The sequence below is a fragment of the Malania oleifera genome, chromosome 1, assembly GCF_029873635.1.
Source record: "Malania oleifera isolate guangnan ecotype guangnan chromosome 1, ASM2987363v1, whole genome shotgun sequence".
In the NCBI taxonomy this organism is placed as follows: Eukaryota; Viridiplantae; Streptophyta; class Magnoliopsida; order Santalales; family Ximeniaceae; genus Malania; species Malania oleifera.
This window is the reverse complement of record NC_080417.1, coordinates 28,560,071-28,704,249: the sequence shown is the minus strand read 5'-3', so window position 1 is coordinate 28,704,249 and position 144,179 is coordinate 28,560,071.

Below are 144,179 nucleotides of genomic sequence, written 5' to 3'. Positions count from 1 at the left end.
TTAATTAATTATATGTTGTACATGTGTTGATTGGGTTTATGATTATATAGAAAGACACTAGGTTTGTGTAATACTGCTGCTGATTAATTTGACCTAGGAGATAAATTTTTAAATACCCAATTCACCCCCTTTTGGGAATACACCAAGACTAACAATTAGTATCAGAGTCTCGTTGCACTAGACTTAAATGTTTTCGCAAAAAATTGCAATGGCTCAATTTGGTGTATCCCCATTCGGAGAGGGACAGTCACCTTCCAGTCCTCCGTTATTTTGTGGTGTTGATTACACCGCCTGGAAAATTAGAATATGCATATTTGTAAAAAACTATAAATTGGAGGGCCTAGCAGGTGATTGATAAGGGAATTTGTATGCCAGTAGAAAATGATATTAATTTTTTGCATGCAAATTCACATGCCATGGACATGCTATATTGTGCTTTAGACGCTAATATTTTACTTGAGATTGTGGTATGTACAAATGCAAGGGAAATCTGGGCTGAGCTGGAAAAGAGATATGGAGAGATTCAGGAAAAGGAAACCATCACTCCAGAGATGTCATGTTCAGATGATCAGGGAGTGGTAAGTGAGAGGGATAGTGCATCAACAGAACATGTGGTATATGATTCTCACTTTAGCTCGTTTTAAGGGTTGAATGCTGTGTTGCTACATGTGTTGAATCATCTATTGAATATTGTGATAATTTGTTATTGATGCACGTGATGATTCTTGTGAAAAATATTGCAATATATTGTATGATGAATCATTTGGTATTCCTTGTGAAAATACTGTTGTTGTTGCATGCAATGATTCATGTGAAAATTATTGTATTAATTATTTTGATGAATCATGTGTTGAATTGATAAATGAAATTGAAAATGAACAAAATTCTAGTTAGGGTGAACAAGAAGAAGGTATCTTTCTAAAATGAAAATGAAATGATAGTTCAACAATTAGAAAAATAGAAGGAATATCATGCTATCCTTGAGAAGAAAAAGATTAAGAAGGTCTTGAAAATCATCTACTTAGAAAGAAAAATTGACAATTATTCCATAATGATTTTCAAATCTAAGAAATACAGTTCAAATAAACCTTTAGGAGCTGAAAGAAATAAATCTTTTGGAAATGGTTCATTTTGCGAATCCCATTGTCATGCCTCATTGAGTAAAAACAGTTTAAATAAGCATATTTCTTCACCCATATACAAAATATGCTTACCTCATGAAAGAAAAGGGCACGTATGGTTTAACTGTTTATTTATAAGTGCAAGAGGCTTAGAAAAGGAAATGAAATGGATAATCAGTAAGGCAAATCCCGTAGGACCTAAGGAAAAATGGATTTAAATTAAAATCATCAAATTAATTATTTTTCTCCTTAGACCCTAGGACTAGATTTAGGGGGTAGTAATGATTAAAAGACTAGGAAGTGGTTTATGCTTAAAATTCCAAAACTTAGTGTTGCATTCTCTAAATACTATTTTGTTATACTAAGATTAAAATCCACTTTCAAAATGGACAAAGCACTTTTGCTTGGTAAACAATTCAAATTGCTTAACTCTCACTTAAATATGGATATCTAAAGTTAAGCATGCTCTATCCATTACATAAGTTTGAGTTTTAGAAAATAAATCCTTCCATTTTATACATCTTGTCCTAAACTCATCTTTGAATATGAAATGCCTAAATCAAAATCGAGTCATAACTCTAAGCTTAAAGTACTATTGATCTTAAATGATTAATATATATATTAAGTATGCTTTTCATAAGACATCTTGCTATAATCAAGATTAGAGGCAACCACTAAGGGATTCAAATTTTATTAGTTAAATCAAAATATTCCCTTTAAGCTTAAAATATAAAAATGCTCTACTTTGGTTCACCATCTCATCCATAGGACTAATTCCCAAATCACGATCATATCTGGTAAAGATTATACCTTTCCATCGGTTTGTATCCTTGCTACAAATCATGATCATATCTATAGGATACTTTCCATTCCCCGAAGAGCATTGTTCAAGAAAATTTATATACTCCTAGCTGCTCTTTGTTAAAAAGGTGTGGACATATTAACTAGCACAAAAAGATTTTTGAAAATGTCCACTCATAATGAGTACTCTTCGAACTTAACATAAATTTTAATCCTTGTGAGTATTTAATCTTATGCAATCACACGTATTGAGATTCATAAGAAAAGAGGTAAGGTTGGCTTATGATCTTGAAAAATATTGTCTGTGACTTTTTGGTCCTCTAAGCCTAAGCATTCAAAGCCAAACTAAAATTATTGAAAATCTTATAACCTTGGCTAAAGAAAGTAGATAATTAAGAAGAGGCATAAATTGAATAAGTGGATAACTCAGGGGGAGCATTTCTCTTCATGAATATATATATATATATATATATATATATATTAAATGCTCTCATGATTTTTATCTTTTATGCCCATATGCCATCATAAGAAAAGCACTAAATTCCTACTATTCATTATGCGTTAAATGATTATATTTTCTAATGGATGGTTTATCTTATATATCATTTGTTGATTGCTACCTGATTGCATGCTTAGTTTAGAATGCCTTTTGCATGGCGGATGCAGTTGATGTGAATTGCATGCTAGTAGTGGATTATAGGTTCTTGCATGCTCAAATTGAACTATATATACAGATTGCTTGAATCTATCAGGTTTTGGTGCATGAAAATTTGGGAAATGTCCGATTTACAGGCGGCATGCTACCGAAATTTCGACAGGAATTTTTCCAAAGCCAAACCTCGTGTTAAAGATGATTATGATAAAATTAACGTTAAAATATTTTTTTGAAAGGATGAGTGAAAACTAATAGATAATTAAACTTCATCCTAGCATAATCATTAAACATTTAGAAAGGCTCAGATCCATCCCTATAGGAAGCACATAAATGATCCATATGCATCACTTTCGTCTACTAAATTATTGAGGCTCTTATGAAACCCTTAAACATTATATCATGTGCTTGAAGTTTTATGGTTTGATATGGAATGTTCTTGGGTCATGAAAATTATTGCATGCCTTAATATATATTTTCTGATGCATCCATGGTCTATAGGGACAACTATACTAATCAAGTGATAGTATGTAATTGACAAATACTTAGTATAGTTGATTTTAAAGATTTGGATTGATGGCTTATACTACTGAGCAAAATGAAATTAATCTTTGGTTAGTATAAGTAGTTAAATAATCTAAGCACGTACTCAAATTGATAAGGGAAGCATCTAAAATTAAAATTCCTATCATATTATGCTCACAAAATTTTTAGCTTAGATATGTTGTTGAATCAAATGTGGCATATGCTTGAATAAAATGGTTATATTGAAAATTTTTAAGTTGAAATATGTTGTTTTGCCACAGTTAGTTGTGTAGCCATATGATCCTTGTTTTGAATTGTCTGATATCTTTAGGATTTTATGGTTGATTTTTATGGTTATATTCTTGTACGTGCTTAATTGACAAACCAGAAAATGTTACTTGCTTGTTTTAAAATTAAAGTTTCTTTTTCAGCAAGCACCCCCAACACTTTTTGCAAATATCAAGGGGGATATATACTTATATATATATATATATATATATATATATATATATACATATATATATATATATATATATATCTATTTACATATACTTTTTGGCAAGATCAACTTTCAAAACTAAACTCTTTATTTCTTGCCTTATCATCATTATGCATATATACATAATTGCATAACTGGTTCAATAACTTCACATAGAAATACATGTGAACTAGTTAGACTATGTTTATGCTCAAACCCTCTTTTTGGTATCATATGCCGTGTGTTTTTAACTCAAATTTTCCACGGGTCTTATGATATGTTTCAATTGCAAATGGTTTGTGTATGCTTATGGTCTAACCTTGTTTTCATGTCATTTAAATCATAACGACCAGTTATATTGTTTGTGTGCTTAATTGTTGAGTTTATCTTTATCATTCTTTTTATATCGTATGACTATTATACTTTTTGAATGACTGAAAGTTATACCTCTATTTTATGTTTTGAGAATACTGGACTATTTGAGTAAGTAGTTGTGGATATACTGTCAATATATTATTCAATCAGGTCACTTGTATATAGTTATTTTTGGGAAAATGTTCTATTTTCAAACGGCATGCTGCCGAATTTTCTAAAATTTTTTTCCAAACCATATCTTGTATATGAATGTTTTTTTTTTGCCTATATACTTAAATGTTTTATCTAAGCCCTTTTTGTTGTTACCAAAAGGGGTAGAAGTAGGTAAGTATTTGTCATCATAAAAAATGGGGAGATTGTTGACCTTATAAGTCGTTCCCGGTTTTGAGAATTACAAATACTCTTTGTATTTGATAGCTTTCAAGTTTGTGTGTAGGTTCTTATTGGCAAGTTCATATTTGATGGCACGTGAAAGTTTGAAGCCTGAAGACCATGAAGATTAGTTGATGTTGTAATTTATATTATCATTCAATTCGAGTCTGTAATAGTAAATAGGAAAAATGTCTGTAATATTTAATGCATATCATGCATGTAGGAACTACAAGCTTAAGACCTTAGAAAGACCTTAGGGAGCACCCTTCGGTCGACCGACCGACGCTGGATTTTTGAGACTATCTCAAAACGGCCTTAGAAAAGACCCTAGGTCTTGCACAATCACTTAAGTAAGTTCCCAACATCACTTTTTATATAAGGGGAATCAAATCAAGGCTAAAATGAACTTTAAATTGAAATCCTGAGAGGGTTCGGGCGACCAAACCCAAGCCGTGTAAAACGGCTCAGGCGACCGAACAAGTCAACATGTTGACTTCATGTTTCGGGCACCCGAACCACTTTTGAGCGTATCTCCCTCTAGCACCCAAACCTACGTCAAGTTCCTTTTCATCTACTCAAACGCCTGAACGATCATGTTCAAAATGGGCTCAGGCAACCGAATTGCTTGGTTCGGTTAATCGAATGTAGCCTTGGGCACCCGAACCTCAGGCATTTGGCTACTGAGTTTGGTTCAGCCAATTGGTCCTCAATTTGGGCACCCAAACCATTAAAAATTAGATTTTTGACTAAGTCTGTTCGGTCACCTAAACCTCAGGCCGGGCACCCGAACCTCACGAATTTAAATATTTTTACTGATTTTTTATAAAGGGGTAAAATGGGTTAATTTTCCTAAATCGTTTTAAAATAATTTTAAGAATCCCCATTTAGTCCCCAACGGTCAAAAAATCCTCCTTGCCTATAAATACATGTTCATTTATCATAATCAGTAAGGATTAGCAAATATTGATTAGGGCCAAACTCTCTCAAATTCAAAAATCCTTCTTTAGCCTATAATACTCCCATACACTTCAAAACTTCATTTTCCTTGATCATTCAAGTGTTGTGAGTATATTTGGTGTGCTTGTGCATCATTATAACTTGCTCATACTCTTATTTTCTATATTGATTGTTTGATTTTTGTTGAAAGTAAAGTTTTAAGTTCTCCCATCAATTTTATTTGATAAATCTTGTGTGGGAAGACTTAGTGGCTTGTGGTTCTTGCATTGTCATTGCAAGTTACCTTAGCCTATAATTTTTTGTGTGCAAAAATATTTTACAAACTCATATTTGAATATCTCATTGTGCATTGTTATTGAGAAAATTATTTTGGAGATATTCTAGATTTCTATTAGTTTGAATGTTTAAAACCCTAAACTAATATTGAGAGTTTATCATTGCCTAGTTTCAAAGATTAGCTTGTATAAACACTTATGTGCTTGACTTGAAATAATCACTATACTAAGTGGTTATTGCATATGTAGGGCACTGAGCTTATAATTCTTACATGTTTGGTGTAGATTGATTATTACTTGTGCATATTGTAGTACATATCTACTTAGTGTGAGAAGCATATTTCCGTGTACGCAAATTTTATATACCTTTGTTGTATTCCAGGCACGGGCCTGAAGAGGGAGACTAACCCTGATAAATAGTCCTGGACTGACTTAAACTCGGTTAGGAAAGCTAGGTGCGCCATCCTGGTAAGGCGTGTTGGTTGAGGTCAGCCTTTTGAATTGACCTGGTTGTAACCGGTGTCGCTCCACCTATTAAGTGAGCATTAGTGGAATCCTTGTGCTGGTGTAGCTAAGGTGAGGACGTAGGCACAGTTGGCTGAACCCTGATAACATATTGTGCGTGTGCTTTATATTTCCGTAATTTATTTTCTACACTTTCATTTTCAGCACATGTATGTTTTATGTTTAATTCATTATATGTTGTACATGTGTTTTTTGAGTTTATGATTATATAGAAAGACCCTAGGTTTGTGTAATATTGCTGCTGATTAATTTGACCTAGGAGATAAATTTTTAAATACCCAATTCACCCCCCTCTTGGGAATACACTAAGGCTATCAAAGGGCTTCATCGACGAACCCTAAACTTAATATTTTCAGGCGTTCTGGATCTCTTCGTCAACAAGGCACTGAATTTTGTTGACGAACCACATAAGGGCCTTCGTTGACGAGAACATTGGCTTCATCAACGAAGTCTGCTGTTCCATGTTGAAACTTTCCTTTCTTTATTTCTTATTAAATTCCCGATTTTGGGTCTCTACAATATCCCCTCATTGTAAAATTTTGTCATCAAAATTTGCTATTGGTTTCTAACATATATCTTAACTATCACTGCTCTGACTCTAGGAAGAACCGACGACCACCGACATAGCAGCCCCATCCCAAATTTATTACCTACCCTCACTTATGGCAGAGGAATACCATGGTTTCACACAATATCTCAGGAGATTACAATATCTATACAAAACTCTCCCAGAGACCATACTTATTCTAACCACTATACATACATGAAAACCACTTACCTATTGATTTACTTACCTAACTAGCTCTGGGCGTCTCTGAAAAGGTGAGGATAATTTTGATGTATCTTTGACTCTAACTCCAATGAAGCTTCTTCTACTACGTGATTACACCACAGTTACTTTACTAGAGGAATCCTCTTCGTATGTAGCTTTTGCTTTCTATGATGTAGGATCTGAACTGGTATCTTCTTATATGCTAACATCCTCGAGCTCCAACAACTCCTAACTAATCATATGCGAAGGATCTAGAACATACCTCCTAAGCATGGACACGTGAAACACATCATGAATCCTAGACAAGGTGGGAGGTAATGCTATCCTATACGCACCGAACCAACTTTCTCCAAAATTTCAAATGGTTCAGTATACCTAGGGCTCAACTTACCCTTCTTACCAAACCTCATCACTTCTTTCATCGGAGGAATCCTTATAAATGTAGCATCACCTACCTTGAATTCTAGCTTCAGTCGACGTGTACCTACATAGCTCTTCTGTCGACTCTGAGCTACTTTAATCCGTTCTCTGATGAGCTTTACCTTCTCTAAAGCCTACTTAACCAGCTCTGGTCCCAAAATCTTTCACTCACCAACCTCATCCTAGAACAACGAAGATCGACATCTCTGACCATACAATGCCTCATACGATGCTATCCCGATACTAGACTAATAACTGTTGTTGTAGGCGAACTCAACTAATGGCAGATGTCTAATCCAACTGCCACTGAAATCTAGTACACATGCCCTTAACATATCCTCTAAAATCTGGATGGTCCTCTTAGACTGACTATCTTTCTGTGGGTGAAAGGTTGTACTGAACGTAAGCTGAGATCTCAATGCTTTCTAAAGACTCTTCCAGAACCGAAAAGTAAATCTGGGATCCCTATTTGAGACAATTGACACCGGCACTCCATGCAACCTGACTATCGTCTGTATATAAAGTTCTGGCAGCTTATCCGTGAAATAATTGCCTTCACTGGGATGAAATGGGTTGTCTTTTTCAATCTATAAACCACAACCAAAATTGCATTCTGCTCGTGAAGTGCTAATGGCAATCCCATAACAAAATCCAAGAAGATGTGCTCCCACTTCCATTTAGGAATAAGAAGTGGTTACAACAGTCCCGCTGGCCTCTGGTGCTCGGCCTTCATCTGCTTACATGTCAGACATTGCTCTATGAAATAGGGGATCTCTCTTTTCATGTTAGACCACCAAAAAGATTCCTATAAATCCTTGTACATCTTTGTACTCCCTGGATGTACTATGTATAGAGAGCGACGTGCTTCCTCTAGAATAACAAGTTTAATTTGGACGTCATTTGGTACGCAAATCTTGGTATGGAATCTTAACACCCCATTACCTAAAATGTTGAAATCTAGCTTCAATCCATCTCGAACTCCCTCTATAACCTCTACCAGCTCTTCATCTGTTGTCTGAGCTGCTCTAATCCTCTCCTATAAGGTCGATTCTACCACCAAACTAGAAATGAAGCCCTGATGATTTCCTTCCACTACCTCCAAGCCTAACCTTTCCAGGTCCATACAGATCTGAAGCTGAACTCCCACTACTAAGATTGATGCATCAACTGACTTCCAACTCAAAGCATCAACTACCACATTAACTTTTCCTGGGTGATAGCTAATAGTACATTCGTAGTCCTTTATCAGTTCAGGCCATCTACGGTACCTCATATTTAGCTCTTTCTGGGTGAAAATGTACTTAAGACTTTTATAATCGGTAAAAATCTCGCACCTTTCACTATACAAGTAGTGCCTCCAGATCTTCAATGCATACACTACTGCTGTTAATTTTATATCATGTGTTGGGTAGTTCTTCTTGTACTCCTTGAGATGACGAGAAGCATAAGCAATTACCTTACCATGCTGTATAAAAACACACTTAAGACCCTTCTTTGAGGCGTCACTGAAAAATAACAAACCCACCATCCCCTAATGGAATGGTCAGAACTAGTGCAGTAACTAGACACTGCTTTAGTTCCTGAAAACTTTGCTCGCACTTATTAGTCCAATCATACTTCACGTTCTTCCTTGTGAGTCATGTCAATGGACCTAATAAGCTGGAGAACCTTTATACGAACCGTTGGTAGTATCCTACAAGGCCTAGAAAACTCCTGACCTCCTGAACATTCTTCGGTCTCGCCCAGTCTACTACCACTCCTATTTTGCTTAGGTCCACTGATACCCCTTCTTTGGACACTACATGCCCCATAAATGCCACTTACTCTAACTAGAACTCCCATTTCCTGAAGTTAGCAAAAAACTTCTTCTCCTCGAGCACCTGAAGTACCAATCTCAAATGAACTGCATGCTCCTCAGGACTCCTCGAATACACCAGGATGTCGTTAATGAACACGACCACGAATTAATCTAGATACTCGTGGAACACCCTGTTCATCAAGACCATAAATGTTCTAGGAGCATTGGTCAACTTGAAAGGCATAACCAGAAATTCATAGGTGTCATACCTAGTCTAGAATGTAGTCTTCGGCACATCCTCCGATCTCACCTTCAGTTGATGACACTCGGATCGCAGATCGATCTTAGATAAAACTTATGTGCCCTATAGCTAGTTTAATAGATCATCAATTATGGGTAACATGCATTTATTCTTCACAATTACATTATTAATCTCTCTATAGTCGATGCACATCTTCATCGACCATCCTTCTTCTTCACAAATAGTATCGGTGCTCCCTAGCTAGGGTGAAACTCTTGGTCGGATGTAGCCCGTATGTAGTAACTCCTGTAGCTGATCCTTCAATTCCCTCAGTTCTGTTGGAGCCATATGATATGGAGCTTTCGATATTAGTATTGCGCGTGGAGCCAACTCTATAGCGAACTTCACCTCACGATCAGAAGGCAATCCTAATAAGTCCTCTGGAAATACATCGGGGAACTCACTTACTACGAGAATCTCCTCCAGCTTAAGTTCTTCTTTCGGTGTTTCTTTCACAAACGCCAAGTACCCTGGGCATCCCTTCTAGAGTAACCTTCTAGCCTGAATAGCTGAAAAGATATGTGGTGCAAAACGCACACACGACCCTACGAATTTGAATTCCTGCTCTCCAGGAGGCCTGAATATCACCTCTCTCCTTCAACAATCGATGCTGGCTGGTGTAACTAGCTGCTAGTCAATCCATTCCTAGAATAATGTCGAAGTCGTGCATCTCAAACACAATTAAGTTGACCTGCAAAACTCTCCCTTGAATCTCCACTGGGAAATCCCGAATCACCTTATTACAAACAACTACTGACCCTAACGGTGTAGCCACTGATAAAAATGTAAGCATTGCATCACTTTTGTGGGTTCAAATATTAATATAACTAGTTAATTATGATTTATGGATTTAAACGTGTAGTAAATACCTCTTGCAAATATTTTTATATTCTCTTCAATGGAGCCAAATAAGTATATAATTCATAAAATATAAATAATTTTTTTTTATATATTTTTGAAAACGTATGATTAAAATGTACATACATTCAATTTATATACACAAGTAATAATTATTTCAAATAACATTCACTTAATTAAAAAGACTTTCAAAAGAAATACGTCCTCACATTTTGTCACAATTAATTTTCCTATTTTGCATAAAATTCTAAATATTTTCCTACCTTTTTTTTTTTTTTTTATTATTATCATGGGGACTCCTTCTACCAATGAGTCCTTCGAACCCCTCCTGGTACGGTGCCAAACCCATAGGGCGGTGACCTTCCCCCCTAATTCGTCACCCATGTAAATTGGATGCGATTGAATGCGGTCACAGGTAATCACAACCCAGGTTAAACGTTCGGCCAACTCACCTCCCAAGATACAATTCATGACACAATTAAGTTTACACCCAATGCATCAACCAAGATTCGAACCCCCAATGTTTCTATTTGATTGCCCGACTCTTTTCGACTGCGCCATGCCCATGGAGTATCTTTTCCTACACTTTACTTTAATGAGTGGGGGTAAAATAGTTTACCAAAAACCCCTTTTAATATTGAAAATTTCATTGAAGGCGAGTGCCTTCCATTAAGTGAATGTGGATCTTTTAAAAGGAGACGAAATTAAATTTATCACTTGAATTTTATTTTATCCTCCATTTAAATTTCATTTTTGTTTCTTTCCCAACTTGCTATTAAATAAAAAAATTTATAAAATTAGAATAAGGGGGATGGGATTGGGATTTGGGCACTGCCACCTCGACCTCGAAGGGATTAAACAGAGGGTACAAGTTGGCCTCTGGATTTGGACATGCTGTCACTTCTGCTCTTCAATTGGGTCGTACTATCCCCTCTTTCTACGTCTGCTATGCAATTAGGTGCCATCTCTATAAATCTCTGGCTTTAACCACTTGCCTTTGCATGCGTGGCTCGAGAGACGTGTAATCACTTTAATTACCCAAAATATTCAATATATCCTTCTATCTATCTGTTACCATATAAATGGCTTCTTGGCTTTTATCTATAAGTCTCTCAACATACATTGAATTGTTTATAAGGAAAATAATTTTTTGCAATTCATGCATGGACTGCACATCTCAAATTGACTGGGGGATGATGTGGACCTATCATTACGCTAAATTTTACTTTTAGTAGGCATGTCAAATAGAAAAATCAATTTCATTACATTTTATTCTTACACATCAAACAACTTATGCATATACAACTTTCCAAAAGAAGGTACAAATGGTCAAATTTTTATTCTTAATTTATTATTTTACTGGAAGTTTGCAGATTAAAAAATTATTTAAATCATTTTCCAGCATGACTTATAATTCAAAATATTGTTTAAATTATTTTTCTTCAAAAAAACTTGTGATATTTAACATATATATATTCTGTTATTTTTTTAAATTTTTTTTTAATGTTTTGTGCTAAATTTCTGCGCAACCAAACAGATAAGTAGCTAGGGAAGTCCATCATGTGGATCGCTTTCTCATCCATCACCTTTCTAACCCCTGTTTTTGGAACCAATTGAAACAAGGTGGTCTGAATGGAAAATGCGTGGCCCGACGCGACCAACTTTCTGGGAATTCTAAAGCATGGACAAGAAAGGGACGCCCACTTTGTCTTTCCTTCCAGCGTCTTGCTTCTCTGAGTGTGGACGGCCGACCAATGAGGGCATGCAAAATTTTTAAATGCGCAGAATACTGGGGTCTTTCTTAATTGCTAGAAATAAATTTTCAACTTCTTGGAACCCCCGAAAGTTACAAAGATAATTATTTCTCGGCATCCAATCACCACCGGGAATCCTTCATCATCCCTGTGCTGGGTCTCGGCCAGCTGCTAGCTTAGTCAACCAAAGGGGACGAATCCCTAGCCTAATTGCTTAACAACCTGAGCTCGCTGTAAATTCAGAATTGGGTCCACGTACAAAGTGTTTGTCAAAATACGCGAATGGGGTATGAGGACACCTTCGCCATGTCCCCACCACGAAAAAAGGTATGATGGAAAATGCATGGCTGGCAGTCTATTTTCTTTCGGTGCAGATTAATACGAAATGTTTGGTACCTGGAAGCACTTAGAATACGATCGTCGTACCTGAATTCAGGACCATTAAAGATATAATATTGATGGGACGATTTAACAAAACTGAGTCTGAGGATGATAAATATCAACAATAAAAATTAAAACTACAGACTTTTCGAGTATTATAATTATGATTCTAATGCTTTATTTAACAGTCACCCTGTCAATTTAAAACCTTACAAGCAGTTAAAACTAGAGAGCTGGTTTAGGCTTTAAATTAAGTTCAAACAATTTTCTAGATGGTTAGAGAGATTACAATAATAAAGCAATTAGGGTTTGAAAGGAGGACGAGCGAAGTTAATTTGATGGAACTGAAGAATGAAGATGAAGCCAATGGAGCCGCAAAGCAGGAAGGCATCTCGTGGGGTACGTACAGGAAGTTGAATATTAAAAAGCAAAGAAAGAAAGAAAGAAAGATGGTGAGGAAGACAGGTTCCGCGGCAGGACGGGGAGAAATTAAAAAGGAAGCTGAGGCATGAGGGTGTAGGTGGGGCAGCCACTGCGTCCATCATGCACATGGTGGGGGAAGCCAACTGAGCTTAAACTTTGTTACACGCGTCCCCTGCCCTATTAGCGCTCGAAAAAAGGACCACTGATTCTATCCGTCCACGTGTACGATTTTCCGGCAGATGTAGACAGTTTCGACGCTGTCCGCCAATGAGGGCTCATTCCCACATGCTAACCCATGCCCTTAACGGCAGCCGCCATCCCACTGTCTCTCTCTCTCTCTCTCTCGCGTTTCCACCCACAACTCGGCTTTGATTGTTAGATGGGACTCTCGTACAGGCTACATGGCGTATGCATAATGTATGAATTTTTTATTTAATTTGTACTGCGCGATTAGATGAACAGAGATTCAACATGTTAAAGCGTTTTTCTTCTTTTATTGTTTGCAAAAGTTTTTTTTTTTTTCTTTTTTGACAATTATTAAAGGGTTTGATGGCTATAAATTGAAAGGCTATTTTTGGACACCTAATACAATAATGTTTTATGAGAGAAAGACTTGTAAGAAAATGGTTCCTCTTCACATGATTTAAAACCTATCAATCACAAGATTGTATATAAATATTTAGGTTCAAAAAGCAAGGTGCGATTAATTTACCTAATTACTATTTGTTGATCGGTCTCTAATCTTAAGCCAAAAAATTAATAGTTTTAATTTGTTTTTACTAGAATTGTGATCGGGAGTTCAATTATGCGAGGGGAAGATATTACTACCCCTTACACACTCGTTTTATCTAATTAATCATGAATTATTCCTAAATTGAATCTAATTGTTTTTAATTAACTCCTTAAAAAAAATAAATATTTAAAGTTTAAAATAAATATGGTGTGATTTAAGAATATTGTCTAATAATACCTTCAAAGAAGGGGAGTCTTATTGGATAACCCCCCCTCAAAACTAATATAGATGAAGTTTGAAATTTCTTTTTACCTTTTGTTTAATCATTGAGACGCACACACTGAAAAAATAGAATACATATATATATACTAATAAAAATTAAATAATTTGATATAAAAGAGTCTTTAAAACATTCCCCAAGTTTTTCCAAAATTTTTTAAAATTTTTTTGAAAATTTTTCAACATTTTTTTTTTATAGATTTTTAAAGACTTTTTTCTTTCATTTTTGATAAATATTTTTCCAATTTTTTAGTTATTCGAGTCAAAATAGATCAAATAAATTTTATTTACTTTTTTTGATTTAAATTTTTTTTTGATTTTTTTAGTATTTTTATAATTTTTATAAATAAAAATTAAATTTAAAATTAAATAAATGAACCGACGATTCGAAAAAGTCAAACCAGTCCAATCAGTTTAACATCATGTTGACATCACCCGCCAATTGGCAGAACATGGTTCAAATCCAAGTTATTGGATTTAGATATGAGTATTTGGATCAGAGTCAACATTTGGATCTAGGCATTCTAAATTAAGGTCAAATACCTGAATTTTATTTGATATATTTTGAGAAAAGAAATTATTTGCTATTCTATTAAAACACTAACTATAGAATTTAAAAATCAGCATTTGCTAAAAGAATTTTAAAGAAAATAATGCAAAATTAACTACTGACCTGTTTTAAATTCTTGACTCTACAATTCTTATAATCCGAGCCTTGAACTCTTTCCCTACTGCTTCTGCTCTCTAAATCACATTTCCTTTAACTTTTCTAATTCTCTCCTTTGAACCTCAATCTCTCTAAATCTTCTTTTTGATCTTCTCAATTCATTCTCAATGAACAATTCTTTTCTTTACTCTTTCTGGATCTCAGTTTCTGATTCTGTGTGTTTGTATCCTTCTACCTTTCTAAAATCTTCTATTTATAGGTCTGTTTCTGAAGTCTAACTTAAATTTGATTGACCAATTAAGTTTAAATCGATCAATCAAATTTAAGACTAATTTGTTAATTAATCAATTTAAATTGTTCAACCAAACTTAAGTAACCAATTAATTTTTAATTTTGATTTCCTAACTGAAATTCTATTGTGTGTGTGCAAGGGCAAGTATGGAGAGTCCGACCCATTTTTTAATTTTTAATTTTTCCTTTCTGCTTTTTTTTAATGCAAAAATTCAATTTTCCATGTATTTTTATTTTTCTTGTATTTTTTCTCACTTTATTGCATTAATAAATATTATCCAATTTGTGTTATATAAGCCTCTTACAAAATGAGGTGTCTACAGATGCACCTCTTTATAGGTTTGTTAATTAGGATGATAGAAAGACTGTTGAAATTGGTGTATTCCCAAGAGGGAGGGGTGAATTGGTATTTTAAAAATTTATCTCTTAGGTTAAACTATTCAGCAGCAGTATATACACAAACTAGGGTCTATTTATGCAATTCTAAATGCGCACCTAACTTTCATAACTGGGTCAAAACTAATTCGAGACTTTTACTAGGGCAAGTCTCCCTCTTCAGGCCCACGCTTGGAATACAATCAATCAACTCAAATTTGGTGTACAAATAAAATGCTCCTACACAAGCAGATATGTACCAATACGCACAAGCAACAACTAATGCACATTAACAATATAAGAACAATAAGCTTCGTGCATATACGTGTGTAATAACACTCAAGTTAATGTCATTAAGTAATCAAGTGCAAGAGTGTATTATCAATCGATCTTTGAAACAATATATATAAATATATCTCAATCACAAATAGGGTTTCAAAAATTTCTAATAGAATGATCAAATATCTCAAATTTTTTTTTTTGAAAATATTGAGCATAAGAGATATTTGTAAAAACAAGTTTGTCAAAAATATTTTTCTTCACAATACAAGACAAGCTTTTGAGTCTTACAATGAGAGTGCAAAGACTCACAAGCTTAAGAAGGTTTCCCCACAAATGAATTTATGAATTAAATCACTAGGGAAGACCTCTAAGCTTACTCTCACTAAAATAAAAAAATCAATACACTTATGTGAGAGTATAAGTACGTAGGAACTATATGGAATAACTCAAGATACTCTCACCAAGGTTGATTTTTAAAAGGAATAAAAAAGGAGGAGTATATAGGCTTGTATGCTCAAGGAATTTTAGAGAGAAAAATGAATTTAATCTAATCTCTAATGTCTACTTAATTTTTGCAAATGAGGACCTATATATAGAGATGAGAAAAATTATAACCGTTGGGTATTTTGAAAAAAGATTAATTGAGTTTTATTAAAAATAACCCAGTTTAACCTCGGTAAGAATTGAGCAACCCGAAAGGTTCGGTCGACCATTTTTAGGGTTTGGTCGACTGGGTTACTCAGTTCGGTCGACTAGGGTGTTTTTGAACTGAGGAAATGATCGACCAGACTTGAGGCAATTTTTGAGCCTTTAAGGTTTAGTCAACCGGTCTAAGTTTAATTGACCGAACTTGCATGTTCAATCGACCAGGTCATTCTACTTCTTCAAGTTCAGTTGACCAGAGCGTTGGGATATCCCCACGTGCTAGTTCAGTCAATCAGGGCGTTGCAGTTCATTTTAAAGATGGTCAACCAACTGGTCAACTTTTTGACCCAGGAGATATTCGGTCAACCGAAGTGTTTCTGTGTGTTGGGGTTCGGTCTACTGAACACACCAACTTTGTCCAATTCAGTCCTATTCTTCTTATGAAGTCACCCCTATTCATATGATAATTAATTCTAAGATTATGGGGGACTTTTCATGTAATATTTTGGAACCTATGGTCAGTCTAAGGTCTTTGAGAGCTGACCAAAAAAATTCGGTGTCAGTTGACCGAAGGTCGGGTGATCCCTAAGGTCCTGTGGTTCTTTATGGTCTTCAGCTTATAGTTCCTACCATTCATGACATGCATCAATTAATACAGACCATTCCTAATTTACTATTACAGACCCAAATTAAACATAATATAAATTACAATAAATGACTATTCTGGGTCTTTATTCTTCAAGTCACCTCATGCCATCATACGATTTTGCTAATATGAACCTGCACACAAACTCAGGGCACATGTTAGATACTTTGTATTTGTCATAATCAAAACGAGATAGGACTCAAAAGGTGAACAAAGACTTGTCTCTTGGTGAGCGGTAGCCAATTTACATTAATTCTCTACAAAACCACCTTGAGACAACCACAATTTCACTACAATTCTGTCCATAAAGCCACCCTTAGATAACCCCAATCTTCCTGCAGCTATGTCTTTTTGAATCTCCATACCAAAAATCTTCTTGGCTATATGCAAAACCTTCATGTAGAAACCTTTTATCAATAGAGTTATTGACTGATTAGCCTCGGTCAAAGCCTTCCCAGCAAATAACATGTTATCCACAAATAGCAAAAAAATCACCCACTTGCATCTTATCACCTTCTTCCCTTCTAGAAGCTCCACCAACTTCCACATCTTCTTATGTAATAACTTCACTTCCTCTATCATAACACTCATTCATCTATTTTTCCCTTTGCTATGCACCACATCTTGAAAAATAGTAGGAACATTGCTGGTAATAATGAATGCATAAAACACCATATCATTAAATTTATACCTGAGTAGTGGCCTGATAGTGCATCTAAATCCATTATGATCCTGCTGGTATCCCAAGTTAAAACTCTTTGCATCATGAACAATGTCATCTTTCCCCTAAGTCTATAACTCCACCTGCATCACATGTCCATTGCTGCTGCTATTTTTCTAGCACCTGTTTCTCTTCATCTAACTGAGTATGTTGCTATAACAACCTACTTAACTTACCACATAATTAATCACATTAAACACCCTGATACCACTAACTAATTATATAATAAAGTCAACTCGAACTCGTGGGTGGGGACACACCTGTCATACACAGCGGAAACCTAAGCAGCAATAAATATAGATTTCATTCACCACACCATAAGATACATTATACTAGAGTTACCTACATTCCACCATATACTGTTTAAATATACAATTCTCAAAACATCAAAAGTTATAACTAGGGTCTTACACAAAAACCTATTGACCCTAGTTCAAAAACTCACTCTCCTAGTGGGGTAGTAAACACTACCTTAATGGCGGCCTCAGTCCGCCGGTTTTTATGGGTTCCCTGAAATGGTTTAAGTTGGGGTGAGACACCTCTTAGTAAGGGAAATAAACTAAATACAGTTGTGTGGTAACATGAATATTTAGTGCTATAATAAATATACTGTACATGTCACATGCTTGAAAACACTGATCATATCATAACTGAGTAAACATACAATTTCATGGTTTTACTAAATCATACTATATTTCAATGTTCATAAGATCATCTAATATAACTAATTATTCTGAAATTTACCCAGGATGAATAGTTAACTGATGTCATGTAGTACCCCCCATGACAGGTTGTGCAACCTGAAGGCAGGACCCGACAATGGCTGACCGACCATTGCCGAGTCAAAAAATGTCTGTAAGTACGATGGGCCCGCTGCACCATGGCCTGGATTGCCAGGTGGACGTCTACAACTCTACACTGAAAGTCACATCAACTATTCATCTCTCACCCCCTCTACTAGTAGGGGTAGTTAGCACAAGTTTGAACTAAACTAAACTATATAGCTACGGTACCGTGCTCCTAATAACTTATCTGAACTATCATCCGGGTTCTGATAACATATAGTACATGATAATATATTGTTTTAACATAAATAGATTGATAGCATTTTTGGATTCTGTAATAACATAAGTAATTACGGTCTTGCGCTGATTATAATTATAACTGTAGCCTTACGCCGAAAACATGCATAACTACGGCCTTGCACCGACTATCAATCGCGGCCTTGCACCAAACATATCATACATACTAATCTAAATAAATGTTATGTTTATCATATATTTTGAAATCATACATGTTATTCTTGAAAATAACTAAAACATGCTTTTTCTGTAAAATTGGCTTAACATAATACAATATGTGTAAAATAATATTCATTCCACACAATATTGAATAAAATCATGAATTCTGTTCTGAAATCACATTTCCTGACATTTCATACTTAAAAATACATATTCTAGTGTAACAGCAGTATTTTCTCAAATATACATTTTCACAAATATACTTATATATAATACATGTTTCCAGAAAATTAATCTGCTATTAAATAATAATGATTTTTAAGGAAAATTACTGCTTTAGTTTACTCTTTTACCTGACTACTAAAAAGCCCCTACAGTGTCTACTTCTACACCCGCAGAGTTCCCCCTTTAACACCCTAAAAACAACATCTCGTTGAACAAAAATTCAGTATTTCTTCGAGTACTACATTTTATACAACTGTGGGAAAGTCAAATACTAAATAAAAAGTCGTACCCTGAATTTGGGATGAAGTTCAAGTTAGCCCCACTAACGATCCACTCTAGCAGACTTGAAGAGAACTTTCCCAAGAGTGTCGTGGTGGCCTTGGATCTTCAAACCGACAAGAAACCGGCCCAAAATTTTAGAGAGAATGGGGAGGGGACGAATAGGAGAGAGAGAGAGAGAGAGAGGTTTTCGCATGATTTCTGAGAGAAAAATCAAGTTTAAGTTATTTATACACCTGCACTTGTCAACGAGCCACGTCACTTCGTTGACAAGGCCACAAAGGAAGTTTGTCGACGAATGTCTATTCCTCATCGAAGAAATTCAGGGCTGAAATTAGCCTCTTGGTAACTTCTCATCGACGAGACCCGTGTCCCTGTCTACGATTCCTTCAAGTGTGTTCGTCAATGAACGTTCTACGTTTGTCGACGAGACCTTGTTTAAATTCCAAATTTAGTTTTTTTCCTCTCCTCCTCCTATTATCTAATTATTATAATCTCTTCAGGTCTCTACAGTTGCACCATTGCTTTGTCACCAAAAACCATGTCTTCAGTAATCACGACTTTGTTTACCATTGGATTACACAATTTGAATCTACCTTTCTTATACCCCAAAAATATGTACTGTCTTGACGTTAGACCAAACACTACAAAAAATAAGGTTATTAGTGACGATTTAAAACCATCACTAATAATCAAAAAACTGTTTAGTCATAGTTCTATCAGTATTAGTGACTGTTTTAAATTTGTCACTATATCTGCGGTTACTACTACTTATTAGTGACGAATTTTAAAACCGTCACTAATAATAGAGTATTAGTGACAATTTTATTCCGTCACTAAAATCCTAAGACAGTCACTAAAAATTCTACATTTTCTTGGCTCAAAATCGTTACTAATAGTCAATTATTGGTGACAGTTTAAAACCGTAACTAATGCTCACTGGATCAACTATATGTGATGGTTTTTGAACCATCGCTAATAATAGACTATTGGTGATGGTTTGAGAACCGTCACTAATAATAGACTATTAGTGACGATATTGAGTCGAGTAAATGTATAATTTATAGTGACGGTCTTAGGATTTTAGTGACAAAATAAAACCGTTACTAGTACTCCATTATTAGTGACAGTTAACTCCATTATTAGTGACAGTTCTCTAATTGTCACTAATAATTGACTATTAGTGATGATTTTAAAACTGTCGCTAATACTTTAAAATATTGACTATTAGTGACAATTTTAAAACCGTCACTAATAATTTAAAATTAATAATTCATAAATCATTCAAATACAAATACAAATACAAATACATTATACTAATTCAAATTAAAATAAAAAAATTCATTCAATTTAGATAACAAAAAGTACAGAAAAAGTCAAAAGCTGCATCTGAATGTAGTGCCTGACATCGTCCTGATGTTGTGAGAATCACAAACCCTACAAATTAATTAAAAAAAAAAATTAGTATACGATTTTTGAACATATATGTATATGTACTATAAGTATAAATGATTTGATAGCAAAATGATCGAACATTCGAACATAGTTAAAAACAAATGATACAATTTTAAATAGTTAAGTTTTATTAATTGGAATTCACCATACTCGGGTTCGACCTCGTATGCCTGACTTAGACACCTGAGTGCTGTAATCGACTAAATAAGTTTGCTAAGTTTGTTTATATTTTTACTTTACTTCTAAGTACGCAAAACGCTCTCAAGGAGGAGTTTTCAGGCACTGTCAACTCTGGCACATCCAGTCAATGTCACGGACGTGTTAGGACTGACCCTACTCGGTTTGGATCTCATATGCTCTACTTAGATACCTAAGTGTTTAAAAATAACTAAGTTCACTATGTTTGTATTCTAACTTTGCTTGTAAAAGGGGAAAAAGCTCCCGAGGAGGATTTTTGGGCACCGCCAGATCCGGCACATCCAGTTCGAAGTGACAGACATGTAAGGACTGACGCAATTCAGTTTGGACCTCTTATGCCTTAATTGGATGTCTAGGTGCTTAAAATGAACTAAGTTTAATTACTATGTTTGTATTCTAACTTTACTTTTAAGTGGGAAAAAGCTTCCAAGAAGGAGCTTTTAGGCACCGTTAGCTCCGGCACATCCAGGTCAACATGACGGACGTGTCAAGACTGACCGCACTCGATTTGGACCTCATATGCTTGACTTGGACACCTAGGTGCTTAAAATGAACAAAGTTTACTAAGTTTGTTTGTATTCTAACTTTACTTCTACATGGGGAAATAACTACCGAGGAAGAGTTTTTGGGTACCATCAAATCCGGTATGTCTAGTTCAATGTGACAGACATGTAGGGAGTGATCCAACTCAGTTTGGACTTCTTATGCCCGAATTGGACACTTGGATGGTTAAATTCAACTAATTTTACTAAGTTCATCTCTAAGTACATAATTTTTAATTGACATAGAATTTTTTAGCACCGTCAGCTCTGGCACATCGAGCTCAATGTCACAGACATGTCAATACTGACCACACTCGGTTTGGTCCTTGTATGCTTGACTTGGACACTTGAGTGCTTAAAATGAACAAACTTTACTAAGTTTATTTGCATTCTAAATTTGCTTCAAAATGGGGAAAAAACTCCCAAGGAGGAGTTTTTGTGCACCGTCAGATCTGGCATGTCCAATTGGATGTGACGGACTTGTCGAGACTAACGCAATTCAATTTGTACCTCATATGCCTGAATTTGACACCTGGGTGCTTAAAATGAACTAAGTTTAATTACTATGTTTGTATTCTAACTTTACTTCTAAGTGAGGAAAAAGCTCCCGGGGAGAAGTTTTTGGGCACCTTTAGCTCTAGCACGTCCAGGTTAATGTGACAGATGTATTGGGACTAACTGCACTCAGTTTGGACCTCGTATACCCAACTTGGACACCTGAGTGCTTAAAATGAACTAAGTTTACTAAATTTGTTTGTATTCTAACTTTACTTCTTAGTGGCGAAAAAGCTCCCGGGGAGGAGCTTTTAGGCACCATCAGATCTAGCATGTCCATTTTGATGTGACGGACATGTTGGGACTGACCCAACTCATTTTGGATCTCGTATGCCCGAATTGTACACTTGGATGGTTAAATTCAACTAAGTTTACTAAGTTCATCTCTAAGAACATGTAATTTTCAATTGGCATGAAATTTTTGAGCACCTTTAGCTCTGGCATGTTGAGCTTAATGTGACTGAATTGTCAAGACTGAGCACACTTGGTTTGGACCTCGTATGCCCAATTTGGACACCTGAGTTCTTAAAATGAACTAAGTTTACTACGTTTGTTTGCTTTCTACCTTTATTTCTAGGTGGGGAAAAAGCTCTCGAGGAGGAGTTTTTGGGCACCATTAGATCCGGCATGTCCAATTCAATGTGGCAGACTTGTAGGGACTGACGCAATTCAACTTGAACCTTGTATGCCCGAATTGGACACCTGGGTGCTTAAAATGAACTAAATTTAATTACTATGTTTGTATTCTAAGTTTACTTCTAAGTAGGGAAAAAGCTCACGAGGATGACATTTTGGTCACCGTTAGCTCCGACACATCCAGGTCAATGTGATGGATGTGTCGAGACTGACCACACTCGGTTTGGACCTCATATGCCTAACTTGGACACCTGAGTGCTTAAAATGAACTAAGTTTACTAACTTTGTTTTTATTCTAACTCCACTTCTAAGTGGGGAAAAAGCTACTGGGGAAGAGTTTTTAGTCACCATCAGATCCGGCAAGTCCAGTTCAATGTGATGGACATGTCAGGACTAACCAACTCAGTTTGGACCTCATATGCCCGAATTGGACACTTGGATGGTTAAATTCAATTAAGTTTACTAAGTTTGTGTCTAAGCGCATAATTTTCAATTGGCATGAAATTTTTGGGCACCGTTAGCTCTGGTACGTCTAGGTTAGTGTAAGAGATGTGTTGGTACTAACCGCACTCAATTTGGACCTCTTATACTCAACTTGGACACCTGAGTGCTTAAAATCAACTAAGTTTATTAAGTTTGTTTGTATTCTAATTTTACTTCTAAGTGGGGAAAAAGCTCCAAGGGAGGAGCTTTTGGGCACCGTCAGATTTGACACATCCAGTTTGATGTGATGAATGTTTCAGGATTGACGCAATTTAGTTTGAACCTCGTTTGCCCGAATTGGACACTTAGGTGCTTAAAATGAGCTAAGTTTAATAACTATGTTTGTATTCTAACTATACTTCTAAACAGGAAAAAAGCTCTCGGGAAGGAGTTTTTGGGCACCGTTAGCTCCGGCACATCTAGGTCAATGTGATGGACGTGTCAAGATCGACCGCACTCGGTTTGGACCTCGTATGCCTAACTTGAACACTTGAGTGCTTAAAATGAACCAAGTTTACTAAGTTTGTTTGTATTCTAACTTTACTTCTACGTGGGAAAAAAGCTCTCGGGGAGGAATTTTTGGGCACTGTCAGATTCGGCACATCCAATTCGATGTGATGGATGTGTCGAGACTTATCCAACTTAGTTTGTACCTCGTATGCCTAAATTGGACACTTAGGTGGTTAAATTCAACTAAGTTTACTAAGTTCGCCTCTAAGTACATTATTTTCAATTGGATAAAATTTTTGGGCACCGTTAGCTCCAGCACGTGAAGTTCAATGTTAACTAATCAGTATATAGTTCTCAATTTGCTCAATTAACCGACATACAACATGCTAGTCAACTAAGCAGCATGCATTTTACAATTTCTGCATCAAGCATGCAAATGCTTTCAACTCAACCGGCAAGTAATATCCTAGTCATCTATCCAGTATGCAATTCTTAATTTCTGCATCAAGCACGCAGATGCTTAGTTGTAGAAGTCAAGTTCACTCTTTTCCAAATTTAGCTTGTTTGTTAAAAAGGTTTAGGATGAAGTAAGCTCGTGCTTATTCAAGCCTATCTCATTTACTTGATTAGCTTTAAAATTAACTCATTAATATATATATATATATATATATATATATATATATAACTCTTATTAGCCAAGTGCACATTTAAGTTTTTGACATTTAAAAAAAATAAAAGAGAAAAAAATAGAAAATGTTATATGCCCACCAAATTATAAACAAGATTAGAGAGTAACCAACAAACAAATATAAATAAGTTGAACGATTTGCTCTAAAACAAGTTTAGAGAAGTTGAGTTCAACCTTATTTAAGTTTTATACGTTTATTAAGACTTTTTGAATATGGATTCGTATACGACTAATAAGTATCTTTTAGTGATGCAATAAAACCGTCACAAATACCCCAATAATCGTCACTAATATTTTTTTGGGATAGTTTTCGCACAAAAAGTAGTTTCTCGTAATGGTTTGACAAAAAAAAACTAGTTTTTAGTGACGGATGTATTAGTGACAGTTTGAAATTTATCACTAAAAGTACAGTATTAGTGATGGTTTTGATACTCGTCACTAATAGTTGGTTTTTAAAAACCATTACTAATACTACACTTTTAGTGACGAATTTCAAACCGTCACTAATACATCCGTCACTAAAAACCAGTTTTCTTGTAGTGGTATGAGAAAATGAAACAAAAATAAAATAATTAAGAAGAAAATTAGTTTTCATGTACATTTTATTTTTATTTTAAAAACTATTAAAATTCATTTTGCTTTAGTATGCTTAAAACTAAAGAAAAATCAAAAAGTTTTGTTTATTAATTAACTTATTTTTTATTCTCTTTCTTACTTTCCTTAATAGCCAAATATGAAAAAGTAAATTCATTTATATTTTCCTTTCTTTTCCTTAACATATATTTTTTATTTTAATATAGTTGAATATCTTAAGATGCACATGGCTCGAAGGATATTAATTAAGGGAGATTATAGATTTTTTTTTTTGGGTATCAAATAGGAATATTTTGATAGGGCATTTAACCCCTTGGGTCTTTAGGGAGTATTCAATACACACACACGCGCATGCACACAAACACACACAAACACACACACACACACACACACACACGCACACACGCACACACACACTCACACCCACACTCAGTCACACACCCACGCAGATACACACACAGACACAGACACACACATGCGCTGAGCCCACAGTTCGCAGAAGAACAATAAGAAAAAGAAGAAGAACTTGTAAAGGAGATTTGATCTATGACATTATAATGTAGTGGAAGTTTAATTTTTAACATTTTTGTCTAAATAGGTGCGTGTAATTTTGTTCTATGGATGTTGCATTGATTATGACTAGTACAATGATATGGTTCTAGTTGGACAATAAAATAGATATGCTCAATCTATAGCTTTAATTAGAACTTTGAAGTGGGAAATTGACTGACTCTATTTTGTATTTCCATAGTAATGAGCTTCTTAATGAATCACAAAAGAATTTTCAAATCCCAATGTAAAATGTCACAATACAATACATACAATAATAGCTTGTTTGTGTTCAAGGAATGTTAAATACCGAAAAAATTAGTTAGTGCCAACTTAGCTACATTTTCATTTTAACAATACATAAAAATGAAACCTTGAGAGAGAAGGGAAATTATTATTCAAGCTTTATAAGTGATTCTTAACCCTAAAACCTACTTGATCAAGATTTAAATATTTACAAATTATATCATAAACTTAACAAAAGAATCATGCATTAATAGGGCAAGCAAAATATTCTAATTTAAGGAAAGAACCCAAAATGAATTACCAACAATTACACAAAACTAATTTCCAACGAGCAAGGATTCTAGTTTCTGAAAGAGGAAACAAAAGTATGATAGGTCCAAAGTTTTATATAAAAGGAAAATATTTTTTGATTTTTTGATTTTTTTAGTTATTTTTGAAAAATTTAGAACTGATAACCTGTTAAAAAAATGATAGAAGGCCTGTAACGACCTGCTATTTAACTGGATTTTTTTTTATATATGACATTTAACATGCTCTGATACCATACTGGGGTAAATCTAATCATTAACCTAAGCAGCAAGAAGCGGAAATCAAATAAACATATCCAGATATAATTATATATAATACCAGAGTGCTAACAGGTTCCCAAAATTTACATATATGACTGTTCCCAAAATATCCTCAACTAGTGAGGGTCATACAAAAATACTCCCAAAAATATACTCACTCTCTATTGACAGGGCAGTACTATGACCCCTTTATCTACGAGCCTGGTCTACTCGCCTACCTGGATCACCTGAAAAATGTTAAAGTAATTGGGATAAACCAATGCTCAGTAAGACGAAATATGCTATTACTAGTGTGTGGCAATTAAGCTACAATATTATGAAAATTTGTTTCTATATTATCATGTATAACTGGATATATAAATGCAGTACAAGAAAAAAAATCCACCACCCTTTCCATATTACTTAACATAACAGTATTGTAGATTACTATTCAAAATACTTCTAATGTACATAAGCATATTCCCTGTTTCTGTAAATCTGTATATACGCAATAGTAACTAAAAACTTTCCCTGTGGATAACTGTGTGTCATGATTTAACCCCTCATAACAGGGTTGTGCGGCCCGTAGGCGGGATCTACACTGGCTAGCCGACCTGAGTAAATCACTATACTCCCTCGGTCTGATCTGCCCTCCTCAACCCATATTTGATGGGGAGCCTGTCCATGTCTAGGGCACTATACGATCGACCTACTACCACGTATTATCTAAATAGGTGGTTGCACTCATAACTGAAATATCTGTAACTACGGTACCGTGCTCTATAACTATATGGTCCAACAGGGTCTGATACTATATAATATATCTCTATATACAACTATCTGATTTATCATGATTTTGAAATAACTGCATAAACCATGACACTGAATAAACTATAACTGTATCAACCATATTTTTGAACTGAACTGTAATCCGTACATCATGGTACTGAGAACTGTATAATCATAACACTGAAAACTGTATAATCATGGTACTGAAATTCGTATAATCATGGTACTGAAAACTGTAAAACATACTTTCGTACTATTTCATATTCTCAAGCCACACAGGAATTTTAAACATATTATATATAAATGATAAACTATATAAATTTCTATCGTGTATAATAATCTATTAAATACATGTAGTTTATACTGAAATATAGTAAAATTGCCTAACATAGCATATTTTCCTTACTTGATTACTAAAAAGCCCCTATGGTATATTGGCCTAACACTCGCAGGGCCTCATACACAACATCTTGAAAATAACATTTGCCAGAACAGAATACCAATATTTCTTTACCTACATCATTTCCTATAATTATCAGAAGGTAAAAAATTGACTAAAAGACCTTACCTTGAATTTGGGATGAAATCCAACTCGATCCCATCGATGATTTGCCCTAGAAAACTTGAAGAGAACTTCGTTAGGAACGTCGTGGTGGCTTCAGATCGTCAATCCAGTGATTGGTGGGGCCAAAATCAAAGAGAGAAGGGAGAGAGACCGTAGGAAAGAGAGAGGAGAGAGAGAAAAGCACTGAAATTGAATAAAAATCCAAGTTTGCACTATTTATAAGGCCAGATTCGTCGACGAGACACGTCACCTCATTGACAAGTCATTCAATAAATTCGTCGACGATTCTTACCCTTCGTTGATGAAATTCAGAGTAGCCCAAATCCTTATCTCGATATTTTCTCGTCGACGAGGTCCTGAAGACCTTCGTCGACGAATCCCTATATTCGTCGACGAAGCCTGGAAATTCTTGAACTTATTATTACCTCTAAAGTGCAATGTCGTCGACGAAGCCTACTGCCTCCTTCTATTTCTGTTTCCATTTTCCTCCCACTTTATTATTATAATACTATTATTCTTTGGGTGGTCACAAGGCCAACCAGCATGCCATAATATCCTAAGCTACCAACGTCATTTTGCATCGCCACAAGAAAGTGTCATGTGTTATAGACCCCCACTTTATCTCCCCTCTCCCTATTTTCTTTTTTATTCCTTACTTTTGTAATATGCACAAAAATCTAACAATCAAAAATGATTTTTTAAGAATTTCACAATATTTAAAAAATTCAAATAATTTTTTTTCATTTTATCCTTTTAATTTTGTAATATATAGAAAATCCATGAAAATGATTTTTTATGCTTTTAATCTCACAATATATAAAAATAAAACAAATAAAAAATGTTTTTTCCTATTGATTTCAACAAACAAAAAGAGGAAAAAGTATTGCGGATCGATAGATCTGCCTCCACACACATAGGATCTGCCTCCCTTACAACTTACACAACCATAAACCATCAATCTTCCTCCTTGCAGTATTCAATACGCACACACACACAATCACACGCACGCACACACACACACACACACACACACACACACACACACACGCACACGCACGCTTGCGTGCGCGCGAACACACACACTCACACTCACACACAATCACACACCCATGCAGACACACACACACACACGAAGACACGCACACACGTTGAACCCACAGTTTACAAAAGAAGAAGAAGAAGAAGAACTTGGGAGCAACAGTGGCAATGATTGTGGAATGACCGCAGGCGAGCGAGGGCGATAGCAGGAGCTCACGTGAGCAATGGTAGCGGCGAGCATGGCAGGAGAGGACGTGCACTGGCTAGAAAGAAGAAAGGAGGGAGCAGGGAAATGAGGGGGGATTGAGGCGGGAGATTGGAAAAAAGGGGAAATCCACGCGGATGCAAGGGTTTTACTTAACTAAAGTATTAGTGACGGTTTTAAAACCATCACTAATACTTTTAAAAATTGTCACTAATAGTTAAATAAATAGTTTTTATATTGTTTAAATAAAAAATAATATTAATGACGGTTTGGAAAAACCATCACTAAAAACAAACTATTAGTGACGGTTTATAAAACCGTCACTAATACTCTACCATTTAAAAGTAGTAACGGTTTTTCTAAACCATTACTAATAACAGACTATTAGTGATTGTTTTTTTTTTACTATTAGTGATGGTTTTTCTAAACCGTCACTAATAATAGACTATTAGTGATGATTTTTTTTCAAACCGCCACTAATATTCTGCCATTTAAAATCGAACATAAAAGTGTTGTACCAATGACCAGTCTTGCAAAAAAAATACTACCACAATGTAGCCTTAACAATAACTACATCACCCAAGCCCCACTGGCTTAAGAACCAAAAAATTCAGTAAGCAAAGAACATAACAAATTCATGTCCAAGGAGCATGTAGCAAATGGTAAAACAACATCAAACTTCTAAACAGATATCAACAAACATGTCACAAGTAAATTTACCTATACAATATTATTCTATAAGGTTTATGCCTAGTTGATCTCCTAAATCTTATGATCATATATTAATAATTCCCTGTGTAAAAAATTGAAATACAATTTAGGCAAAGGGGGAATTTAAAGAAAAATACTAAGCAATTGAATTGAGATAAACATTTTGAAGTTGATACCTTTAGAATAACCGTGTATAGACCAGGGAAGTTGTGGTGAAGTTTTGCAATTATTAGACTGATTTTTTAAATGCAATAGAGTTTGATAAATCTTTTGAAGTTGTTCATTATCACTATACTAAAAAGGAATGGGATGCACGAAAAAAAAACCTGGTTCAAATATCTATGCATGGGTAGGTTGCTTGTGAAGATGATTACAATTCATATGAGCTAGTAGAAGACTATCTTCGTCGAAGTGGACAAAAAAGAATAGTCGCGGATATTGTCCAATAAGAAAAATAGGATAGAAATAATGTTGTGGCTAACCTAGCCAGTGTGCGTACACCACAAATGAGAAACTTGATGAGTTGAAGATAAAATACAACAAGAAGAGCATGTCCTTAAGTAGAATGCTTAAAGAGGTGAGGATGACCCAAACTTATCCAATATGGGCCCATGTGTGGAGAGGCCCATTTGGTAGAATAGGGTTAAACCCTATCCTTTACTGCTGCAAAGAGTAGTGCACAATCAGGAAATAAGAAAGAAAAAAGAGATAGAGTTGCGGCCACCACAGAGAGAGAGAGAGAGAGACAACTATCCAGTCTTGATCAACTGCCCCGATCAATGAGCATTTGTGGTCCGAATTGAGCTGAAAATTTACAAGGATGTTCATGACGTGTGAAAATTCATTATGAACGGTGGAGATTGGATTTTGAGCATTTGGTGTCAGTTTTCAGCGCATGAACAGTAACCTCAGTTTTTTTCACCGCCACAGAGAGAGAAAGTTGTCCAGTTTTGATCAACTACTCCGATCAATGAGCATTCGTGGTTTGATTGGACTAAAAATTTATAAGGATGTTTATGACACGTGAAAATTAATTGTGAACGGTGGAGATTGGATTTTGAGCATTTGGTATCAGTTTTCAGCCCATGCACAATAGCCTCAGTTTTTTCTGCTACCACAGAGAGAGAAAGCTATTCAGTATTGATCAGTTGCTTCGATCAATGAGCATTTGTGCTCCTATTGAGCTAAAACTTTTCAAGGATATTCATGACACATGAAACTTCATTGTGAACGGTGGAGATTGGATTCTAAGCATTTTGTGTTGGTTTTCAGCCCATGCATAGTAGCCTGAATAATTCCGATGCCATAGAGAGAGAAAGTTGTCCAATCTTGATCAATTGCTCTAATCAATGAGCATTCATGGTTCGATTGAACTGAAAATTTTTAGGGATGTTCATGACACATGAATGTTCATTGTGAACAGTGGCGATTGGATTCTAAGCATTCATTATTGTTTTTTGTTTTTCAACCTGTGAATAGTAGCAATTTGTAGAAGTTAATTTATACCAAGGAATTCTATTTATTGAAGATAGTTGCTGATTTTATGTGTCTAGTTAAGACTAGAGAAAACTCATGTACTCCCGTAATTATTGATAGTGGAATTGTTTAAGTGGACTACGGTCCAGTGGCTTTTCCTTCTCATATTGAGAAGGTTTTCCACGTAAAGATCGTGTGTCTTGTGCTTGCGGTGTTTGGATATATATTTTCTGCATATATATTGCTCTATTTTATAATTCTTGTAGATTCACACAAAGAGGGAGTTTTAGTATTATTGTTTCTCGCAACAAGATCGTTACTAGTAATCTTATATTAGTGATAGTTTTAAAGTACTTCTGGATGCGACTTGGTCATGACAACTGCTTTCACCCTTTTCTAGTGGAACCATTGGTGCCACTTTTGATTTCACATTGCTGTTGTATCCGGAGGGAAACCTTCCTCCTCATTGCTCCATTCACTTACCGGCTCTACCTTAATCTTGGAAATTCCTTCACTAGGATTGCTAAGATTCCTCGATGCAAAGGCATTGCAACATTTCTTGTGCATTCTTGTTTGATCAGATGGTGAAGTCTTAGGATTACTCACCTTCTATTGAATTTTTGAGTGCGATCCCTGTTTTGATACTGACAAAGCACAAGTATCTTATGTGTGCAATTAGTGTGTGAATAGGTTTATATGATTGCATGGACATAAGATATAGGTGAAATGGAAGCCTAGACGAAATTTTAGTTTTTGGGATGTAATAATTGCATCGCATGCATGATAAGTACTTAATGCTCAAAGGCCATAGATTGACCTTAGGGAAGTTGACCATACTTTGGTCAACCGATGTTGGATTTTTTGGTCAAATTTGTGGCAAAATAGTAAATTTAAAATGCCCTCGGTTGACCAACCACCTTGTGTTATATTACCACGGTTGACCGAACCACTGTGCCACGGAGTCAACTTTTGACCAAATATCAGCCGACTGAACCTAGCATGCATAAATTAGCTCGGTTGATCATTCTATTTTGAATGCACCATCCGTGGTCGACTGAATCACAAACCATTGACACCCCAACTACTTGGTCAACCAAACCATGTAGTTCAAAGTTGATATGGTCGACTGAAGCTATATGAATGGTCAATCGAACTTTGCCTTGGTCGACCGAACCCATGAAGGGATCAAAATCATCCTGATACGGTCAACCAAATCAATAGTTCAAATTTGCCTCGATCGACTGAAACTACAAAAGTGGTCGACCAAACCTTTCCCTTGGTTGACTAAACCTTTCGGTTTGCCAGGTTTTTAACATGGTAAAAAGGGGTTAATTTTTAATTAAATATGGTTAAAATTTTCCTAAAATTCCCTTTAAGTCCCCAATGGTTATATTTTATGGGAAATTTATAAATACTCTTTCATTTGGTCAAATTAAGGGGGATTAACATTTTTTATTAGAAAACTTTCTCTGAAAATATTTTTGTGCTAAAACCTCTCACATTGTCCATTTTCATAAGCTCATTGTTAAAACTCTTTCTCATACTCTATTGATTACATATTTTAGAAAGAGTGCATTGCGTTCTTCATCTTCATTTGCAAAGTTATTGCAACTTAAGGATTGAGTGAACACTCGTATCTTGTGGGCATGTACACATTTCTTTGAAGCTTAAAGTCGCACACACTTGCATTGTTTGATCTTGATTTTTTAGAGTAAGCTAAAGTTTTTCCCATTATATTTTATTGATAAATATTATTCGAGAAGAACTCCTCCTTGCTTGTGAATCTTGGCATCCTTATTGCAAGGTTCAAAAGCTTGCTTTAGGTTCTTGATAAAAATATCACTTGCAAACTTAAAACCTAATATCTATTGTGCTTGATATTTGATAAAATATTTCGAGATATTTGTTTAGGATTTTTAAAGCACCTTTGATTCATTTATTGAATATACTATATTGAATCAAAGGTCTCTCTCTCTCTCTCTCTCTCTCTCTCTCTCTCTCTCTCTCTCACACACACACACACACACACACACACACACACACACACACACACACATTCTTGAAAGTTGACATATAACTTCACATTAGCATCTCTCACATTATCATATAATTTATTTATTTGATTGAGAGATAAATTTGATATACTCACTTGAGCATTAACTCTTATCATATTTGAGTGCATTGGTTATATTGTACTTATTTTGGTACATATCTTCTTAATGTAAGAAGCATCTCGATTAAACACGAAAATTTATATTTCATTATCAGTTGTATTCTAGGTGTGGTCTAAGGGGGTGTTGATCTAGCATGTAAGGATCAGGTTGTGAAGGTTGGGGTCAGCCCTGTGAATTTGACCTGAAGTTTCCCTCGCCTAGTAAGGAGATGGTGTTGTAAACGGTGTTGCTCTACCCGTAAGTAAGCAAAGGGAGTGAATCCTTCAATTTGTGAGCTTGAGGCAGGGACGTAGGCAATGTTGGCTGAACCCCGATATCATACTGTGTGTCATTCTTTCTTTTCCTATACTCTTTATGTTTCTACACTTTGATATATGCACTTGTATGTTTAATTATTTATTGCTTTGATCGTTCCTCATACATGCTTTGAATATTGTGGGTATTAGAATCTATTTAGAAAGACCCTAGGTTATAATACACTTCTTGTGGGCTCGAATTAAACCTAGAAAAGTTTTAAAATCCCAATTTACCCCCCTCTTGGGAATACACCAATTCCAACAAATGGTATTAGAGTCTCGTCACATTGACTCAAACATTTTTGTAAAAGATCATGATGGCTTGAGTTGGTGTATACCCATATTGTAAGGGAAGGTTATCTACAAACCCTCCAATGTTTTACGGTGAAAATTGCACCGAATGGAAATTTAGAATGACTATATTTATTAAAGCATTAAATTGGAGGATTTGGAAAGTTATTTCTCATGGGAATGTTGTGCCTATGAAAACTGTTGTTTATGTTGAAATTCCCAAACTAGAGATTGAGTTGAATGAGAATGACATTAATTTAATGCAAATAAATTTTGATGCCATGGACACTTTATTGTATGCCTTAGATACTAATATCCTTTATGAAGTTATGGCATGTCAAAGTGCTAAAGAAATATGGGAGGCACTTGAAAATATGTATGGTGAAATTAAGCAGGAAAAGGCTATCAATCCAAGCGAGTCAAGCTCAAAGGATAATGGAGGAGATAATCAGTGCTTTATAGCCTTAACCGACGAAGAGGTAAATTCATCTCCTTCTACTTCTTTAAATGATTGATGTAATGATTCTTGCAATAAATCTTATGATACTTCTTGTAGTGAATCTTGTAGTGAATATGATGATGATTGCATGCCCACTTATAAGGAACTTACAATCATACTCAATTCGATGGAATTGTTTGATCTTAAAGGAGATCTTCTATAATTTCGCATGTGAGGGGTTATTTCTTGGTTTCGTCCAGTCATTAATAACTTGATTCTTTTTAGATAATAGTAGATAGAAACAACGCTCGTAAGGAGTCCTATTGAAACCAAGAAATATAGGCCTGCCTGCCATCCACACCAGAATAAATGGAGTTTTCCGAAAAAAAAAACCTGCTAGTGGAGGAAGACCTCCTAGGGATAAGAGACATAGGACTAAAGAGAGAGCCAAAAAAGGATCTTTCGCGTATAATCCTGCATAATCTCAAACAAGAATATATTAAAACTCATAAGTCTCTTGTTAAAGCACTTAAACGCTATATTGTTTTGAAAAACAAGAATGAAGCATCATTGAAAGAACTTGAATAAAAAATTCTTGTTGAGAAGGGAAATGATTTGAAAATAAAAAATTTAGTAAACAAGAATGAAAAATTGGAAAAAGAGCTGAATGTCTTAAGATCTCAAATCTCTAGTGATAACAAAAAAAATCTTCTTATTTTAGAACTTGAGTGTAAAGAAAACACAATATTCAAAGAATTCATAAAACTACAAAGTGTTTGCAAGGGTTTAAAAGATATAAAAATTAAAGATCTGGAAAGAAAAATTGAGGATCAAGCCAAAATCATCTATACACTTACTAGGGGCAAAGAAAACTTAGACTAGCTTCTAGGTTCACAAAAGCTGACTGTAGATAAAGAAGGTATAGGTTTTAATGGGATTGAAAATAGGAAAAGAAAGAACCTATACATGTGGTACTTTGTTAGAGAATCTAAACATTATGCTAGTACCTCCTCCAGTCTGTATACTCATACCACATGCGTTTTGTGTAAAAAGAAGGGGCACATAAAAATTGATTGCCTGCTTAAAAGGAAAGGTGTGAAACCCAAACAAGTTTGGAGAGTCAAAGAACCACTTTGTCCTAACCCATCAAGACACAAAGATAGAAAAATGGTATGGGTTGTCAAGAAAGCAAACTCCTTAGGACTTAAGGATGAATGGATTCCAATTGGAATTACATAAATGCTTTCCTTAGGTTCTAGGCTTTGGGGGAGTAATGTCTATTGACCTTTGAAGTGGTCTATCCCTAAAATGTCAAATCCTAGCATATTCATTCCACCTTTGGTAAGATCATTTGAGAATCAAGCCAATCTACAAATCCAAGTATATAACCAATATGAACTTAATGCATATACTCATTGGTTGAAATATGAAATTATTGGCGCTTGAATAAAAATCCACTTCCAAATAGACATGGCATGTTTACCTCATATTTAATTTTAAATGCTTAACTCATACTTAAATATGAAAATATAATGTTAAACATACTTTGTCCATTGTGTAAGACTGAACTTTAGGAAATAAATAATCCATTAAGCATCATCGAATCATAAACTCATCTTGGAGCCTTAAAAGCCTAATAAAATTTTTAGTCATCTCTCCAAGTTTATGCACTGTTGATCATAATTCCTTATTCATCTAGTGCTTATTAATAGACATCCTTCTTTTAATCAAAATTCGAGGCATTCACTAAGGGATTCATGTCTTGCTATTCAATCAAAACAATCCCTTGTGCTCTAAACATAAAATTCTCTAATTTTGATTCATGATAATGCCTTCCTCCTCAAGTGAAAAACTTTACCACTCCACGAACATATCTGGTAAAGTTTCTTTCACTTCTTGGTTGGTATCCTTACTCGAAAGTGTGATCATATCTAAAGGATACTTTCTCATAACCAAAGAGCATCGTTCAAGAACGTTCATATACTCATAATGCTCTTTGCTCAATCTATTTGGACATGTTCTCTTCCACAAGTATATTTTGACTTTTGTCCATTTATAATCACTTTTGAATACTCTTCTAAACATAATAGAAATTTAACCCTTAAGAGTATTCATTTTTCCTACAAGCTCTCAGTGTAACAACCTTTTCTATATTAATATAATTCCTAATACCTTGCATGAGCATAGCTGTCATCATCATGACCTAGAGCGGGACTGTGGTAACCTGTGCATTTCATATAACATCTAAGCAGTAAAAGTACATACATATCCAACATATTCCAAAATACAATACCATAGTACTATATACCTACCTTTACCCATACACATATATACATAACACTTCCCAAAAGTCCCAAAAATACTGTGGGCTCCACAGACCAGCCCAAAACTCACCCCAAAGACTACACCGACTCAACACCACCTCTACCTCTAAGCCGGTCCTGCTCGCTTGTCTGGATTACCTGAAATGTTTAATAATGTTGGGGGTGAGACACCTCTTAGTAAGGAGAAACATGTTATTACCAATATGTGGCATATGAGTTAATTGGCAAAATATCATTTAATTAATACTGTATACAATATACATCAAGAAAAACATCTGTATAATAACACCTGCTTATGTCATTTAGAATATGAAAATTTCTGAGTTATCTATTCAAAAGTACTTCTATCTACAATAAGTAATCTTTGCTTTCTGTGTGTACTATTCATATACATAAATCTATAAACTTCCCCCTAGATGGCTATATATTATGACTTACCCCCTCATGACTAGGTTTTGTAGCCCATAGGCGGGGCTAAACACTGGTTGGCACTCTAGTGCAAGCCTAATTGTATGCATATATGGAAGGCTATAGCACGAAAGGCCTGCTCCACCTGGTTTGGATGCCAGGGAGCTCACAACTCTACCTGAGGGCACAATCGGCTGTACCATACTCTATCTGAGATGTATGGTTGCACTTTATATACTGTATAACAACAGTACCGTGCTCTGTAAACTGCTATATTCCATCGGCGTCTGATACTATATAATAATATTTCTATATAAGTTTAACTATTTTACCATGATTTTATATATCTGTAATAACCATGATTCTGTATCAATTATATAGCCATGACACTATAATAATTGTATATCTAAATATTCTGTATATTCTCTAGTTATGTATTATGTATGTCATGGCTCTATGCTTTGTGTAATCTGTATTTTTGTACATCACAATTCCATATTCTGTATATCATGGTTCTATAGAATTCTGTATAATCATGGTTCTATATATTTATGTATAATCATGGTAAAAAAAAAGAAACACTGTATAATTAACTTTGTAAAACACTATGCAATCATGTTCTGACATATACTACATAATTATAATTCTATAACCTATTGTATAAGCATGATTCAGTAAAATACTGTATTTCATATAAACTGTATTTTTGTATAATTTTGTATAGCCGTAGCTCTATATATAAAATTGTATAAGTTATGTTTCATAACTCTGTAGGCTACATAATCATATTTCTGTAAAACTGTATAACATGTTTCTATAGAAACTATATATAAGCATAATTCTGAACACTGTTTGAGTAATGAATAATATTTCAGTAATTCTCATGCCACACAACAAAATAAAATTCCATATAAATATATTCTGTAAATCTGTATAATTTTCATGCTCTGATCAAATACTATGTTATATTGGTAAAATTTCTAATAAAGCTGGCATAACATTTATTCCCCTTACCTCACTATCTAGCTCTAGATACTATTTTATAATCTTACGCATGTGGCGTTCATAATTTTTCAGCACCCTGAAATAACACCCATATGATACCCAGTCACACAACTGAATTTACCATAATAATTATCACATTCATATTTTCCCCAACTTCACATATCCAACATTTCTAAACTATAATTTACCTGAGCTCCTAGAAAGATACTCGTTGGGGTTCTCAACCCATACCTGCAGGGTCCCAAAAATACCTAAATCCTAAAAATACAATACCCCAATATTACTTCACAAAACTCTAGTATATCCTCATACCATACAAAATCTAGGCTCAAATAAATCTGGTAATACTAAAAATACCCAAATAATCTACTTACCATGATTTTGGGATGGTGCCCAAGTTGGCCTATCCAACAATCTACTCCAACAGACTTAAAGAAAATCTTCCAAGGAGTAACGTGATAGCCTCCGATCGTCGAACCGGAAAAGAAGCCGGAATCATAGAGAGAAAGAGAGGAGAACGAATTTGAGAGAGAGAGAGAGAGAGAGAGAATAACCTGGCACGCAATCCTTGTAGAAATGTGATTTTTGGCCTTATATAGAGTGTTTGTCCACGTGGCCTCGTCGACGAGCCACGTCATCTCATCATCGAGTCCAAGCAGGGTGTTCGTCGACGAGCACCTAACCCTCATCAGCGAGTTTCAGGCCATGAAATCAGCCTTCTTGGTAAGTTTTTGTCGATGAGACACGAGTCTAGGTTGACAAGCCCAAGAAGGCTTCTCGTTGACGAGCGCTCTATGTTTGTCGATGAGACCCTACTGAGTCCCTCTTGAAAATTTCATTTTCTCTTTTTTATTTTATTATTTAATTACTATAATTCTTTGGGTCTCTACTCTCTGACTTCAATTAAATTTTTTAAGAGCTTCAAATGATGTTGAAAGGCTAAAGTTGGTTGCACTAGGTCTCAATCTAGATGAATGCATAAAATTCAAGTAGACCTATGCACATGTAGTTAAAATCAAAAGTCATTCCAACTCTGGCCTCTTACATATTGAAAATCATAAGAAAAGAGGCAAATATTGGCTTAGAATACTCAAAGAAATATTTATTGTGACTTTTTGGTCTAATAAGCCTAAGATCTCAAAGCCAAACTTAAATCATTGAAAATCTTATATCTCTTTGCTAAAGAACTTGAAAATGCAAAAGGCATAAAATGATTAAATGCATACCTCAGAGGGAGTTTATATATATATATATATATATATATATATTTATTTATGCTCCTATAAATTAAATGCTCTCATTTTCTCATAACATTCATGTCCATATGCTCCAATGAATAACAATACTACACTGAACTCAAAGCTATCCTCTGTTCTCTACTATTTATATTCTTTGATGGATAGATAATATTTTATAAATTGTTGTTTGCTACCTGATTGCATGTGTTGTCTAGAATGCCTCCTGCATGGTGGATGCAGTGATGAGAATTGCATACTGGTAGAAATTTTAGGTTGTTGCATACTATATATGATCTATCTTTGGAGAACAACCATTTATCAGGTACAAATTTTATGGAAAGATGTCTAATTTACAGACGGCATGCTGCCGAAATTTTGAAACATTTTTCCAAAACAAAACTTTGTACATAGATGATTATGATAAAATTAATGTTAAAATCTTTTTGAAAGGATGAGTGAAAACTGAAAATTTTGAATTTCATCCTTACTTAATCATCAGGTATTTAAAGAGCTAAACACCTTCCCTATAGAAAGACCTTAAAGTACATAATGCATCACTATGCTATTTGAATACTAAGGCTTTTCTGAAAACCTTGAACATCATATCCAGCGCTTAAAGCCTTATGAACATATATGGATTGTTCTTGATTGTGTACATTATGGTATGCGTTAATATTTATTTTCTGATGCATCTGTGACCTATAAGGATGATTATACTGGTCGCATGGTAAAATGAATAAATCTTAATCCAGTATACTCATTTTAAAAGACTTAAAAATGAAGGCTTATACTGCTTGGCATGTTAAATAAATTTAATCTTTGGTTAGTATAAGCAATTCACGAAATCTAAGCTAGAATTCAAATCAATAGGGGGAGCATCCAAAAATTAAAATGCTTATCATATTATACTCACAAATTCTTGCTTAGATCAGTTCTTGAATTCATTGTGGTTTGTGTGAAAAAAGTGATGTTTTTATTGAAAATCATAATCAGAAATATATTACTTAGCCACAATGATTCTTCTTTGCCATATGATCCTTGCTTTTAAATTGCCTGATATCTTTAGGATCATTGTGGTTGTATTTTTTTCTGGTTATATTTTGTGGGCTTAAATGAAATACCAAAAAAATATTGCTTGCATATTTTTTAAAGTTTCTTTTTTAGCAAGCACATCCTTGGTACTTCATTGATAATATCAAAAGGGGAAATTTATTTTAATAATTTATGGCAAGAACTAATTTCAAAACTAAAACTCTTTATCTCTTACCTTTTTATTATTGTATACATATATGTTTTTTAATTGCATAACTAATTCGGTGACTGCATATGAAAATGCATGCAGACTAGTTATATTGAAATCATACTCAAACCTACTCCTTACATTCATATGTCGTGCATTTTGAACTCTAAATTTTCATGGGTTTTAAGAATTGCTTCAATTACAATGGTTTGTATTTATTTCTAGTCTAACCCCGTTAATCATGTTTTTTAATCTTAAAGCAACCAGTTATATTGTTGTTGTGTGCTTACTCATAGAATTTTCCAATAAAACAAACTTTTTATATATGCTCAAAATTTTTTATGCCCAAATGCTATATCAAAAAGGGGAGAATTTATTTTTGAGCTTATATGACTAACGGGGGAAAGTATTTCAAAATGGGGGAGAGTTTCTTTTTAAGCTAAGGTTATGTATATATATTACTTAGATTAATCCTTTTGCTGACACCAAAAGGGGGAGAGGTTTGTTAAGCAAAATGCATGTGTGATTGTGCATTAATGTTAAAGCGAAATGCATGTGTGCCTATGCTTTAATGTTAAAGCAAAATGCATGGTTTCTTTTGAAATGTCTTCTTTAAAAAATATGCTTGAGCTATACTATTTTTCTTTAAATTATGCATATTGTTAGGAGGAGCCTTTTCTAACTTATCCCATTTTGCTCATATGTGTTTATCATCATAAAAAAGGGGAAGATTATTGAATTTTTGAGTTCGATCACTGTTTTGATGCTGAAGGTTTACATGACTGTACGGACATAAGATATAGGTGAAATGGAAGCCTAGACGGAACTTAAAGCTCACATTATTCAGCGTTTGCCATGCGCACAAGCAAAAGAAGAAGAAAATATTTATTTTTATTGCAAATGCATTTAAGTTTTTGGGTTGTAATAATAGCATCACATGCATGATAAGTATTTAATGCTCAAAAGCCATAGATTGACTGTAGGGAACTTGACCAGACTTCGGTCGACCGACGTTGGATTTTTTGGTTAAATTTAGGACAAAATTGTAAATTTAAAATTCCCTCGGTGGACCGACCACCTTGTGTCATATTACCACGGTTGACTGAACCACTGTGCCGCGGAGTCAACTTTTGTCCAAGCCTCAGCCGACCGATCCCAACATGCACAAATTGGCTCGGTCGACCGAACAGGTCTGAAGTCAACATATTGACTTCCCTTGGTCGACCGTTCTGTTTTGAATGCACCATCCTCAGTCGACTGAATCACAAACCACTAACACCCCAACAACTTGGTCGACCAAAACATGTAGTTCAAACTTGAGATGGTTGACTAAAGTTATATGAATGGTCAACCGAACTTTGTCTTGGTCGACCGAACTAACGAAGGGTTCAAAATTGCCCTAATACAGTCGACCAAATCAGTAGTTCAAATTTTCTTTGGTTGACCGATCTTATAAAAGTGGTCGACCGAACCTTTCCCTTAGTTGACCAAACCTCTCGGGTTGCTAGGTTTCTACCGTGGTAAACAAGGGTTAATTTTTAATTAAAAATGGTTAAACTTTTCCTAAAATTCCCTTTAAGTCCCCAACGGTTATATTTTATGGGAAATCTATAAATACCTTTTTATTTGGTCAAATTAAGGGTGATTATAATTTTTAATTAGTAAATTTTCTCTGAAAATATTTTTTTTGCTAAAGTAAATCTAGTGCAAGTAAAGTAATTATACCAAAAAGTAAATAGTGCAATTTAATCAATCACACAAGCACTAGAAAGCAGTAAAGAGAAGGTGACACAAAGATATGTTATCGAGGTTCGGCCAATTGCCTACGTCCCCGCCTTGGCTAACAAGTACAAGGATTACTACTATAACTTTCTCACTTAAACGGGTGGAGCGGCATCGATACAAATCAGGTCAATTAGCACAGGGCTATCCTCAACATTTGCACCAATTCTTATCGAACTGGATTACCACCCCCTCAGGCCATGCTTGGAAACACTCAGATTTTACAATCAAATGGTACAATAGAGAAGTGCTTTCACGTAAAGTAGATTTGTACCCAAATGCGTTCAATCACATACACCACAAACGATTCAATATGTAAGCTCAGTGTGGTCTAAATAGTTCAACTCTCAAATGTATTTTCTATCAGTGTAATGAGTATGTGAGAGTGTCAACAATCAATCTTTGTATTTCAAGATATTCTCAATCAAGGTGCCCAAACAAAGATATCACTCAAGTTTCAAATATTCCAAAGTGCAGAATATATCAATCATGTGAATAGTGTATATGCTTGGTTTGCAAAAGATATGTAATCTTTGTATTTAGCAAATAATATGTGAGTGAATAAATATTGCACAAAGATTAATATCACAAACACAAATATCTCTTCACAAGTATATCAAATATAAATCACACAAGATATTTGAGTAAGTTTAGAAAACGTTTTGCAACCCAAAATAAATACAAAACTTCCTAAGTTATTGCAACGAAAATGCAACACTCGGAAGTTCAATACAAGTCTTCTTAGGATAGACTTATTAGCAAAGCCCCCTAAGAGAACTTAGGTTTTACTGTCGTAAAATCAAATCACTCAAACATGAATGGGAGAGCATACCTCTTTGCTCTAAACACTCAATACACTTACAAAGGATTTGGAGAGATGTAGAAAGTAAGATTGAGTTATTTTAGAGAGAGTATGAGCAGTAGGAAGATTTTTGGCTTGAGAGAAAATTTCACTTTGTTTTGCTAATCTTATAGCTAATTTTCCCAAATGAAGGGGTATTTATAGACACCCCATAAAATATAACCGTTAGGGACCTATTGGGAATTATTACGAAAGTTTAATGACATTTTATCAAATTTAATCCTGTTTAAAATATTTTAACTACAGTAAAAAAGCAGGGCAACCCTAGAGGTTCGGTTGGCCAGAACCATTTCGGTTGACCGAAGTTCATATGGTTCGGTCGACCGAGCCATTTTTTAACTGGGGACTCGATCGACCAGACGAGTATGTCCGAGGTGATTTTTCCATTTTTTCGAGGTTCGATCGATCAGACTATTTTGAACTAGGTAATTAGGTTGACTAGACAGTTAGGATTTCTCTCGAGGACCCTCGGTTGACCAGATAGTTGCAATGCATTTGGGCTCGGTTGACCAGGTGGTCAAATTATTGACCCCATGAGGTTTCGGTCGACCGGGGATTTGAACTACAATGGTTCGGTCGACTTGGACATGGTCAACCTTTGGCCTGGACCTGGTTTTGATCGACCGGGGTACAAATGAACTATATGGTTTGGTCAACCGGGTTGAGGTCAAATTGTTGACCCAGGCCAGATTTGATCGATTGGGGCAGAATGAACTGCCAAGGTCGGTTGACCGAAAGTGCACAAAGTATGCATTTCGATCATTTTTCAATACACTTTCACCATATGTTGGCCTTACAAGGCTTAAAATCTTGTTATCTTGTTATCTTGTTTTGATTCTAATAAACAAGTGAAATTTTATGTATTTGTATGAGTAATGATATTTCAGGGCTCATATATGAGGAAGCAAAGGTCAAAGTGCTCAAGAGGATCAAATGAAGCTTAAAAGAGTCCAAGCATGGATTTAAAGATGATATATTAAACCTTGAAAAATTTGAAGACATGAATGTGTTGTTGAAAGCCAAGGAATATTAAAAGATCCAAAGAAAGGCAAAGTGATAAAGTTCAAAGAATATGAAAGCTTGAAGAAAAGATGGAAGCTTGAAGAAACAAAACATGAAGACTTAAAAATGAGAAAAGTTTTAGAAGTTTTCATGTAAGTACTTTTAATGTTTAAAATATCGTTTGAAATATTTTGAAGCTCTTAGGTTAACTTAGACCTAGATACTTTTTAAAATATCTGTAAAATAATTTTATAAAGTCAAAAATTATTTTAAAAAGGTTAGAGTCATTTTTGGAATAAAAAGCATCAAAAAGAGTTTTCCATTTGCTGTCAGTTTTTATATAGCTGCATTGCATTGAATTTTTCTCTATAAAAACCTCATTATTTTAAAAAGTTTTCAACATTAAAGATTTAGGATTTTATCTTAGCTTTCATTTGACACCAAGAACACTTAATTTAAAGTTATACATAAAATGTTATGGCTAAAACACTGAAGTGGGGTCACTACTGTCAGTCAGCTGAACACTGTTCACGGGAGGGACTTCAGATGACTGAACAACTGACTTTAGTTGACTGAAGAATAAGTTTAGTTTACTAAAGTATTTCCAGAACAGGTAGAAAGTTGCAGCAATGAGTTCATTGGACTGAGCTTGTGACTTTGGTCAACTGAACACTGTTCAACGGGCAAAAATTTTAAAACTCTTGTTTTTAAAATATAGCCGTTTGAGCTCTAAACTTTCTAAAATTTTGGGAAACTCTCAAAGGAAACTTTTGCAACATGGAAACAAGTTTAAAAGCCTATAAATACATGTTTTTTCAAATCAAAATACATCCAAGAATTGAAAAATCTGCTTGTAAAGCTGAAAGTATTCTTGTTCTTCAAAAGCTCTCTTGCTTGCTCATTGAAAAATTCTTTTGCTGAGAATTCTGAAGTGCTAATCCTTCCTCCTCTAAATTTCTACTACTAATCCTTATCTAAGAAGGATATTGGTGAATTCTACACTTGAACTTCATTGTATTTCATATTGATATTTTACATTCAAAGTATATAGTGCTGAAATTGTACTAACTTACTCTTTGAGAGAGTATACTTGTATGCAAATCTTATCTTGTGTTTCTTATAGTTCTTTGACAATTCCAAGGGTTGTTTGGATCGTTGGATAAGCAAGGAAATATTGCTTAGAAAGGCGGGTTCTAGCCTATGTAAGGAGTGACCGAACGAGGGAATATCGTTTGGAGAAGGCGAGCTCTAGCCTTAACCAAGGAGTATTGTAATCGGTATTGTTCCACCCGTCAACGGAACTGAACTAGTGAATCCTTTGGTGGTTTGCCAAAGGCGAGGACGTAGGCTGGGTATAAACTGAACCTCGTAAAAATCTCTGTCTCATTCTCTCTTTTCCTTACTCTTTATTTTCAACATATTTAAATTGTGTGGATGGTTTAAATTTGAAAATCATATAAACTACATATATTTGGAAATCAAACAAACTTAAGGTTTAATTTTGATTTGGGTTGCGGAAACCGAAAGGGAGTACGTTGGTTACACCATATCTTGCGAAAACCTTATGGGAGTATGTTATTTGGTTAACATCCCAAAGATAAATTTACCAAGAGTTTATTTGAGTTCTAAAGTACTGAAGATATATTACCAAAGTGTTGAATACTTTATATCTTGGTTTGGTTGTTTGTTGTTTAACTTGTACTTGACAAATAAATTGATTGTTTGGTTTGAAGACATTGTTTAATTAATTGGTTATTTAATTGTGTTATTGATTGGATAAAGGAACTAAGTTCTCGATTGATTAAAGAATTAAACAAACAAGTCAAAAATTGGTTAAAAGAAATAAAGGAAGTTTGAGGTATCTTAAAAGGAATTAAAAGAAATTTTTAAAAGCCAATTCACCCCCCCTTTTGAGAAACTATTCCTAATTTCACCGTATTCAAGTACCAAACATTTATGAGTGCAAAGGTGAGTGTCCTAGGGTCATTTTTGAGTCCTTTTGAAGACACCGAAAAAATCTGCTGTCGGTTGACCGAAGGGTAACCCCTAAGGTCTTTCTAAGGTCATTTGTATTATGAGCTTACGTATTTAATCATGCATGTGGGGTGTGTGATTATTACAAATAAGAACCCAATTACTATTACAGACCAATTACATGAATGAATTATATATATACATATATATATATATATATATATTACAAGTAATTAAGTCTTTAATCTTCACTTGCTCTATGTGCATTAAGATCTGATAGCTTAAGTTCTTATACAAAACTTCAAACACCCATTAGATATATAATAAGTATTTGTCATAATCAAAACCGGGCGTGACCTATAAGGTCAATATACATGTCTCCAAAACATAATCCACAAATACAATATTCACAACTATTCATCTATCTAAAGACTTCAATACATAAAACATAAAATATAAAATATACATCGCAAAATTAACATAAAAATATACCCTTTTCTCTTTCTATTTCCAAAAAATGCTATAAAACTTCGAGCTCTTTAAGCTCGATCTCGAGGAAATCCTGAAAAAAATAAATTCATATTCGGCTGAGACACATCTCAGTAAAGGAAGAGACAATATTTTAAAATAGCGTGTGGCTAACATGAGTTTATATAACAACATAATATTTAACATTTGAAAATCGTTAACATAATTTTTTAAATCATTCTCTGAACCTAATCAATCACATGCAAAAGATTTAACCCATGAGATTACCCAAGTATAGGGGTGATTACCCACCCATACAAGTAGCACCCCTCTGCTCTGATACATTTGGCAACCCAAAGGTCACTACCGAAGCGTATTAGGGCATTCACCTTACTTAGTAACCCCTCTAATGTTTGATTGATCTCGTACTCACACAGTTCAAACGAAAGGTTTACCAGTAAAGGCTCCAAGGATAGGGTAATCTACCTGCCCAGACAAGTAGGTTCCTTCTGTCCTAGTGCGTTATGCAACCTACTGGTACATATGATACTACTAGCGCGCTCGCCTTTCTCAACAAGCTCTCGAGCGAAGAGTATGCCCCGCCCCAGTTGTAACATGTTCTATTAGCATAAAGACCTCTAATATAATAATACATTATTCTTTCTATCATTATTCAACAATTCATAGCCATTCATGTTCATAGCTTAACATTTCATTGCATTTCACTTTAAGTGACTCTTTTCCCATTTACATCGTTCACATTTCACATTTCATTCCATTGTCATTTCATTGCCTTTTCATTCCATTTTCATTTCATTCATTCAAACTACAACTACTCTTTAGCCGTCATCAGTTAGTCCACTAGAATCTACAAACACAACTCCTTTTAACTGTCATCAGTTAGTCCACATAGAAATGCGCTAGAATATGCTAACACGACTCTTTTCAACTGTCTTACATTTACATGGTAGCATTAACATACACAAGCAGCATAGTTCATATCATATTTCATTAACATACACAAGCAGCATAGTTCATATCATATTTCATTCTCAATGCATTACTTACTTAGTCTGCATCTTATACATTTAACATATATTTGCACAGAACTTACATTTACTCATGCTACACAATTTAGCAATAAAATTCATACATTGCTTGTAAAATAATCCAACCAACATTTAACGTTTATACACTGAAAATACATTTCATTTCTTACATAATTAACTTGAAAATATTTTCCACTTTCATTTGTTCATTTTCGCATATACGTATCTAATAAACAACCTTAAGCTCGGAAAACATAATTTGAATGGTTGGCATTTTAAACTTATACAGAGACATATACATGTATATATAACACAATTCATTTTTCGTTAAATTCATAAAAATTCTAGTTTAATATATATTTTTCCCCTTGCTTGGTTTCTTGAACTACGCCAATAAGGACCCTGAAATGATGCTTGCGGCGCTCACCCGGACCCTAAATCAAAAATCCTAGTTCCATTATATCAACTCTAAATAAAATACGATTTTAACATTTCTTAGGCCCATAAATTCCAAATAAACAATTATACCCTCAAATATAATCAATTTACCTAATTCCCCAAATCCCACTCTTCCTTTGGAGTGGGGCGTAAAAAACTCAAATTGAAAATTTACTCATGTCACAATGACGACGATTGTAACTAGGACCCCGTGGTGGTTCTTGATCGTCGATTTAACAGCAAATTCAAGGAGAAATTAAGGATTTAAAGGAAATATACCTTTCCTCATGAGTGGTGCCTACGTCGCTTCTACGACAAATCCACTTCAGTAGAAACGTCGGTGGTAGAGTTAGGAACCCAAGGTCTCTTCCATTTCCTAATCGATCGAATATCCATCAAGAAATTGAGGAGAGCAGGAGAAGAGATGAAGTGGGAAACGGAGGAGTGAGCGTGAGAGTATAGAGACGCTGGAAATCTCTCTCTGTAATTTAGAGAGAATTGATTCATGAAGCTTCAAGCAAGCTTCTTTAATTTCCTTTATCTTTTTTTTTTTTTACCTACTTTAACATAATAACCTATTATATTATATACTTATATATAACCACCATTTTGCTTAACTTAATTAATTCAATTCAATATTAATTAATTAATTACTAATAAATAATTTTAATTTAATCTAATAATTTTTTTTACTAATCCTTTTATTTGTTTATTTATGACCTTAATTTAATAATGTTTAACTAATTAATGGATTAATAATTTTAATTAATTAATAATTTTTTTAATTAATTTTTTTTTCGGGTTATTACATTCTTCCCTCCTTTAAAGAATTTCGTCCCCGAAATTTGATAATTACTACTCCGAATAAAATCTATCGTGACCCCAACAAACCTAAGTTAACCTCAAATAACAATAATTAGGAACTTCACAAACTTAAGCTAAACTTGAAAACAATCCTCAATTTAAACCTCGAACACCTAACTAAACTACCAACCATTACCAACTTCCTCCTTCAAGGATTTCCTCTTCTCACTCAATTATTTCAACTTTCGAATTCTAATTTCAAGTTCTAGTCTCTCTTCTTGGAAACATCACTGTCAATGGATTTACCATGGTTTTTTGAAACTCTAGACCGAGTCAAAAAATCATAGAAGTCTATCAAGGGATTTTTGCCTCTAAGCTACAAGACAAGAATCCTATAACTCCCAACACCTAACCTACTCATTTCATATCCTCATTGTCACCTGTTCCTATACCTGTAATCACATATATACATATCTCCAAAACATAATCCACAAATACAATATTCACAACTATTCATCTATCTGAAGACTTCAATACATAAAACATAAAATATAAAATATACATATCAAAATTAACATAAAAATATACCCTTTTCTCTTTATATTTCTCAAAAATGCTATAAAACCTCGAGCTCTCTAAGCTCGATCTCAAGGAAATCTTGAAAAAAATAAATTCACATTTGGGTGAGACACATCTCAGTAAAGGAATAAACAATATATTAAAATAGCGTGTGGCTAACATGAGTTTATATAACAACATAATTTTAATGTTTGAAAATCATTAACATAATTTTTGAAATCATTCTCTGAACCTAATAAATCACATGCAAAAGATTTAACCCACAAGATTACCCAAGGATAGGGGTGATTACACACCCATACAAGTAGCACCCCTATGCTCTGATACATTTGATAACCCGAAGGTTAGTACTAAAGCATATCAGGGCACTCACCTTACTCAGTAAGCCCTCTAGTGTTAGATTGATCTTGTACTCACACAGTTCAAACAAAGGTTTACCAGCGAAGGCCCCAAGGATAAAGAAATCTACCTGCCCATACAAGTATATTTTCTCTGCCTTAGTGCGTTATGTGACCTACTGCTACATCTGATACTACTAGCGCACTCGCCTTTCTTAACAAACCCTCGGGCGAAGAGTATGCCCCGCCTCATGTTAGACTAGTAGCCAAATTATCATACGTGTGAGATGCGGGTAGGGAATTCAATAAGCATTAATGCTTTGTCATCTTCTTTGAATTTCACATCAACCCGTATTAAATCATTTATAATTTGATTGAATGCGTTAATGTGTTGGTTCAAATCCAAACCTTCCACCATCTTAAGCCAATACAACTTTTGCTTAAGAAATAATTTATTCGTAAGAGACTTAGACATATATCGACTTTTAAGTTTCTGCAAGGATGTTGCCAGAGAATCATCATCCATGACGTGATACAACACGTCATCAGCAAAACTATGTCGGATAGTCAACACTGCAAACCTGCTGCAAACCACAACTGCTATTTTCTACCATATTTTCTCATTGTACATGCATTCCACTCCATATATGAGCCACATATTACAACACATAACCTCTCTAAACCGAGTGGTGTCAGTTCCAACATGTTTGTGACATTGAGTTAGACGTGCTGGAGTTGACGGTACCAAAAAAAAAACTCCTCCCCGGCCGATCAAACTTAAATATTTAAAATTGTATCATTTATTTTTTAATTATATATAATCATTCTTACTATCAAATCATTTGTACTTATAGCACGTACATATTCAAACATTTTATACTAATTTTTTATATAATTATTAATTTGTAGGGTCTGCAGTCTGTCGAATGGTGATGAGGATGATGACGAGCACAATGATAACGATGCAGATTATTTTTTTTATGTGAATAAATTATGTATTATATATGATGTATACACATTCCAACAGATTTTATGCATATATTTTCATTTTTTGAACAGTATTCATTGATCCTCAAATATGGTTCCATATTATGTATGCAGAAAATTAATTGCATGGTTCTCACAGGATTTAGTGTGTAATTTTATAAAAAAAAAAAAAATTATTAGAAACTTTTATTGACGATTGTATAACCATTGCTAAAAGTTGGGAAATAGTGAAAGTTTGAAACCGTCGCTATAATGTGACTATTAGTGGCGGTTTTAAAATCGTTGCTAAATGTACAACTTTAGTAGCGGTTTTAAAATAGTCACTAATAGTATGTTTTTAATGATGGTTTTAAAACCATCACTAATAGTATGTCTTTAGTGACGATTTTCATCCCAAAAATTGTGTCAGTGATAGTGACGGTACTACTCGTTTAGTGGCGGTCACCGTCTGTCACTAATAGTCAGATGAGACTGCCATATAGTCACCACTTCGTTAGCGTCACTAATCCATCACTAATAAATATTAAGGATGAATTTCTATTATTAGTGACTGTTTAAAATCATCACTACGTACTATGTAAGCATAACGTCACCCACCACGTGATAGAACATGGTTCAAATCCAAGTTATTGGATGCATATATGAGTATTTGGATTAGAGTCAACATTTGGGTCTAGTCATTCTAAATTCGAGTCAAATACCTGAATTTTGTTTGTTATATTTTGACAAAAGAAATTATTTTCTATTCTATTAAAATACTAACTTCAAAATTTGAAAGTCAACATCTGCTAAAAAAATTCAAAAGAAAATAATGTCAAATTAGCTACTAATCTGTTTTGAATTTTTCACTCTACATTTCTTCTTATTATTCGAGTCTTCTTGAACTCTTCTACTACTGTTTCTACCATCTAAATCACATTTCCTTTAACCTTTTTTGTAGAGACCCAAAAAATAGAAATGATAAGAAAAACAGAAGAAAAGAGGAAAATGGTTTGGTGAGGATAAAACCGGCGATGGTTTCCTATAGTATTAAGAAAACCGTTGATGGTTTTGTATTTACTGTGGGTCGATTACAGGTAAAATGGTAAAAAGGGCGAGTTAAAACCTAAACCGTCGACGATTTTGTGAGGGGTGCAGAAAATCGTTGACGGTTTTCTCGACAGTGCTGAAATTAAAGAAGTCCCGCGAGCTTCATATGTTAAACAAAACAAAGTCTCTTTCTCTCTCTCTCTAAACCCTACGGACCTAAACCCCTTCTCTCTTCGCTTTTGCTCTGATTATAGCCCGTTTTGACGATCATAAGCTACCATGAGGTTCGTGGGGTGATTCCCTGCAAATTAACCAAAGCGGATCGTTGAGTTGAAGTTCCGAGGCACCGCTCCAAAATCAGAGTAAGTAAGGTATTTTAGGGTTTGATTTTTAATTTGGAGTATATGGGGCTTAGGAAATGCAAAATGAGAAATCTTTTGGGACCTGAGTTGATTATTATGGGAAGAATTCAATTTCAAGGTTTTGAGTTTCAAACGCCGTGGGGCGTGGATTTAGGGTTGTCTGTAGGCTTCTCAATAAGTCAGGTAAGAGAATAAATTAAGTCATGTATTTTTAGAAAATTAATTATTGAATATACAATATTTGATTCAAAAATTTATATATGATTTAGTATAGTTTTTGGGAATACTAATGTTGAACTGAGGAAAACTTTGAAAACAGATTTAATATTATTTTGTCATTAAAATATGTTTTCCCAGGCCAAATGATTTATTGCAGAGTAGTACTTACTTGTGTGTGGCATGAGTATAAGTTTTACTATAAATAATGATATGTCAGAATATTTTATGAATTCACAATACAAGCCTGAATTGAAGACAATTTTTAGAAAAACTATAAACAATATAGAAATTATATTTTCAGTATATTATGATATTCAGCCTGCGTTGTTGACCTTATAGGTCACGCCCGATTTTGATTATGAAAAATATTCATTGTTTCTAATGAATGTTTGAGATTTTATGTAGGAACCTAATCTTGTCAAGATCAAGATGCACATAAAGCAAGTGAATATTGAGGATCATATCTCATTGTATTGTAATATATATTTCAATCATTTGGTCTGTAATAGTAAATTAGGGTGCTTTACTTGTAATAATCACATACCCCACGTGCAAGGTCTAATAGGTAAGCTCAGAACTAAAACGTAACTAAAATTTGCCCTAAAGAGACCATAGGACACTCACCTTTGCACTCATATATGTTAGACACTTGAATAGGGTGTTTGTGAATCAAAATAGGATCGAAATGCACACTTTGTGCACTTTCGGTCCACCTGCACATGCAGTTCATTCTGCCGCCGATCGACCGAACCTGGTCTGGGTCAACTAGTTGACCACAACCTGATTGATTGAATTAGTTTAGTTCAAGTACACCTGGTTGACCGAACCTCCTAGGAGTCAAACTTTTGACTACTTGGTTAACCGTGCCCAAAATGTATTCCAACTGTTTGGTCGACCGAGGGTCCTCGGGAGATGTCTCAACGGGTTGGTTGATCGAATCACCCAGTTCAAATATCCCTGGTCGACTAAACCGCGTAAGTTGGGAAAATCGCCTTTCCCGATCGACTGACCTTGAAGTTCAAAAATGGCCAAATCGACCGAGCCATATGAACTTCGGTCGACCGAAAGGTTTCTGGTCGATCAGGTCTCTCGGGTTGCCCTTGAATTTTTTACCGTGGTTAATTTTTTGAAACAGAGTTAAAATAATAAAAATATCATTAATCTTTTCTAATAATCCCAATCTTGTCCCCAACGGTTATAATTCATGGGGTGTCTATAAATACCCCTTCATTTGGGAAAATTAGCAACTTGATTAGCAAACAAAATCCCAAATTTTCTCTTAAGCAAAAATACTCTCTACTACTCCTACTCTCTCTCAGATCACTCAATCTTACCTTCTCAAGGTCCTAAATCCTCTGTAAGTGTTTCAGTGTTTTGTGCAAATAGGTTTGCTCTCTCATTGTGTGATTGAATTGATTTTCAATGAGAGCTAAACCTAAGTGTTCTTAGGAGGCTTTACTCATAAGCCTATCCTAAGAAGACTTGCCTAAGCTTCTGCATTTGTATTGCAATATCTTAGGAAGCTTGTATTTGTTTTTGGGTTGCAAAAACGTTTTTCAAAACTTACTCAAATATCTTGTGGGATTTACATTGACATATTTGTGAAAAGATATTTGTGTTTGTGATATTAATCTTTGTTGCAATATTTATTCAAGTATACATTATTTGCTGAATACAAAGATTGCATATCTTTTGCAAACCAAGCATATACACTATTTGTGTGATTGATATATTCTGCTCTTTGGAATATTTGAAACTTGAGTGATATTTTTGTCTGAGCACCTTGATTGGGAACTTCTTGAATTACAAATATTGATTGTCGACACTCTCACATACTCATTACACTGATAGAAAATACATCTGAGAGTTGAACTACTAGACCACCTGAGCTTACATATTAAATCATTTTTGGTGTTTGTGATTGAACGCATTTGGGTACAAATTTGCTTTACATGAAAGCACTTTTCTGTTGTACCATTTGATTGTAAAATCTGAGTGTTTCCAGGTGTGGTCTGAGGGGGCGGTAATCCAGTCTGGTAAGGATTGTTGTAAAGGTTGAGGTCAGCCCTGTGCTAATTGACTTGGTTTTTATTGGTGCCACTCCACCAGTTTAAGTGAGCAAGTTATAGTGGTAATCCTTGTGCTTGTCAGCCATGGCGAGGACGTAGACAATTAGCTGAACCTCGATAACATCTTTGTGTGTCACTTTTACTTTACTACTTTCTAGTGCATGTGGCATTGATTAAATTGCTTTATTTAAAATCTGGTATATTTACTTACTTGCATTAGATTGTCCTTAAGATTGTGAACATATCGGTGTTAGAACATTTTCCTAGGGATTGAATTTAAAAATACCAATTCAACCCCCCCTTTTGGGATCACGGTAAAACTAACAATTGGTATCAGAGCCACGTAGCATAGACTAGTTGTTATTTTGCAAAAGATCACATATGGCTCATAGCTCCATGACCCCTTTCCCTAAGGGACCATCTTCCACACGACCTTCTGTTTTCAGTGGTGTTAATTACACATTCTGGAAACAGAGGATGCACATCTACCTTCAAAATACTGATTGAAAGGTGTGGAGGATTGTCTTTAAGGGAAACTATGTCCCTATAAAAACTGAGGGTGCAGCTAAGGTTCCTAAGACTGAGGATGAATATGATGATGATGATATGAAAGTTGTTAGTCTTAATGCCACTGCCATGAATATTTTGTCCTGTAGTCTTGATGTAAATGAATTTAACAGAATTATGGCATGTTCTACTGCAAAAGAAATATAGGATAAGTTAGAGGTCACATATGAGGGTACTAGAGATGTGAAAGACAGTAAAATAGACATGTTGACGAGTGAGTATGAGGCCTTTAGGATGAATGTAGGTGAGTCCATTCAGAGCATGTACACTAGATTCACACACATCATAAACTTACTGCATGCATTAGGAAAGACTTATCCTACATTTCACATTTCATTTCATTGCATTGCATTGTCATTCCTGGTCATTTCCTTTTATAACATTTTCATTTCATTCCTTTGTACTACAGCCGCTCTTTAGCCCTCATTTGTTAGTCCACATAGAAATGCGCTAGAATCTGCTAACCCGGCTTTCAGCTGTCGTACCTTTACATGATTGCATTTAACATACACAAGCAACATTGTCCATATCATATTTTATTCTCATTGCTTTACTTACTTAGCCTGCATCTCATACATTTAACATATAATTTGCACAGAATCTCATGCCACACAATTTAATAGTAAAATTCATACATATTTCTCATAAAATAAGCCAACCCACATTTAACATTTATATGCTCAAAATACATTTCATTTCTTATTTAATTCATCAGAAAATTCTTTTCATTTCTATTCGTTCACTTTCACATATACACAACTATATCGACAATCCTAGGCTCAGAAAACATAAATTTAATGGTTGGCATTTTAAACCCATATAAAAACATGTATACATAAATAACACATAGTCATTTTTAATTCATGAAAAACCTGATTTAATATTTAAATTTCCCCCTTACCTGGTTTCTTGAACTACTCCAACAGGAACTCTGAAAAATACCTGCGGCGCTCACCCGGACCCTGAATCAAAAATCCTAATTCCATTAAATTAATCCTAAATAAAATATTTATTTAATACTTCCTAGGCCCTTAAATACCCAATAAATAATTATTCCCTTAAATTTAGCCAAATTTTCCAAATCCTACTATCGCTTTAGAGTAGGGTCTAAAAAACCCCAATTGGAAATTTATCCATGTCAAAATGACGGCAATCGCGACTAGGACCATGTGGTGGTACCCGATCGTTGATTTAACCGCATATTAACAGCGAAATTGAGAAAATGGGAAAAAATTACCTTTCCCCAAGAGGAGTGCCTAAGTCGTTCTCATGAAAAATATGCTCCAGTAGAAATGTCAGCAGCGGAACCAGGAATCCAACGGCACCTTTTGTTTCCCTATCCGACGCAAACTCGTCAAGAAATTGAGAGAAGGAGAGAGACGGAGACGGAGCGGCCGCACAGGAGAAATCTCAAGGGGGGGGGGGTGGCCGCCTCTGTTCTTTAAAAAAATTTTGACTTATTCTTCTTCTTCTTCTTCTTTCTTCTTTCTTTTTTTACTTTATATATATATATATATTACTTTATCTTATACTTATCTTATATATATATATAATAACTTACTATATATGTATGTGTATATATATATTCTCTTATTTCAATTAGTTTTTTTTTTAATCCAATGCAAAAATATTTAATTTAATAACTAATTATTTAATTTATCTTAATTTAATTTAATTACTTTAATTTTATTATTTTTTTTCTTTTTCCCATGCCATTCCTTTTATTTATTTATTTGTTATTTTATCTATTTTTTTATTATTATTTTAATCATTTTAATTTTTCGGGTCTTTATATTCTCCCCTCCTTAAGAAATTTCGTCCTCAAAATTTGTTACTTGGTCTTTCATTTCCATAATTCTATGATTTACTATATCCCACATCATAATCTCAACAACAATTATATACTTTAAATCTAATACACATCTAAGTTCTCCATATAAGGACCAATCTCACGACTAGGAAACATCACTGTCGATGGATTCATCATGGTTTTCTGAAATTGTTGACTGAATTAGAAAATCATAGAAGTCCGCCAAGGGATTTCTACCTCGAAGCTATAAGACAAAATCCTATACTTCCCTACACCATACCAACTTCTCAACACTTAATCTAACCCGTCAATCTAGCATCCTTATCATAACTGTTTCCTATACTCTGGTATAAATCATCTCTAACCTAATACTCTAACATTCCCATATCCAGGTGATGTGAAATTAATCACATTTCTGGCTGGACATTGCTCTGATACCACAATGTAACGCCCCGAACCCTTAAATTCGGGTCCGACGCGCTATACCTGATCATATCCTGATAAATCATAATCCAATATATACGTAGCGGAAAAACATAATCATAATCTCCATATAACAATATACCAGAGTTTACTAATTTCTATCTATAATCCATAATAAATTATCCATCACTTGCAATTCCATAAATACATAACTCCCAAAACAATTTAGTATTTTCACAATCATTCCTTACTCAATAGCCTTAAGACATAAAGACATAAAACATAAATATTTACATTCCCTAAAATTAACATAGAAATATACCTTTTTCTTTTTCTATTTCCCAATAATGCTATAAAACCTCGAGCTCTCAAAGCTCAACCTCGAGGATGTCCTGAAAAAGAAATACATTTATATTCGGGTGAGACACATCTCAGTAAGGGAAGAAATAATATATTAAACTCAGCGTGTGGCCATCATGAGATTATACATATCATTTTATAATATTTGCAAATCATTAACATAATACTGAAAGTCATTTTCTGAACCTAACAATCACATGCAAAGGTTTACCCATGAGATTACCCAAGGATATGGGCGAGTACCCGCCCATACAAGTAGCACCCCTCTGCTCTGATACTTAGGTAACCTGAAGGTCACTACTGAAGCATACAGGAGTACTCACCTTACTCAGTAAGCCCTCAAGTGTTAACTTGATCTTGTGCTCACGCATTCAACAACATTTTACTAGCAAAGGCCTTAAGGATAGGGAATTCTACCCACCAATACAAGTAGGTTCCCTCTGCCCTAGTGCATTATGCAACTACTGCCACATCTGAAGCTACTAGTGCACTCGGCTTACTCAGTAAGCCCTCAGGCGAAGAGTGCGCCTCGCCCAAATGTAACATGTTCTACATACATAAATACTTCTAATATCATCATATATCATTCTTTTCATCGTTATTCAATCATTCACATTCTTTCATGTTCATAACTTAATATTTCTTTGTGTTTCACTTTAAGTGACTCTTTCCCATTTGTATCATTCACATTTCACATTTCATTTCATTGTATTGCATTGTCGTTCCTTGTCATTTCCTTTCATAACATTTTCATTTCATTCCTTTGTACTACAGCCGCTCTTTAGCCGTCATTTTTTAGTCCACATAGAAATGAGCTAGAATCTGCTACAGTTAGTCCACATAGAAATGCGTTAGAATCTGCTAACCCGACTTTTAGCTGTCATACCTTTACGTGGTTGCATTTAACATACATAGGCAACATTGTCCATATCCTGTTTTATTCTCATTGCTTTACTTACTTAACCTGCATCTCATACATTTAACATATAATTTGCACAGAATCTCATGCCACACAATTTAATAGTAAAATTCATACATATTTCTCATAAAATAAGCTAACTCACATTTAACATTTATATGCTCAAAATACATTTCATTTCTTATTTAATTCATCAGAAAATTTTTTTCACTTCCATTCGTTCACTTTCACATATACACAACTATATCGACAATCCTAAGCTCAGAAAACATAAATTTCATGGCTGGCATTTTAAATCCACATAAAAATATATATACATAAATAACACATAGACATTTTTAATTCATGAAAAACCTGATTTAATATATAAATTCCCCCCTTACCTGGTTTCTTGAACTACGCCAATAGGGGCTCCGAAAAATACCTGTGGCGCTCACCCGGATCCTGAATCAAAAATCCTAATTCCATTAAATTAATCCTAAATAAAATATTTATTTAATACTTCCTAGGCCCTTAAATATCCAATAAATAATTATCCCCTTAAATTTAGCCAAAATTTCTAAATCCTACTCTCGCTTTAGAGTAGGGCCTAAAAAAGCCCAATTGGAAATTTATCCACGTCAAAATGACGGCAATCGCGACTAGGACCACGTGGTGGTACCCAATCGTCTATTTAACTACATATTAACAGTGAAATTGAGAAAATGAGGAAAAATTATCTTTTCCCAGGAGCAGTGCCTACGTCGTTCCCATGAAAAATTTGCTTTGGTAGAAATGTCGGCAGCGGAACCAGAAATCCAACTGGACCTTTCGTTTCCCGATCCGACGCAAACCCGTCGAGAAATTGAGAAAATGAGAGAGACAGAGATAGAGTGGCTGCACAGGAGAAATCTCAGAGGGGGGGGGGTGGCCGCCTATGTTCTTTAAAAAATTTTTGACTTATTCTTCTTCTTCTTTCTTTTTTCTTCTTTTACTTTATATATATATATATATATATATATATATATATATATATTCTCTTATTTCAATTAGTTTTTTTTTTAAAATCCAATGTAAAAATATTTAATTTAATAACTAATTATTTAATTTATCCTAATTTAATTTAATTACTTTAATTTTATTATTATTTTTTCTTTTTCCCACGCCATTCCTTTTATTTATTTATTTGTTATTTTATCTATTTTTTATTATTTCAATCATTTTAATTTTTCGGGTCTTTAAACTACTTGCCTTTGTCGCTTTTAAAAATTTTAAATTGTTTCAAATGGATGTTAAAAGTGCTTTTCTAAATGGCTACATTAATGAAGAGGTATACGTAAAACAACCACTCTGTTTTGAAAATCATAAATATGCTGATCATGTGTACCGATTGTCTAAAGCCTTATATGGATTGAAACAAGCTCCTAGGGCTTGGTATGAGAGGTTTAGTGGTTTTCTACTATAAAATGGGTTTACCCATGGTAAGATTGACACTACACTCTGCATCAAATCCAAAAATGATGATATGCTCGTTGTTCAAATTTATGTGGACGATATTATTTTCGGAGCAACTAATGATGAGTTGTGTAACGAGTTTGCCAAATGCATGTAAAGTGAGTTTGAAATGAGCATGATGGGTGAAATTAGTTTCTTCTTAGGACTACAAAATAAGCAAACCAATCATGAAACTTTCATATGCCAATCTAAATATATTAGGAACTTGTTAAAGAAATTTAATATGGAAGATTGTAAAATTCTTGGTACACCTATGAACTCTTCCATTAAGCTTGATAAATATGAGCAAGGAATCCCTATTAACGTAAAATTGTATCATGGCATGATTGGGAGTCTCCTATATCTCACTGCTAGTAGGCCTAATATTATGTTTAGTGTGTGTATGTGTGCTAGGTTTCAGGCTGCCCCTAAGGAATCTCACTTAAAAGATGTCAAACGAATCCTTAGGTATTTAGTTGGGACTATAGAGTTAGGCTTGTGGTACCCTAAGCATACTACCTTTGAGATTGTTAGTTACACTGATGCTGACTTTGCCGGTAGTAAGGTTGATAGAAAAAGCACTAGTGACACTTGTCATTACTTAGGACAATATCTTGTTTCTTGGTTCTCCAAGAAACAAAACTCAGTTGCCTTATCCACAACCGAAGCTGAATATATTGCGGCTGGAAGTTGTTGTGCCCAAACTCTTTATATGAAACAACAACTTATGGACTATGGATTGCACTATGATACAATACCTATTAAATGTGATAATACCAGTGCAATCAACATCTCTAAAAATCCTATCTCACATTCACGAACTAAACACATTGAGATTAGACATCATTTTCTTTGTGATCATGTACAAAAAGGAGATGTTGCACTTGAGTTTGTATGCACCAATGAACAATGGGCCGACATATTCACTAAACCACTACCCGATGATAGGTTTATACAAATTAGACGTGAATTAGGCTTAATGCATAGTAGAGAAGCTTCTTAGGCTTAAATGTTTCATAACTTGCACAAATTTAGAGGGAGCTCTCAAATGAGAACTTTCCAAGTCTTAGCAACTAATATTATTGTTGACTTATCTTCTTGCTTTAGACTTTATGAAAGTCGATTATTGATTGTGTGCACATGTCAAATATATATCTATTGCATGATCGTATTGAATGTAATGAATAATGATTCTCATTTGTGATGCATAACTTGTCCACTTCATGATCATCTTGAAGTTTATTTGCTTGTTAGACATTACTGAACTATTTGAGTAGTTGTGGATAAACTACTAGGAAATATAAACTCAAATAGGTTACATCTTATACAAGATTTATTTTGGAAAGTCCGATTTACAAACGACACTCTGCCGAAATTTTTCTAAACCTTTCCAAAAATTTTCATGTATAAATGTAATGCTTACCTATTGCCTAGAATGTTAACTCATTTGACCCTTTTTATTGTTGCCAAAAAGGGGAGATGAAAAGGGGCAAAAATAAGGGGTAAAATAATTTGGTTAAAAATAAATTGGATACATATTGAAAGGGGAAGCCTTCTTAAGCTTAAACCCATATTTTTACTGATCGTATTTGTGATCATCAAAAAGGGGGAGAATGTTGACCTTCTAGGTCATGCCCGATTTTGATTATGACAAATACTCATTATTTCTAATGAATGTTTGAGACTTTGTGCAGGAACCTAAACTTGTCAAGATCAAGATGCACATAAAGCAAGTGAAGATTGAAGATCATATCTCATTGTATTGTAATATATAATTCAATCATTTGGTCTGTAATAGTAAATTAGGGTGCTTTACTTGTAATAATCACACACTCCATGTGCATGGTCTAATAGGTAAGCTCAGAACTAAAACGTAACTAAAATTGGACCTAAAGAGACCCTAGACACTCACCTTTGCACTCATATATGTTAGGCACTTGAATATGGTGTTTGTGAATCAAAACAAAACCGAAATGCACACTTTGAGCACTTTCGGTCAACCGGCACATGCAATTCATTCTGCCCCCGATCGACTAAACCCGGTCTGGGTCAACCAGTTGACCACAGTCCGGTCGACCGAATTAGTTTAGTTCAAGTACACCCAATCAACCAAACCTCCTAGGAGTCAAACTTTTGACTACCTGGTCGACTATGCCTAAAATGTATTCCAACAGTCTGGTCGACCAAGGGTTCTCGGGAGATGTTCTAATGGTTTGGTCGACCGAATCAACCAGTTCAAATATCCCTAGTCAACCGAACTGCATAAGTTGGGAAAATCGCCTCTCCCAGTCAACTGACCTTGAAGTTAAAAAATGGTCCGGTCGACCGAAATGTTTCTGGTCGACCGAGTCTCTTGGGTCGCCCTGAATTTTTTACCGTGGTTAATTTTTTAAAACAAGGTTAAAATAATAAAAACATCATTAATCTTTTCTAATAATCTCAATCTTGTCCCCAACAGTTATAATTCATGGGGTATCTATAAATACCCCTTAATTTGGTAAAACTAGCAACTTGATTAGCAAACAAAATCCCAAATTTTCTCTCAAGAACAAAATACTCTCTACTACTCCTACTCTCTCTCGAATCACTCAATCTTACCTTCTAAGGTCCTAAATCCTTTGTAAGTGTTGAGTGTTTTGTGCAAATAGGTTTGCTCTCTCATTGTGTGATTGAATCGATTTTCAACGAGAGCTAAACCTAAGTATTTTTAGGAGGCTTTACTCATAAGCTTATCCTAAGAAGACTTCCCTAAACTTCTGATTATTGCATTTGTATTGCAATATCTTAGGAAGCTTGTATTTGTTTTTGGATTGCAAAAATGTTTTTCAAAACTTACTCAAATATCTTGTGGGATTTACATTGACATATTTGTAAAAAGATATATTTGTGTTTGTGATATTAATCTTTGTTGCAATATTTATTCAAGTATTCATCATTTTATGAATACAAAGATTGCATATCTTTTGCAAACCAAGCATATACACTATTTGTGTGATTGATATATTCTGCTCTTTGGAATATTTGAAACTTGAGTGATATCTTTGTTTGAGCACCTTGATTGAGAACTTCTTGAAATACAAAGATTGATTGTCGACTCTCTCACGTACTCATTACACTGATAGATAATACATTTGAGAGTTGAACTATTTAGACCACCTGAGCTTACATATTAAATCATTTGTGGTGTTTGTGATTGAACGCATTAGGCTACAAATATGCTTTACGTGAAAGCACTTTTCTATTGTACCATTTGATTGTAAAATCTGAGTGTTTCCAGGCGTGGCCTAAGGGGGCGGTAATCCAGCCCGATAAGGATTGTTGTAAAGCTTGAGGTCAGCCTTATGCTAATTGACCTAGATTGTATTGGTGCCACTCCACCCGTTTAAGTGAGCAAGTTATAGTGGTAATCCTTGTGCTTGTTAGCCAAGGCGGGGATGTAGGCAATTGGCCAAACTTTGATAACATCTTTGTGTGTCACTTTTACTTTACTGCTTTTTGGTGCATGTGGCATTGATTAAATTGCTTTATTTAAATTCTGGTATATTTACTTACTTGCATTAGATTGTCCTTAAGATTGTGAATATACTGGTGTTAGAACATTTACCTAGGGATTAAATTTAAAAATACCAATTCACCCCCCCTCTTGGGATCACGATAAAGCTAACAGGCGTAACTGCCGTGATTATTCAGTCGGCTCACATGCCGTGAACATATATATATATATATATGAAACAGTTTATTCAGAAATTATTACATGACAAATTTTATGCAAAAATATGAAATGAGATATGTTTTAGTTATATATTATATGAAATGTACTATATGTTATTAGAATCCCTGATGGACTATGTATGTTATGAGCATGGTATTGTAGCTAGCTAGCCAGATTAGACAGTGTAACCCCTGTGTGCCGACCCGAGAAGTGTTGCAGAGAGTAAGATAGGTGGACCATGTTGGTGTTAGCTGACAGTGTAACCCCATGCGTGCCAACCCGAGAAGTGTTGGGGAGAGTAGGATAGGCAAACCAAGTTGGTGATAATTGACAGTCCAACCACACTATTTAGAAATTGTTGGATTGAAGACCGATTAGCCCCGAAGTGTTGCGGAGAGTAGGATACCCTTTGTGTGCTGACCCAAGAAGTGTAGCGGAGAGTAGGATGGGCGGACCAAGTTGGGTGCGCAATCGTGCATAGTTGTGTCATGTTTAACCTAGCTTGGTAGTTCAGCCAGAGTTAAGTCTAGCCCACGAGTTGCACAACCCGGATTTTGCGGGGTTAATTTATGATATACAGTTATCCATCCAATGCATAATTTCAGTAATAGACAGATATAACAGATGTTTTATATGTATACAGAAATTTAGTACGATTCAGTATGTTATGTTGATTTACGATTTATTCAAATTAATACAAAACAATTCTACCTAACTTGTCAAATGTAGTTAAATTATGTACAGATCTTCCTTACTTATTAGATACAGTTTATCATGAATAATATATGTTTATAACACAATAATACTCATGTTACCACACACTGATATTAGACTATTTCTGTTACTGAGAGGTGTCTCACCGCAGTAATACAAACATTTCAAGAAACCCTCATAGACAAGCGAATCGAGCTCCGAGATAGAGGAGGCTGATAGTGCTACCTTGGCTGAAGGGTAAGTACTTGGGTTGAAATCATGATGGATTTTTGGGAGTACGACCCATGGTATTTATGGTTCTTTTTTGGATGTATATGTGTATTTTGGTTATAGTAAAACTCTGTTATTGTATATGAGGTTGAATAAATCATGGTTTCCGTTGCTTAGTTGTCATGTATGTATGGACATGTATATCCCCGGTTTCCTTTGGGGTTCGGGTTGATTTAGTGTGTGTTTTATGGTATTAGAATTATTATTATTATTATTATTATGTTAAAAAAAATATAGTAGAATTTTTGGGGCATTACAATTGTGGTATCAGAGCCTAAGTTGCTTTGTTCTGTAGACTTTAGTACACAGCGGAAACAATACCAGAGTATAGGAATAAATCTTGGAGAGGATAGTAAATGGGGTAGATCGGGATTTTAGTAAGTCAGTGCTGGGAAGTTAAGAGGAGAATTTAGGGTTTTGTTCCATAGTTTGGAAGCAGGATTTCTGTCATGGTTTCTGTGTCTTTCTTGGGGTGATGATTTTTGGAAGGTCATGGTAAACTATTATTGGGTTGTGTTTCTAAATTGCAGGATTGAATATTAAATTGAAAATAAGGATGTCAGATTAATTGATGATATGAGATTTTTGTTAGATAAATATATATTAATTATTTTATGAAGATAGGGTCCTCAGATTAAGTTTATTTTTCGTTTTAGGATAGACCCTGGGAGTAGAAGTGCTTACGCTAGTGGTGATGATGGCACAGGGCCCTCTAGTATGGGCAGCGGTGATTCGGATATAGTTCTGCGCAATGTAGCTCAGCAGGTTATAACCGAGATTGCACGGAGCTCTAGGAAACAGGGAGGTCCATCAATAGACCAGGGCTGTACTATAGAGCGGTTCACCAAAATGAAGCCTCCAGCTTTGTCAAGGAGTATAGACCCGATTGCGGCAGAGAACTGGGTGCAGTAAATGGAAAAGATAGAGACTGTACTACGCTGCACCGATGAGCCAAAAGTATTGTATGCCGCCTATAGACTGACCGAGGAGGCTAAACATTGGTGGTTTTCTGTGAGACTTCTAGAGGAGCAGAGACTGGTACCTATAGCTATGATGTTGATCTGGTTTAAAGAGATGTTCTTTGATCCATATTTTCCTACCACCACTAGAGAAGCAAAAGTGGAGGAATTTTTGAACCTAACTCAGGGGCATCAGATAGTCTAGCAATACACACCAAAATTTCGTACATCATTCCTAATGAGGCAAAGAAGGCAAGAAAACTTGAGAGGATTGAGGCAGGAAATTTATGAATAGGTGGTGGTGTTGAAAGTATAGGACTTCGCAGAACTGGTAGATAGGGCCACCGTGGTAGAAGTGAGCAGGCGGAGGGGTGCTGAGGTGTAGGGCTAGAGGAAGAGACCCACACCTCCTGGATCTCAGGCAGGTTCTAGACGAAGCCCATGGTGGAGAGGTGGATACCGCGGGGGACAAAGGCAAGAGATGGGGAGCCATGAGATGTAGGGCGAGCAGACTTATTCCAGTTTTCCTAGTTGTGGTAAGAGACACACAAGAGAGTATCGAGCAGGGAGAAATGTCTGCTATCAGTGTGGTAGATCGGACACTTGGCACGAGACTTTCGTGCATAGTGGAGCAATGCTCCCACTCTCAGACCATTCTGAGGAAATATCTAGGTGCCCTGAGGAGGTCAGTAGAGGAACACAGCCCCGACGAGAGTTTACGCGTTGACACTAGGAGATGTTGAGGCAGCTGGCGATGTGGTGTACATTTAATATGCTTTCAATTAAAGTTATTGTTCTGTTTGATTCAGGGGCCATACACTCGTTCATGTCTATGTGGTACGTTAAATTATGTGGGGAAGAAACTCAGCTGTTAAACACCGAGTTATCAGTAGCTACATCGACAGGATTAGTAGTGAGGTGTTGAAGGGTGCTCAGAGGCTATCTAGTAGATATTCAGGGAAGAATATTGTTGTGATATGGATCGTTTAATGAAGATGCATGGAGGAATAAACAACAACAAGTGAATGTAAATAACACACACAACCAGAACAATATCAACATAAAGATTTGCGTGGTTCGGCAAAGCCTACATCCACGGAAGCAATGAGACACAAATTTCACTAAAGAAATCAAAATATACACAATACACTTCAATAATGATCACTCTCACTCTCAAAATATTCCCAGATGACATATACAGAGTTTCCTCAGAGGTTTCCCCCATTTGCCCAACCACCCAACATTCAAAAATTCAAATTATCAGAAAACTGCTGCAGCCAAGGAGCCCCTTATTGACGAACACAAAGTTTCGTCGGTGAGACCAAGAAGACCTGTAAGAACCTGAACCGTGATAACCGGGTTTAAATAAATAAGAGAGGGGCAAATTGGAATCTGGCAGATTTCGTTGACGAACCCAAATTTCGTCAATGAAGCCTTTCTTCTTCTCGTCGAGGAAATTCAGAGACTCGTCGATGAGGAAAAGCCGAGGAGTCTCAGAAAAACTAGTGATCTCAGATTCGTCGATGAGGCCACCAATTCATCAACAAAGTAAGTGAAAGATTCATCGAGAAAGGCACCATTTCGTCGACGAAGTTGCCTGAGCCAAAGGGCTATAAATAGGATTTTCCTTTACTTCCTCACTAAAAAAACTCAATTCTATCTCTTTATCTCTCTCTAAAACTCTCCCTACCCTCATTCTCTCTAGATTTCTTCACCGATCATTGATGGAATCAAAAATCTAAAGTTACCACGAGGATCATGGAAGGATTTTCTACAATTTCTATGGATTGGAGTCTCGTTTCGGAGATTTTTAGGTATCAACGAAAAATCGAGGTAAGGTTCGGTTTTCAATTCTAATCCAGTAGTTTTGTAGGCAACTGTGTTGTGAGCATGTTCTGACTGTTAATTGTAGGTTTTGGAACTCGGTTCACTGTTTAGGGGCCTTGGAGTTCCAGATTTGCTTTTCGGGGAAAAGATAAGGGGAACTATGTTTATATTGGTTATTTTTGAAATGAGACTTGGTGGAACTGTGGTCCACGGTCCTGTGTGTGTTTTGGCTACTCATTTGGGGGGATCTAATGGGGAAAACTATGGGTTTCTCATTATTATAGTTTTGGGAAAATGGGGGCGACGGGTTGCATCCCTGGTTTTGTTGAAAAAAGTGGGTATATGTTGATTTATACTATGATATTGGGATGGCCGTACCTTGACTTGTTTAAACTGTATTTGTTTGGAAAACCATGATTTAGATTACCAAATGGGTGTGGTTTGTTTGGTTATATGAGCATGCATATGTTGTATCTTTGTGAAATAGGAACGGGGTTCCGAATTGTTCTAGGTTTGAAAATCCGGCTTTTGCCAAAGAGTGCGCAATACCACTAGATTGGCTGGCTTTCGAGCTAAAGGGTGTGCGAGCACCAGAGTCTGCACCAGTTCAACGCTGATGTTATGCCATGTTACCGAGGGCACCGACGTTTGTCGAAGGGTGTGATATATCACCAGACTGCCGGCGTTGGCCGAAGGGTGTGAAATACCACCAGATCATCGGTTTTTACCGAAGGCTGTGAAATACCACCAGACAGTCCGGCTTCGAGCCGAAGGGTGTGACGACACCAAATTGTATTGCTTGGGTTGTGAAAATACTGGAACTGTTTTGATTGTTTTGACTATTGATCCATGCATGTTAGTGTATCATGATAACACTTAAATGTCACACACCGATATAACCTGTGTTCTTCCTTATTGAGAGGTGTCTCACCTATGCTGTACGTACATTTTTATAAGTCCTTCAGGTAACCGGAACTAGCGTCCTAGTGTAGGGAGCGTAGTGGCCGGTATACCGCGTTTAGCGCTAGGTAAGTGCTAGGACTGTAATTTTGATGGGTTGCCATTTTGGAATGTGTTGGGTACCCGTTTAAACGTTTTGATAGAGCATTGTGTCTGCTCTTGTATAGACTCTGGTATGGTACTGTATATGTATGTATGGTTTTTTCGCTGCATATATGATTGTGTTTGGATGTGTTTAGGGTTCTTGGGAATCCCACGAGGTCATAACCTTATCCTTTGTACTGTATCTTTGGATGATTTGTATGATACAGGGACAGGTTAGATTACATTTTCACCCTTGGGTCCCATTTCGGGGTTCGGGGTGTGACAGCTTGGTATCAGAGCTAACCAGGTTACTAGATCTTGTAGATTTGGTTAGGCTTAGTTATGAGTACATACCAGAGTATAGGATGTCGATATGAGTATAGTAGGTTGGGGGTTGTTCGGTTGCTAGATCGGGATTTTTCAACGGTATTCCATGTTTTTCCTAGGATGACGATTCCAGTAAAAGTAGGGCAGATCATTGATGACTTTCGTGTCGGTATGATAGGATAGACCGAGACCTGGCAGGGAGTAGTTAACACGATTAGTGTAGATCATTGTGTTAACTGTATGTGTTGTAGGGGTACTGATAGATTCCTATTGTGTTATAGAATGGAGCCTAAGGATAATGACCTGGGAAGTGGCTCTAAGGAGACTGCGAGTGATGAGTCTCCTTCTGTGCCTCGAGGTTTGACGAGGCGGGTATTGCGAGAGATCAGGTAGAGTGTGAGGAGACGCAAGCGCTCTCCTATTGCTGCAGGGTGCACCATTGAGAGGTTCACACGCATGCATCCTCCGACGTTCTTTGGAGGACTAGACCCGATGATAGTAGTGGATTGGGTGGAAAAGACTGAGAGGATCTTGGAGGTCCTACACTACACGGATAGGCAGCGAGTCCTTTATGCCACCTTCTAGCTATCTGGGGAGGTGGGTTAATGGTGGACTGCAGTGAGTCTGCTGGAGAAGTAGAGAGGTGGTCCTGAGGAGATGACATGGATCTGTTTCAAGGAGGTGTTCTTTGACACATACTTTTCAGCTTCAGTACGTGATGCGAAGGCAGATGAGTTTTCTGCTCTAACACAGGGGAGTTTGATGATGCAAGGGTATGCGGCTTGATACATAGAGCTGTCTCACTTTGCACCATGTATGATCTCAAGCGAGTACGAGAAGACTCGGAGGTTTGAGAAGGGTTTGAGGAAGGATATCCGCAGACTTGTGGGTATGCTTCAGATCCGTAAGTTCTCGGTGTTGGTGGATAAAGCCACGGTGATTGAGACCGGTATCCGAGAGGAAGAGGTGGATCAGGTGTCGAGGAAGAGGACAGTACCTTCTGATTCTCAGATAGGATTTCGTCAGGGATCGTGGAAGAAGAAGAGCAAGGGCACAGGTTACCGCCAGAATACCGAGGGCCAAGATTCTTAGGGGAGCTAGACTCGTGGATGTTGTGCGAGATGCCACAAATGGCACGAGGGTGAGTACCAGTCATTTGGAGGTAACTGTTATAACTGTGGCTAGCCAGGTCATATGTTTCATGATTATCATGCATCGAGGTGAGATGTGCCTGCATTCAGTGGGAACTGAGGGAGCAATCAGATACCTCGGGGGATCATTCAGACGAATACAACTTCGGCCAGAGTATACTCTCTTACTCCAGCGGACGCTGAGCGTGCAGGTAACGTGGTGACAGGTACCTTATTACTGCTTTCAAATAAAGCTTTTGTTTTGTTTGATTCAGGTGCGACCCATTCCTTTGTGTCTGTGAATTTTGTGGGACGGTGTGGGGTTGAGACTCGAGACATAAATGAGGTATTATTTGTTACTATGCCATCTGGGAGTGTATCTTTTTGTAGGAAGATGATGATAGACTGCCCAGTGGAAATTCAAGGAAAGCTGCTACCGGTAAATCTTATTGTATATGACATGTCGGGATTTGATGTCATCTTGGGGATGGATTGGTTGTTCTCTAGTTATGCTGTGATTGACTGTCGTAGGAAGGTGGTAGTTTTCAGACCTCCTGGGGAATAGGAGTACGAATTCGTGGGATCGTGTATGCATTCAACGCCACAGATTCTGTCAGCACTATAGGCGAGGAGGCTACTCTTGGACAGATGTCAAGGGTACCTAGCTTGTATAAAGGAACCGTCGTGGGATGAGTTAAGACTAGAGGACATTTGGGTAGTCAGCGGGTTCCCGGATGTGTTTTCAGATGATTTACCTTCGGATCGTGAGGTGGAGTTTGCGATAGAGTTGCTGCCTGGTAAGGCACCGATCTCTAAAACTCCGTACCGGTGGCTCCAGTAGAATTTCAAGAATTGAAGGAGTAGTTACAAGAATTACTGGACAAGGGATTCATTCGACCTAGTGTTTCACCCTGGGGAGCTCTAGTATTTTTTGTAAAGAAGAAGGACGGGTCGATGCAGATGTGCATTGATTACCGTGAGATTAACAAGGTAACTATGAAGAATCGCTATCCTTTACCTCGTATAGATGATCTCTTTGACCAGTTGCAGGGGACGCGGTTATTTTCAAAGATTGACTTGTGGTCAGGATATTATCAGGTGAGGGTTAGAGCGGAAGATGTAGCGAAGACTGCTTTCCGAACCAGATATAGCCACTATGAGTTCTTAGTCATGCCTTTTGGGTTGACGAATGCTTCGGCGGTGTTCATGGATCCGATGAACAGGATTTTCCATGGATACCTGGATTGGTTCGTGGTGGTGTTCATTGATGACATTCTGGTATACTCGAGGAGTACGGAAGAGCATGTGGAACATTTGAGGTTAGTGTTATTGATTCTGCACGAGGAGAAGCTGTATGCTAAGCTAAAGAAGTGTGAATTCTGGTTGAGTTAGATTGCATTCTTAGGCCATGTGGTTACTGGGGATGGTATATTAGTTGATCCTAGCAAGATTGAGGCTGTGGTCGACTGGGTAAGGCCGAAGAATGTGTAGGAGGTACGAAATTTTTTGGGACTAGCAGGTTACTATCATCGGTTCGCAGAGGGTTTCTTTAAATTGTCTGGACCTCTAACATGATTGACCAGGAAGGGAGTTCAGTTTGAGTGGACCAGTGATTGCGAGCAGTGCTTTGAAGAGTTGAAGCACTGGCTGGTTATTGCTCTAGTGTTGACCATTCCTTCGGGGGATGGTGGGTTTGTGATTTATAGCGACGCATTTCTGAAGGGCTTCGGATGTGTGCTTATGTAGCAGGGTAAGGTTGTGGCGTATGCTTCTTAGCAATTGAAAGAGTATGAGAAGAATTACCCTACGCATGATCTGGAATTGGCTGCTGTGGTATATGTACTAAAGATCTGGCGACATTATCTGTACGGGCTACAGTGTGAGATCTTCACAGACCATAAGAGCCTCATGTATTTCTTCACGCAGAAGGAGTTGAACATGAGACAGAGATGGTGGCTTGAATTGATTAAAGACTACGATTGCACGATCAGTTATCACCCGGGGAAGGCTAATGTGGTATCTGATGTGTTAAGTTGGAAGTCAGGGCCTACGACTGTATTCGCGATTGTAACTCAGTGTCACATCAGACAGGATGTGGAATGCTTAGGTATAGAGTTGGTGGTTGGTGGATATCAGGCTTTTCTTGCTGGTTTGGTGGTCCAACCGACCTTATTTGAGCATATAAGAGCTGCGCAGGCTAGTGATGCAGAGTTGGCAAAGGTTATAGAAAGGTACAACAGGGACTGGCTACAAAGTTTAACATCTCTGAGGGAGGTGTGTTGAGGTTTGAGACCAGGCTATGTGTTCTGAACAATGATGAGATCAGAAGGACGATTCAGGAGAAGGCGCACTGTTCTTTGTTTACGGTACATCCTGGTAGTACAAAGATGTATCGGGACTTGTGCGAGACCTTCTAGTGGTCTGGTATGAAGAGGAAGATTGCTTAGTTCGTGGAGCAATGTATGACGTGTTAGCAGGTGAAAGCTGAACATCAGAGGCCGGCAGGGCCGTTGCAACCTTTGCCTATTCCGGTGTGGAAATGGGAGCATATTTCTATGTATTTTGTGATCGAATTGTTGCCAGTATTTCACGGGCAGAATGCTATTTGATTGATCGTGGATAGATTGACGAAATCTGCCCATTTCATACCGATGAAAGTTAGCTATCCTTTAAGTAAGCTAGCAGAGTTGTATGTGCATGAGATTGTAAGAATGCACGGGGTACCGGTGGCTATTGTGTCAGATCGAGATTCGAGGTTTACTTCTCGATTCTTGACGAGTTTATAGGAGGCACTAGTGATGAAGCTTACTTTCAGTACAACGTTCCACCCCCAGACTGATGGACAGTCGGAGAGGACGATACAGATTTTGGAAGATATGTTGCGAGCTTGTGTGTTAGACTTTGGTGGTAGCTGGATACAGTTTATGCCGCTTTTAGAGTTCTCTTATAACAACAGCTTCCAATCTAGTATCAAGATGACACCGTTCGAGGCCTTGTCTGGTCGGAGGTGTCGATCTCCTTTGTGTTGGGATGAGGTTGGTGAACGTCAGGTGTTAGGACCTGAACTTGTGCAACAGGCGTCTAAGATGGTGGGTTTGATCCGTGAGAGGATTAGATCAGCTAAGAGTCAGCAGAAGAGTTATGCAGATATTCGCCGCTGTAAGTTAGAGTTTGAAGTGCGAGGTAAGGTGTTTCTTCGTATTGCTTCGATGAAATGAGTGATAAGATTCGGCAAAAAGGGCAAGTTGAGCCCGAGGTATATCGGACCATTCGAGGTACTTGAGCGAGTGGGTCCGGTAGCCTACAGAGTTGCATTACCTCCATCACTTTCGAGGGTCCACGATGTGTTTCACATATCCATGTTGAGGAGGTACGTGTTGGATCCTTCACATGTTATCATCTACGATGATTTGGAAATTAGGGATACTTTAGCATATGAGGAGATACGTGTTTAGGTTCTGTACCATAAAGTTCAGAAGCTTCGTACCAAAGAGATACTGTTAGTGAAGGTATTGTGGCGAAACCACGAGGTTGAGGAAGCTTCTTGGGAACTGGAAACGGAAATACGTTGGAAGTATCCACAGTTGTTTTAAGCACTTATACAAGATCCTACTGTGGGTTGGGATAGGTGGTTAGTCATCGGGAGTGTGTGTGTATTGAAAACTCCTGAGACAGTTGTATATGTAACCACGGTATTCCTCTGCCATAAGTGAGGGTATGTATGTGTTTGTATATGATGGGACTACGCTGTAGTGGTCGACAGTTTTGAGAGTGGTATATATGTGTTTGATTGTATGTATAAGTTTGTGAATGAGAGATGGCGAATTTCGAAGACGAAATTTTTGTAAGGAGGAGAGATTGTAAGAACCCGAACCGTGATAACCGGGTTTAAATAAATAAGAGAGGGGCAAATTGGAATCTGGAAGATTTCGTTGACGAAGCCAGATTTCGTCTACGAAGCCTTTGTTCTTCTCTTCAACATAATTTAGAGACTCGTTGATGAGGAGAAGCCGAGGAGTCTTGGAAAAATCGGTGATCTCAGATTCATTGACAAGGCCACCAATTCGTCGACGAAGTTAGTGAAAGATTGGGCTATAAATAGGATTTTCCTTTACTTCCTCACTAAGAAAACTCAATTCTATCTCTCTCTCTCTCTCTCTAAAACTCTCCCTACTCTCTAGATTTTTTCACCGATCGTTGATGGAATTAGAAATATGAAGTTACCACAAGGATCGTGGAAGGATTCTCTACAATTTCTACGGATCAGAATCTCATTTCGGAGATTTTCGGGTTTTGCTGAAAAATCGAGGTAAGGCTCGGTTTTCAATTCTGATCTAGTAGTTTTGTAGGCAACTGTGTTGTGAGTATGTTCTGTACTGTTGATTGTAGGTTTTGGAACTAGGTTCGCTATTTAGGGGCCTTGGAGTTCGGGATTTGCTTTTTGAGGAAAAGGTAAGGGGAACTATGTTTATATTGATTATTTTTGAAATCAGACTCAGTGGAACTATGGTCCATGGTCTTGTGTGTGTTTTGGCTACTCATTTAGGGGGATCTAATAAGGAAAACAATGGGTTTTTCATTATTACATTTTTGGGAAAAGGAGGCAATGGGCTGCATCCCTAGTTTTGTTGAAAAAAGTGGGTATATGTTGATTTATACTGTGATATTGGGATGACCGTGCCTTGACTTGTTTAAACTGTATTTGTTTGGAAAACCATGATTTAGATTACCAAATGGGTGTGGTTTGTTTGGTTATATAAGCATGCCTATGTTGTATCTTTGTGAAATAGGAATGGGGTTCCAAATTGTTATAGGTTTGAAAATCTGGCTTTTGCCGAAGAGTGTGCAATACCACTAGATTGGCCGACTTTCAAGCCGAAGGGTGTGCGAGCACCAGATCTGCACCGGTTCAACGCTGATGTTATGCTAGGTTACCGGGGGCACCGGCATTTGCCGAAGGGTGTGAAATATCACCAGACTGTTGGTGTTGGCTGAAGGGTGTGAAATACCACTAGATCACCGGTTTTTACTGAAGGGTGTGAAATACCACCAGACAGTATGGCTTCGAGCCGAAGGGTGTGATGACACCAGATTGTATTGCTTGGGTTGTGAAAATACTGGAACAGTTTTGATTGTTTTGACTATTGATCCATGCATGTTAGTGTATCATGATAACACTCAAATGCCACACACCGATATAACCTGTGTTCTTCCGTATTGAGAGGTGTCTCACCCCTGCTGTACGTACATTTTTACAGATCCTTCGGGTAACTGGAACTAATGTCCTGGCGTAGGGAGCGTAGTGGCCGGTGTACCGTGTTTAGTGCTAGGACTGTAATTTTGGAGGGTTGCCATTTTGGGATGTGTTGGGCACCCGTTTGTACGTTTTGATAGAGCAGTGTGTTTGCTCTTGTATAGACTCTGGTATGCTACTGCATATGTATGTATGGTTTTTTCGCTGAGTATATGATTGTGTTTGGATATGTTTAGGGTGCTTGGAAATCCCACGGGGCCGGACCCTCATCCTTTGTACTGTATCTTTGGATGGTTTGTATGATACATGGACAGGTTAGATTACATTTTCACCCTTGGTTCCCATTTCGGGGTTCGGGGGGTGACAAGACCCTTTGTTGACGATGCAAGCCTCTCGTCGATGATGCCAGAAGTCTGAAAATTTCCTGCTCTCGATAATTATTCGTCAACGAGTTTCAGAGCCTTTGTCGACAAACCTCTGTTGTTCCCTTATTGACGAGCATAGGCCCTTTGTCGACAAGTCTACTGCGCTGCTCCCTTCATGTTTTTCCTCCTTCCTTCTTTGCTCATCAAAATAGAAGTATAAGAGGCACAAATAACAAATATTATTAGCTGACCTAGTAGTATTAGACATGCATGGGTTTGATATGATTTTGGGAATGAACCGGTTAGCTGCTAATTATGCCAGCATCGACTATCATCTGGAAGAGGCGATATTTAGGCTTCCTAGAGAATAGGAATTCATATTCGTGGGGTCTTGTGTGCGCACCTCATCACAGTTGATGTCAAGTATTCAAGCAAGGAGACTACTTCGAGACGGTTGCCAAGGGTACATAGTTTGTATAAAGGAAATGCCAGAGGGAGAATTAAAACTTGCTAATATTCCAGTAGTTAAGGAATTTTAAGATGTTCTTCCCGAGTTGCCTGGTTTACCACTGAATCGTGAAATTGAATTTGCTATGGAGTTATTTCTAGGGATGGTACCGATTTCTAAGGCACCCTACAGAATGGCTTCAACCGAATTGAAAGAATTGAAAGACTAGTTGCAAGAATTATTAGATAAAGGGTATATTAGGCCTAGTGTGTCGCCCTGGGAACACTAGTTTTATTTGTAAAGAAGAAAAACGGGTCGATGAAGATGTGTATCGACTACAGAGAGATAAATAAAGTGATAACTAAGAACAAGTATCCTCTTCCCCATATTGATGACTTATTTGATCAGCTCTAGGGAACTCGGGTCTACTCTAAGATTAATCTTCAGTCAGGATATCATCAGGTAAAAATTAAAGCAAGAAGATGTTTCGAAGACAGCCTTTTGAACTAGGTATGGCCACTATGAGTTTTTGGTTATGCCCTTTGGATTGACGAATGCACCAACAATGTTTATGGACCTAATGAATAGGGTATTCCTCCAGTATTTTGACCAGTTTGTTTTTTTTTCATTGATGATATTTTGGTCTATTCAAAGAGTTTTGAGGAGCACGAAGATCATCTGAGGATGGTGTTACAGGTGTTGAGAGAAAAGAAGTATGTTAAGTTTAAGAAATGTGAATTCTGGCCAAGGGAAGTTACGTTCCTTGGACATGTGATCTTTGGGGATGGTATTTCGATAGATCTGAGCATAATAGAAGTGGTGGTAAATTGGACGAGATTGAGGAATGTTCAGGAGATCTGAAGTTTCTTGGGTCTGGCGGGATACTACCGACGGTTTGTAGAGGGTTTTTATAGATTATCAGATTCTCTAACACGGCTCACGAGGAAAAGTGTGAAGCTCGAATAGACCAATGAATGTGAGCAGAGCTTTTAGGAGTTGAAGAAGCGACTTGTCACCGCACCAGTTTTGACCATTCTATCAGGGGATAGAGATTATGTGATCTATAGTGACGCATCTCTGAGAGGACTTGGGTGTGTATTGATGCAACATGGAAAAGTTGTGGCATATGCTTGTCGGCAACTTAGAGAATATGAAAAGAACTATCCGACACATGATTTAGAGTTGGCTGCAGTGGTGTACGCCTTAAAAATCTAGAGGCATTATCTGTATGGTGGGAAATGTGAGATTTTTACAAATCATAAAAGTTTGAAATATTTATTCACATAGAAAAAAGTCAAATATGAGGTAGAAGAGATGGTTAGAGTTAATTAAAGATTACGACTGTACCATTAGTTACCACACAGGGAAAGCAAATGTGGTAGTTGATGCCTTGAGTTAGAAATCAAGGAATGCCTCTATATCAGCAGTGGTGATGCAGCATCAGATTGGAATAGATTTGGAAAGGCTCGGGGTAGAGCTTGTAGAGGGAAATCACCAGGCATTTATTACTAGTATGGTACTTCAACCAACTTTGCTGGACAAAAATAAGATCGCTCAGATGCAAGATACAAAATTAGTGAAGATCAGAGATAAGTAAAGAGTGGATAGGGAGCCGATTTTACTATTTCAGATGATGGTGCTCTAAGGTTTGGTACTAGACTGTGTGTACCTGCAAATACTAAAATTAAAAGAACCATCTTGGAGGAGGCACATCGATCCTTGTATACAGTGCACCGAGGAAGCACTAAAATATACAGGGATCTTTGGGGATCCTTTTGGCGGAGTAATATGAAGAAACAGATAGTTAAGTACGTAAAGCAGTGTTTGACCCGTCAGCAGGTAAAAATTGAGCACTAGAGACCGGCAGGACAATTACAGCCACTCCACATTCCTGAGTGGAAGTAGGAACATATTTCTATAGATTTTGTTACAGGATTGCCACCAACACTTCATGGTCAGGATGCTGTCTGGGTAGTCGTAGATCGGTTGACAAAGACTACCCACTTTATTCCCAATAGAGTTGGCTACTCCATGAATAGATTGGCAGAGATATATAAATAGGAGATAGTAAGACTACATGGAGTTCCTATGTCCATTGTCTCTAATCGAGGCCCACGGTTCACATCGCAGTTTTGGAAAAGTTTACAAAGGGCCATGGGTACACAGTTGACATTCAGTATGACCTTTCATCCTTAGACCGATGGACAGATGGAGAGGATGATTCAAATACTAGAGGATATGTTACAAGCCTGTGTATTAGATTTTGGTGGTAGGTGGATCCCGTACATGCCACTAGTTGAATTTGCTTATAATAATAGTTACCAGGCTACAATTGGGATGACACCATATGAGACGTTATATGGTAGGAGATGCCGATTCCTGTTATATTGGGATGAATCTGGTGAGAGACAGATTTTGGGGCCGGAGATGGTTTAGAAAACTTTAGAGAAAATCAAACTCATCAGAGATAGAATTAGAACAGCTCAGAGTCAGCAAAAAAGTTATGCAGATACTCACTGGCAAGAGTTTGAATTTAGTGTAGAAGATCATGTATTTTTGAAAATAGCACTGAAGAAAGGGGTAATGAGGGTTGGGAGGAAGGGTAAGCTGAGCCCTAGGTACATTAGACCATTCAGGATACTTGAAAGAGGTCCGATTGCCAATAGGTTAGCCTTACCGCCAATTCTATTCAGAATTCATGATGTATTTCACATATTGATGTTGAGGAAATATGTCCTGGATCCCTCCCATGTGATTAGTTATGAGGCATTGGAGCCTGGTGATGCCTTATCTTATGAAGAAGGGCATGTACATATTCTAGATCGAAAGGAACCGGAGTTACACACAAAGAGGATTCTATTGGGAAAAGTATTATGGCGCAACCGTGCAGTTGAGGAGGCTTCATGGGAATTAGAGGAACCGATGTGCCAACGATAGCGACATCTATTTAGTAGAGATCAGAGATGAGATATTAAAAGTAAAATAACTAACAGTGTATGTATTGTTTACTTGTATAGTGTAAGGTAGAATAGTCAGTATTTTTGGTATTAAGTTATAAATGGTTTAGGGAGAGTTTTATTTTTGTTTAAATGAGTGTAATCTCCCAGAATTCTTTCTTGTAACCACGGTATTCCTTCCCCATAAGTAAGGGTAATTAATAAAATTGCAATGTTTTTCTTTAAGGTTAGAAATGATAAGAAAAATAGAAGAAAAGAGGAAAATGGTTTGGTGAGGAGAAAACCAGCGATAGTTTTGTATTTACTGCGGGCCGGTTATAGGTAAAATCGTAAAAAAAGCGGCTTGAAACCCAAATCGTCGATGGTTTTGTAAGGGGTGCAGAAAACCATCGACGATTTTATCAACAGTGCTGAAATTAAAGAAGTCCTGTGAGCTTCATTTGTTAAATCAATACAAAGTCTCTTTCTCTCTCTCTCTCTCTCTCTCTCTCTCTCTCTCTCTCTCTCTCTCTCTCTCTCTCTCTCTCTCTAAACCTTATGGCCCTAAACCCCTTCTCTCTTCGCTTTCGCTCTGATTGTATCCCGTTTTGACGATCAAAAGCTAGCACAAGGTTCGTGGGTGGTGATTCTCTGCAAATTAACCAGAGCGGATCGTTGAGTTGGAGTTTCGGGGCACCACTCCACAACTAGGGTAAGTAAGGTATTTTAGGATTTATTTTTTAATTTGGAGTATATGGGGCCTAGGGAATGCTAAATGAGAAATATTCTAGGAGTTGAATAGATTAATTTGGGAAAAATGTAATTTCAAGATTTTGAACTTCAAACGCCGTGGGGCGTGGATTTGGGGTTGTTAGTAGGCTTCTCAGTAAGCCAGGTTAGGGAATAGATTAAGTGGGGTATTTTCAGAACATTAATTATTGAATATACAGTATTTAATTTAGAAATTTATATATGATTTAGTATAGTTTTTGGGAATACTGATGTTGAATTGAGGAAAACTTTGAAAACAAATTTAATATTATTTTTTTATAAAAATATGTTTTCCTAGGCCAGATAATTTATTACAAAGGAGTACTCACTTGTGTGTGGCATGAGTATAAATTTTATTTTAAATAATGATATGTCATAATATTTTATGAATTCACAGTACAAGCCTGAATTGACGATAGTTTTTAGAAAAACTATAAATAGTATAGAAATTATATTTTCAATATATTATGATATTCAGCCGGCGTAGATACCGTGATTATTCAGCCGGCCCAGATGCCGTGATTATTCAGCCGGCCCAGATGCCGTGAACAGATATATATATATATATATATATATATATATATAACAGTTTATTTAGAAATTATGACATGATAGATTTTATGCATAAATGTGAAATGAGATATGTTTTAGTTATATATTATATGAAATGTACTATATGTTATCAGAATCCCTGACGGACTAAATATGTTATGAGCACAGTACCGTAGCCAACCAGCCAGATTAGACAGTGTAACCCTTGTGTGCCAACCCGAGAATTGTTGCGGAGAGTAAGATGGGCGGACCAGGTTGGTGTTAGCTAATAGTGTAACCCCTGTGTGCCGACCCGAAAAGTGTTGTGGAGAGTAGGATGGGTAGACCAGGTTGGTGATAGCCGACAGTGCAACCACATTATTTAGAAAGTGTTGGGTCGGAGGCCGATTAGCTCCGAAGTGCTGCAGAGAGTCGGATACCCACTGTGTGCCGTTCCGAGAAGTGTAGCGGAGAGTAGGATGGGTGAACCAGGTTGGGTGGGCAATCGTGCATAGTTGTGTCATGTTTGACTTAACCTGGTAGGCCGGCCAGAGATAAGTCCAGCCTATGGGCTGTACAACCCTGATCATGTAGGATTAATTCAAGATATACAATTATCCATCTAGGGCATAATTTCAGTAATATACAGATATAACAAATGTTTTATATGTATACATAATTTAGTACGATACATTATGTTATGTTGATTTACAATTTATTCATATTAATACAGAACAATTTTACCTGCCTTGTCAAATGTAGTTAGATTATGTACAGATCTTCCTTACTTATCAGATACAGTTTATTACAAACAATAGATATTTATAACACAATAATACTCATGTTGCCACACATTGATATTAGTCTATTTCCTTTACTAAGAGGTGTCTCACCCCAGCAATACAAACATTTTAGAAAACCCCGATAGACAAGTGGACCGAGCTTCGAGATTGAGGAGCCTGATAGTGCCACCCTAGTTGAAGGGTAAGTACTTGGGTTGAAATCAAAATGGATTTTTGGGAGTATGACCGAGGGTATTTATGGTTCTTTTTGGGATGTATATGTGTATTTTGGTTACAGTAAAACTCTGGTATTGTATATGAGGTTGAATAAATCATGGTTTCCATTGCTTAGTTGTCATGTATGTATGGACAGGTATATCCCCGATTTCCTTTGGGGTTGAGGTTGATTTAGTATATATTTTATGGTATCTGAATTATTATTATTATTATTATTATTATTATTATTATTATTATTATTATTATTATTATTATTATGTAAAAAAAAATATAGCAGAATTTTTGGGGCATTACATTTTTCGCTTCTCTCCTTTGAACCTCAAGTGCTCCAACTTTCCTTTTTGATCCTCACAATTCCTTCTTAAAATTCTCAACAAACAATTCTTTTCTTTACTCTCTTTGGACCTCTGTTTCTGACTCAGCGTGTTTGTGTCCTTCCAACTTTCTGAAATCCTCTATTTATATGTCTTTTTCTGAATATGGACTTAAATTTGATTGACTAATCAATTTAAATCGATCAATCAAACTTAAATTTAATTTTTTTAATTAAATTAATTAATCAATTTAAATTGTTCAATCAAACTTAAGTAACCAATTAATTTTTAATTCTAGTTTCCTAACTGAAATTCTATTTTTTGTGTGTGTGCAGGTGCAAGCATGGAGAATCCGACCCATATTTTTTATTTCATTTTTTTTCTTTTTCCTTTTTTCTTTTTATTATTTTCAATGTAAAAAGTTAATATTCCTGTATTTTTATTTTTTTAATATATATTTTTTCACTTTATTGCATTAATTAATATTATCCCATTTATATTATATAAGCCTAAGACAAAATGGAGGAGGTTTTGACAAGGTTGCTTAGGAAAAACTATGAGATTGGTCAGATTGGTAAATTTAATCATTCGATTGGGACCCAATGGGTTTCACATTTGTTATATGCGGATGATATTCTTATTTTTGCGAATGGTAGGAAGAGGTCTATTAGAAATTTAGTTTATGTTCTAGAAAGGTATGAGACGTGGTCGGGTCAAAAAATCAGTAAGACTAAGTCAGCATTGTTCCTTTCAAAATACATCACTCTCGCTCAGAAACGTGGTTTATTGAAAATCATGGATTTCATGGAAGGTAAATTCCCTGTTACATATTTGGGTGCACCTTTGGTGTTTGGAAAATTGTCTTCCAAGACATTAGAGCCTTTTGTCGAGAAGATTAGAAAGAAAATTGTAGGGTGGAAATCTAAGTTGCTATCGCAAGATGGAAGATTGATTTTATTAAGACATGTGTTGTCTAGCATGCCTATTCATTTTATGTCTGTTATTAAGGTTTCGCAGGTCACATATTCTCACATTAACTCTTTTCTTTCTAATTTTTTATCTGGAGTCGTGAAAGATAAAAGGAAGATTCATTGGCGCTCTTGAGGGAAAATTTGTAAACCTACCTCGTAAGGGGGTCTAGGCCTGAGAGATCTTAAGGAAGTTTAGAAATCTCTTCTCATGAAATTTGCCTTCAGATTGCTCACTTCTAACAATCTGTGCGCAAGTTTTTTCAGAGCAAAATATTGCAGAAATGATCATTTATTAATAAGGAAGGGGAGACCAAATAACTCTCGATTTTGGAAATCAATTATGACCACCATTCCAGAAGTTATGAATAATGTTAAAATTTTGGTGAGAGGTGGGAACTCGTTTTTTGGTTTGATAGGTGGCTATCATCAGGCCTGTTTTCTGTGAGCACTGAGGATATTTTGAACAAAAAACTGTGTATTAAGGACTGCTAGCTAAATAATAATTGGAACTCTGATTTAGTACGAGAATTTGTTGGTGTTGATAAAACAAGGGAAATTTTGCATTAGGTGCTAGCGGGTAAAAGTGGGCAAGATATTTTTGTCTAGAAGCCTGCCTCGGACAGTAATTTTTCAACAAAAATGGCTTGGGAGGCAATGAGGAGTAGAAGTGATAATTTTTTGTGGAATGACTGGTTTTGACATTCTTTATTACCCAGAAGAATTTCAATGTGTTTATAAAGAGCTTGGTTTAGATGCTTGGTTGTAGATGATAGAATTCAGACCAAAGGAATATCGATGGTTTCGGCTTGTGATTGCTGCGTTCAGAGAAGTTAGGAAAACATTGATCATATTCTTTCTTTAGGTGAGGTGGCTTCAGAGGTTTGGCGTCGAGCTAGTGTGGCGTTGGGGATTCCTTTCCAAAGATCTCTTCATTGGAAAAACAAAATGGCAAATTGGTTCCACTATGTTCAAAAATCGTCTATTAAAAGTATTTTAATTGGGTTGATTCCATGTTTGATAACATGGTACCTCTGGAATCGAAGATGTAAAGCGAGAATGGAAGAAGTTTATCAAAGTGCAGATCAGATGTGGAGAAGTGTTCAATTCTGGGTTAGTTTTATTGCCAAGAGCACCAATTCTTTGTAAAAATTGAAGAAGTCAGATATTAAAATTTTGAATGAGTTTCAAATTAAACATCAGAGAGTTTGTGACAGGCTTGGAAAAATTATTTCGTGGGTTAAACTTCCAGTAAGGTGGATAAAACTTAATTGTGATGGGAGTTGTAGGGGTAATCCGAATACTTCAGGAGGTGGAGGAATTATTCGAGATTGACATGACATGGTAAAAGCAGTTTTTTCAAATTATTTTAGCAATGATACGAATAATAGTGCGTAATTAAAAGCAATTAGGGAAAGAATTCATTTGTGTAAACGTTTGCATTATATTAATGTGATTATTAAAAGTGACTCGCGAATTGTAGTTGATTGATGTCGAAAAAGTAGATGTGCTTTGTGGTATCTTTGGGAATTTTGGGAGGAGCTCGTGGCAGAGTTAGAATGAGTGAATGTCATGGTGATGCATCAATATAGGGAAAACAATAGTGCGGCTGATTTTCTTGCTAAAGAAGGAAAAATGAAAAACTATGTAAGTTATGAAGAACAACACTTTCTACCACGTTATCTGAAAGGTATCTTTCGGATGGATAGGTGGGGTCTCGTTTCCGTTCGTTGTTAGTTCAACTCTAGAGTTTCGTTTGGTATATTTCGTTTTGATTTTAATAATTTTTATGTTTTTATTTCCTTTGTTAGTTATGTTTAATTTTATTTGTCCTAATTTTGTTGGTTTGTTTTAATTTATAACGGTATTTCTCCATCAAAAGTGAGGGTATATTAATAAATAAATAGAGATATCATCCTCTTTTAGTAATAAAAAAAAAACCTTAGATAAAATGAGTGTCAACATCTTCGTTGGAGTTTCTTTTCTCCTTTTTCTTCATATATATATATATATACACACACACACATATGGAAATCCATTTACGTAAAAACATTTTGAGAGGTGGAGAGATTGCAAAGTTTGCGACAATGATAATATGCAGGATACATAATGTGATGCAGCAAAGCATGTCTGGTGTTGGCAACAAAGGTATGGCGGGGAATAGCTCTTTCAACTTTCTCGGGAATGGAGAATGGAAGTGCTCCGCGGGGACGCGTGGCGGAGTACGGAGTGATGGATGGGGTTTGGCAATTAGCACATTGTCCATCCCACTGCCATTTGGAACCACTGCGTGCTTTTGGGGCTGGCGTCCACGTATGCACCACGCCAAAGCTGCTGCTGACCAGGCTACCTATGCTGTACCTGTACGAGTCGTTGGTGCATTGTCAGATTGGATGGCACGGGTTGCCAGCTAGCCAGCCAGCCTGAACGCGATGGGTTTACAGTTTGGTTCGGTTTGCACTCCAGGCTTTTCACTTTTGCATTTTGCACAGCCTACGCCCTACGCGGAGTAGAGCTAAACTAAGCTGCCGGGGAGATGGAAAGCCCTCCACTGCGGGCTCAAATCTCAATACTCATTGATCGACTCCGCACGCCAAAAAAAATCTTTCTATCTCTTTTAAAATTTAAAATTCTTCAAACCTTGGATGTATCATTTGAACTAATTTTTTTGAAAAAAATAATATCATTAGAATTCAAGCAAGTTGCTTGGATTCTTTAAACAAGAGTCAGTGGTTAAAATTACCTTCTTAAATCAATGAAAATATAAGAAAACTCTTCTCAATCTTCATTATAACTTATACTAACATATACTTCTCACTTATATAGATCTAAGAGTTTATGGTTAATAGAAATGTCTTCCGGGTTCGATCCTTGCGGCGGGCTCCTAAATTTACCCCTCTGTGGTGTATGTGGGGCCACCGTTACAGGGCGTAGGATTAGTCATGACCGGTGCGACGGCCCGTAAAACGGACGTCGTTGACGGTTGTGGACACCCGGCGAAATTCAAAAGAGTTTATGTATTATTTCATGATAAATACATTAATTCTAAATTTTATGTGAAAAAATCTTCCCTTATGAAATTATCTTTTTTTTTTTTTTCTAAAAAAAAGTCTTAAATATTTTTAGCCATTACATCAAATTGAAAGCACTAAAAGGTAATTGAAAAAGTAAACCTTACATGCATGTTCATGAGTTAGAAAAATAATATGGTCTAATACCACTATTCATGTGGTGGTCCACTACCACTCAAAAATTGGTGTCCGAGTATTACTCTCTTGAGAAGTTGATGGGATTGTTGGACTCTTTCTCTCTCTCTTCAAAAGAGAAAAGAAAATAAAGAGAGATAAATAAGAGATCTTTTTTCAATTAGAATGGTGACAACACAAATCTAAATTTACTAAAGAGGTACCCAAATTTAATTTTAAGTTGCTTTAAAGAAGAAAGATAAACTAGGAGAGACTTTACTTTACTAGCTAGGATTAACATACCGTATTATATTATGAACTGATAACAAAGGATAAGGATGAAGAAAATTAGGAGAGAGAGAGAGATTCTCTTTTACATATATATATATATATATATATATATATATATATATGGTGCTTAAGAGTAAAGAAAGGATTATGAGTAAGAAAAGGCATGCATGCATGGGTTGGATTCGAATCATTGATAATGAGCTTTTGAGTTGTTTAAATGCTTTGACAGGTTTTTCCAAACCCTCTTCGTTGTATTTAAACTTAAACTAATGAGGTGTTATGTTTATCCCGACACTTGCACCCTCTTGTTTCCCATCTTCCAACTCTCTCTCTCTCTCTCTCTCTCTCTCTCTCTCTCTTAATTGGCTTTATGCCCATGCACCGGCCAATTGGGGATTAGATAATTCCTTGCTCTCTGTATTTATAAATCTCTTCCTAAGAAAATTGCCAAATTAAAGTGAACTCATTGATTATGTTAAATTAGAGATCAATTCATCGCTGCCCATTTAATAAGGTAGAATAATCCGCCTGGATCTTAATTGTTCATCGGATTTAGACATTAGAAGATGCGTATGACACACTTCCAATATCATTTTCTTAATAAAAAATTTATGGTGGTCCAAATTACTATACACACGTACTGTGGTCCCAATTAAATTGTGGACATGCCCACTGTTTTGGTTTTAATTAATATTAAAGTATACATTCTCATATATATATATATATATATATATATACATCTACCACTCCATTTTTCCTCATGCATTGGAATGAAGTTGTCCTCTCTCTCTCTCTCTCTCTCTCTCTCTCTCTCTCTCTCTCTCTCTTATTTTTCAACATTTAAGATATTAAAAATTAAAGTTAAACTAAATATATAATTTTTAAGGGTGAGGAAAGTACCTATAAGGAGAGGACATTGAGGTGTAGCTAAAGGTAATTTAGAGGGGCTAATAATTAAAGGGCGCACAACCCTTAACTAAATTAGAGAAATAAAAGAATATTACATGAAATCCTCCTTAATTAGATTAAAGAGGGAAGATATTGATACCGAAAGGAAAATTCACCTATAAAAGTGGGCTTTTAGGGGAAGGTAAAACATATTAATTACAACAATATACTTTCTTTATTATTGCGATTCGTACTCTCATTTCTTCGGTCCCAACTTAATTAAGCTGATGAAGCTGATAGGAAGATGATAGGAAGAGAGTTATGCTAATTTAAGGCTTAGGGTCTATGTGTTAAAAGCTTCTTACAAGACTCACAATTTCATCCTCTAAAAAGTACTTGTGCTCAATTTGAATTCCCAATTTTAACTTTGAATTTTGTTGCATGCTCCTTAGACTTTTCTACAACTTGACCATGTTGTTGCATTACATTTTGTTGCCCTTCAAGGATGGTATTATGTGATCTGCCATCTACACAATTAATGAAGCTTTCAGTTTGACAATGATAATCCACAGCAACCATGAATTCAACGTCACTTGCAAATTCCTCATTTTTTTGATCACAAGTGTAGTCCATAACAACAACTCTTGTTTTGTCTTTGATAGGTAGTTCTAAGAATTCAAGTTCACATATATTTTCTCTTTTTAAGATCAAATGTGTAGTCTATGACAATAACAATTTCTATTTTATTCTTCATAGGCACTTTGAGATTGGAAAAGATCATATTGACACAAGGAATATCCTCAAAATGAAGTATTTAAGCCAATGTAGTTAGGATAAGGGAGCGTTAATAGGCAAAATTGATATATATGGGTGAGCACCGACTTGATTCAAAAGTTTAATCTGATAGGTCTTAGGTCCAACCATATATATAAGCACTCATCCTCCACTTTATTTTTCCAATGTGGGACAAACTCACAAGTGGAATTTCTAACAATCTTCCCCTCACTCGTGAGTTCCAACCATTCCTCCTTAAATGGATTTCAATATTGATCACTCCAAGTCATTGTTAGCTTTGGTGCAATCCCAAGAGGGTGGAGGAGGTGAATTAGAGATTTGAAAATTATGCCTAAGTTCAACTAATTCAGCAGGCTGTATTTCACAAACCTAGGGTCTTTCTATGTATTCACAATCCCAATCAAATATTTAAACGATAAACATAAACATACAGGTGTAGAAAGTAAATTGTGAAAAATAAAATCAACACCAGATATGTTATCGGGGTTCGACCAACTGTGCCTACGTTCTCGCCTCTAACTCGCAAGTCTGAGGATTCTACTAATGCTCACTTAATGGGTGGAATGGCACCGGTTACAACCAGGTCAATTAGCGGGGCACACTTCAACCTATACCTTACTAGGATGGTGCATCTAACTTTCCTAACCGGGTTGAAGTCTCAGGATTATTCAACAAGGTTAGTCTCCCTCTGCATGCCCACGCCTAAAATACAACAAATATATGAAATTTTGTGTACAAAGAACATGCTTCTTCAAACAAGCAAATATGTACCACAGTATAGTTCAAATGATAATTCAAGCATGAATGATAGAAAATATGCTCAATGCTTAATGATGTGTGCTTAACACTCAATCAATTATAGATAAGTAATCAGGATCTAGAGTGTTTATGTAAGCAAGCTTTGAAACACAGTATTGAATATCACAATATCCGTTTAGGGTTTCAAAAGATACTAAAAAGATAATTCAAACAACCTCAAAAATATGTTCTCAATAAACTATGCACAAGAGATGTTTGAATGCAAACTTGAAAACAATTTTTGCACACAAAAATACGGGCTAAGGTAACTTGCAATGACAATGCAAGAACCACAAACCTCTAAGTATTCTCACACAAGATCTATTAAATAAAATCAGTAGGAGAACTTTAAGCTTTACTCTCAATAATAAAATCAAACAATAAGCACAACAAATGAAAGTTTTAAGTTAATGGGAATGAAGCACAAACTCTAAGCACACTCACAACTCTTGGATAATCAAGAAAAATGAAGCTTTTGAGTGTATGAGAGTAATATATGTTAAAATAGAATTTTGAAATTTTGTGCGAATTTGGCCTTAATGATATTTTTTAATCCTCTTTGATTTTTGCAAATGAACTAGTATATATAGGCAATGGGCAAATTATGACCATTGGGGAGATATAGGGTATCATTAATTTTGTTTGAAAACCAATTGAGAAAATTAACCCTATTTACCCCTCTTAAATCTCGTTAAAAATAAATCCAAGCTGAGTGCTTCGAGTGCCCGAGCCAAAGTTTGGGTGCCCGAATAGACATAGCACAAAAAGTCATTTTAATGGTTCAGGTGCTTGAATTTTACTTCGGTTTGCTAAATGGGGCGATTCCTCAAAAAGACCGCATTTTGGGTGCTCGGATTGAAGTTCGGTCGCTCGAGGCTAAAATGAATGTAATGTTCAAGCGTTTGAGTTGGTGAAAAAGTGACCTGACACAGGTTCGGTCAACTATGGAAGATGTGACATTTTAGTTCGATTTGCCGAACACAGGTCAACATGTTGACCGATCCACAGTTCGGTCGACCAAGGCAATTTGAACTGCCAAGTTTGGTCGCCCAACCACTCATAAAATTTGCCCCTTTAGTCCAATTTTTCTTCCAGTTAATTTCCTAGATAAATTATGTGATATTGGGGACTTAGTGCACTATGTGTAGGAACCTAAAGTCCAACTAAGGTCGTTTTGAGCGTACCTACCTATCATGCATGATGCAACTTATTACAAGCCATATTGAGGTACAGTCCATAATTAAATTACATCCTAGAATAAAGAAAATGAAAAATAATTACAATTACAACATAATTTTCTTCAATCTTCTGCTTGATTACCGTACTCCATCATGATAAGACTTTCTGTTCGAATACATGCGTAAGGTGAACCTGTATGCAAGTCTCAGTACAAACATTAGTACCAAATCTATTTGTCATTATCAAAATCGGGATATGACCAACTAGGTCAACAATCTCCCCTTTTTTGATGATGACAAATACATTATGCAAAAATGGGTACAACCAAGAAGGCTCCCTCCCGACTATATGCATAAAGAGAATTAAAGCTCAATTTAAATTGAATTTAAATTTATCAATGTACCCAAATTTTCCTCTTTTCCCCCTTTTGGCAATAGCAAAAAAGGTTAAGAAATATAGCATGAAGGCAAAAATAATCATTTAGATACAAAAGATATGTTGGGAAGATTTTTGAAAAATTTGGCAGTATGCCATTTGAAAATAGAGCATTTCCAAAATAACTTTGTACCTAAGTGACTTATTTTGAGTTGCAACAAACACGATATATAGCAAATTTCATTCAATTAACTCAAACAGTATATAAGTCAAAGAACTAATATTATCATGTAGCACAAAAGACTCAGGACATCAATTAATACCAATTATGAGTTATTACCACTTTGTTTAATTGCCTTTTCTCCCCCAATTGATGACTATATAAGGATCAAGATTAATTTTCATTTAGCTTTCACTCATCATTTCAAAAATATATTAATATTTAATCTATCATAATCATTTTTGATTTCCGCTTGTCAACAAAAGCCCATGAGATATAAAGCAAGAAGAGAGATGTGGGACTGATTTATACCATTTGTTATAACCACTTATTAGAAAAATATGATACCAATCGTTAAAGTTTACACATGTACGCATTGATACCAATTGTTAATGTAATTTCACAAAATATAGAATTATAGTACTGAATACATTTCATTTTCTCAGAGTTATATGTTTTAAAGTAAAGTGGCTCCCCCAAGATTGTGCATTTTCTTTAAACTTATACCTTGAGCACAATATAAGTATATTATTCTAGAAGCATAACTTAAGTTTTAAGATATTCAGCATTTATAAAAGATATAGGATGTGTGTAGTGATTTTGAAAAATTTCGGCAGCATTTTGTCTAAAAATGTGATTTATCCCATAAAAACCTGCCAATTCCAAAACATTTTAAATATACATGCACAAGTAGCTTCAGATGATTCAAATTAAAACGAGCTAAGTGTAGACATTTTAGAATCCAAAAATAGATTTTTCATGCACATCAATATTCATTTTAGAAAAAAAATCAATATTTTTTGGGAAAATGTCTACCAAAATCCGGCAACATGCTGTCTGTAAACGGACATTTCCCATATTAAACATGCACAAAAATATTCTCAACTAGATAGTATATCACAAGTTTTGAGCATGCGAGAACCTAATATATCTACCAGCAGACAATTTCACATCAACCGCATCCACCATATAGAAGGCTTTCAATCAGATAAGCATGTATATATATCAAAGCACGCAAGCGAATAAACTATCAGATATATATAAATATAAGCAAAATGACAATCACCACAAGAAGATATCTGAATGTATCTGTCTAGGTGTGTGGTGAGTGTGTACGAAGGAAAAACAAAATATAAAAGTTGTTTTGATTATTACAAACCCCAAATATAAATGTATGTAAATAAAGCATAAGATAGATCAAAGGTAAAACAGATGAACTCCAAGGACTCCTCTAAGTCTCACCATCATCATGGTCATTGTCCTCATTACCACTCACCTCCATCTAGTCCTCATCAATATCCTCATCATTCATCTCTCTTAGGCGCTCGCCGAGAATATGGAAGTTCACCCGCACATCATACTGAAACTCCGAGAACTCGCCATAGAGAGCATCAAGTCTAGCCCGGGAGGAGGACGCTTGCTTTGTCATGGAGGTCCTAAACTCCTGAAATGATGCTGTAAGACCAGTGATGGTTGCCATGATCTCGGTGTTTGACGGCACATGGGGCTACTCCTGTGAAATCTCCTGAGCCCCTAGTCCTCTCTCAGGAATAGTAGGTAACCACATCTAACTTGCCAGCTCATACCCCATCAGTTTCAGTGTTGTGGAGGAGAAGACGTTGTGTAACAACCTGCTTATTTTAATATATAATAAAACATAATAAATAAAATAGTCAATCCGAACCCGTGGGTAGTGAGGACGCCTGTCATACATAGTAGAACCTTGGCAGCAGTAAATGTAAAATTACATTCATCAACCATAAAATACATAATTTTAGAGTCTACCGTATTCCCAAAGATACTGTGTGTAAAGACCCGAAAAATTAAAATAATTGAAATAATAAAAAAATAGATAAAATAACAAATAAATAAATAAAAAAATTGGGTGGGAAAAAGAAGAAAAAAATTAAAATTAAAGAAATAAATTAAATTAAGATAAATTAAATAATTAAATAATTAGTTATTAAATTAAACATTTTTACATTGGATTTAAAAAAAAACTAATTGAAATAAGAGAAATATATATATATATATATATATATATATAATAAGTATAAGTTAAAGTTATATATATATAGATATACTGAAGAAAGAAGAAAGAAGAAAGAAGAAGAAGAACAGAAGACACGCCCACCCCCACCTTGAAATTTCTTCTGCTGGCTTTCTCCATATCCGTCTCTCTCTCTATCTCTCTCTCTCTCTCTCTCTCTCTCTCTCTCTCTCTCTCTCGCTCTCTCTCTCTCTCTCTCTCTCTCTCTCTTTCTCTCTCTCAATTTCTCGGCGGATTTGCAGCGGATCGGCAAACGGAAGGTGCCGTTGAACTTCTAGTTCCACTGTCGACATTTCTACTGGAATAGATTTGTCGTGTTAACGATTTAGGCACAGCTCCTGGGGAAAGATAATTTTTCCCTATATTCCTAATTTCTTTGTAAATATGCGGTTAAATCGACGTTCGGGCACCACCACGTGGTCCTAATCACGGTTGTCATTATTTTGGCGTAGGTAAATTTCTAATTGGGATTTTCTAGGTCCCACTCCAAAGCGAGAGTGAGATTTGGGAAATTTGGTAATTTGACTATATTTAAGGATATAATTATTTATTTGGTATTTAAGGGCCTAGAAAATATTAAAATAATATTTTATTTAGGGTTGATTTAATAGAATTAGGATTTTTGATTCAGGGTCCGAGTGAGCGCCACAGACATTTTTTTGGGGTCCCTGTTGGCGTAGTTCAAGAAATCAGGTAAAGGGAAATTATATATTAAATCAAATTTTATGAAATTAAAGGTATTAATTTATGTTATATTATATGTATGTCTTGGTGTGAATTATTAAAATTCCAACCATGTAAAACTATGATTTTTGAGCCTAAGACCACTTATTTAGTTATGTTTTTGTGGAAATGAACTGAACAAAGTGGAAGAAATTTTCTGGATAATTATGTAAGAAATGGAAATTATATTTTCAGTAATTTAATGCTAAATGTGTGCAGGCCTATTTTATAGGAATATGTATGAATTTTATTGTTAAATTGTGTGGCATGAGATTCTGTACAAATATATGTTAAATGTATGAGATGCAGGCTAAGTAAGTAAGACATTATGAATAAAATGTGATATGAACAATGTTGTATATGTATGTTAAATGCAACCATGTAAACGTAAGACAGTTAAAAGACAGCCATGTTAGCAGATTGTAGCGCATTTTTATGTGGACTAACTATAGCAGATTCTAGCGCATTTCTCTGTGGACTAACAAATGATGGCTAAATAGCAGCTGTAGTACGAAGGAATGAAATGAAAATGTTATGCAATGAAATGACAATGGAATGACAATGCAATGAAATGAAATATGAAATGTGAATGATACAAATGGGAAAGAGTCACTTAAAGTGAAACACAATGAAATGTTAAGTTATGAACATGAAAGGATGTGAATGATTGAATAATGATAGAAATAATGATGTATTATGATATTAGAAGTATGTATGTACGTAGAACATGTTACAATTGGGTGAGGCGTACCTTTTGTCTGAGAGCTTGCTGAGTAAGGTGAGTGCACTAGTAGCTTCAGATGTGGCAATAGTCGCATACATACTAGGACAGAGAGAACCTACTTGTATGGGCGGGTAGATTTCCCTATCCTTAGGGCCATTGCCGGTCAACTATTGTTGAATTGTGTGAGTACGAGATTAATCTAACACTTGAGGGTTTACTGAGTAAGGTGAGTGCTCTGGTATGTTTTAATTGTGACCTTAAGGTTACCTAAGTATCAGAGCAGAGGGGTACGACTTGTATGGGCGGGTAATCACCCCATCCTTGGGTAATCTTGTGGGTAAATCTTTGCATGTGATTCTTTAGGTTTAGAAAATGGTTTTTAATGTTATGATAATGATTTGCAAATGTATTTAAAATGATATCTATATACCTCATGTTAGCCACACACTTTGTTTAATATATTGTTTCTTTCTTTACTGAGATGTGTCTCACCCGAATATGAATTTATCTTTTTCAGGATTTCCTCGAGATCGAGCTTAAAGAGCTCGAGGTTTTTATAACATTATTGGGAAATAGAAAAAGAAAAGGGTATATTCCTATGTTAGTTTTGGAGAATGTAAATGTTTATGTTTTACGTCCTTATGTTTTAAGTCTGTGGAGAAAAGAATGTTTGTGAAACATACTGGTATTATGAATACTGAATAATGTTTGGAGATATGTATATATTTGAATACAGGTGATGGATGAATTTTTTGGATTATAGGTAGAATTAGTAAACTCTAGTATTATGTTATATGGAGATTTTATTTATCTTTTTCCGTTGCGTATGTTATGGATTATGATTTATTAGGATTTTATTAGGTATAACGGGCTGGACCCGGGTTTAAGGGTTCGGGGCGTTACAGATGGTATCAGAGTAGTGTCCAGCCGGAAGTGTGATTAATTTCACATCGTCTAGATATAGAAATGTTAGAGATGATTTATACCAGAGTATAGGAAACAGTTAGGATTATGATGCTAGATGGATAGGTCAGGTTAGGTGCTGAGAAGTAGGTATGGAGTAGGGAAGTATAGGATTTTGTCTTATAACTTGGAGGCAGAAATCCCTTGGCGGACTTCTGTGATTTTTTGATTTAGTCAACAGTTTCAGAAAACCACGGTAAATCCATCGACGGTGATGTTTCCTAGTCGCGAGATTGGTCCTTATATGGAGAACTTGGATGTGTATTGGATCTAAAGTATATAATTGTATTGTTGAGATTATGGTGTGGGATATAGTAAATCGTAGAATTATGGAAATGAAAGACCGGGTAACAAATTTCGAGGACAAAATTTCTTATGGAGGGGAAAATGTAAAGACCCAAAAAATTAAAATGATTGAAATAATAAAAAATAGATAAAATAACAAATAAATAAATAAAAGGAATGGCGTGGGAAAAAGAAGAAAAAAAATTAAAATTAAAGAAATTAAATTAAATTAAGATAAATTAAATAATTAGTTATTAAATTAAACATTTTTACATTGGATTTTTTAAAAAAAAAAAACTAATTGAAATAAGAGAAATATATATACTGAAGAAAGAAGAAAGAAGAAAGAAGAAAGAAGAAGAAGAACAGAAGACACGCCACCCCCCCCTGAAATTTCTTCTGCAGGCTCGCTCCGTCTCCGTCTCTCTCTCTCTCTCTCTCTCTCTCTCTCTCTCTCTCTCTCTCTCTCTCAATTTCTCAAAGGATTTGCAGCGGATCGGGAAACGGAAGGTGCCGTTGGATTTCTGATTTCGCTACCGACATTTCTACTTGGGCAGATTTGTCGTGGGAACGGTTTAGGCACTACTCTTGGGGAAAACTAATTTTTTCCTATATTCCTAATTTCTTTGTAAATATGCGGTTAAATCAACGATTGGGCACCACCACGTGATCCTAATCACGGTTGTCGTCATTTTGGCATAGGTAAACTTCCAATTGGGGTTTTCTAGGCCCCATTCCAAAGCGAGAGTGAGATTTGGAAAATTTGGTAATTTGGCTATATTTAAGGATATAATTATTTATTTGATATTTAAGGGCCTAGAAAATATTAAAATAATATTTTATTTAGGGTTGATTTAATGGAATTAGGATTTTTGATTCAGAGTCCGGTTGAGCGCCGCAGGCATCTTTTTGGGGTCCCTGTTGGCGTAGTTCAAGAAATAAGGTAAGGGGAAATTATATATTAAATTAGATTTTATGAAATTAAAGGTAATATTTTATGTTATATTATATGTATGTCTTGGTGTGAATTATTAAAATGTCAACTATGTAAAACTATGATTTTTGAGCCTAGGACCACTTATTTAGTTATGTATTTGTGGAAATGAATTGAACAAAGTGGAAGGAATTTTCTGGATAATTATGTAAGAAATGGAAATTATATTTTTAGTAATTAAATGCTAAATGTGGGTTGGCCTATTTTACAGGAATATGTATGAATTTTACTGTTAAATTGTGTGGCATGAGATTTTGTGCAAATATATGTTAAATGTATGAGATGTAGGCTAAGTAAGTAAGACATTATGAATAAAATGTTATATAGACAATGTTGTCTGTATATGTTAAATGCAATCATGTAAACTTAAGACAGCTGAAAGACAACAATGTTAGTAGATTGTAGCGCATTTCTATGTGGGCTAACTATAGTAAAGCCTAGCGCATTTTTATGTGGACTAACAAATGATGGCTAAAAAGCAACTGTAGTACGAAGGAATGAAATGAAAATTTTATGCAATGAAATGACAATGGAATGACAATGCAATGAAATGAAATGTGAAACGTGAATGATACAAATGAGAAAGAGTCACTTAAAGTGAAACACAATGAAATGTTAAGTTATGAACATAAAAGGATGTGAATGATTGAATAATGATAGAAAAAATGATGTATTATGATATTAGAAGTATGTACGTACGTAGAACATGTTACGATTGGGTGAGGCGTACCTTTCGTATGAGGACTTGCTGAGTAAGGCGAGTGCACTAGTAACTTCAGATATGGTAGTAGCCGCATACGTACTAGGGCAGAGGGAACCTACTTGTATGAGGAGGTAGATTTCCCTATCCTTAGGGCCTTTGCCGGTAAACTATTGTTAAATTGTGTGAGTACGAGATTAATCTAACACCTGAGGGCTTACTGAGAAAGGTGAGTGCTCTAGTATGTTTTAATTGTGACCTTAGGGTTACCTAGGTATCAGAGCAGAGGGGTGCTACTTGTATAGGCGGGTAATCATCCCTATCCTTGGGTAATCTCATGGGTAAATCTTTGTATGTGATTGTTTAGGTTCAAAAAATGGTTTTTAATGTTATGATAATGATTTGAAAATGTATTTAAAATGATATCCATATACCTCATGTTAGCCACACACTGTGTTTAATATATTGTTTCTTCCTTTACTCAGATGTGTCTTACCTGAATATGAATTTATCTTTTTTAGGATTTCCTCGAGATCGAGCTTAGAGAGCTCGAAGTTTTTATAGCATTATTGGGAAATAGAAAAAGAAAAGGGTATATTCCTATGTTAGTTTTGGGGAATGTAAATGTTTGTGTTTTACGTCCTTATGTTTTAAGTCTGTGGAGAAAAGAATGTTTGTGAAACATTCTGGTATTATGAATACTGAATAATGTTTGGAGATATGTATATATTTGAATACAGGTGATGGATGAATTTTGTGGATTATAGGTAGAATTAGTAAACTCTGGTATTATGTTATATGGAGATTTTGTTTATCTTTTTCGCTGCGTATGTTATGGATAATGATTTATCAGGATTTTATCAGTATAACGTGCCAGACCCGGGGTTAAGGGTTTGGAGCGTCACGTTGTGTTTATATACAATCTCCAAAACATCAAAATAAACCTAGAATCTTACAACAAAAATCTCTTGATTTTAGATCAGAACTTACCTTTCTAGCAAGGAAGCTCAATTCACTCAACGGCGGCCCTGACCCGCCGGTCTCTCCGGGCTTCCTGAAATAATTTAAACTTAGGGTGAGAAGCCTCTCAGTAAGGGTACAAAAATTAAAATCAGCTGTGTGACAATATGAATATTTAATGTTGTAATACATATACCGTACATTTCACATACCATAAAACATAAATCGTAATATGGTTAAATAAACATATAATTTCATACTTTCACGTAATCATACTAATCATGTATTATCTGATATAATCTATAATACTGAAAACTACCCTGGATGTATAGCTAACTGATGTCATGTATTACCCCCTATGACGGGTTGTGTAGCCCGAAGGCGAGACCCAACAATGGCTGGCCGACCACTATCGAGTCAAAAATGTCTGTAAGTACGATGGGCCCGCCACACCCTGGTCCGGACTACCAGGTGAACGTCTACAACTCTACACTGAAAGCCACATCGACTATCCATCTCCCACCCCCTTATGGGGTGGTTAGTACCAATTTGATCATAGATGTCTGATCTACAAGTTACGGTACCGTGCTCCTGAAGCTGCACTAAACTAGCATCCAATTTCTGATAACATATAGTACATAAATATACACTGTTTATCGTAAACCAAATAATAGCATTTTCTAAATCCTACATTAACATAATAATTACGGCCTTGTGCCGAAAATATGAATAAATGCGGCCTTGCGCCGAATAACATAAGTAATTGCGACCTTGCGCCGATCATCAATTACGGCATTGCGCCGAACATATCATATATTCTGAAATCATAATTTATCAAAATGTTTTATCTTGTAAATCTATCTTAACATGGTATAATATATATATAAAATAATATTCATGCTACACGAATTGAATGAGACCATATATTCCGTTCTGAAAACACATTTCCTGTGCAATTGTAGTATTTTCCCAAACTTACATTTTCTCAATAATACACATATATAATCACATGCTTTTTAAAAATTATTCTACTATTAAATAATAGTAATTTCAATAGAAAATAACTGTTTTAATTTATCCCCTTACCTGGCAACTAAAAAGTCCCTCTATAATATTGGTCTTACACTCATAGGAAATCCTAAGCAATACCTTGAAAATGATAACTCCCAGAACTAAACTTCAGTATTTATTCGATTACATCATTTTCTTCAACTATGGAAAGACCAAATTTTGATTAAAAAGTCTTACCTGAACTCAATGATGAATTTCAACTTGCTTTCACCAATGATCCGCTTCGGCGGATTTGGAGATAACTTCGCTAGGAGCGTCGTGGTGGCCTCAGATTGTCGATCTGGAAAACGACGGAGCCGAAATTGAAGAGAGAGGAGAGAGAAACCGTAGGGGGGGAGAAAGAGAGAGAGAGAGAGAGAGAGAGAGAGAGATTTATGATATTCTACGTTAAAAATCCGAGTTTTTGCTATTTATAAGGCCAGATTCATCGACGAGACACGTCACCTCATCGACGAGTCCTATAGAAAGTTCGTCGATGAACCTACACCCTCGTTGACAAATTTTAGACTTCCAAAAATCCTCTCTCGGTATCTTCTCGTCGACGAAACTTATCTTCGTCGATGAGGCCCTCTTGTACCCTCGTCGACGAATCCCTTGTGTTCATTGACGAGGATCTGATAAATTTCCTTTGTCATTGCATCCCAAAGTTTGCTGCCTCCTTTTGTACTGTTTCCATTTCCCTCCCTCTTTATTATTTAAATACCATTATTTTTCGGGTCATTACATTCTCCTCTCCTTATAAAATTTCGTCCTCTAAATTTACTATTCATATAATTCATCATCCTTTAAAGGCAAAATGGTCTACTTATTTTATTACTTACCCATACTTGTGGCTGAGGAATACTGTGGTTACATTCCAAGTCCTGGGAGATTACATAAACCAAAAGAAAATTTTCCCCAAAACTAAAATACCTCTTACTAGCTAAAGCATTACATGTACCTACAAAAGAAATACTACATATTTACTTACATTTTCCAATTACATCTGAACTTCTTGGAACAATTGTGGGTACTTCTTTTTGATCTGTTCCTCGAGCTCCCAAGAAGCCTCTTCTATTGCATGATTCCTCCATAGAACCTTTACCAGAGGAATTTTCTTATTATGTAGTTCTTGTTCTCTTCTGTCCAGAATCTACACTGGTACCTCCTCATAGACTAGCGAATCACTGAGCTCTAACTCACCATAGCTGATAATATGAGAAGGATCTGTGATGTATTTTCTCAACATAGATACGTGGAATACGTCGTGCATCTTGGATAGTGTAGGTGGAAAAGCTAGCCTATAGGCCACCGACCCCACTTTCTCTAAAATCTCAAATGGACCGATAAACCTAGGGCTAAGTTTACCCTTCCTACCAAACCTTATAGCCCCTTTTAACAGAGCTATCTTCAAAAATACATGATCGACTGCATTGAACTCCAAATTCTTGCAGCGATGGTCGACATAACTCTTCTGTCAGCTCTGAGCTACACTGATTCTATCCCTGATGAGCCGAACTTTATCGTACACCTGCTATACCAGCTCTGGCCCCACAACTCACCACTCACCCATCTCTTCCCAATACAAAGGAGATCGACATCTTCTACCGTACTGTGCCTCAAATGGTGCCATACCAATGCTGGCTTGAAAACTGTTATTATATGCGAATTCCACCAGCGGCATGAACTGAGTCCAACTCCCCCAAAAATATAATACACATGCTCGAAGCATATCTTCTAGTATCTATATCATCCTCTTAGTCTGCCCGTATGATTGAGGATGGAATGCCGTGCTAAATGATACCTAAGACCCTAGAGCTTCCTGCAAGCTTCTCTAGAACCATGATGTGAAATGCGGGTCTCGATCTGACACAATAGATACAGGCACTCCATGAGAATAAACTATCTCTTGGACATAAATCTCCACTAAACGGTTAAGGGAATAGTTGATCTTGATAGGGAGAAAATGGGCGATCTTAGTTAACCTGTCTACTATCACCCAAATCGCATTCTGGCCATGCGATATTGACGGCAGCCTTGAAATGAAGTCCATAGATATATGATCCCACTTCCACTATAGGATAAATAATGGCTGCAACTGACCCACTGGCCTCTGGTGCTCAGCTTTTACGTGCTGGCACGTCAAGCACTCTGCTACGTGCTCAGTAATTTCTCTCTTCATACCATTCCAACAATAAAACTCTCATAGATCCCTATACATTTTCGTACTATCGGGATGAACCTTATAGAAAGATATGTGAGCCTCCTAAAAAATAGTCTTCCTAATGTCAGTATCGGTAGGAACACATAATCTAGAACGGAATCGCAAAGCTTCGTCGTCTACAATACTGAATTCCTCCCCCTAACCACTCTGCACTCTGTCCATCACCTCTACTAATTCTGGGTCTTCTTTTTGGGCAGCTTTAATTCTTTCCTGCAGAGTAGGTTATACCACTAGGCTGGTGATACATACTGGAGGATTACTCTCAATCAATTCAATGCCGAGTCTCTCTAGATCCATCATGATCGGACACTAGATCTCCATAGCCGTCAATGCTGATTCCCCAGACTTCTTGCTCAGTGCATCAATTACCATGTTTGCTTTCCCTAGGTGGTAACTGATAGAACAGTCAAAATCCTTAATCAACTCTAACCACATTCCTTGCCTCATATTCAATTCCTTCTAGGTGAAGAAATACTTTAAGCTCTTGTGGTCGGAGAAAATCTAACACTGCTCGCCGTACAGGTAATGCCTCCAAATTTTCAAAGTGTGTTCCACTACAGCCAATTCAAGATCACGAGTAGGGTAGTTCTTCTCATATTATTTCAATTGTCTGGATACATAGGCCACTACCCTACCATGCTGCATCAATACACAGCCAAGTCCCTTCAAGGACGCATCACTGTAGATAGTATAATCCTCACCCCAGAAGGGATAATCAATACTGGCTCTGTGACTAGCCTTTACTTCAATTCCTGAAAACTCTGCTCACAGCTGTCATCCCACTCAAATATGGCATTCTTCCTAGTCAGTAGTGTCAGAGCCCCTGATAAAGATGAGAACGCCTTAACAAAACGACGGTAATATCCAGCTAACCCCAAGAAACTCCTGATCTCCTGGACATTCCTCATTCTAGCCCAATTAACTACCACCTCAATCTTATTAGGATCCACAGAAATTCTGTCTCCTGAAATAACATGCTCCAAAAATACAACTTTCTCGAGCCAGAGGTCACATTTACTGAACTTTGCATACAACTTCTTCTCCCTGAGCATCTGCAAAACCTGCCTTCAATGTATCTCGTGCTCCTCATAGCTCCTCGAATAGACCAGTACATCATCAATAAAAACAACCACAAACTAATCTAAATATGGATGAAAGATCCTATTCATCAAATCCATAAATATCGCAGGAGCATTCGTCAGACCAAATGGCATAACAAGGAACTCGTAATGCCTATACCTAGTCCTGAAAGCCGTCTTCAATACATCTTCTGCTATTACTTTTACTTGATGGTAGCCTGACCTGAGGTCAATCTTAGAATATACCGTGTACCCTGGAGCTGGTCAAGCAAATCATCTATATGGGGTAGAGGATACTTATTTTTGATGGTCACTTTATTAATCTCCCTGTAATCTATGCACATCCTCGTAGACCCGACCTTCTTCTTCACGAACAGTACTGGAGCTCTCCACGGAGATACACTAGGTCGTATGAAGCCCTATCAAGCAAATCTTGTAATTGATCTTTCAGTTCTGCCAACTTTGCTGGCGCCATTCAGTACGGTGCTTTAGAGATCGGCGTTATACCTGGAAGTAGATCAATGAGAAAATCTACCTTACGATCAGGTGGCAACCCGGCAATTCATCTGAAAACACATCGGTCCTTTACTACTGGCATACTGGTGAGTTTCATTTCATTCCCTATTGTTTCCTTCACAAAGGCCACGAATCCCTGACAACCACTTAAGAGCAGTCTCCTCACCTGAACAGCTGAAACCATCTAAGGTAGAGATTGCACTCATGACCCTATAAATTTGAATTCTGGTCTCCCTGGTAGTCTAAAGATTACTTCTCTCGCATGACTGTCTATACTGAAAAAATTAGCTACTAGCCAATCCATGCCGAAAATAATATCAAACCCATGCATGTCTAGCACTACCAAATCAGCAGATAGAATCCTCCCCTAAACATCAAATGGACAACCATGAAGCACCCTACTACATCTCACTACTGACCCAATTGGTGTAGCCACTAATAATTCAATATCTAGTGATTGTGTTTCAGCACCACATAATTTAACACACCTAACAGATACAAACAAGTGTGTGGCCCTTGAGTCAAAGAGTGCAGTAACTTTAAATGAAAACATATTAATCGTACCTATCGCCACGTCGCCGGCTGCCTCAACATCACCTGGCATTAGAGTAAAGACCCTAACTTGAGCCATATTCCTTTGCTGGCCTCCACGTGGCGCCTGGTAGCCTCCTCGAGTAGGTCTAGGAGTAGGAGCCGCACCAATCTGAGCCAGATAGTCCCTTATCATATGTCCTAACTCCCCACACCGATAGTAGACACCTCACCTGACACGACACTCCCTCAAGTGTCTCTTCCTATATGATAAGCAAGCTGGAGATGGCTGCACACCTTGAAAACTATGATTCCCGGTCTCCTGTCTCCGGTCTCTGTAATAGCCACCTCTCTTCCATAAACCACGACAGACTCCCTGCTGGGAACCAAAAGGTGCAGATCTTTTCTTCTGTCTCTGCTCCTCAACCTCCTTCCACTCCTCAACCTCTATTATAGTGACCCTATCCACCAATTCAGTAAAATCCTGTAACTTCAATATCGACACCTGCTTATGTATTTCTCTCCTCAGACCTCCCTCAAACTGCCGTACCTTCTTTGCTTCATCTGGTATGATTTACGGGGTGAAGCGAGATAATTCGATGAACCTCACCATGTACTATTGTACGGTCTGCTGTCCCTGCTTCAGATTCAGGAACTCCTCTATCTTAGCTTCCCTAGACGAGGCTGGAAAATACCTGTCGAAGAATGTCTCCTTAAACTGCTCCCATGTCATCTCCACAGGTACCGTCCTCTGCTGTTCCAAGAGTTTCACTGCCGACCACCATCTCTCGGTCTCCTCAGTCAGTCTGTAGGTATTACATAGCACCCTCTGCTCCTCTAAACACTGCTGCACTGTAAATATTTTCTCGATCTACTGTACCTAACTTTGAGTGACTATAGGATCTGTTCCTTTTGAGAAAGTCAGAGGATTCATCATAATGAATTTCTCGATCGAGCTACCGTGGCCTGCCGATGGACCCCCCTTGTTCCCTCGAGCTCCTGGCAATTTCGGCCATGACTTGCTCTGCCACACTGTGCAAGACTGCATCTGAATCACCAACCACAACACCTGAGGGTCCAACACCCTCATTCCCACTAGCGTGGGCACTACTGCCACTAGGGTCCATCCTGAAAAACAAATAACTTAACTTAGAACCCCTTCACTATACATATCACCCAACCAATATAATGTTTACTCCTAATTAATTCATCTCTCTTGATCTTAAGTCAAGGTTCAATCCTACAACCTAGATACCTAACCCGACGATAGTTTACCATGACTTTCCTGAAATCGTCACCCCAGGAAAATCACAAAAACCACCATAGAAGTCCTGCATCTAGACTACAAAATCAGACCTCAAATTCCCTTATCCTATACTCTGGTATTACTACTGCTGCAATTTAGAGTCTACAGAACCTAGTATCCTAGGCTTTGATACCAAACTGTAACGACCTGATTATCTTAATATATATAATAAAACATAATAAATAAAATATCTAACCCGAACCCGTGGGTAGCGGGGACACCTATCATACACAGCGAAACCTAGGCAGCAGTAAATGTAAAATTACATTCATCAACCATAAATTACATAATTCTAGAGTCTACTGTATTCCCAAAGATACTGTGTTTATATACAATCTCCAAAACATCAAAATATACCTAGGATCTTACAATAAAAATCTCCTGATCCTCGATTAGAACTTATCCTTCAAGTAGGGAAGCTCAATTCACTCAGCGGCGGCCATAACCCGCTGGTCTCTCCGGGTTTCCTGAAATAATTTAAACTTAGGGTGAGAAACCTCTCAGTAAAGGTAGAAAATTAAAATCAGCTATGTGGTAACATGAATATTTAATATTGTAATACATATACCGTACATTTCACATACCATAATTCATAAATCGTAATATGGTTAAATAAACATATAATTTCATACTTCCACGTAATCATACTAATAATGTATTATCTAATATAATCTATAATACTGAAAACTACTCAGGATGTATAGCTAGCTAATGTCATGTACTACCCCCTATGACGGGTTGTGCAGCCCGAAGGCTGGACCTAACAATGGCTAGCTGACCACTGCAGAGTCAAAAATGTCTATAAGTACGATGGGCTCGCCACACCCTGGTCCGGATTGCCAAGTGGACGTCTACAACTCTACACTGAAAGCCACATCGACTATCCATCTCACACCCCCTCGTGGGGTGGTTAGCACCAATCTCATCATAGATATCTGATCTATAAGCTACGGTACCTGCTCTTGAAACTGTACTAAATTAACATTCGGGTTTTGATAACATATAGTACATAAACATACACTATTTATCGTAAACCAAATAATAGCATTTTTGATTCCTACATTAACATAATAATTACGTCCTCGCGCCGAAAATATGAATAAATGCGGCCTTGCACTAAATAACATGAGTAATTGCGGCCTTGCAGCGATCATCAATTACGGCCTTGCACGGAACATATCATATATTCTAAAATTATAATTTACTGTGTTTATCATGTTATTCCTGAAAATATTTGTCAACATGCTTTATCTTGTAAATCTAACTTAACGTGGTATAATATATATATATATATATATATTCATGCCACACAAATTGAATGAAAACCATATATTTTGTTGGCCTTACAAGGCAAAAAATCTTGTTTTGATGCTAACAAACAAGTAGAACTTAACATGCTTTGTTTAAGTGATGTATTCTTAGGACTTAATGATGAATGCAAGGTTAAAGAATTCATGAAAGCTTATATTTCAAAGAAGGATGATTTATATCAAGCTTGAAGCATGGATTCAAAAATGGATTTAAAAATAAAGCTTGAAAATCATGAGAGCATGAGTATTAAAGAGAACTTGATGAAAGCTTAAAGAAAGGACCTCAAGGAATTCAAGAATTAAAAATTTAAAAGAGTCTATAGGAAATTTCATGCAAGTACTTCAAATAATTTCAATATGGATACATGAAACTCTTAGATTAATTTATTGGACCTAAATACCTTTTAACATACTTGGAAAATATTTTTACATGGTTAAAAATTATTTCAAAAAGGTTAGAATCATTTTTGGAATGAAAAGCATCAACAAGAGGATTTTCAAAATGCTGTTAATTTTTATACATCTTCATTAAGGTGTATTTTATCTATCACAAACTCTTTATTTTAAAAAGTGTTCAACATGAAATTTGTAGGATTTTCTCTTAGCTTTCATTGGACACCAATATCATCAAATTTGGAGTTACACAGAAAATGTTATGACCAAAAAATAGAAGGGTACTCGAAGCTAATAGCAACCAGTAGACTGCTTGAACCAGGACAGGCGCCTGGGTGGTCAAGCCAGGAAACTGGCTATGTCCTAGCAGGCGACTACCACCCTACTACCCCTATTTCTCCTTTAAAAATAACATGGCAGGCGACTGACTGCCAGATTGGGGCAGGTGACTGCCATGAACAGAATTTGAAAAAAGTCTCAACGGAAACATTTTTTAAATGGTTTGCTTGGGGCTCAAACTTTGTGAAAACTTGGGGGTACTCCAAGTCACTTGGGGACCAAGTTACATACCTTTTAAAGTCTATAAACAAGCCTCAAAGATCATTGAATCAATAGACCAAGAATTCAAGTTCAGCAAAATTCAAAATCTCTCTCAATTGCTCTCAACACTCAAAGGCACTTTCACTCTCATCCTGTCTACGAAATTTGCTGAAGTCTTGCTGATTCTTCCATTGGAATTGTGCTACAAATTATAAATCTTTCAATCATTGAAAGAATTAATTGGTGATATACTTCATTGAGCTTCAAGTTAATTTCCATATTGTTATTACTTTGAAGTATATTAGTTTCTAAATTGTTGTACTAATCAACTCTTTGTGTGAGCAAGTTCTTGTACACATCTATTTGATTTATTTCTTATAGATTGACGATTCCAAGGGTTGTTTGGATAGTTGGCTAAGCAAGAGGATATTGCTTAGAGAGGCGGGCTCTAGCTTAGTTAGGGAGTGACCGAACGAGGGGACATCATTTAGAGAAGGCGGGCTCTAACCTTAACCAAGGAGTGTTGTAAAGGTATTGTTCCTCCTGTTAAAGAAACAGGTTTAGTGAATCCTTTGGTGGTTTGCCAAAGGCGAGGTCGTAGGATGGGTACAAGCCGAACCTCGTAAAAATCTCCATCTCACTCTCTCTTTCCCTTACTCTTAATTTTCAGTATTTATTTCAATTGTGTGGATGGTTTAAATGTGAAAATCATACAAACTACGTATATTTGGAAATCAAACAAACTTAAGGTTTAATTTTGAATTGGGATTGCGAAAACCGAAAGAGAGTACGTTGTTTAAACCATATTTTGTGGAAACCATACGGGAGTACATAACTTGGTTAAATATCCCAAAGATAAATTAACTTAAGAGTTTATTTGAATTTTGAAGTTCGGAAAGAGTAATTGGATTTTATATTGAACATCATATTGAAGAAGCAATTTCATATATACCGGGCTTTGTTCAAACTCACATTCACCACAAGGCTGAACATAGTACAAAAGCTGAAAGCTACATATACTATAAATATATTGTGATTGAATGGTATAAAGCTTGAGATTGAGTGAACTTATATTTGGCAAACAAATTGTGGTTAAAGATTGAATGTTTTATTAGTTATCTTGTTGATTGTTTAACAGAAACCAAGTTCTTGTTTGATTGAAAAACTAGATAAACAAGTCAAAGAATTGGTTAAATATTAAAAGAAGTTAAGGACTTTAAAAAGAAATGTTTAAAAGCCAATTCACCCCTCTCTTGGGATGATATTCCTAATTTCATATTCCGTTCTGAAAACACATTTCCTGTGCAATTGCAGTATTTTCCCAAACTTAAATTTTCTCAATTATACTCATATATAATAACATGCTTTCTGAAAATTATTCTTCTATTAAATAATAGTAATTTCAATGGAAAATAACTATTTTAATTTATCTCCTTACCTAGCAACTGAAAAGTCTCTCTATAATACTGGTCTTACACCCTTAGGAAACCCTAAGCAATACCCTGAAAATGATAACTCATAGAACAAAATTTCAGTATTTATTCGAGTACATCATTTCCTTCAACTATGGAAAGACCAAATTTCGATTAAAAAACTTTACCTCAACTCAGGGATGAATTTCAACTTACTTCCACCAATGATCCGCTTCAGCAGATTTGGAGTGAACTTACCTAGGAGTGTCATGGTGGCCTCAGATCGTTGATCCGACAAACGACGGAGCCAAAATCGAAGAGGGAGGAGAGAGAAATCGTAGGGAGAGAGAGAGAGAGAGAGAGAGAGAGAGAGAGAGAGAGAGAGAGAGAGATTTCTGATATTCTAGGTTAAAAATATGAGTTTTTGCTATTTATAGGGCCGAATTTGTTGATGAGACACGTCACCTTGTCGACAAGTCCCGTAAAATGTTCGTCGACAAACCTGCACTCTCGTTGATGAATTTTAGACTTCCAAAAATCCTTTCTCGGTATCTTCTTGTTGACGAAACTTATCTTCGTCTACGAGGCCCTCTGGTACCCTCGTCGACGAATCCCTTGTATTCGTCGATGAGGACTTGATAAATTTCGTTGGTCTTCACGTTCGTCAATGAAGTCGGCTGCCTCCTTCTGTACCATTTCCATTTCCCTCCCTCTTTATTATTTAAATGCCATTATTTTTCGGGTCATTACATGTCGGTGCTCTTTATCTTCTTTAATATTGCATATGGAGTCCTCGTGACTCTCTCTCTAACAAACATCCTAGATAAGATGCCTCCATATGGCAGTATGGTCCTCTTTCCTACAGTCTTCACAAACATCCACTTGAGGATCAGTCTAGGAAGATCCAGCTTCTTCCTCGTGAATAAACACCACATGACAAAGTAGTCTAGGTATGAGACATGATCCCTAGACCCCAACTTCGGCAAGATATTATATGAAATCAAGTGGTGTACCATGTTTGCCTCTAGAGTCAAAGATCTATAATTAGGGATGTGTGCGAGATCTACCATGGGATGAATTATCACAAGATTCACGAAAGTGCTCATGGTGAAGTCCTACTCATTTATCCAGGTCGAGGTGGAGTCAGGACAGTGAAACTCTCCTCGCTGGATATCAAACACCTTAGCTAGGTATGCATCATTGAATCGGATGACTGTATCAAACACCCTCGAGCAGTAATCATGGTCATCTTGCCCAATGTTGGCATAGAACAACCTAACAAGTACTCGGTGGATCCCCTTAGGCTGGAAACTTATAAATTCATACCTTCCCTGGTATCTGAACATGTCTAATATATTATTAAAATACGTCTACATAAATTGTATGTCTAGTACCTTATCGAGGATGGGATCCTTGAGGCGGAAAACTTTGTCATACTTGATCCTTCTCTTGGGCGTGCGGAACCACTAATCAAGAGCAATGCCTACCTCAACGCGTCTCTGGTCTCTAGACATGGTAGGAAGAAGTTTTTCTAAAGGGTACTAGGCTAGGGATGAAAATGGAGTGACAAGAAGAGAGGAAAAATCGTAGGAGCTCTCAATATTTAGAGTGTATATCTAAGCAAGCTTTGAAACACAGTATTGAATATCACAATATCAGTTTAGGGTTTCAAAAGATACTTTCAGCCCTATTATTAAGGCTACTACTGTTCGTGTTGTACTTTCTCTTGCTGTAACCAACCAATGGACCCTTTGCCAACTTGACATCAAGAATGCTTTCCTTAATGGTACTCTCACTGAAAATGTCTATATGGAGCAGCCTTCTAGCTACATTGATCCTCGTTTCCCTAATCATGTCTGTCAATGGAAGAATGCTCTCTATGGCCTCAAGTAAGCTCCTTGTGCTTGATTTCAGTGTTTCAGCTCTTTTCTTCTCCAACTTCGGTTTACTTGCAGTCGTGTTGACACATCTCTATTTTTTTTTTCATAAGCATTCTGAGGTTATTTATTTACTTCTTTATGTTGATGACATCATTATTACTGGAAACAACAAATCTTTTCTTAATAGCTTTACATGTAACCTCCATTTTGAGTTTTCCACCAAAGATTTGGGTTCTCTCAGCTATTTTCTTGGTCTTGAAGCCTCACTTGTTGCCGACGGACTTTTTCTCAATCAGCTCAAGTATGCACGAGATATTCTCACTTGTGCCCAGCTACTTAACAGCAAACCGGTTCCTACCCCCATGATATTCTCTCAGAATCTGTCTGCTAATGGTCCTCTGTTCTCTGATCCCACTTTATACAGTTCTCTTGTTGGTTCTTTTTAATATTTGACCATCACGCGCCCTGATATTTCTCATGTTGTCAACTTTGTTAGCCAATTTCTACATGCTCCTACTAAAGATCATTTTCAGGCAGTTAAGTGAAATTCTTCACTATGTCAAGGGCACTCTTCATTTTGGCCTTACTTTTGGCCACTTTGCTGCTCTTGGTACTCTCATTGCCTACTCTGATGCTGACTGGGTCGATTGCCTTGACACACGTCTTTCTACTTTCAACTACTCTATTTTTCTTGGTTGCAATTTGGTCTCCTGGAGTGTTAAAAAGCAACCTACTCTCTCTCATTCTAGCTATGAATTTGAGTATCGTGTTCTTGCCCACACTACTACTGAACTACTATGGCTCACTCATCTCCTATGTGATCTTTGGGTTTCCGTTCCGAAATCGCCTCTCCTTTTAAGTGATAACAAGAGTGCAATCTTTCTAAGCTCCAACCTGGTTTCCCATAAGCACGCTAAGCATGTTGAATTAGACTATCATTTTCTATGCAAACTTGTTCTTGCTCGAAAAACTCACACTTAGTATGTGTCTTCTCATCTTCAGATTGCCAACATCTTCACCAAGAATATTCCTCGACCTCTATTTGAATTTTTTTGCTCCAAACTTCACATCCATTCAAATCTAATGCTCAGCTTGGGGGGGGGGGGTGTTGAGGATGACACGCCTACATCTGAGGCTTCCCATACATAGACTCATTGACCCATGATTGTAGCTCATTACCTTGATTTAAGGAGATTAGTTTCCATTCTTTTTGAGATATCATTTATTTTTAAATATATTCTATGATTATAAATATAGCTTACTCAACCACGTTTAAGGTGTGGTGGTTTCATAAATATTATTAGATAGAATTGTAGCACCATGAAAATTCTCCCATTCCATCTTATCAATGTTCTTGTTGATCAACATGCACATCTGTCATCTCGAAGAACTCCTAAAAACCCAATAGTCTTTGGGTCCATCGCTTCATCGCACCCAAACTCATCTCTACTTCTGCAGTAGCTCTAAACCCAATACTTATTTGAAGACTAATTACATAGAACAACTCATTAAACCGAACATCTTCCTCCTAACTAAGACCCTCTAATTGCAGTTCTACTTGTCTTTGAACCTCAATCTTCGATCTCAGATTCCTCAATGAGATCACCAAGACCAAGAACACTACTCAAACCCACCAACCATCAGCAATACTAATTACCATAAGATATACTTGCATCTGGCCAAATTTGTTGGTATTAATGCATCCATGATCTAGATATATGTTGATTCAAAAACACAAGGGCATGTCAGTTGTGAAAATAATTTTATTTTTGATTTTAGTTTATATTTCACATTATTTTAAAATTTTTAATATTTGTACCGAAAATTGAAAATATTTTTTTTACTACCCAAATCGGACAAGCGCTTAGCTTTGAACTAACTTAGTTAAACCTGTTAATCTGGGTTGGACCGACTTGGATTTTAAAACCATGACTAGACATACCCTATATATATATATATATATATATAACAAATTGTTCTACTATAAATTGAATAGTTAGTTTAAGAAGATTTAACGCAATAATAATTAGGACAGAAGCGTAATATAAAAAATTATTTTGAAATTTTTTTCCCAAGATTTGAGACAAAATAATCAAATTGGAGAGAATCATGATCGCCATGCATAGCATGAGCAATTAAGGAAAGCTATATATAGGTAGACCTGTCATCTACACGCAGTAATTTTTTGTTGGGTTTTGTGCGGGATACACACACAACACATGCATTAGAATCCTCGCTTGCTTTATCTCCTCGGAGTGCTACCCTATATTTGTTTTTACGTTGCGCTACCCCAAATTCTCTCCTCAGAGTGCGAGCTTCTTGTTTTCCTACGCTACCAATAAATTCTAACCCCATGCATAGCTATTAGCTGCGCACTGCGCATTGCAGCGTACGCAAGAATTTAAAACCTTTATTTAGGGGCTCTGATTTCAAAAGCCCTTAAATTACGCCTTAATTTCAGCCTTAAAATCTTTGAGGCTTTCTTTGTGACCCTTACCTTCAATTCCCACGCCCCTTTCAGCTCCCCAACTTGGAAAAAAATATATATATTTTTTAAGACTTGTTTTGTACCTGTTTCGAACTTATTATATTTTATATTTTATATCGTATGCATGGTTGAAATCCTGAAAATAAATATTACATTTTTAATGAATGAATAAATCCTAAATTTTTATTGAAAGTTCATACTTTCAGCTTTCTTTCTTGAAAACACTCGAGCTGTGTCAAATTTAAATGAACATAAATATAAATGAAAAGATGAAAACATTTCACGCATGAATTCTTGAGTTATGAATCATACAGGATCTGTGCTGCAGTATAGCAACCCTAATATTCCTAACCCACATCTTGCTCAATACTGGTGAATGCATATAAATATTACTGCAGTCAAATAGACAGATTAAAGAAATCCCGAAAGGGCGTTCTCCTTTCATCTAATTAATTAATTGATTGGAAAGCAGGTAGGCAGGCTGCCGCAGGCCTTCAGATGGATCTAGATCGATAATCATCACTTTTATTAAAGCAAAAGTACTCCATACTACAAACACAAAGCAAGATCCTTTTCCCCTCCCATATAAATTTTAAAGCCAGAAATCTCCCCAACAGCTTAGTAGTATCCGTATGAAGGATTTGGATATAATTAATTAAGGACTCTGCAGTCTGCACTCAACAGGAAAAACTAAACTAATGCATATGAAGACGTGGACGGTTGTCAATGTGTTATGTGGCGTTTCAGGGGCCTCTATTTTAAATATTTACTAAACCCATTAATTCTAGGTAGCTATATATTGATATGATCTTCCACAAACTTCCTTTGGATGGAGATGGTGTACATAAGCAGTTCTTTTACAGATTCTTAGCTGTCCTTTCCTTTTGCAAGTACTACTGTGTCCTTTGGCTTTAGCACGTGGGACTCCACTCCCTACTATATATGGTTTTTAGTATAGTTTAACTCTCTCTCACTTGCCCTTCCCATTCTTTGATGAATTTTGATATACATTGATCCACATGGTTGTATATATATATATATATATACGTTGATCTGGTGTCCAGCAATATATCTGATATAATATAATATATATCTATATATCTGTGTGTGTGTGTGTATACTTATGTATGAATATTATTTAGTAATAGAGGGGTGGGTGAATTTAACTTGAGCATAAAAGGCTAAACTTTTATGAGTTTAAATGACAAAAATAGTTTCCCCAGTAATGAGGTAAAACTATATATATACATATTATCCTTTTAAATTCTCATTGGCATGGAAGTCCTTGTATATGTATTAGGTGTTTTATTTTAGGGATCTAACATATTAACTTCTGATGCCTAGTGCCTCATCGGTTCATTGTTCATGAATATCCACTTGAACACTAGTTTACTAAACTTAATGTTGTGAAATTTCATAAGTTCTTCACCACATTGAAAACAGGATAATGAGTAACTTACACACACACACATGAATGGGATAGGACCTAATTATTGACTAAACACTTTAAGTTAACCATCTGCTGCTACAAATGTTAGTGTTACTTCAAAAAAAGTAGATTTTTAGTGACGGCCATATCACTATTGCTTATTAGTGACAACTTATTGACGATTATAAATTAGTCACTATAACTACCGTATCAACTCAGTATTAGTGATGATTAAAGAACCATTACTAACAATTGAGTATTAGTGACGAATATACATCGTCACTAAAAGTGTAATACCGTTACTAAAAGTGATAGTATTTTTGAACTAAAAATTATCACTAAAAATATACTATTAGTGACGAATATAAATTTGTCATTATTGCTAGAATTTTAGCATTGACAAACCTCGAATCGTCACTATTATGTTGATTTATAGTAACGGTTTTAAATAGTCACTATCATACGAATTTTGGTGATGTTTTGATAATTGTCACTATTATATAACTTTTAGTGACGGTTTTAGAACCGTCACTATTATACACTTTTAGTGACAGATTTCTAACTGTCACTATTGGCCGGCTTTTAGTGATGATTTTAAAACCGTCACTAAAAGTTTCATACAATTTATTTATTTTTTTGAATCAAACATTCCTATGAAAACCCTGTAATTACATTTCATCACACATCATATTCGACCATAATTATTGATCCATTGTTGTAATCATTAAGAAAATGAAAAATATATACATAAAAAGTGTTAGAATGCACCTAAATATCATATACATGGCGTGTCCACATAACAAAAATACAAACAAAAAAAAAGTTTGCATGATCATCGTCGTGGCCGTCATCATTCTTATCATCATTCGACAGATTACAGACCCTAAAAAAATAATAATTATAGAACAAATTAGTATTAAGTTTCAAAATATTATAAGTACGAATTATTTGATAGCAAGAATGATTACTACTTAGTTAATTAACAAATGATATAGTTTTATATATCTAACTTTGATTTTAAGTGTCCATTTTAAAATCAAGATGAATTCTTGGCTATTGTTAGCTCTGACATGTCCACTTCATTGTCATGGATGTGCTGGAAGTGATCACACTCAATTTGGACCTCGTATGCCCGATTTGAACACTTGACTTTGGAAATGAGCTAAGTACCTAAACAATAAAAGCCAATTTGCTTCTAAGCATCTAATTTTAAATTGGAGATTGTAGCAGGAGGAGGCCGGGGATGCAGAATACGAGCAGGTTAAAGGGGTTTGCGATGCGCGGGAACTTTTAGGAGGGGAAGAAGGGAATATTTGGGGAGGATTTTTAGTGATGGTTTAAAAGTTGTCACTAATACATTTTAACTATAATTATTTTTTAAAAATAGTAGCATTAAATAATCATGATGGAAACAAACCATCACTTCAAATAGACATTAGTGACGAAAGAAAAATAGTCACTAATATTTTCTACATAGAGTTTTAGTGGCAGTTGAAAATGGTTTCAGAATTGTCCCTACTAGTAGACTATTGGTGACCACTCTAATTTCGTCATTACGAGCCTATATCCTTCTCAACTAAAAAGGGGCAATAGTGATGGTTTAGAAACTATCACTACAAGTCCACTATTAGTAACGGTCGAACTATTAGTAACAGTCAACGAATTGTCATTACTAATTAGTATTCAAACAATTAGCGACGATGTTAAAACAGTCAATAAAAGTAGACTATTAGTGACCAATTACTTTTGTCGCTAATAGCATAAAAACATATACTAATGTATTGACATCATGGTTAGAGCAGAAAAATGTACATTTAGTGACGAAATAAAATTCGTCACTAATAAGACATTATTACTAATGAATGTAATTTTTTTCACAAATAGTTGATGTATTAGTAACGAATTTTTGTTTTATCACTAATAGTGCATTATTAGTGACGGTTTTTGATTCGTCACTAAAAAAAATATCTTTTTTTATAGTATGTTTTGCGTATCGCATTTCAAAAGTATTCATATGATTTGTCCACATTGATTGCTCAAGAGAGTTGGGAACTGTTTTTATATGGGAGCTCTCTTTTGAACTTGTAAACAAGTAAGCATGTAAACTCCCCCACACTCATGTGAAATAGGCTCAGCCCATTCATTTCCACCCTTAACACTAGGATACTCTTTTAGGGGCATATCTTAATAGGTAGTGTTACATTTACCTATCAAATATTACACTTTTTTCTTACCACTGTTTTAAATAATTGTACCATATATATAGCATAATATCAACACAATAATGGGTGAATAAAAAGGATAATATCCATAAGGTAAGTGTAGCATTTAAAAAGAAATTAAATAAATTTCATTCCATAGAACTCAAGCAAGGAGCTTGAGGTGATATAGAAAGGGTACTGGTAATACAGGCATTACCAAGTAGTGTAGACAGAAATAAAGTGCCAACAGAAGATAAGGAAGACAAAAAATCTGAGAAAAAGTAGAACAAGATTTGCTCCAAAGAAAGAGGTTGCTGAAGATATGAAAGACAACAGTAGAGATTTTTTGTGGGCGGGAGGCCTGTTGGTTGAATGATCTGTTTCCTGCATGAATGCATATCTTAGTTGTGACAGGTGAATCCAGTCCATGAGGCATGAACCAACACTGTACATGATATATATATATGCATGGGATGTGGCATGATATATTTAAAACTTACGTATTAAAGAGGATGCAGGAATAGATATAAGGGAGTCGTGATGGGAGTGAAATGTGCATTTTTATAAACATGCATGCATGTCAGGGGAGCAGTTTTGATTCTGTGACTGTGACGTGGATGCTTCATTCTTATCAAATTGGCCGGCCAGCTTCGACCACCCAACCTTCCATGATCTGCATTCTGCAGGTGCATGAACAGCTTAAAGATATGTTCCCTCGACAAATCATCTGAAGCCAGTGAAAGGACGTGCGTACCTCCCCTTAGCTTTGCTTGATGCAGGCATCAAGGGGTGCTATCCTTTTTCTGGCTTCACCTGCTTTCAAAATGCCCCTCGCCTGTCTGCTCCTTTTCGGCATTATTTTCTTGGCTAAATGTTGGATTAGTAGCTTAATTTTTACGGGTACGCAATTGCCTTAGATTTGTAGATATTATTTCAGCTCAAAATTGAAAAAGTAATTAAAATAATAGAGATGTATAATATATATGATTGTCCGCGAGTAAAGGGCAGTAATTCCGAAGTTGGTTTAACATATTTTGATAATTCAGGAACTCTAGCCACCATCCCGCCATTTTGAATACTATGGTGCGGTGTCAAATCCGGGGGGTGAAAACCGTCTTCCCATTGACGCACCACTAGAAGCTATCTTTTTTCTATTTTCTAGATTTCTATATCTTTTACTTTGCATATTTTTGTATTGAATTTGGATCTTATACTTTGATTTGTGTTAATTATGTATTGATTTTTTTTAAAAAAAATCCACACAAATCTAAATTCAAGCTCCCAAATTGTTGACCCTACATACTACATTATATAATTTTGAAAAACTAAAAATCAAGTTTTTTTTATAAATTTTTTAATTGCATAAATAAAAAATGGAAAATGGTTTCGCACATTTAAATGAACTATATTTATAAGTTTAATGTAGCTTCAATTTAGATAATATGAATAGCTGAAGAGTAAGATATCAAGACCGTGTATAGCATTAAACTTATATATGTTTACAATTAAGAAATCATATTACAATAACAACCAACATAACATGAGAGATATACACCACCAATAGAATACAAAGTTTGAAAATCAAATAATCTAATTTGTAGGAAGCACGAGATTGATATCCTTGATATCATATTACAATAATAATCGTGTGCATGGACAAACACTCATCTAAAGCCAAACCATGGTGGGAAGTACAAGTACTTCTAACCAAGCATTGTCCACATTCTAGCTAAATCCAATTATCATTTCATTAATTGAAACATAATGCGGCAAATACTTTTGGAAATATGGTGGAAATTGTTGCATACTTGAATCTAAATCTACGCTACTCATTATTTTAAATTAGAAGGGTAGTTATAGGATTGTAATCAAACTTAGATGCATTAGGAGATTTGGTTTGTGAATTAATTTGTACATTTAGTTATCTTTCCTATTCACTTTATGTTTAACAACTTCTTTTTCATAGGGACAAACAACTTTTAAACTATCAATCAACTTCTTTTCATCAATTCCTTCTTAGAAGTTCTAAGTATGAGCAAAACCTAATTGTTTATGATATTTTCTTATTATGGAGAGTTTCTAAGTTTTGCTCTTAAGCATCAAAAAGACTGCAAAAATATTACCTATGTGGACAATAAAAAGGGGACAATTACAATAATGCATCCTCAAAAATAGAAATTAAAGTTTTACGAAGGATTCCCGTTGATGGGTGGAGGTGACTCACTCAATCTTTGGTTGTGATTGAAATTCAGTGAGGATTGCACACAAATACACTCAATTAATTTCAATGATAATTAGAAATAAAATGCATAGGAATTCTCAAAAATACAATTTCTCTCACTCACTGGTTATTCACCCTCTCTACACCACATATTACATTACACACACACACACACACACACATTTATTTATAGTAAGGCTAGAACAATATTATCAATAATGGTGGTTGAAGTTGGTGAGATTTTGGTGAGGTTGCTGTTGACTCCACCTCAAATTCAACAGAGGTGGACTGCCGGCCATCTATAGTCAAGTTTAATTTTCAACATCTCCTTTAAACCTGACTCTTCTGCTTTTGTCATTCTGAGCATTGTCTTCAGTCTTACAAAAATATCATGCTTGAGTGGTTTCGTGAAAATGTTAGCAATCTAATCATACATTCTGCAAGATATCAATTCCATTTCTTTCTTCTTGACATGCTCCTTGATAAAATGATACCGAGTATCAATATCTTTGCTTGTTTCATGGTAAATTGGATTCTTCGCAAGTGCAATCGCTGATTGATTGTCGATGTAGAATTCTGTGGGTTTATTTTAAAGAAATCTCAAATACTTCAGTACATTCTTGATCCATATACCATGACAAACAGTTGAGCTGGCAACAACATACTCAACTTCACATGATCACAGCGTTATAATTGGTTGCTTCTTTGATGACCATGTAAACACTGTATGTCCCATGAAAAATGTGAATCTAGTCGTGCTTTTTCTTTCATCAAGATCTCTTCCCCAATCGCTATCTGAATAACCGATAAGTTTGCAATCATCTCTTGATGAATAGAACATACTATCGGTGATGGTACCCTTGACATAACGGAGTATCCTCTTCGCTGCATTCAGATGGGAGTGGTAATTAGTCTCCATGTACCTACTGACAAGTCCAACTCAATAAAGTATGTCTGGTCTGGTGCACATCAAATACTTCAAGCTTCCAACCAGACTCTTGAAATATGTGGGCTCAATAACTCCTTGCTCATTCTTTCTCAACTCCAATCTTGTTTCAACCGGAGTTGTCACAGGATTTCATTTATCCATCCTAAACTTTTTCAGTACTTCTTTTTCGTAGTGGCTCTGGGTGATAAAGATTCCCTTCTCGCTTTGTATGACTTCTATGCCAAGGAAATGAGCCATCTAACAAATATTTGTCATTTCAAATTCTTTGACCATGCTCCTTTTAAAAGCGGCAAACATCTTTAGATTGTTGTCGGTGAAGATTAGATCATCAACATATAGGTAGGTTATCAGCATGCTTCCGTTTGTCTCCATTTTCATGTATAGGGCATGCTCATAGGGACCCTTCTGAAATCCATTCTTCTATAAATAGTCATCAATCCTCATGTTCCATGCATAAGGTGCCTATTTCAAACCATAAAGTGCTTTCTTCAACTTGTACACTCTATCTTCTTTTCTCTTCTTTTCTCTTCTTCACATATCTAGGTGGTTGATCAATATAGATCTCTTCTTTTAGAAAACCTATCAAAAATACTGATTTCACATCCAGCTGGTAAATCTTCCATCCAATTTGTGTTGATAGTGAAATTAGTAATCTGATGGTTTCAAGTCTAGCAATCAGGGCAAATATTTTTCCATAATCAATCTCTTATTTTACCTTGTAGCCCTTGCCGACAAGTCTTGCTTTGTATCTTTAAACTTCTCCTTGAGCGTTCTTCTTAGTCTTGAAGATCCATTTTACACCAATAGTTTTGCAGCCCTTCAGGAGATTTGTCAACTCCCAAGTCTTGTTCTCCTCGATGGATTGAATCTCCTCATTCATTGCTTTTCTCCATTTGTCTTCTTCGTTAGCCTCCTCAAAGCTAACCGGGCCGCTGGATTGATTTTAACATACTTTTCTATTGGTCTTATAGTTTCATACACATCAACTAGATTACGTGCTCCTCTAAGCTTCATGTTTGAGATTTCACGCTCAATTAGCAATGGAGATTCATTCCTCTATGGTGAACTGTGTGGAGGTGTCTGCAGCTCGGGAACTCATGACTCGATAGCCACTTCTCTTGTCCATGTGGGTTCTTCTCCTTCAAATGTCAATTCTACATCTTTGGAAGATTCAACCTGGTCCCACTTTCAGGATTCATTTTCTTCAAAAAAGACATCTCGACTGTGAATGAATTTCTTGTTGATGAAATTGTAGAATCGATATCCCATAATGTTGTTGCCATATCTAGCAAGAATATATTTCTCTCCTTTATCTTCCAACTTTGTACTTCTTGCCTCTCGGATCTTGGCATAGGCAATGGAGTCAAATACTCTAAGATGACTCACACTGGGCTTGTGAGTACTCCAGGCTTTATGTGGTGTCTTTGTATCAAGACTCTTCGTAGGACACCTGTTGAGTAGATAGACTGCATATGAAACTGCTTTTGCCCAAAAACTTTTTGGCATGTTCTTATCCTTTAACATGCTCCTGGTCATGTTAAGGATCGTGCAGTTCTTCCTCTCAGCTACACCATTCAATTAGGGAGTGTATGATGGTGTGAACTATTTTTGAATCCCTTGTTGCCTGAGGAATTCCAGGAAAGATTCATCCTTGTTACCTCCTCCTTAGTTTGATTGGAGTGACTTGATGCGATAACCACTCTTTTTCTCCACAAGAGCTTTCAACTCTTTGAACTTGTCGAACACCTTTGACTTTCTTTTCTAGAAGTAGATCCAAATCTTCCTACTAAAATCGTCAATAAAGGTGAGGAAGTATCAATTTTGTCTATTTGGAAATTACCTTAATGGACCACACACGTTTGTGTGTACTAGCTGGAGTGGCATGGTAGATCTCTAGTCGGTTTGCTTTCTAAAGCTATTTCTATATTGTTTGTTCAGAACACAACTTTCACATATATCATTTGGGTGGTAGATGTTGGGTAAATCTTTCACCATTTTCTTATTTCCCAACTGTTTCAATCTTTCAAAGTTCAGATGTCCGAACCTAAGATGCCATAGCCAGTCTTTGATGATAGCGTTCAAACACCTAGGCGTATCATGTTGAATGGCAAGTGAAAACATTCGATTCTTTGCCATTTGTACTTGAGTAACGAGCTTACCTAGAGCGTCCGTTATCACCATCTGCTTATCCCTAAGGCTAATTCGGTTACTTTTCTCCACAAGCTATTCAAGACTAAGTATAATTGTCTTCATGGCAGGCACATAGTACACGTTGGAGATAAAAGCATGGTCTCCATTCTTCCTCCAGCTTGATTAGGACATTTCCCCTTCCTTGAACTAGGACTTTAGAGAGATCACCAAATGATATCTCTCCTTGCACTACAAAAAATCAAGGTATTAGTGAAGGATCAAATCCGTCACTAATACTTATAAATTCGTCACTAATAGTAGGATATTAGTGATGAATTTGAATCCTTCACTAATAATTAAAAAATTTTTTAAAAAAATTAATACTAATTTTTTTTAATCATCAATTCCTATAAAAATCTGTAATTACATTTTCGCATATATAACTTGAAACCATAATTACTACAAAATTCATAAATTATTCAAAATTTTGAATTCAAATACAAATTCAATTAAAATAAAGAAATAACATCTGTTCGTATAACAAAAATAAATTTTCAAAAAATTCAAAATTTAAATACAAATACATTATACAAATTTAAATTAAAATACAGAAATTCCATTTTTTCAAATAACAATAAAAATTACAAAGAAATAATCAAAAGTTTCATCTGACGAATGCAGTGCATGCATGACATTGTGTTGATGTTATGATAGTCGTGAACCCTATAAATTAAGAATTATAAAAAAAAAAAATTAGTATACAAATGGAGAGCAGAATGGAGAGCTAGCCTTCAGTATAATCAGGAAGAAAAATATAAAGAGTGCATCGTACAACAATTTTTAACCCTAAACAAATAACTGAAATGAATGTGAATGACATACGCATGAATATATATTGTTGCATGCATCAAATCACACACGTAAACACTTTAACTCGTTCTCAAAACAGAATATCCCTGGTGGTGAACAAATGATAATGTTTATCCATAGTTAAAAGCAAATGATATGTCATGTATGTTCATAAGGGATTGATTTTCTGAGTTGCAACACGGAAGGAATATACTAACTTTATTAGCTTAAAACTTCTATGCTAGAATAAATAGTACACCCCAAAACTTTTACATCTCAATTCTTGGTCATTTGAAGGAAGTAGAACATGCAAGAGCAGTATTTGATTCCAAAACTAGAAGTGACTGGAACAACTAGTGTTTATAGGTGTTTAAAAACAAAATGCTTCAAATATGTTAATCCAATAGCAATTGGCAAGAGAACCACCAAAAATCACTTCTATATTCTAGTATATAGATTACTAGATATAATGTAAGTTTCCGAGCAAATAAATACTAATCACAGAGGCATAAATGACAAAAAAAATAAGAATACGACTCAGTTGTGACCTTGTCTCTTGTATTCAAATCAAAATCACTAAAGTCAGTTTTCTCTTTCACTTTCTCTGGCTCACTAGAAAGGATCTTGAATGAGTTTGCAGCTCCTCCACAAAGACCACATCGTACAAAAGTTGGTGTACACCTTTGATTAAATGGGAGAGGATATAAGCATCTTATACATCTTTCATGCGTCACTCTGTACAGGAAGTGTTTGACATTGTGAATAAAAGTATGTAGAACACTATAAAGAAGAAAATTGAATGTGCAGGTGGAAAAGAAGAAAGATTGCTCAAATAAAAAATTAAGTCAAATGAGTAGCTCATTCCACGTTGAAGAGTTTACATGGTGCACCAAAAATTTTAAAACCAATAGATGGCAGTGACACATTAAAGAATCACAAAGAACATGACACAAATACAAACATAAGCACATATCCCCCCAAAAAAATCCTGACATTATACAACCCCTTTATTGCAGCACATCATCAAAATTATTAATAGTTTTTCCTAATTTAGCAATGATAAAAATTAAGTTGACATAGGTTGGGTGACCTAGTTTCCCAGTCCAAAAAAAATATATACTATAATACTACTTGATTAACGTAATCTTGGAAAAAGATCTAAAAAATTAAAGAAAAAATTTGTAACCTTAATAGTCCAAAAAAATAAAAACCACCATCGAGATGAGATAAATTCCTGGCTTAATTGCACATTTCATGACACATATAACAAGAACCTACCCATATAATCACCAATCCAATATTTGTTAACAAGCAATGACTAGAATACTGCAAATAATTCCTTTATTAATAAAAATTAATATCACATGAAATAACTACATTTTTTTTTATAGAAAGGAAAAAGGTTTGTTAGAATTGGTGTATTCCTAAGAGGGGGGGGGGGGTGAATTGGAATTTTAAGCTTTTTTCCTAGGTTGAACAAGATGTTAGCAGAATATTACAACCTAGGGTCTTTCTATGCAGTTCTAAATACGCTGATAAATATAATATATGGAAATTTAAATCAAGCATATCATTCACATAATAACGTACACGTGCGTTAGATATAAAGTGCGGAAATATAAATAAATACACGATATGTTAACGGGGTTCGGCCAACTATGCCTACGTCCCCGCCTCTAGCTCGCAAGTCCGAGGATTCCACTAATAACTCACTTAAGGGTGGAGCGATACCGATTACAACCAGGTCAAATTAAGACAGGGCGGGCCTCAACCTTAACTAGGTCAATTAGCGGGGCTAACCTCAACCTACACGCCTTAACAAGACAACGCACCTAACTTTCCTAACCGGGTCTAAGTCAATCCGGGACTATTCTAGGGCTAGTCTCCCTCTTCAGGCCCGTGCCTGGAAATACAACAGATATGTATTACAATCAAATGGTACATTGATTGTGCTTTCGTGTAAAGTAGATATGTACCCAAATGCGCGCAGTAACATACACCACAAATTATATAATAAGTAAGCTCAATGTGGTCTAGATGGTTCAACTCTAAAAAGTATTTTCTATCAGTGTAATGCATACGTGAGAGTGTCAAACAAGCAATCTTTCTATCACAAGATGTTCAGCCAATAAGTTCACACAAAGATGTCAAGTCTCAAGTATTTCGATCAGCAAGATGTTTCAAGCATTGTAAGTATCAAATGAAGTATATGCTTGGTTTGCAAAAGATGTGTAATCTTTATATTCAGCAAATAATATATAAGTGAAAGAATATTGCAACAAAGACCACTATCACACGAACAAATATCTCTTCAAATATATTTTTTAGTATAAAGCACAATAGATATTTGAAAGTGTTTATGACAGGATTTTGTAACCAAAATATTGTACGATCTTCTCAAGATATTGCAATGAATATACAACCTCAGAAGACCAAATGAAAGTCTTCTTAGGAGAGACTTATTAACGAAGTCCCCTAAGAGTACTTAGATTTTGCTCTCAATAAAATCATATCAACCAACCAAGACAAGGAGAGCAAACCCATGGAAACAAACACTCAATCCACTTACAAATGATGTAGGCACTAATAGAAGATAAGTATGAGTGAATGAGGCTAAAAAATGAGTAGTATAAGCTTTTGGGTTTTCAGAGAATTCTCCCCTAATCAAAGAAGTTAATTCATGTTAATTTTCACAAATGATCTCATATATATAGACATGGGAGGAAATATGATCGTTGGGGACCTATTAGGCATTATTAAGAAAGTTTAATGACATTTAAAATATTTTAACCTTGTTTAAAAATTAACTGTGAAAAAAATCAGGGCAGCCCGAGAGGTCCGGTTGACCAGAAATGTTTTGGTCGACCAGGTCTCACGTGGTTCGGTCGACTAGAGGAATTTTGAACTGAGTGGTCGGTCGACCGAAAGGCCTTTTCCAAAGGCTATTTTCCATTTCTTGAGGTTCGGTCGACCAGACCATTTTGAACTGACTGGGTCAGTCGACCAGACCGCTGGGATTTTTGCCGAGGAGCCTCGGTCAACTAGGTAGTTGGAGTTCATTTTTGTCTCGGTTGACCAGATGGTCAAACTTTTGACCCCAGGGGGTTTTGGTCGATCGGAGCTTTTTGAACTACTTGGTTCGATCGACCAGGGCCTTTGTCAACTGTTGACCCAGGCCTGGTTCGGTTGACCAGGGCAGAATGAACTGCCTGATTTGGTCGATCGAAAGTGCCCCAAGTGTGCATTTCGGTCCCATTTTGAAACATACAATCCCTATTCAAGTGCCTAACAAACATATGTGTAAATGTGTGTGTCCTAGGGTCTTTCTAAGGTCATTTCTCACTTATGGTTTGTTTGAGCTTACGTATTATCATACATGTGATGTGTGTAAGCTTATTACAAACTAGGTACCCTAATTACTGTTACAAACCTCTTCTACTTAAATATTATAGACCTGAATATAAATAACAACAAATAAATTATATCTAGGGTCTTCAGAGTCTTCGTTTTCCTTCGGGTCTCCGAGTGCACTCGTAGGATACTACCAAGATAAACCTGCACATCAATTCGGCAGTCATTAAATACCTGAGTATTTGTCATAATCAAAACAGGGTATGACCCATAGGGTCAACAAGGTGTCAAAAGGAAATAGTAAAGAAGAAAGAATGATAAGATCCTCTTATAATAAAATAAAAGACAAAAAAAAAAAACTCAATCAAGATAACGAAGTCTGTCTGTCAAATTGAACATCTGAAAAACATGTTCCCTCAAAGCACCTCATTGCAAAAGCCCAAGAAGGTGCTATATCTTCCGCTTTTTCTAGACAATTTATAATTAGAGAAGAAAGAGAATATTCAAAAAGGCATCCTCCAGCAACAAAGAAAAAAAGCAAAATAAAATTTTTAAAAAAAGAAAAAGAAGGAAGGCTAATGAAGCACAGTTCACCAATTCCTCTGCTAGTCAGGCAAAAAAATTCCTCTAAAAAATGCCATTTTTTATAGCCCAAAACAACACCAAGAACACCCATCCTAATTCACTTGCGGATTTCTTCTCCTAGTGAAATAGGATCTCCTAGTGAGGAACAGCAGCGGTGAGGAGAAGTAGAAGAAGAAGAAGAAGAAGAAGAAGCAAACCTCCTGACAAGGAGCAATAGCGGTGGCGGTCAGCGTAGCGAATGGTGACTGGCGAAAGCTGGACTAAGATGGCGACGACGAGCAAACGACGACAGGTGACGGCGACGGGCGAGGCAACAGAGAAGGGCGACGGGAGAGAGGAGGGTCTGGAGACAGGAGGATTGGGAGGGAGGGGCTGCGACAGAATGGAGGGAATGAAAAATATTTGGGGAAAACACAGGGAAATAGAGATCGCAGGAAGGCAATAGTGACGAATTTGTAAATTCGTTGCTAATAATGGGTCAATAGTGACGAATTTAGAAATTCGTCACTAATACTCAGAAGTAAAAATTTTTTATTTTTTTTTAGAAAATGGAAGTATTAGTGACGATTCTCAAATCCGTCACTAATAATGGGTCAATAGTGACAAATTTAAAATTTCATCACTAATACTGTAAAGTAAAATTTTTTTATTTTATTTTTTAAAATGGAAGTATTAGTGACGGTTCTCAAATCCATTACTAATAATGGGCCAATAGTGACGAATTCAAAAATTTGTCACTAATATTTTGAAGTAAATTTTTTTATTTTTTTTACGAAATGGAAGTATTAGTGACGGTTTTCAAATTCGTCACTAATAATGGACCAATAGTGATGAATTTTTAAATTCGTCACTAATACTCCGAAGTAAATTTTTTTATTTTTATTTTTAAAAAGGGAAGTATTAGTGACGGTTCTCAATTCCCTCACTAATAATGAGCCAATAGTGACAGATTTAAAAATTCGTCACTAATACTCTAAAGTAAATTTTTTTTTTTTTTTTTAAATGGAAGTATTAGTGACAATTCTCAAATCTCTCACTAATAATGGGCCAATAGTGACAAATTTATAAATTCGTCACTAATACTTTCGAAGTAAATTTTTTTATTTTTATTTTAAAAATGAACTATTAGTGACAGTTCTCAATTTCGTCACTAATACTATGAAGTAAAATTTTTTTATTTTTTATTTAAATAATAATAGTGACGGTTATTTAATCTTCACTAATGCTTACCTTTTAGTGACGGATTTAATTTGTCACTAATATCACAGAAATCGTTACTAATATTTTCTCGAGATAAAAATTAGTTACTATTAGTGATGGATTCAAATTCATCACTAATAGTAGGGTATTAGTGACGGTTTAAACCAATTTTTTTGTAGTGTTGAGCTTTCTCATCTCATTAAATAGGTTCTTTCTACCAATCATGTAATTATTGGCTCCATAGTCAAGGTACCAAACATTTTGGTCCTAGTGGGTTGAATTGTGTGCCATCAGCATCAACAATTCTCTTTTGGCTTTCTCCTTTTACGCAAAGTTAGCATTTTCATTTATTTCATGATTTTGGGGATTACCTCTACACTCATTACTGTAGTGTTCGTACTTGTGGCTGTTGTAGCACTGAACGTTTCTCTTGTTTACGTTCTGATAGTTATTGACTCACTCTAAAAACGAGCAGCTCGGAAGCTATCCCAAGTATAGGAGTTCAGGCGTGTAATAGTTAGTCTAAGGGTCAGATCGTTTTCTTAAGGAATGCAGTTTAATTTCAAACATAGTATAATTCCAAAAGAAAATAAGAAACAAAATGTTCACTGAACACAGTTCAGATTCGGGTTTTGGGATGTTTGAGATTTTTTTTTGACGAATTAAAACAACTTGAAATTTAATTTATGAATCCTAATACGCACTAAATTACATACGAGAAACAAGAAAAGACACAATGAAATAGATGATGACAAAATTAAATACTAAACACAATCTTATGTTTAATCAATCAGGCAATAAATAAATCTCACGTTTGAATTTTGGACAAAAAGCCTAAAGACGATAACTTTACTATGTAACTTAAGCATGCAACTCTAAAAACCTCAATCAAACACCAAAAAAAAAAAAAAAAAAAACCTTTAACACAATCAAGAACTTTAAACTTGATTCTTTAACAACTTAAGTAATAAAGTAAAATACAATAAAAACTCAGACTTTAATTAAACTGAACTTAAAATAAATAGAACCCAACAAAATTTAAATTCTAAAGAAGATTTTTTTAAGAGATCAAACCGAACTTTAACAATGAAAAACAACCCAACCAAAATAAACTCTAATAATGAGATTAAATAAGAAGAGAAAAAAAAATAAATTGAATATAGTAATAATAACTCAACATAAATTTAAAAGTTCGGAACTTTAATTAAAATTTAATTGAAAATTATTAATGATTCATCAACTATTTAAATTAAAGAAAGAAGAGAAAAAAAAAAAAAAAAACTAGAGAACAAAAGAAGAAGGAAAAAGAAAGAGAAAAATAAGAGAGAGGCAGGTCGTATGGTTGAGGAGAGTTTGGTTGTCGCAGCAAGAAGGCCTTGCTCTCGGGTTCTCCTCCAGCACACAATAGCAGGAGCATGGCAAAGTAGGAGGTTGACCCAAGATCTGACCTACTGACTCAAAGATTAGGATTCAAGACCCAGGTCCAATTTGAACTTGTGCCCATTAACCATTGAACCTGAACATGGCCTACAACCCAATTGAGTTTGGGAGAATCCAGCCCATATGATAAGTAATCCATTCTACAAGACAGGTTTATTGGGATTGACCCAATTAATTAAAACCTAAATTCACCAATTGATTGGTCCAAGCACAGTCCCCAAATTAACTTTAGTATGACCAAGTTAATTAAGTCTAGACCCAATGCCCAAACTGAATTTTATTTGGCCCAGCTAATTAAGCCCAATCAATTCAAGTCTAAAATTTAATCCACTAGCTATTTGTTTCACAAGAAAATCTAGGAAATTTTCTCGAGAAAATCTAGGTAATTTAGAATAGAAAACTAGATAAAGGTTGGGAACTTATCTTTGATCTCAGATCTGGTGGTAAGAAAAAAAATCAAGGTTTTATGTTCATCTTCTTGTTGTAGACCTGCAAGAAAGAAAAAAAAAAAACAGGGAGAGTGTGTGATCTGAAAGAAAAGTAAAGAAAAAGAAAAAAGAAAAATAAAGTGAACCATGTGTCACCATTGTGTGTGAACACGTGGCCCACCAAGTCCAACTGGATTGAACCGGTTCGGATCGATTAAACCGGTCTGATTTCTAAACCACTGCTTTTACTTTTATTTTATTTTTTTAAAATTTTGAAAAAAAAAAAGAAAAATAATAAAACATTTTAAAAATCAGGAAAATATTTTAAAATATCAGAAAAATAAATGAAAACGTATTTGAGTTATTATTACTCAAATTTTAAAAAAATAAAAAAATAAAAAAATGAGGAAAAGTTTTTAAAAATCCAAAAAAAAGAAGAGAAAAATGTTAGAAAATTTTTAGAAAAGTTCTATAAAATTTTGGAAAAAAATTTTGGGAATGATTTAAAGACTCTTTTGCTCAAATTTGATGATTTTATTTGATTTTTATGTTTGTGTGTCCCACTAATTTAATAAAGGATAACGAGGTATTTCAGACCTTACATATATTAGTTCTCAGGGGGTTTATCTAATAAGATCCGCTCGTTCTTATTTGATATTCATAAATCGCACTATGATTTTTATTTTCCTTTTAAATTTTTATCTATTTGTTTGTTTATTTTTTTAAGAAGTTAATCAAAGACCATTAGATTCTGTTTAGAGATAATTCATGATTAATTAGGTACCGTTCGTAGAACAGATGTATAGGGGGTGTTGATATCTTCCCCTCGCAAAACTAAACTTTTGGTCTCAACTCTGGTAAAAGCATATTGAAACTACTGGTTCCTTGACTTAGGATTAGTCTAAAAACCAACGAGTGGTCATTAGGTGAACTAACTGCACCTAGGTATGTACAAGGTTCCATGGAGCATGCTCATAACCCTAACCTAATCACTTCAATTACAAATATCAACAAATGATCCAAGACAAAACCATAATATTAGGTGATTTTGCTCTTTTCCATCTATTCATGATTTGCTGTTTTCAATATTATATCACCGGTTAAGGATATTGGGTACAGATATTTAGTGAGTTCTTTTAATTATTCCCATTTTTATGTTTTATTTTCAAATTAAGATTTGATGTAAAAAATGGCTTCTTTCATTGTTGTTTCTAATGATGAGTCGTTGACGACTCGAGAAGTTCAAAGCTCATCTAAAGAAAAACAAATCTTTGAAAAGTTGCAGAGGTCTGGGTTGTTCATTGATTACCTCATGTTGCAGTTTAGTATCTTTTCATTATTCGTTTGGATCCGATAATTGTTGTAAATCTCTACAGAGATTGGTCTATAACAACAAAGTTAGGTCATTGATCCATGGATTCAGTCCAGATAGACAAACCAAGTTGAGGAGATACAGATTTTTCAAGTGAACTTCACTTTCATTTCCTTTGTTGGGCATTGGTGATGGTAATTCTTAGCAAGGGTTGTTCTGTAACAGAAGAATTAGGTCAGTGATCAATGGGGATACTGGAAATAACGAAATTCATTCAAGAAAAGGAGGAAATTTGGTAATTTCAAAAAGCATTTCTCGTTAAGATTATGGCTGAGGTTGCGATTGTTGTCCATAAGATTGAGAAGGTTTTCAATTCAGTTAATGTTGAAGGACTTGGAGACATCTCTGTGTAAGAATATAAGAGAACTAACAATTTCTACTTCAATCTTCGTCACATTGGCATTGTGCTATTTATTCATTAACTTAGCAGCCTTGCCATCTCCAAGAATTGTTCCATATTCTGATTTGCTAGTGACTAGTGAGCCTCCAAAATGGTTGTGTCAAAGGTTCCGTTTAAAGAGGGTGGTTCTCGTCATATATATTTCAGTAAGACTATAAACTCTCAAGAGTGTTGAAAATGCACAAACTGAATTATGTTCTTTCTATTATTATACCATAAATAAGACCTTTGGAAGGAAAACCTAATCACCATTATCATTTCAAATACTATTTTTTAGGCTATATTATAATGCCTATAAATGTTCAAATTGAATCGGGCACATGCCAAGTCATTCTCAAAGAAAGTTGAAGACATCCATCGACCACATTTATAATTTTTGTTGGACATGGATAACTATTTAACTTCTTTACATTTCCAAGTTTATTTGCTTTAGTATGCATATACTTTTGTTTAATATTATCATGTACTTATTTTAAATGCAACTAAGTTTTATCAATGGAAGTATGTACTCATTTTGTAACCGTTATTGAATCGAGAACATGTGTGATTGAATGATAGTATGCTCTTTATTTTTAATGATTGAGCATGTTGTTATGTTGTTGAATGACATTGCTTTTGATGAATATTTTAACTATTGAAAAAATAATAATGATTGACGAATTATAGGTTGTTAAAATTCTTTGATCAGCGACAAAATGTGTCCTGCATGCATTGCTTTCAAGGACAAACATATATGTTCTAAACATAACTTTTAGGGACAAATGTTATCCCTCATTCTTACTTTTTGGGGACAGATATCACCCCTATAACAGCAAGTATAAGACATATATTATCCCCAAATCAAAGTAATCAACCTCGAATTTGTGAATATGATGAATTCTTTAAAATGTATTGAGGGTGACGTCGTCCTTTATTTTTTAGGGTATTAGGGACGATGCTGGTCTCCAAATATGTCAATATTAAGAACAACCACTGTCCCCAAAGGTATGACTATTAGGGAGGAAGTCGTCCTCAAACGTATTGGGGATGAAGGTATAGGAGACAACTATGGGGATGACTTTTTTTGTCTCTATGAATTTTAGGGACATTTTTTAACCCTTTAGGGGATGATATTATAGTCATCACCTATCCTCAATTTCTTTGTAGTGTACACCTATCCTTTTAAAATTTTTAACTTTGTTGACTTCTGATATTACACCATACAAATATATATACACACACACTTTAAGACTTTGTTCGAGTAAATATTTTGTCTAAGGAAAAGAAAGAAATATTTTTTTTTATTATATTTTCTTTTTATATCAAATATAATTAAAAATAAAAATATGTTCTAATATAATTAAAATTTTAAAAATCCAATATTAATGATTTATAAATTTAATTTTTTCATCCACCGATTAGCTATATATTTTTTTCTATTTCTCAATTTCCTAAGTATTAGTCAGGAAGAAATATATTTTTTTATATTTCCTTCCTTTCTTTCTAATGTTTTTTAAGTTTCAAAAGAGACCTTAATGTCCATAAAATGTATTGGGCAGTGAGGTAAGCAAATTTAAACTTTCTAATTAAAAGATTCTAATTTCATAAAAGAATCTATTTATCTAAAAGTTTTATTTTTTTTCTTTTTAATTATTAAAGTATTTGATAACGTGCGAGTATACATGCATACATACATATATGTATATAATTTTTAATATATATTATAACACTTTTTTTTCATTTTGTGATTAAATTTTAACTAATAAATAGTCTTGCACATTGCGGCGGGACAATTTATGTGTCAAATTAATTTAGAAAAATAAAATATAGATATTTACTATTCTAATATTCAATGATGATTTCAGATGTAAAATCTGGATAAAAATGAAGTCCATACATTTAAATGGAAATATTTTTAAATAAATATAAGATATCAATAATATGTATTATGATTAAATGTATGTGTAATAAAAGACTACTTGTGTTTACTACATAACTTCTTTAGCAATCAAGTAAATTTCATATTAGGATCATGGATTAAAAGGTTGAATTTTAGAAATGATGCCCACAATAATTTGATCATTGTCTAAGATTTAGTAATTAAATATATAACTTGATAATAATATAAGATCTATTCCAATAGATTTGGTAGATAATTTGAACACTTAATATTAAAAAATGTGCTTTGTTTTAATAGCTTTAATATATATTATAATAATTTAAAATTTGTATTGCTATGTCAAATAGTAAAAATAAGAATATTGATGACAGGTATAAAGAAAGTTCCTATAAATAGAAAATAACAAAAAAATTAATAATAATTGTTGACACTAGACCGCGTGACCGTTTTTTTTTTTCATTACATAGGAACTTCAGCCACCAACGAGCCCTTCGGATCCCCTGATGTGGCACAAAACTTACGAATCAGCTTCCTCTGCCCCTAATTCTCGTTAATTAGGGTAAAGTCCGAATGCGGATGTAACAACTTGCCTAATTTACATATTTTTTTTAAATCCTGATATCTTGTTCAACTGAATAACATATTCAACCTAGACCCATAGGTACGAGGGATATACCCAAAATATAACTCTGATACCTAAGCAACAGGAAACATAATTTACAACATACCATACAACCAATCACAATACCAAAGTCCTACTAAAACTATTGTACGTATATACAATCATCCACAAAAGATCAAAAGTAGCCCAGGGTTACTTTCCAAAAATAAATTCAACCCTGGTTCTTCAACTCACCCTTCTGACAGGGTAACTTAGTCGAACTCTACTATCGCCGAGCTCAATCTACTCCTCTACCTAGATTTCTTGAAATATTTATATAGTTGGCGTAAGACACCTCTCAGTAAAGGAAATAAACTAATATCATTGTGTGACAACATAAGTGTTTTCATGATATACATATTATCAGTACATACATGATATCTGGTAAAAATTGTTGATATCATATCTGAATAAAACATGATTCCTCATAACATAATATAACGTACTATATTACTAACATGAAAATCATCTTATATAATTGTACAATACTAAAATAACACTCAGGATGGATAGCCAGTTGATGTCATGTCTTATCTCCACATGAATAGGTTGTGTAGTCCGAAGGCAGGACCTAGTAATGGCTGGCCGACCACGCTAGATCAAACATAAGTCTGTAAGTACGATGGACCTGTCCCACTTGGTCCCGGACTGTCAGGAGAACAACTCCACTATACACTGAAGCCACATCGACTATCATCTCCCACACTACAGGTCGTGTGGTAGCACTATCATAATTTTGAACATATAACTATGGTACCGTGCTCCTAAAACTGAAATAAACCATACCATATGGATTCTGATAACATATACGATATCTCATATACTGAACATAGTTGTTTCATATTTCATAATAATATCTAACATGATATTATTTCATGAATTATGTCTTATCATATATGATTATGACATCTATGCCAACATGAATCATGGTATCTGCGCCGACATAACATAACATGAATCACGGCATCTACACTGGCATAACATAACATGAATCACGGCATCTGCACTGACATATCATAATATACTAAACATAATTTCTCTGTACTGTTTAATATTTTAATCATAAAATCATGGTTCCTGTATTGTTTTATAATTGCTCTGAAAACTATCATATCATGGTTGATTTGGAAAAACATAATATTCTGACATACATAATTATATGAAAATTTAAACTCATGCCACACAGAAATAGGTAACTTTCTGAATGTAAAATCTATTCTGAAAACCATATTTTTCTAGTAAACACGTTTAAATCATATCCCAGTTCATAACAGTATTTCCCAAACAAAATTATATAATATATATATTTTTTCTGAAATTCAATGTTGTAAAATAATAAATAATTTCGTGAAAAATTCTGACTTAGTTTATATTCTTACCTAGCTTACTAAGAAACCCACAAAACACCCAATCCTACACCCATAGTGTTCCCAGTACAACACCCTAAAATTAACATTTTTCCTAATAAAACTTCAGTATTATCTTCACTAACATATTCTCTTACCATAGAGCATCTCATAAGGTGCCATGTCAATGCTATCCTAATAGCTGTTATTGTATACAAACTCTACTAGCGGAAAACACTGGGTCCAACTACCCCCAAAATCCAGCACGCATGCCCGCAGCATATCCTCCAATGTCTAAATCACCCTCTCGGTCTAGCCATCCATCTGAAGATGAAATGTTGTACTGAAAGATAACTGAGACCCTAAAGCCTCATGCAAACTCTTCCAAAATTGTGACGTGAAACGTGGGTCTTGATTTGATACTATAGACACTAGCACACCATGTAATCATACTATCTCCTGAATATATAATTCCTCCAATCTGTCCATGGAGTAGTTGACTTTAATAATAATGAAGTAAGGGGTCTTCGTAAATCTATCAACGACCACCCAAATAGCATTCTGACCATGCGGTGTCGACAGTAAACCCATCACAAAGTCCATAGATACATGATCCCACTTCCATTCTAGGATGTAAAGTGGCTGCAACTAACCCGCTGGCCTCTGGTGCTCAGTCTTTACCTAATGGTACGTCAAAAACTGCTGTATGAACTCGGTAATATCCCTCTTCATGCCATTCCACTAATAAGACTCTCGCAGATCCCTATACATTTTAGTACTACCTGGATTAACTGTGTACAAGGACCTGTGAGCCTTCTCTATGATTGTCCTCCTAATGTCCATATCTACAGGCACGCACAACCTGGAACGAAACCTCAAGGCCTCGTCATCAGAAATATTGAATTCCTCTTCTTGTCTATCCTCCATCTTAGCTATCAGCTCCGCCAATTCTGCGTCATCCCTCTGAGCAGTCTTAATCATTTTCTGTAGAGTAGGTTGTCCTACCAGGTTGGCATTAAATGCTTGGGGATCACTCTTTACCAACTCTACACTGAGTCTCTCCAGATCCATCTAGATCGAAAGCTGAACCTCCATAGCTACCAATGCTGGACCCACTAATTTCTTGCTCAAAGCATTAGCTACCACGTTTGCTTTCCCTGGGTGGTAACCGATAGTACAGTCATAATCTTTAATAAGTTCCAACCACCTCCTCTGTCTCATATTCGATTCCTTTTGAGTGAAGAAGTAATTCAATTTTTTTGTGATTAGAGAATATGTCGCATCTCTCACCGTACAAGTAATGCCTCCAAATCTTTAATACGTCTACCACTGCAGCCAATTCTAGATTGTGGGTAAGGTAGTTCTTTTCATACTCCTTCAACTACTGGGAGGCATAGGCTACAACCCTACCATGCTGCATCAATACACAATCAAACCCTTTCAAAGATATGTCACTGTAAATTACATAACCATCACCCCCTGACGGAATGATCAACATTGGTGCAGTGATGAGCCTCTACTTCAGTTCCCAGAAGCTCCACTCGCAGTTGTCATCCCATTCAAACATGGCATTGCTGAGAACGCCTCAAAAAATCGACAGTAATAACCTGCCAGCCCTAAGAAACTCCTTATTTCCTGAACGTTCTTCGGCCTGGCCCAATTCATTACTACTTCAATCTTGCTAGGATCTAAAGAAATTCCATCCGCTAATATAACATGCCCCAGAAACATCATTTCCTCCAACCAAAACTCACATTTACTGAACTTGGCATACAATCTCTTTTCTCTGAGCATCTGAAGTACTAGCCGTAAGTGTGCCTCATGCTCCTCAAAACTCCTTGAATAGACTAGTACATCATCAATGAAAACCATAGCAAACCGGTCCAAATACTGATGAAAGATTCTATTCATCAAATCCATGAATATTGCAGGAGCATTCGTCAAACCAAAAAGCATAACAAGGAATTCATGATGCCCATACCTAGTCTTAAAGGCTGTCTTGGAGACATCTTATGATTTTACTTTCATCTGGTGGTAACCTGATCTAAGATCAATCTTGGAATAGACCTGCGTACCCTGAAACTGGTCAAATAAATCGTCTATGCAAGGTAGAGGATGCCTATTCTTGATTGTCACCTTATTAATTTCCTTGTAATCTATACACATCCTCATAAACCTGTCCTTCTTCTTTACAAACAACATTAGAGCTCCCCACGTTGATACACTGGGCTGAATAAATCCTTTATTCAACAAGTCTTACAACTGATCCTTTAGCTCTCCCAACTTTGTTGGAGCCATTCTGTAAGGAACTTTAGAGATCTGTGTCATCCTGGGAAGTAGATAAATAGGGAAATCTACCTCGCGATTAGGAGGCAAACTAGGTAGTTTGTCTAGAAAAACATCTGAGTACTTCTTAACCACTTGTGTATTGCTAAGCGTCAACTCATTTCCTAACACCTCCTTTACAAATGCCGTAACCCCTGACAACCACCTAGGAGTAGCCTTATCGCTTGCATAGATGACACTAACTAAGGCGGGGAACACACCCGTGACCCCACAAATCTGAATTCGTACTTGCGTGGTGGTATGAAGATCACCTTTTTTAGATGACGGTCAATATTAGCATAGTTAGTTGCCAGCCAGTCCATACCCAGTATTACATCGAACCTATGCATATCAAGTACAATTAGATCGGCAGGTAGCACTCTCCCCTAAATATCTACAGGATAGCCCTTAAGCACCCTACGACACTTTACCACTGAACTAGCAGCCGATGAAGCTACTAGGATTTCTACATCTAATAATTGGGTCTCGCCTCCAAAAAATTTAATGAAATTCATAGACACAAAGGAATGAATAGCACCCAAATCAAATAAAACAATAGCATGGCATGACAAAATAGTAAAGGTACCTGTCACGATGTCTGTGGCCGTCTCAGCGTCTCTTGGCGTCAGAGCATAAACCCTCACTGTTGACCTCCACAAGGTGCCTAGTAATCTCCCCTAAACTGCCTGTGAGTAAAAGTAGTACCAATAGGTGTAGGACCATCTTGTGCCATATGCCCCGATCCTCCACATCGAAAACATACACCTCTTCCTACTTGGCACTCCCCTAGATGCCTTTTCCCATATATATGACATACAAGGTAGGTCTGAGCACCCTGAACCTCACGACCCCCAGTCTCCTACCTCTGACCTCTGTCGTAGCTTCCTCTCCTCCAATGACCCCGACCATAGCCTTGCTGAAAGCATTAAGGCATGGACCTTTTCTTCTGTCCCTGTTCCTCTACACCCAACCGCTCATCGGCCTCAGCCAAAGCTACTCTATCAACTAACTCAGCAAAATCCTGTATTTTCAGCACCATAACTTGCCTATAGATCTCACACTTCAAACCCCTTTCAAATTGTCTTACTTTCTTTGCTTCGTCGGGTATAATAAACGGAGCGAAGAGGGACAACTCGATAAACCTCACCGCGTACTGCTGGACCGTCAGCTGTCCCTCCTTCAAATTCAAGAACTCTTCCATTTTAGCTTCCCTGACAGTAGCTGGGAAATATATGTCAAAGAATAATTCTTTAAATCAGTCCCATAACAGAACAATCGGCGTCGTCCTCTGTTGCCCCAGAAGTTTCACCGCAGTACCAGCTCTCGGCCTACCCTATCAATTTATAGGTGGCAAAAAGGACCCTTTGCTCCTCCGTGCACTGTAATACTGTCAAAACTTTCCTGATCTCCTGCATCCGATTCTCAGCGACTGCAGGATCAACTTTTCCTGAAAATGCTGGAGGATTCGTCATGGTAAATTTCTCTATCGTTTACCCATGGCCTGCAGAAGGGCCACCCTTCTCCTTAGAGCTCCTAGCGATCTCAGTCATAACCTGCTAAGCCACACTGTGTAATACTGCATCAAAATCAGCCCCGCCTACACTCGAGGGCCCTGCACCGTCACTACAGTTCACATGGGCCCTACCTCCTCCAAGGTCCATCCTGAAAAAACAATAAACATGACTTAGGGATCCTATCCTTATAAATTACACATCTAATCAAAAACCCCTATTTTGACATTCTTATCTTATTTCAAGATTCAGTCCTACACTCTAGAAACACAACCCGGCAATAGTTTACTATGACTTTCCTGAAATCGTCACCCCAAAAAAGACACATAAACCACCATGGAAGTTCTGCCTCTAAACCGCAAAACAAAATCACAAATACTTTTCCTATACTCTAGTATTGTTTTCGTTGCACTCTAAAGTCTATAGAACCTAGCAACCTAGGCTCTGATACCAAACTGTAACAACTTGCCTAATTTGCATGCTATTTTTAATCTTGATATTTTGTTCAACTGAAAAACATATTCAACCTGAACCCATGGGTACCAGGGATATACCCAAAATACAACTCTAATACCTAAGCAGCAGGAAACGTAATTTACAACATATGATACAACCAATCACAATACTAGAGTCCTACTAAAACTATTGTATATATATACAATCATCCACAAAAGATCAAAAGTAGCCTAGGGTCATTTCCAAAAAATAAATCCAACCCTGGCTCTACAACTCACCCTTCTAATAGGGTAGCTCAGTCAGACTCTACTGTCGCGGAGCTCTATCTGCTCCTCTACCTAGATTTCCTAAAATATTTATATAGCTGGGGTGAGACACCTCTTAGTAAGGGAAATAAAATAATATCAATGTGTGGCAACATGAGTGTTTTCGTGATATACATATTATCAGTACATACATCATATTTGGTAAAAATTGTTGATATCATATCTAAATAAAACATGATTCTTCAAAACATAATATAACATATTATATTACTAACATGAAAATCATCTTATATAAATGTACAATAATGAAATAACACCCAGGATGGATAGTTAGATAATGTCATGTCTTACCCCCACATGACTAGGTTGTGCAGCCAGAAGACAAGACCTAGTAATGGCTGGCCGACCATACTAGATCAAACATAAGTCTGTAAGTACCATGGGTTTGTCCCACCTAGTCCCGGACTGCCAAGGGAACAACTCCACTCTACACTAAAGCCATGTCAACAGCCATCTCCTACATTACTGGTCGTGTGGTTGCACTATCATAATTCTGAACATATAGCAATGGTATCGTGCTCCTGAAATTGAATTAAACCATATCATCCGAGTTCGGATAACATATACTATATCTCATATACTAAACATAATATCTGACATGATAATATTTCATGAATTCCGTCTTATCATACATGATTATAGCATCTACGCCAACATGAATCACGACATATGCACTGGCATAACATAACATGAATCACGGCATTTGCGTCAGCATATCATAATATACTAAACATAATTTCTCTATAGTGTTTAATATTTTAATCATAAAATCATGTTTCCTGCATTGTTTTATAATTGCTCTGAAAACTACCATATCATGTTTGATTTGGGAAAACATAATATTCTAACATGCATAAAAATATGGAAATTTAAACTCATGCCACACAAAAATGGGTAACTTCCCTAGTGTAAAATCTGTTCCCAAAACCATATTTTTCTGGTAAACACGTTTAAATCGTATCCCTGTTCATGACAGTATTTCCCAAACAAAGTTATATAATATATGTATTTTTCCTAAAATTCAGTGTTGTGAAATAATAAATAATTTTATGAAAAATTCTGACTTAGTTTATCCCCTCACCTAACTTACTGAGAAGCCCACAAAACACCCAATCCTATCCCGGTAGTGTTCCCAACACAATACCCTGAAATTAACATTTTCCCCAACAAAATTTCAGTATTATCTTCACTAAAATATTCTCCTCAGGCTAAAAACTCCAAATACCCAATAAAACTGAAATTAACTAACTTACCCAAATTTTGGGATGGTTCCCAAGTTAGCCTAACCAATGATCCACTCTTGTAGAAATGGAGAGAAAATTCTCAGGAGCAGCGTGGCAGCTTTAGATTGTTGATCCAGCAAAGAACCGGGCCGAAATCGAAGAGAGAAGGAGTGAGGAATGATTTTAGTGAGATAGAGGAATATTGCATGCAGAAAACTTGCTCAAAACCTGAGTTTGAGCTATTTGTACACCAGGCTTCGTCGACGAGGCCAAGAAGAGATTTCGTCGATGAACACTTATTTATTGTTGACGAATTTTAGACCCTGCAACAGACCTCTTTGTAATTTCTCGTCGACGAGACACATGGCATGCGACGAATTTCATAGGGTCTTCATCGACGAACCTGGATTTTTCATCTTTTTTTAAAATTTTCCTTTTTCTCCCTATATCATTGTTTAATTCTATAATTTCTTCAAGTCTCTACAGTGGACATGGCTTCCATGCATTAGTTGGACGCTCGGCCAACCCAACCCCTAGGACACATCTCCATTACCATCCCTTATCCCCGCTAACTCACAAAGTAAAGTCTCATCATCCACAGGTACCGCTGGCTCCATGAGTGTGTCTACCTAGAATTGAATGTCTGATGCTCCTTCTTATGTGTTGATGCCTTTCCACCACGTCATGCCCGTTAGGGCCTTGTGGCCTATTTATTGCCAATATTTTTTATGACCATTTTGAAAAACAAGTGAGGTATAGAAAGTTGAACCATCCGTTCTCTAGTTCATTTTTTTTTTTTTTACTTTAATAATGGAGTCACCACTTTATTTTATTTTTAAAAATAAAAATAGAAGAAACCTTTTTAAAAAAAAAAAAAATTCAATTCGAGTTTACCTTTGTGAATAGTGATGATAAACCAATAATCCTTTAAAATAAGGATTAAGTGGCTAGCACTCTAAAATATCCATTTTAATAACGGTTATTGCACTTACTTTGTGTGTGCTTACCCCTCTCTAAAAGGAATCTAATTTTTTAAAATAGTATTTTTAAAAACAAATTACAAAAAATGAGCAAAGGAAGAGATCGGTCGATCACCTTAAGAGGCTAGTTGAACTATCTTACTCTCAAGTAATATCGGTCAACCATCCCCTAATGGACAGTAAATCGCTTCAACATACTACTACCCTTTCATTTTTTTCATTCTAGAAAACTTTTAATCATCTCAACCCTTTAAAAAAAGGTTTTCATGGGGTTCATGTAGAGGTCTAAGTGTTAGCTTTGGTGCAATCCCAAGAGGAGGGATGAATTGGGTATTTAAAAAATTATCACCTAGGTCAATTAGTTTAACAACAGTATTACACAACCTAAGGTCATTCTATGCAATCAATAAATAGACATACATGTGTATAGTAAAGTGCCGAAAAAGTAAACGATACACCTGATATGTTATCGAGGTTTGGGCAAAGTGTCTATGTCCCCGCCTTGGCTACACCAACATAATGATTCCACTACGACTCACGTAATGCGTGAAGAGGCACCAATTACAACCAGGTTAATTCAAGGGGCTAACCTCAACCAACACGCCTTACCAAGATGGCGCACCTAACTTTCCTAATCGGGTCTAAGCCAGTCCGTGACTATTCCACAGGGCTAGTCTCCTTCTTTAGGCCCACGCCTGGAATACAACAAATGATGTGAAATTTTTGTACCCAGAAATATGCTTCTTCACAAGGAGATATGTGCACCAGTATAGCTCAAGCAATATTGCAAGCACGTATGATATATAAATATGCTCAGTGCTCTAATGTATGCTAAACACTCAAATAAGTATAGATTATTAGTCCAGATCTAGAGTGTATATCAAAGCAAGATTTGAAACAAAGTATGTGAATATCACAAAATCATATCAAGGTTTCAAATATGCTAGCCAGTTGATTCAAACAAACTCAACAAAATATTCTCAATGTACTAAGCACAAGGAGTGTTTGAATACAAGTTTTGAAAATGATTTGCACACAAAAAATATAAGCTTAGGTGTCTTGCAATAACAATGCAAGAACCACAACCTTCCAAGTCTTCCCACATAAGATTTATCAAGTTAAATCAGTGGAAGAACTTGATGCTTTTACTTTCAATAAAGTCAAACAATCAATATAATCTAATGAGAGTATGAGCAAATTAGAATGATGCACAAGCACACTAAATATACTTACAACACTTGAATGATCAAGGAAAATGAAGTTTTGAAGTGTATGGAATAGTATAGACTATAAAATGATTTTTGAATTTGAGAGAATTTTGGCCTTAATGATTTTACTAAAATCCTTTAATTTTGCAAATAAGCTTGTATATATAGGCATAGGCAAAATTATGACCGTTGGGGACACCAAGGGTATTATTAGTATTGTTCTAAAATGTTTTAGCATAATGATCCCTATTTAAAAAATTTAACTACTGTAAAAAAAATTTCCAACCCGAGAGCACCAGTCGACTGGACTTAAGGTCCAATTGACCAGATGACAAAGTTTAGTCGACCGAGAGAAATTTGAACTGAGAGTTCGGTCGACCGGACAAAGTGTCCCAAAGGAAATTTTTCATTCTAGCGCAGTTCGGTCAACCAGGTGATTTTGAACTGAGTAGTTCGGTCGACCGGGAGGTTGGATTCTCCCACGTGGGGGTACGATCGACTAGGACGTTGCCTATATAAGTTTGGTCAGTCGATTGAGAAGTCAAAGGTTGACCCAGTGAGAGTTCGGTTGACCAAGTTGTGTGAAATTGGCAAGGTATGGTCGACCGAGCTATGGTCAAAATGTTGACTGCTGACCGGTTTGGTCGACTGAGTGATTTATACTATGAAAGTTTGGTCAACCGAACATGCATTTTTAATGCATTTCGGTTCTAATCCCTTTGTATATTAACCATATTCATATAATGATTAATGTTTAAGACTATAGGGCATATTTTTATAAATTATAAGGAGTCTTAAGGTCAATCTAGGTCTTCTTTAGGACACCGAAAAAATCCAGCATCGATCAACCGACCTTAAGGTCTTTCTATGGTTTGTGTAGGTACCTAAAGTCCAACTAGGGTCGATTTGAGCATACCTACCTATTATGCATGCTGCAAATAATTACAAGCCATAAGAATGTACAATCCATAATAATATTACATCTCAAAATGAAGAAAGTGAAAAAAAAATTACAAATACAACACAGAACTTCTTCATTCATTGGCACGAACACCGCACACCATCATGATATGTCTTTTAGTTCGAGTACGCGCGCAAGGTGAACCTGCATGCAAATTTTAGTACAACTATTAGTATCAAGAGTATTTGTCATGATCAAAACTGGGTGTGACCTATCAGGTCAACACTAAGCTCTAAGAAGACTCCACTACTTAATGTCTTTTCAAAAGGAAAAAGAAAATTGAAAAAAAAAAAACAAAAAAAAAAAAAAAAAAAAAAAAAAAAAACAGCAACAACAAAGAATCAAGTTATGGTTGTATCTGTTACATCATTGTTGACTACATACCCTCTAAAAAAGGGATCAAGCTACTTGTAGTTCAAAAAAACATTTTAGTTTTCATCTAAAAGTATTTTGTAGTTTTCAAATAAACCT